We start from the raw sequence: 115,945 nt of genomic DNA on the forward strand, positions 1-115,945 counted from the left end.
CTTCCCGCCCTCCCGCCGTTGCGGACCCAGATTCAGGGTGTCCGGGACGTTTTTGTGCCGTGGCGACGCCTCCCGCTCCGTGCCTGCGGCCCCACAGGGTAAACTCCCTACTTAGGGGAGCCGGCCCCAAATTGCGGTGGGAAAAGGGGGAAATGGAGAAGCGGGAGAGAGGCAGCTGTTGGAAGTGCTTTTATATCTTTATTTCTTCAGAAATATATCAAGCGCGATTGACTTTTTAAATCCTTTCTATACACAGGGGGCTTTGAGGCCAATTGTCTGAGGTTCAACCAGGCCGAGTTGCCGGGTCCTGCACTTGGGCCACAACAACCCCGCGAACGCTGCAGGCTGGGGAAGAGCGGCTGGAAAGCGCCTCGCAGAAAAGGCCCTGGGGGTGTTGGTGCCAGCGGCTGAACATGAGCCAGCGTGTGCCCAGGCGGCCAAGAGGCCACCAGCATCCTGGCTTGTATCAAGAATAGTGTGGCCAGCAGGACTAGAGAAGTGATTGTGCCGCTGTGCTGGGCACTGGGGAGGTCAAACCTCCAATCCTGGGGGCAGTTTGGGGCCCCTCACGCCAAGAAAGGCCTTGAGGTGCTGGAGCGAGTTGAGAGAAGGGAACGGAGCTGGGGAAGGGGCTGGAGCACAAGTGCGATGGGAGCGGCTGAGGGAGCTGGGGGTTCAGCTGGAGAACAGGAGCTGAGGGGAGACCTTCTGATCTCTGACCTGCCTGAAAGGAGCTTGGAGCCGGGGCGGGGTGGGGGGGGGGGGGTCGGGCTCCGCTCCCCAGGAACAAGCGCCAGGAGCAGAGGAAACGGCCTCGAGTTGCGCCAGGGGAGGTTGAGGTTGGATCTGGGGACCAATTTCTTCCCCAAAGGGCTGTCGGGCGTTGGAACAGGCTGCCCAGGGCAGTGCTGGAGTCACCGTCCCTGGAGGAGCGTAAAAGGTGTTTAGACAAGTTCCTTAGGGACATGGTTTAGTGCTAGAGTTACGTTAGGTTATGGCTGGACTCGATGATCCTCAGGGTCTCTTCCAACCGAAATGATTCTATGATTCAAGATCTTCTAAACCGGCCACCAGCCTGCTTAGGGTCCCCCCAGCTTCCAACTTTCCTTACACTTAACAGGCACGTGCTTTGTTCCATCTTCCAGCAGCAAAACCACACACGGTCTCAGACCCAGAGCACAACCTCGGGATGCCCACGCACACTTTGTTGTTCTGATGAGGAGCCACGGGCATCCCCGCGAGTACGGCTGCACGCAGCAGAGCAGGCGTGGATTTAACCCCGAGCGAGAGGCCGGCTGCCCACGGGCAGAATGAACTCACCTCCGTGCTGCCCAGAGCTCCTGCTGGGGACAGCCCTGCCTGCACCGGCCGCTCCGCAGCTGTGCCGGGAGCACAGCCCGGTCCTCGGGGGCTGCCACGAACAGACACCCCAGCTCGTTGCAGCTCCTGCTCATTGCAGCCGCAGGTGATTTTGCTCTGGCCGATGCACACTCGAGGCAGCACACAGCCCCTCTCACTCCAGCTCCTGCTCACTGCAGTGCTGGCTGACTGAAGCTCCAGTTCCTTCAGCTCCTTCTCCTGACAAGCTCCAGCTGTTCCTACAGTTCCTACAAGGTTGTAAACCAATTGCTGTGAAAAGCCGAGTGTTAGGATTAAACACCATAGTTATACATTGTATAAATACTACTGAGTTTGTATGATCAGTTAACTATTCCAAGCTGTGTACAAAGACAAAAAATCTTTTAGGAACCTCTAGCCATCATGTGACAAGACTAGGCCTAACGTAGCAAGACTAGGCCTAATGTAACAGAAACCTAACAAAGAAACAACAGCTCTGCAGAGACTGGACTTGAGGCAAAGCGGGGTGTCCTTGGCTTGCAAGCTGGGAAAGTGGAATATTCCACTAAATGAAGAAAGAGCTACAAGACTCGCACTGAGTAGCAGCACAAAATGACAGTATGCTTGTTCAAGAAATCAGGTTAAGAAGCCGACACTGGGGCGAGAGGGGGGGGCACCAGGCTGTGAAGACAACGGGGACATTAGAGACCCCTGATGAACACTCTGGAATACCAAAGATGAACTTCCGGCAAGGGGCGGGTCTATGTAAATAATTTATGTTTAATGCATTATCTAATTAGTATAAACAGATGAATACGCAACAGGTATAGGTAATAAATGCCAAGAAGTGCAAATCATGCGCACACTCGATCAGAGGAACGATCCTCTGAGTGTCCAGCACCCTGCAATAAAAGCGCTGCCTCTTAACACTTTCAAAGCAGTGTTAAGGGATCTTTTTGCCAGCTTTTCAGTATCAGCACGTCGGCCTCCTGAACTCTGGCGTCGGACACCACCGGACCCCCACCTCTGGGAGGTCCATGCCCCTGCCCAGTCCCTGCTCTCCCCTGCAGCGCCCACTGCCCTCCCACCCCCTACAAAACCAGCCAAACCGGCTTTGGCTTTTGGCCCAAACCAGCTCCCCTAGTGCCCATTTCTGAGCCCAACCCCAGCTGCTGAGCCTGTTCTCCAGTCCCAAAAACGCAAGATTTGACCTCTATTCCTGAGCCTGAGGCCGCACAACTCCATCTGTTTCTGAGCCCCAAAATCCACTGCCTAAGACTGTTTGCAAGCCCCAGGAACAGAAATCTCCGTCTCCGTTTCTGGCCCCCAGCAGCTGCTTTCTGGCCCCTTGCACCCCCGCGTGCGATGCTGAGGGCTGGGGGGAGCTCAGCCCCGCCCCCAGCCCCGCACCCCCGGGCCCCACACGCAGTTTGGGGAGCGCTGGGAGCTGCGGAGCGCCCGGCCCCGTCCTGCGGGCAGCACCAGCACAGGCGGGGCAGCGCTTCTTCATTGCCGGGGATGGGACGAGGCCGCCCCTGCTCGCCCCGGCCGGACACGGGCTCGGCCCCAAACCCCCCGCGCCCGGGGCAGCGCTGTCCCGAGGCCGCTCCACCCCAGGGGTCGCTCGGCTCGGGGCTCGGCCGCGCCCGCAGCAGCCTGGAGCGCGGGGACCCACCGCACATCGCGGAGCCGGAGCTGCAGTTCCGCCCTTTGGCCGAACGGCAGCAGGGAAAACGGAACAACATAGAAACAAACACCGAGGAGGGACGGAAATGAAAACAATTGCAAAGCCCAAATTCCCGATGAGAACAACAGCGGCGGGACTGGGGTGCAGAGAATTGCGGGGGGAGACAACGGGCGGTTTGAGGGGTGCAGGCGGCGCCACAGGGGTCCGCAGGCAGAGCGGCTATGGGGGGGCGGTGCAGAATATGGGGGCTGGAGGGGAGAGAGGAGGGAGCGAGGACCCGAGAGCGGAGGGCAAAGGACGGGGGAGTGTCACGGGGGAAAGAACGCGCGCGGGGCACGTTCGGAGAGAAACCGCTTGGGGAGGGAAGGAGACGCAGAGGGGGACGGGAGACGGACACGGACACGCGAGGGTGATGTGGAAATAACAAGGTGCACGGGCGGCCGCGGGCGGGGGTGATCCGCGCTGGAGGGTCCGCCCGGGACCACCCACAGCAGACGAGTCACCGGGACAGCCCGCAGCGGAGAACCCGCTCTGGAGACCCGGCCTACGCCAGGAAACCCGCACCGGATCAGCCCCGACAATGCCCCTCCGACGGGCCAAAGAACGCCAGACACACCACACGCTCCACTCCACGCACAACGCCCGCGAGCCCCGCACCCGGCGCCCCTTCGCTCTGTCTTCAACCACGAAAGGATCCCCACCGGGGTGGGGTGCACCGTTCCCGGAGGCACTGCAATACCGGGACGATGCGTGGAGCGGAGGGAGCAAGCTCCGGATCCAACTCCCAGGCCCAAAAATCCGTTTAATATAAAGTCCTCTCATCGAGGACGTATCAGATATTAAACTGATAAGAACAGATACTACACTTGATCTTAGCCAAAAGGCCGAGAAGCGATGCCCCACCCCCTCCGCCGCACCGCCCCATCCTCTTCCAGACCCTCCGACCTCGCGGTCACTCCCGCCGCGCCGCGCCGCACCCACGCCCGAGCGCCTTTCCCGCTCTACTCCCCTCACTCTCGCCCACGGTTCCACCGGGGTCCGCGGGCACCGACTCTCGCCGCGCCCGGAGACGCCCCGCGACGAGCCTCCCAGCGGCCCCTTCGGCCTCTCGGGTACGCGATTGGTGTATGCCCGCCTCTAATTTGCATTCTCCCCGCCCCTCGTCACGCCGGCCCTCGTCCCCGCGCGCCCCGCCCCTTGTTTCCTGTCCGCGATCTGATTGGCACGATCCGCATCCAGATTTGCATTCGCCCCGCCCACTCACCTCTCCGCCCACACCCCGAGCCGATTTGCGTACTCGGCGCGGCTTTTGCTTCTGTTCTATTTCTGCCCAACCTCTTCTATTGCTATTTCTCCTGTGTCTAGCTCTAGTTTTATTTTTCTCCGTATTTTTCTTTTTCTTTCCTATTTCTCTTTCCCGGCGGCCCGTTCGACCGCTGCTCTCCTGATTTCTACGTCCCGCCCTTAGTGCGGCGCGGCGCGCGGTCGCGGAGCCCAATGCGCACGCGCAGCTCTGCTGGCGCAGTGCTGCGATTTCGCCAGCAGGCGGCAGCAGTGAGCAGCCGGCGGGAATGCTTGGGTGCCTGTTTTCCCCAAAATTGTTCTTTTTAATTTTATTCCCCCACCCCTTCCCGCCCTCCCGCCGTTGCGGACCCAGATTCAGGGTGTCCGGGACGTTTTTGTGCCGTGGCGACGCCTCCCGCTCCGTGCCTGCGGCCCCACAGGGTAAACTCCCTACTTAGGGGAGCCGGCCCCAAATTGCGGTGGGAAAAGGGGGAAATGGAGAAGCGGGAGAGAGGCAGCTGTTGGAAGTGCTTTTATATCTTTATTTCTTCAGAAATATATCAAGCGCGATTGACTTTTTAAATCCTTTCTATACACAGGGGGCTTTGAGGCCAATTGTCTGAGGTTCAACCAGGCCGAGTTGCCGGGTCCTGCACTTGGGCCACAACAACCCCGCGAACGCTGCAGGCTGGGGAAGAGCGGCTGGAAAGCGCCTCGCAGAAAAGGCCCTGGGGGTGTTGGTGCCAGCGGCTGAACATGAGCCAGCGTGTGCCCAGGCGGCCAAGAGGCCACCAGCATCCTGGCTTGTATCAAGAATAGTGTGGCCAGCAGGACTAGAGAAGTGATTGTGCCGCTGTGCTGGGCACTGGGGAGGTCAAACCTCCAATCCTGGGGGCAGTTTGGGGCCCCTCACGCCAAGAAAGGCCTTGAGGTGCTGGAGCGAGTTGAGAGAAGGGAACGGAGCTGGGGAAGGGGCTGGAGCACAAGTGCGATGGGAGCGGCTGAGGGAGCTGGGGGTTCAGCTGGAGAACAGGAGCTGAGGGGAGACCTTCTGATCTCTGACCTGCCTGAAAGGAGCTTGGAGCCGGGGCGGGGTGGGGGGGGGGGGGGTCGGGCTCCGCTCCCCAGGAACAAGCGCCAGGAGCAGAGGAAACGGCCTCGAGTTGCGCCAGGGGAGGTTGAGGTTGGATCTGGGGACCAATTTCTTCCCCAAAGGGCTGTCGGGCGTTGGAACAGGCTGCCCAGGGCAGTGCTGGAGTCACCGTCCCTGGAGGAGCGTAAAAGGTGTTTAGACAAGTTCCTTAGGGACATGGTTTAGTGCTAGAGTTACGTTAGGTTATGGCTGGACTCGATGATCCTCAGGGTCTCTTCCAACCGAAATGATTCTATGATTCAAGATCTTCTAAACCGGCCACCAGCCTGCTTAGGGTCCCCCCAGCTTCCAACTTTCCTTACACTTAACAGGCACGTGCTTTGTTCCATCTTCCAGCAGCAAAAACACACACGGTCTCAGACCCAGACCGCTGCTCTCCTGATTTGCATGTCCCCGTCCCTAGTGCAGCACAGCGCACGTTCGCAGAGCCCAATGCGCATGCGAACAGCTTCTTTCGTTTTTTAGTACAAAATCATTTCCACTGTATCATTTAATAGTAAGCGCACAGAAACAGAAGAGTACTCTCTGAGGAAGATAAAATAAACAGCAGCAAGTAAGTTTTGCAGAGGCATACCTTGCTCTGCAACAGTCCCTATTTTTAGTATTTGTGTTAAAATATTTTGTATTAAAAATACAGAAGCGTCAACACATTCTTCTTGTTAAAGTCCATTCTACATGCACCTTAGGAAAAACGCAGACACAGGTCTGACACAGCGCAGCACCCCTGCTCCACCGCTCTGCTCCTTGGCAGAGACCCGTCACTCCCCTTGGGGGTCTCCCAGGGACCCGCCAGTCCGTTCGCTGCCCTGCTCACCTTCGGTGTAGCCACAGCTCGGAGAAGCTCAACAACCACTCTGCTCCTCCCTTGGCTCTTGCACTGGTCCCCAGGACAGGGCAGCACCAGCCCCTGCACTGGCACCACCCCCTTACAGGGACCGGCTGTCCCCGCTGCTCCAGCACCAGCCCACGGCTGGAGCCCAGTGGAACAGGGGCCACCGCCCGACTGTGTACACATACGCAGGCACATCGCAAGAAGAGCCAGAGGCCACGAATGCATCGCAAAGAGCAAGTTTTATTTTAGTTACCTCTCTACTGCGGGATCTCCGAAGTCGCACCTGAGCTCCCAGGCAGAGGTGACACAAGCGGGGACGCAGGCGCTGGTCAGCTCAGCCCTGCTGGAAGATCACCGGGTCTGCTGAGCTCTCCTGTATTTCAAGGCTTCAGGCAGGCACAGCCTCCTGCTCTTGCTCACAACAAAGCAGGAATCTCAGACATAGTGATAAGGTGCCTGGAGTTTCTCACGGGCCTATGTTATCTAACACAGAGGTTCTACTCATCAAGCACACAAGGCCAGTAAAACAATTAGTGTGATGTATGTGCTTTTTCTACAGACAGGTGCAAGTCACTTTGAGCGTATTTACATTTAACTAACCTCCTCGCCAAATCTTCCGCTATGTTCCCATATACCGACCAACCGCCACAACATGTGGCCCATGCCTGTGCGAGTCCAAATGCAGTCGTGAGGGCAAAGGGGATGGTGAGGGTTTGCTCAGTCACACACGTAACCGGTCCTGGAGGTGAGTCTGCTCCGGGGCTCAGAGGCCCCCGTGCTCCCGCTGCCCCCTCGGTAGTTATTGCCAGAGCCACGCTCGTTGGTCTGGCACAGAACGGATGGCCAGGCTGGCTCCTGGAGCGATGGGCTGCTGGGCACAGGTGGAAAATGCTAAACATGAGAAGCAGGGTGCAGGACACTAGAAAAGTGTCGGCCAGCTGGACAGGGAGGTGTAATGAGAAAGTATGAGGCAGGGAACAGGACAGCGAGAGAAAGATAGGCACAGGGAGCCCAACAGAGATGGAGAAAGAAGCAGCAGGGACAGAGCAAGAGAGGCAAGAGGGAGAGAGGAAAAGAGGCAGCAGGACAGAGACCAACGAAGAAGGACGGCAAGCAGGATGGAGATGCAGAAAAATCCTGGGACAGGCAGCATGATAGAAAGGGAGGAAAAAAGAAGAGGAGCAGAGCGCCACATACAGTGAGAAAACATGGCACAGGGAGCAGGACAGAGCAACAGGGAACAATACAGGAACAGGGAGCATGAGAGAAATGGGGATGGAGAGAAGGACAGATCAAAGGACAGACGAACAGAGGGAAAGAGAAGCAGGGAGCAGGACTCTGGCACAAAATGAGAAAAAGAGCAGCAGGGAGCAGGACAGAGTGGTAGAGACACAAGAAAGAGAGAAACAAAGAGGGAGACAAGGACAGAGAGATAATGACTGGAGGGGAAGGCAGGAAGGGAGGGAGGGAGGGAGGGAGGGAGGAGCAGAAAGGGATAGGGACTGGGACAGGGGGTTATAAAGAGAAAAGTAAGACGAGGGAGAAGAAGCAGAGACAGAAAGATACAGGGAAAGGACGGTGAGATGGAGGAAGAAATAGAGTCAGGGAGCAGGACAAAAGGACAGACAAAAAGGAGAGGAAGAAGGAAGAATAAAGATAGGGACAAATAGCGAGACATGGAGAGAGAAAAAGTAGGACAGAGAACGGGGGAGGGGGATTGAGCTGTACAGAGAGAGACGCAGATTGGGACAAAGAGATGGAGAAGGTAAAACCAACAATGGGCTGGAGGACCTGCTTCTGACAACCCGTCACTCCTGGTGTCACTTCCGCGGCCTCAAAAATGGGACATGGCACAAGACGGAGGGATGTAGGAGGGAAAGAAAAGGCACAGGGAACTTCTTAGAAACAAAACCCAAAAAAACGAGATCAAAATAGTGACGAGCAACAAGAGAGCAACCAGAGAGCCTGAACAGCAGACAGAAGTGAGAGGAAAAAAGGGATGGAAAGCTGAATAGAAGGATGGAAGAAAAACAGGATTGAAAACCAGTATTTACTACACAGTGTGGCTAATTAAAATGTAAGCAATCCATCAGGTTGAACAGAACAGTGGTTTAGTCTGTGTCTCACTATTTTAGCATCTTTTCCTTAGCAGGGTATGCAGGACTATAAAACCCATTAAAAAACTTGGAGGGAGAAATATGCTTACAGGAGTAAACTAAATGGATTGCGTGCACAAGATTTGATATTACTTAGTCTTAATCCTGGCTTGTACGGTCAATTAATACTCTGATCTCTGATTTTCATTTGTGCAAATTCCACATTTATCCACGTTCCTCCACTAAAATAAAAAAATTGCATTATCTCAGTGTTAAATATGGGGTTGTCGGAAGATGCTGTGAACATAAGGAGAGACTTCTCTTTTGCAGGTTCTTTGGAAAACCTACATTGACCTTGAAATTGAGCGAGAAGAGTACAAGAAAACAAGAAATCTTTACTTCAGATTAGTTCAGTGGACACGACATGGTAAGGTATGTACAGATAACCAGAACACGGAATTAGTCTTGAATCTGGTCCATGGTGGGTGGAAACCCTCGACTGCTTTGGCTGTCTGGCTTTTTCAAATCAACAGTGAACCCAAGTTCAGTCCTGTGCCTGTGCCATGAAGAGGGGAAAGACATTTCTACATTATGTATAACAGATTTATCTTCTATGCAAGTATTAATATATTGCCTTCCCCTGATGTGATTCTTCAGTATTGTACAGTGTTTTCATTGGTCAGGAAAAAATTCATTTAAAGAGTTTTTACTATTGCTGACTTTAGGTATTTTTGGTTTGAAAGAGAGCCAAGAAAACACCATACAGGAGGTAATTCCATTTTAATAGCCTCTGAATTCCCAATATTTGAAAAGGAAAATAATAGGGTAGGTGCAGGAATATGCAGCCATTACCAACAGGAGTAGCATTAGTAATCTTCTCAATATTGCCTTTTGGTATTTCATGGGGAAAAACATTGAGCCTGGGATTCCTCATCCCTAAATTCTTGGGGGCTGGGGGGACAAGGAACCTGACACTCTGAGTAAGTTGCCTGAGAATCACAGCTTACAGTTATTCAATGTCTTCTGGTCTCACAGGATGAGGCAGAGGTATAATTGATTTCTTCTCTGTATCTCTGGAAAGAGCTTTTCTCATATCTGTGGCGAAAGAAAAAAAAGCGGCATTATAATAAGACAGTCATTGCACAAAGCCACATTAAGCGAATTCTCTATTACAATAAAATCTTTTTTAATCAAGATTTCCTAGAATCGCAGAATATCTCGAGTTGGAAGGGACCTATAAGGATCATCAAGCCCAACTCCCTGCTCCTGCAGGATTACCTTCCCCTGGCACAGCTCCGTTCCATTTCCCCGTGTCCTGTCGCTGCTCAGAGATCAGCACCTGCCCCGCCTGGAGGAGGTGCAGACCACGATCAGGTCGCCCCTCTGCCTCCTTCGCTCTAAGCTCAGCCACTTCTGAGTCTTGCCCTCAAGGCCTCTCACCACCCTGGTCACCCTCCCTTGGACACACGTCAGTAGCTCGATGTCCTTAATGTTGTTCAGCAGCAACATTATCAATTTGCCTCTGTAAAAGGCTTTACAGAAGCCCAGACAGACAACATCTGTAGCCCTTCCTGTGTCCACTGAGGTAGTTACTCCACCGTAGAAGGCCACTAGGTTGGTCAGGCAGGACCTGCCCTTGGTGAAGCTGTCCTGGCTGCCCTGGATCACCTCCCTGCTCTCCATGTCCCGCAGCACAGCTGCTAGGAGGATCTGTTCCATGATCTGCCAAGGCACAGAGGTGAGGCTGACAGGTCGGTAGCTCCCAGGATCCTCCTTTCTACCCTTTTTAAAAATGGGTGTGATGTTTCCCTTTTTCAAGTCAACAGGACCCCCTTGAAGTAACTACATCCGTGAACAAAGGAAGGGCTGCAGATGTCATCTACCTGTATTTCTGTAAAGCCTTTGACGTGGTCCCCCACAACATCCTTCTCTCTAAATTGGAGAGATATGGATTTGATGAGTGGATGAGGAACTGGCTGGCTGGTCGCATCCAGAGGGTACTGGTTAATGGCTCAATGTCTGAAGGGCACTCAGCACAGACAGACATGGAGCTGCTGGAGAGGGGCCAGAGCAGCCCCAGCAATGACCCGAGGCTGGAACAGCTCTGCTGGGAGGACAGGCTGGGAGAGCTGGGTGCTCAGCTGGAGGAGAGAAGCTCCGGGGAGACCTTAGTGCGGCCTTTCTGGACTTAAAAGGGGCTGAAGAGAAAGATGGGGATGGACTTTTGAGCAGGGCCTGTTGCGACAGGACAAGGGGTGATGGTTTTAAACTAAAGGGGAGAGATTCGGGCTGGACATGAGGAAGAAATTGTTGGCCCTGAGGGTGGTGAGAGCCTGGCCCACGTTGCCAAAGAGGTGGTGGCTGAACCATCCCTGGAGACATCCCAGGCCAGGCTGGACGGGGCTCTGAGCAACCTGAGCTGGTGCAGATGTCCCTGCTCATGGCAGGGGGGCACTGGGGGAGCTGGGAAGGTCTCTCCAATCCAAACAATTCTATGATTCCTTCCCCCAACAACATTAGCAAACAGCCCAGCCCTGGGTGTGAGCATTCCTCAGAAAGAAAAGTTAGATAAGAAACTGCATTTTTATTTTCATCTTACCTACAGGATAAATATCTTTGTACTTACTCATTTATTCTTGTTTTGTAGTTTATTTTGCCACAGATGCTATAGAATGTGTGAACTGCAAGATTAAGTTTTGTAACTGATGTAATCTTCAGTAGGAAAAGCTATCTAAAGGAGTACACAAAATCCCATTCATCAACAACTATCTGAACTCGTTTCATATAAAAATAAAACAATCATGCAAATAAGCCCAGGAATCCTCAACACGACAATCTTTCCATTCAACTTGAGGCAGAACAAGTACTTACCATAAGCATCTTCATCTGGCTCTCCACTGCTGGCAGAGTAGTACTCTAATACTGTCCGGTAGACACTGTAGCCCAGTTGCTTGTACATATTCACTGCAACCTGATTTGATACTCTCACAAAGAGATCGACAAAAAATCCACCCTTTCTTTGAAAAAAAATAAAACCAAAAAAAACCACAGTAAGGAATAGCAGGTGAATGTATTTCTAAATAATAACCCATACCTTGTAATCAGACCAAGAGTGGGTCTGCCGATGTGGCACGCTAAACAAACATCTTTCGCACTGTGACAACAGGTGCACTCCATTACCAAGGGACAAATCGAGTACAGGCACCAATTTCATTTTATTTCTGTCACACGACCATTCTTCTACACCAGCCAGTGGTTTCAGAATTATGAACAGAAAGCACAGGACAAGTTAAATCACCTGCATAAGCTTCATATCCATAAAAATGATTTAAAAAACCCCAAACCAACAACACAATTTAGATTGCATTGGCTTAGTGACTACCTCTTTCACAGTGCATGGGGGGTGGAGTCACTCGCAAAATTCAGTTGCCTAACAGGAGGCAGCCCTTCTCCTCAAAGGTGCATTTTTAAAAACATCATACTATTTTCCAGTTTTACCAGCTACAGAGCGGTTGCCCTACCAGCATGAGCTGGGGACATTTCCCCACGGGTTCGTTTGATGCTAAATTATATTTTCTGCAGGTAAAAGTAACCGAGCACAAGACAGAAAGTAAATTAAGATGCTGTCTGCCGTACAAAATTTGTTCAAGATTGTGCCTCAGAGAACCACACAAAGCCCATGATTACTGAACAAGTATGTTGGAGGCACTACAGGAAACAGTGCTGATGTTTCGTGAAGCTGTCAAGAAAAGGACCTTTTACAGAGTATCTCTTTTGGAATTCAGGCTACTTCCTACTGATTCTGGCAAGTTAGCTTTCAGAAAAATCCTGAGATTTTAAACCACCAAGCAACATTAATAATTATTGTTCTCTAACTATGGAGAATTTCAGTGAAGCAGAACACTACTGAAGCAAAATTCTGCTTTAAAGACAAGCATAGTACTCACTTTTCTGAAATTTCTTCCAGTAGTTCCATTAATTTAGCAGCTAAACCCAGCCGTCGAAATTCTGGTGCAACAGAGAGAGCAGTAACATGTCCATGCCATTCCTCCCTAGCCACAGAGCCTTCGGCTTTACCCATTACTGTGAACAGACAGAGCATCAGCTTTGGAATAACGCACCACCCACAGCTGTACATCTTTACAAAACAACCAAGCAGGGTATAAACAAACATTGCAATGACTGTGGTAAAGGCTCAAACACCAGCATCTACGTTACCACTCTGTGATTCAGAAATCACTAAAAATTTCATTCTGCTCAAGTGTAACAGTAGTTTCTTGACCAGTGGGGAAAAAAAAGAAAAAAAAATTTTGCAAATTTGTTGTTTGAGGCATGACTTCCAAATGAAAATTTTAAGCAACCCTCCTGAGTCTTAAACTGAATGGAATTCAGGATCTGACTAAAATAATTGAGGGCTAGAAGACCAAAACTAACTCACCATCCTGGCAACTCTTGGAGGGTTTTGGTGACTATGGGGCAATAGAGCTTGGGAAACTTTGCCAATCTGGCAATAGAAAGCTAAGGCACTGCAAACATGGTATGTTTAAGAAAGGAAAAAGAAAAAGTGAACATTGTTTTGGGGTGTTTCTTTGTAGTTCTTCTCCTTTCTACATAGAGTGAAACCAGCGTTAGTTCACTAATATTCACACTTCCATGAGGTACTCTTGGAAACATCTCAGTCGCTGCTAATGAACAACTGATGTGGTGGATATGGAGACACCTTCTGTACTGCAAATGCTTTAAGCTTTACTATGTTATATACTTTAGTTCCTGGGTCCCTGCAAAGACTCCTATCCTGCTCCCACCTCCTCACTCCTCTGCAGAGAAAAGAGGGGAAAAAACCTGGAAGGCATAAGCAAACTAACAGCTGTATTTGGAATCATTTCTGAAAAACATGAATATTTCACAACAAATAAGCAAATGACATCCACACCAGAGCTTTCCCTTGCAGGACAATGCAAAACCCAAGCCCAGCATTTTCACTTCCTGCTGCCTGTCAGCGTGTGAGATCAGAGCTGAGCGCAGGGGTTTAATTCCAGGATTACAGAAGTGCTCATATGCATACATTCACCTGTATAGACCTGTGTGGGTGTTACCAGAGTCAAGACTCCTTGCTGCACCAGGCACATCAAACTGAAAACTGCTGCTGTGAGTTCTACATAATACCCTTAGACATTCATTACATGCGACGATGCCATGTAACGTTCCTTTTCCCAGTTGGGTATTTGGAAAACGTGAAGAGCAAGAAGAGCTCCTGCATTAGAACCCCCAGACACGCAGCGTTATAACCCCGAACACACAACGTTATAAGCCCCAACACGCCAGGCCATGAGCGGTGCCACGGGCGCCCTGTGCCCCACTCACTGTAACCCATCAGCTCCCCGCCGGGCGCCTCGGCCACGATGAAGTACTCGGGCCAGTGGGCCAGGTACTGCAGGTAGAACGGGATCCCGTACTGCGAGGCGGTTAAGGTTAAGGAGAAGCTGAGGTGGTCGGCGCCCAGCCCCGCGCCCCCTCCCCGGCGGCAGCGGGAAGGATACGGTCTCTGTCAGCGGGTCCAGGTTGCTGCGGAGGGAGAGCAACGCTCAGCACGGCCCGGGGCGGCAGGCCCGAGCTCACCGGAGCCATGGCCCGAGGGCGACCGGCAGCGGGACTGGGAGAGGGAACGGAGAGGGGCAGGGAGAGGGAAGGGAGAGGGAACGGAGAGGGGTAGGGAGAGGGAAGGGAGAGGGAACGGAGAGGGGCAGGGAGAGGGAAGGGAGAGGGAACGGAGAGGGGTAGGGAGAGGGAATGGAGAGGGGCTGGGAGAGGGGCAGGGAAGGGAGAGGGAAGGGAGAGGGAAGGGAGAGGGAAGGGAGAGGGAAGGAAGGGAGAGGGCAGGGAGAGGGAGAGGGGCTGGGAGAGGGCTGCGCTCACATGTTGTTGAAGCGGAAAAGGTCGTCGCAGGTGAAGGCGCGGAGCGTCGTCATGATGATGCCGGTGCCGCTCCTGGTGCTGCTGCCGCCGCTCCTCCCGCTGCCGCCGCCCCGGAAGCGCTCCCTTCGCCCCAGCTTCCCTTCCGCCGCGCAGAGGCGGCAGCGGGGCGGCCCGGCACCTGCTGCCGGGGCTGAGCGCGGTGCGGGGCTGAGCGGGGTGCGGGGCTGAGCGCGGTGCGGGGCTGAGCGCGGTGCGGGGCTGGGCCGGGTGCGGGGCTGGGCCGGGTGCGGGGCTGAGCGCGGTGCGGGGCTGAGCGCGTGGCTGAGCGCGGTGCGGGGCTGAGCCGGGTGCGGGGCTGAGCGCGGTGCGGGGCTGAGCGCGGTGCGGGGCTGAGCCGGGTGCGGGGCTGAGCCGGGTGCGGGGCTGGGCCGGGTGCGGGGCTGAGCGGGGTGCGGGGCTGGGCCGGGTGCGGGGCTGGGCCGGGTGCGGGGCTGAGCGCGGTGCGGGGCTGAGCGCAGTGCGGGCGCCGGGAGCAGCGGGCGGGCTGCGGGCAAGGCTGAGCCGCCTGCTCAGAGGGACAAGCGGGGGCTCCGGGGGGCGGGAGAGCGGGTGCCGTGCCCGAGGACAGCCCTGGACCGCCCCGGGTGGGACATCGCCCCGGGGACACACGCCCCGGCATGGAGTGCGGGAACACCACATGAAACAAACGAGTTCCGGAGGAGGGAACCACAGAGTCACAGAATGTCCTGGGTTGGGAGGGACCCACAGGATCATGGAGTCCAGCTTCTGTCCCTGCACAGGACACCCCACAGGTCACACCGTGTGTCTGAGGACACTGTCCAGTCTCTTCTTGAACGCTGTCAGGTTGGGGCCGTGACACCTCCCTGGGGAGCCTGTTCCAGTGTCCAGCACCTCTGGGTGAAGAGCCTTTTCCTCATGTCCAACTGACCCTCCCTGGCACATCTTCTGCCGTTCCCTGGGTTCTGTCACTGTCACAGAGAGAAGAGCTCAGCCCGGCCCCTCCTGCTCCCCTGCTGGAGCTGCAGCCCCATGAGCTCTGCCCTCAGTCTCCTCCGGGCTGAACAAACCCAGGGACTTAGCTGCTCCTCATACGGCTTCCCCTCCAAACCCTTCACCAACTTTGTAGCCTCTTCTGGACACTCTTCAAAAGTTTTATCTCCCTTTTATGCTGTGGTGCCCAGAACTGGACAAGAAGCCCTGCAGTGCTGGCGCAGATGCTCTACAGCAGACCCAGGACGTGCAGCCAAATGCTGTGGCCCATCACAGAAAGTTTCCGTCAGAACTGGATGATGGATTCTAAAGTAGCCAGGCCCTAAGACCGTAATGATGTGGGGAGAAACCCCAGAAGAGCACCCTGTGGAAACTGGACACTCAAGAGCTGCTGATGCAGCCTGGATCACTGCCACAAAGATGACTGTCCAGAAACAACTGTGGTGCAAAACACACAAAACCTCAAAAAGACAGACCCATGCTTCGAGCTTTGTTTGCAAGACTCAACTGGCTTGATGCCAATGAGGCCATGTATTTGCGACATACTGGCGCCCAAGGTGCTTGCAGTGTGAAGAGCAAGGGGGACATCAAGACCTGAGGAAGGTGTGGTGTAGTACAGAGAACACAGACTACGCAAACAACACCGAGACAGTCATGGACTGAAACTGCCGTGCCCAGCACACTCATACCATGCGATGGTCCCCGCACCCTCTCTGCCCCAGTGTGGCTGATCCCACACAGTCCTCTCCATGGCACTGACTCTGAAATCCCTGCCGTGCCCCCTGCCCAGCCACCACACACACACAGCAGTTGCCACTCAATTTACGTTTCAGACTGCTGGGAGTCAGATTTCATCCACCACAAGCACCGCACAGGCTGACTAGGCTGTTGCTGCAGCCTCCAGGTTCCTATTCATCTGCAAAAAGACTAAGTCGTCATCACGCCAGCCTCAGACCCTCAGCCATTTCTGGTACCACAGCACCTGTAAAACCAAAAGGGAAACACTTCACCAAGTTGCTTCACACCACTTTGCAGTTCAGCTCCAACCCAGCCTCACCTTTTTGGGTCGCTCATGAGTGTGTGGCTTTGCCTCGCTTAAGACCGCATGTGGCATCTGCGAAGAAAACCAACAGAGGAAAAAGCACACTTTGAGGTATGTCCCAAACTCACAGGCCACCAGTAGCAATGTCTCTCTCCCACTCCTTTACCTTGGCTGCTTACCCACCCATAGTCTGCTGCTTAAGGCTGCGGTGTTCAGGCCAGCACAATATCTGTGAAAGGAGATGCTCATAATTACACCAGCCCTATGACACCTGTGACACCTCAGAAATAACTGCTACTGCAGCCTGCTGTTCATCACTCACCTTGCCTCACTCCGTTCCAGTGCAGACATACTGCTCCACAAGATGTTTCACACCTTCAGAACACAAAGCATAAGCTAGTCATACAGGCACCAACAGCGGCACATTCCCTCTGTCACCATGCACCAGCTGACGTGTTTACAGCATTCCACTCACCTCCTCAGTCTTCCTTTGACATCCAGCTCCCTGCTCTGCAGCCGCAAAACAATACGAAGCAAATTACCTAGATCCTGACTGTCAGATGTCTGGCAATCCCAAAACTGTTCCCATTCCAGCTTCTGTGCTCTCATAACCTTCTCAATCTGTGCTTTGCGTTCTGACCTGTTGCGCTGAGCCACAGCCACATCAGCAGACCAGGAACAAGAAAAACAGCAATACCCACAAAACAGTACGCACCCTCCCCTTCTCTCCCCCGCACAGGGAAGCTGCTATGTCATGCTCCGACTCATATAGTCAATCCATCTCTGATGTCTCAGGAACCGCAACCTTCAGTGCCAGGTGAGTCTTGGGAAAATTGCAGAAGAAACACATTGGGATGTTAGATATCACTTTCTGTAAGAGAGTACCCACTGCACAAAACAAACTAAAAAATCCCGTTGACCGATGTAGATTCTCAGGCAATACAAAAGAGACCCAAGAAGGCACAAAAGCCAAATGATCAACCTCCCCCTCCATTTATGGCTTGTGGTGCCATCCACTCACCGTGATGGTGGCACCTCGCTTGACCAGGCCTGTTTTGTTAACTGCAAAAATAAGTAAAACCACCCACCGACACAAAAATTACAGTTACTTTTGGTTGACTCAGACACACGGAGACTGACAGTGCTAGCAAAACACTCAGGCCCACATATTCCGAAAGAGATGTGGCTAGAGAGGGACTATGGCTGGCATAATGACATTTAGTTTGCACTAATGGATTAAGAGCTCTTAATTGACACCATTACAACAGTGTTGCCAGACCCCTCAATAGACAAGTTCGTCAAACAGGAGCTGTGACTGAAATGGGACTCAAGAATGAGCTGCTGAAAAATGTTCACATACAGAAGGCTACAATCAGATAACACAGCACCAAAAAGTCTTACAACACAACCACATTGTAATGGAAGCAGATCCAAGTGTGGACAGAAGATGCAGGGAGCAGGACAGTGGGATAAAAAAGAGGGACAGGGAGCAGGACAGAGACCTGGAGAAATTAAAAATAGCGATGGGGACCAGGACACAGGAATAGACAAAGAGAGGGACAGGCAGAAGAATGTTAAAGAAATGTTCTTGACCCTTGGTGTCCCATAGCATTTTCTGAGATATCTGTGCTTAAAAATGTAGTTTAATTTTTTAAAAAATTAAAGCAAAAAACTGGTGTGGACTGGGTACATCTCATGGAGAGGGACCCTCGAGACAAAAGAGACTTGGGCTTTTGAACCCTCACAGTCTCTGCTCCCGTGCTCCATGTGTCCTTCACATGCTGTCCACATGCCTCTTGGTCCAGTGGTTATTCCCGGTCTGGGGCTTCTTTGTTTCTTGTTGGATTCTCTTTTCTCTGTCTTTCAGGCAGGTTTTTACTGTTCTTACCTTGACGGTTTGTAGCCTCTTCCTGGAACGTGTCTTCACAGCCCCGCAGCCACCTGTGTCACCAATAAACCAGGTTAAGTTCCCAGTATGCAGCCTGGAATTCCAGCAGGCCTGGCTGCTCATGCTAAGTTGGGCTACTCATGCTAAAACAGGTTATTCAAATGAAACAATACAGCTAAAAGAGTAGAATACAATTAAAAAGTTAGTTTGATTTAACTTATTCTGCAACAAGGACAGGGGTGGGCAGAGAAAGATAAGGAGTGGGACACAGAGAGAGAGAGAGCATAATACACAGTGGACAAGGGGTGCAAAACAGGACAAAGAGATAAATAAGGAAAAAAAGTGTTGGACTGCAGAGGAGTGGAAGGGCCAAGTAGTTGAACAGAGGAAGAAAGAAGAAAAAAAGACAGCCAGTCAGACAGGAATGTAGCAAAAACAATGGGAGAGGCAATGGGACAGAGAGAGAGGGAGGGAGGCAAAGGGTGAAGGGCAAAAAGATGGAAAATGGGATACAGAGAAAAAGACAAAAGAAGCAGGTCAGAGGAGTAAATAGAGAAGAAAAAAGGTCAGGGAGAAAGAGGTAGAGAAGAAAAAAGCATCGTTGGGGGCAGGACAGAAAGATGGAGAAAGGAAAAACAGGGATGAGAAGCAGGAGAGAGGGACAGAGGGACAAATAGAAAAGCAGAACGACAGGACGATAGATTGACAGGGCAAGGAGCTGGACAGAGAGAGAGAAAGAGGGGACAAAGTGACAGGGAGCAGGACAGGAGAACAGAGAAAGAAGGCTATCAGGACAGAGGGCCTGGGAGAAAAAGAGAGAGAGCAGGACAAAGAGATGAGAAAGAAAAAAATTACAGGTAAGCAGCAGAACAAAGGCGTAGAGAGGGGAAAAGGAGAGGAAGAAGGACAGAGGGATGGAGAGCAGAAACAATGTGACAGGGAGGCAGAGAGACAGAAAGAAAATAGAGACAGGTAACAAGACACTGGGATAGAGAGACAAAGAAAGGGACAAGTAAGACAACAGAGAATTAGAGAAAGAAGACAGTGACCAGGATCAGCACAGAGGGACAGAGACAGAAAGAGACAGATGAGTACCAGGACATAGGGAGAAAATGACAGGGGCAGGGAGCAGGACAGAGACATGCAGAAAGGAAAAAGAGGGACAGGGTGAAAGGCATAGGAACAAATAAGGATGAAGAACAGGGAGAAAGACTAAAAGAATGACAGGGAGAGAAAACAGGGCATGGAGATGAGATAAAGAGAGGGATGGGGACCAGGACTGAGGGATAGAGAAAGAGAGGGATAGGCGTGGTGTGCAAGAATATAGAGAACAGAGGTACAGGGATGCAGAAAAAATGCCAGAGAGGAAAGAGATGGTCAGGGAGTTGGATAGAAGGTCAGGGAGCCAGGCAGAGGGATGGAAAGGCCAAGAGAGAGGTACAGGGATGAAGAAAAATGCAGCAGAGATGGGAGCAGAGAGAGGCAGCGACGTGGGCTGGAACGTGGAGGGGCAGGGGGTGAGGAGTGCGCAGGGGATCGGGATGCAGGAGAGGGAGACGTAGAGGGCCCAGAACTCTGTGCGGCTCCCTCCCTCAGCACTGGCTGGAGGATTTTACAATTCAGACGCTTCTCTCTTTCCTCTCTCTGTGTCACACATCCTCTTCTGTAGCTCCAGTCACTTGTCTGCCATCCACCTAAGGACTATCATGGTGTCTTGTAGCGCTTTCAATATAAAGCTTCAGAGATACCTGGTGACACACACACGAACATGGGTTTATTGTAGTTTTGGTTACACATGCAGCCCCGGGTTATATTTTTTCATGATTTAGCCTGCTGAAGACTACTAATAGGAATCCTTCCTTACCTAGAGAGACAGGGTTTCTCATCTGCAGATAGAAACAGCTTCCAATTCAATCCGCTTCATTTTATTATTCAGCTGGTTTACCTTTTTCCAGTCTCTCCAACTTCAGCCACAGCAGCTACTCTAAAAAGCAAGTAAGTGTCAGACCTTTCCCTTTCCACAAACGCTTATATGACAGCAAGGCAAACTGGAGACAACCAAAGCCAGATGCTCTCAACAACACCCACGGGGAAGGAACTGGTAGCTGGCACCTGAGCCGGCGTGAGCCAGGGACGGAGCCGCCCCGGACACACGTGGGTGCAGGGCCCGGGCTGCAGCGCCCGCTCCGGGCACCGCAGCGGCTGTGCCGGCACGACTGGCAGAACGACGCGGCGGCCTGGCAGCCCCGTGCCGAAGGGCTACAGCTCCTGGCGCGGCACCCCTGCCGGGGCGGAGTGTGGGATCTCTCCTGCTTCACACAGAATCGCACAAAGGCTGGGGTTGCAGGGACCTCTGGAGATCACCCGCCCCGACCCCTGCTGACTCGGTCACAGAGCAGATCGCACAGGATCCCAGGGGGTTTGAATGTCTCAGAGAAGGAGACTCCACACCCGCTCTGGGCAGCCTGCTCCAGGCTCTGGCACCTCCCAGCAAACAAGTTTCTCCTCCTGTTCACACGGACCCTCCCGTGTTTCAGTCTGTGCCCGTTGCCCCTCACCCTGGCGTTGGGCACCACTGACCAGAGTCTGCTCCATCCTCTGACACCCACCCGGAGATATTGAGCCCAGTGATCAGATCCCTCTCAGCTTCTCCAGCTCAACAGCCCCAGCTCTCTCAGCCTTTCCTCGTAAGAAAGATGCTCTGAATGTCTAGATTTGATTGGAAGGCATTTTTTCAAGCTCCTTTCCACCGTGTCCTGGGGGTGGGTGTTAGGCAGGGTTTTTAAATGATCCTTGAGGATGCGACGTCTCCACTGTCACCCGCATGGTGGCCTGAGGAAGGGAATACAGGCAAAGGATTTCAGAGGCTCGTGGGACATGGGCATGCCCTCACTGCACACACCCGCAACCACAGGGCAAGTCCCCAAACCATGGCAGGTGCAGGAGGCCTCACCCCCACCTTTTCCACGTAAATGTCCTCCTGCATGCCAGCACCCGGCCTCGGCCAGGGCCACAGCCTGGGCGCAGGGCCCGGCCTGCGCCACCACCGAGCTGCGTCTCCTGGGACAGGAGGCTCAGAACAGCCCCGGCACCACCCGCTCCGTGGTGTGCCCCTGCGGGCCCAGGTGGCGCCGGGACAGCTTCCGGAGCCCTCTGCCTCCTAGTGCATGAAACCCTAACCCACAAAGGTGGACCTGACCCCTAGCACTTATTCTAACCCTCTCTAAATCCTAATCCTAGATCTAACACCTGACCCCACAACCCAGCCCCCTAAACTCTAATCTGAACTTTAATTACTAATCCTTAAACGACAACATTAACCCAAAACCCAAACCTGAGCCCAAGTCCAAACTCAAACTCCTAATTCTAACCCCAGCCTGAACCCTAACCCTTGACGTAATCCCGAATGATAACTTCAACACTTAACATCCTAACCATATTCCCTAATCCTAAACCCCCACAAACCCTAACCCAGCGAAGTTGTGGAGTTCCCAGAGATATTTAAAAACCCCCACGTGCTCAATCCAAACCATAGCTCTTGATTCCATCCTCATCCTAACTCTTCTACTGTCAAAGGGAACAGTTCCGAGATATGTTTATTGTACATTTTTTTAATCTTAACTGTACAAAGAAAGACAAGTAGGTCAGAAAACAAACATCTCCCCTTCACAGAGATTTCCCGTTCCCCTCCCAGCCTCCATTCCCAGAGCTTCTGACAAAGGCACATGTACTGCTGGATCGGCCTCTCAAAAACCACAAAAACCAGCGAAGTCATTCAGTAACAGAACAGAAACATTAAGAACAAAACACAGGTCTGCAACTTGGTGTAGTGATAGCATGATGCATTTTTGTTGTTGTTATTGTTTTTTGTCTATTACAAATGTCACAACTGCATCTTAGATGAGAACTGTTCCAGCACCATCAGCAATGACAGCTAAGGAAGGACCAGTTTTCTATGGTGTCTATTAAAAAAATAAAAAATTAAACTCCGCTTACAAATATTCAGGATTATTATTGACAATATACCGTGTACATGTCCTTCTCCATTATGTACATCAAGAAGATTCTGTACAGTGTGTATAGCAGCTTGCTGCAACACTGCTGCCAGCTACACATTCTTGGCGATTTCTTTAATACATCAGCAGCACTTGCAAAAATTCTTTACTTTCCTAAGAAATAAAAATAGGAGTTATTTTTGTATGTCAGCTGATGATAATAAAAATGTAGTTTTACATGTAACTGACCCATGAAACTGCAGGAGGCTGAGGACTTGTATAATAACGGGTACAGGACAGGTTCAACAGAGTCTTGAAAAACAACCCCCTGCCTTCCCCAGCCCAAAGGGACAGCAGAGTCCAGCAGCACATGCTCATAACAATCCTCTGAAGAACTGAACCATGCTCGCAATACCCAGGTTACGCTTCCTCTCAGAAGCTCCACGACTGCAGACGTGTACGTGCCAGTGGGACCTGGAGCATGAGCCCGCCTGGCAAAATGTTGGTGCCCAATCTAAACATGATCACTTGCTTTCTCAAGCTCCAGTGACAGTACTGACTAAATCTCCCTTGACTTAGACGAAAGCCCAGACACTTTGTTCAATATACATACGTACATCACAGAAGCTTAAATATAAGCAAGATCAAGTCCAGTCTGAAGTCTTCCTGTTACAGGTCTGCAAGTTCTTCCTCCTGCACAGGAAAAACACGTCCAACTATGGCACAGGTGCTCTGCTGAACTTCTCCTGCATTCTTCACCATGCGGTTCTCTCTCCAGATCCAAAGGAGCTTCTAAATGTGACCTTACCTAACATCAGTGAACAAGACAGTTTGTTCTCAGGTTCTGTCCATGCTACATCACTCTTCCCATCGTGTACAGACAGTCATTTGTGGCAGTATCAACAACTCCAGTGTTCACGTGAACAGCAGAATTCACAAGTCACCTTGCTGCATTGTTTCTTTTGCTTCTTAGGTTTTCTCCCCAAGAATAAAAAGAAAGAACAAAAAAGGATGTGTGAAGTAACAATATTAGGATCATCTTCACGTGCTTCATTTATTCAGTTGTATGAGAGGAGAGTAGTAGGACAATGAGTGTAAAAAAGATTCGATTTCTCAGGTAATTCTTCTACTTTGGGAAAATGAGTAGCATATTTCCTCTAGTTGCAGAAGCTGCTCCTAAAGTCTTGATTTGCTTGGTAGACAGTTCTTCGATCACCGAACAGCAGTATTACTGACAGTGCAGCTGGGAACAGATGTGTCACTCAGCCTTAAAGACTGGTTTTTCTTTCAGCTCTTGAGATCTTGTGAATAAAGTTACTTCTGTAGAGACTACCAAATCCAAGCACACCTGGTATGGACAAATACGCTGGTGTTCATGATCTAATATCATTACAAGAACAGGGAAGTTACATTCTTTTGATAGTTCTCTACCTTGGTAACAGTTTGAAGCTCTTCTTTTGAACACGTCAGAAATTCTTCACCCTCTATCATCTAGTTTTGCTAGTGCTCTTCAAAAACTTAGCATTACTTTTAGTCCGTTGCAAAGTGACAATCCGGAACACAGAATAAGCAGGAAATTTATGCCCTGAAACTCGGCCTTTAAATTTTAGGAAGTCAAGGCAAATACTGTCACCCAAGATCCAGTTTGTCTGAACCTGCCCTGCACGTATGTGGCTGAGCTTCAATATTGGTACAGATGCACTCAGATACACAAATATAGCACTGTCTCTCTTTTCCTACTTCCATATGTGTGTTTATGGACATTTTGTTTGGTTTTTTTAAAAACCTCTCTCCTTTCTGGTGTGTGCACTCCTCTGTCTGTTGGCACAGCGTTTTCTCCCAGCCTGATTTATACACTGTGGCGACGGTTGTTGATCATGGCCACAATGTGTGACAGGTCCAAACTTTTCATCATAACCTCCATGAACTCCTCGTCTTTCCTTGCTCCCTCCACAAATTCATCCAGAGAAAGTTCACCTGTGTCAGACACAGACAAGAAGGCATCAGAATCATGCCAGCCCACATTGATGAGGAAAAGGAGTACAGTAATCTAACTTCAGAGACCATTTACTATACACGCACTGTTCTAAAGCACCAACAGGCCTCAGAGAGTCTTTTTAAGCATATATGAAACTTCCCTGATATCCAGCTTCCTTTTGTTTTTTTCCCCACGCAAGGGAAAGGGCACCAAAGAAAGAACAGAGGAAGTGCGCAGCTGAGGAGTGGGATCATGGTTTCCTATAAATAAGGCTGAATTAGCCACCTCCTTTTTGACCTAACATATTTTAGTCCTAACCTGCCCCATAATTGCTGGGGTTTATGCTTAAAAGAAGTGACGGAAGCTGTGACAGGCAGAAACAGGTTTTCTGTCCTAGGCCAAAACGCTCTTGTGCGGGGAAGCAGCTCGGCAGAGTTCTTCTGAAATAACAAAGGAGCACGTCAGAGGGCAGTGAGCACAGGAAGCAGCATGGAAAGCAATATCTCTCGGGGACACACAGTGACTGCAGTGGCATCGACCAGCTCTCGACTGACTGGGCTATGGCACTCATGAGCTTGCTGTACTGCCTGTAGCAGACCTGGTGAAGAAACTCTGAGCTTCAACATTAAATTCCAGTTCTTCCTTTCCCCGCTGCTGAAATATTTAGGAGGAGGTGGGGCCATCTGTTAATATTTCCCACTTCTAACTCTGAGATAAGCTACACAGCAACATACAAAAAAGGAAAAAAAGAAAGCCCACTCCAAGACCCTACTACCAAATTCATGTGGACAGAATACAGCTGAGAATTAGAACAGGGAACAAATCCTGTCATACTGATTACATACGACTCATGGGAAAGAAAGCCTTAGCAAAATTCACGGAGAATGCATTACTGGTTGAGAATTCGTACAACAGGTAAATATGAAATGAAGATCCATAAAATTCAATCAAGAAAGGATGACTTGGATGTCTCTTTGTAGCACAGAGACCGCCTGAGGTGGAGGACAACGACAGGAATCTTACCATCTCCATTCACATCAATTTTGTTGAAGACTCTGTTGGTGAACTCTTCTGCACTGGTTTCATGGTCACCACCATTAATAGCTCGAATAGCCTAAAAGAAAAGAGCAAGAATATGAAGCTGTCTGATGGTCTCCAAAATGATAGACTGATTGCACTGCAGCCTGTCAGTGTAGATTCAGAACAAGACAGTCATGCTTGGTACCTCCCCATAAAAATGAACCAGCATCATAAGAAAATATAGCATAAATCAGCAGGCCTTACGACTGGCACTGCAGCGTGCAAAGGGAACATGGAATGAGCAACAAAACCCGGAGGATCACCCTAAATCTGCTTAGGTAAAGGAGAAATGGCAGAAATGGCAGAAATGGTAGAATCAAGATCCACTTAATTGATCCGCTTGCTGTTACCCTATAGTCTGCCAGGCCAAATAGGCTCTGTCAAACATACTCTGCATTTGACATTATGAAATTCTTTTGTTATATGCTGTGGTCATTTATTTCTGTTCTTGCTTTCCCTCTTTCCATTTATATACTGATTCCTGTGTGTCTTGCTTCTCCCTAAAGCTCACTGGAAATGCATTTTCACCTTGAGAAAGTTTAAGCATTATTCACTACTGTTTACTACAATTCATCTTATTCATAATCATATAGTGCAGAGTTCTCTTTTCTTTCCATGCCTAATTGTTTCACCTGTTTAAGGATGTCCATGGAATATGCGATTCCACAGCCTTTATATTGATTTTAAGACTATTCATTTTCTAGTTTTTACCTTCTAATTTTTGGTAACTTTATTCATTCTCAGCAACTTCCTAAGGCCGCCAAAAAGACACTGAACTACACCCACAAAATTCAGAGAGCAGTAAATTGGTTGCCAACAATTATCGCTCACAGGACTTGTTTCTCAAGAGCTCTGTGTTAACAACTACTATCTGTTGCTTCACTGTGATGTCTGAGCATTTTTATTGCAAGTTTTTACTAGGTGGCTGGATATTATTACAGCTATTGATTTGGTTTTGTCTCTTCAATGCCCAGCACTAAAATTCATATTCAAATGAAAATGCATTACTAATGTCTTATTAGTGGCTTTATTTGTGGAGAGTTAAGCCTTCAAATCTATATCAAATCAATTTTCTGATGTTTCTTATTCAGAGATGTAAGTTATTTAGGGTCATTGAACCTTTCCTGCATCTTTCTGGTTTCCCAGTCTCTACAGAGTAACCCGAACTTCCAGCGTAATTCATTCTGAGATATTCACAAGGCCATGTTTATGCCTGTAATTCCAACACTTTCCACAACAGCTATTTCAATACCATCTTTTCCATTAACAGTCATTCTTCTTTAAACTATTTGTCAGAGTCAGAAATGTATTATTACATTGACAGTTAGGAGCTGGTTCTAAAAAGCAAACTGGGAGTAACTTTCCAACTGGTATTAACACGGGGAACAGGACACATGAAGGACACATTGCAGAGGCTGCAACTGGCCGTCATGGAGTGTGAAATCTTGGAAAGCACAATTTAGGTCCAAGGCAGCTAAATCAATGTTACGGCGTTAGCCGTGCTGTGACACGTGCCGTGGGGGTACGGAAGGGTCTGTCAAGTCTGCTCACTGCACTGTGAGATTGTGGGGAATTCTGCTGAAAGAAAGAATGCTGTGAAAGAAGGTCTCGTCCATTTGGGGAATAACAAAAGTCTTATTTGTGTGGTGGAATTTGTCTTTAAGGACAGAGGAAAGAACACAGATGCCTGGAGACTCACCTTAATGATGTTGAGCAATTCATGTCGATCAATGCAGCCATTGCCATCTACATCATAGAGCTTGAAATACCACCGCAATTTCTGCTCCATCTTCCCCCGGAGAACGAGGCTGAGGGCAGCCACATATTCCATGAAGTCAATATATCCATCCTGTGGGAAAACAAAACCCAAATTGCAACAGGAACAGACTGAGGGATTTATGGCTCTAGAGGTGCTTTACCTTACTGCTCGTTTGATTCACATCTAAAAGAGAAAGAAAAACAAGTGGCACAGAGACTTGGACTTAGGAAAAAGCTTTAGTACACACACATACACACATGTGCTATGTCTGTCCACCTTTAAGATCTCCTGGACACCTGGATTCCTGTAGTTATGATCTATTACGTGTCTGTGCTACTCCGTGTTTCCACTTGCAGAGATGGCACCTGTTACTGCACATGGCCAGTGTGAACGGACTCTCTGTCCACCAGAGCTGACTGTACGGCCCGCGGGACAGAAACTGATCCAGAGCCCTGGTGCCAGAGAACTGGAAGGTCATTCTGCCTGAGGTTTCTGTACTAGTCTGCTTTGTCTTTGTGGGAAACTACTGCTCTGTCAGTAAGCCACAGACCCCTTCTCCATTCTCTGAAAAAAAAAAAAAAAAAGTGACTGAAGATGTATTTTAAAATACATAGAACACGATCTGACAGATGGAAAAATTGTTCTGTATTTAGGTTTTGTAAACATTCGATTTCTTGAATCTACAAAGAAACTCAAAAAGCTCTTGTTTCCTCTGCAAGAAAAATGCCAGACATTAAAGATTTATCATCTATAGATTTAATACTAACTAAAATTTCAAGTGGTTAAAAAGAAACAAAAAAGAAAGTGCATATCTCTGCCAAAAATTCTGAATAATTGCTTCAACAAATTACAGAGGAAAAAAACCCCAACTTTAATTTACTGAGGTATTTAAACAAAGCCAGATGTCTTTCTGGAATGGATTTAAATAAATATATGTAAAAGGTGAATGTAGGTGGACTAGCAGAGCACTACTGTGTTACAGCAAGGATCACAACATTTTAAAATATTCACTCAGGATCATCGTAGTACGCCCCTTATGTGAGTTTTTCATAACTCCATTGAGCAAAGTCACCAAAACCAAAGACAACCAGCTCTAGAGGTGGCAAGGCAGGCATGATTGCTATTTATAAAATAACTCTATTGAAAATTTATCCTCTTTGACCTCAGCAGAGTTCTCAGAATCTGAAGGTCCAGAGGGCAGATGATTTCACCCATTGCCCATGTCTATATTACTACACGGTGGCTCGTCCTTGGGTGCTCCTGCTCCTTGTCCTGGTTTACAAAGGAGCTTAGATTAAGTGGCTATTAACAGGCTCAGATTAACTGATGTAGGTCCATCTCCACCAGTTGCCACACTCTTACTTCATTCTCCTTGAGATCACTGTAGCTTTATTTAGAAGATAGTTTTTTTATCTTTGTATGACCAAATTTGAATTTGTCTTCTTAAAACATTGTTTACTGCATAACATGAGGCTCACAGGAGAACTTTGGTACACGTAACATCCTTGTACAAATTTTGAAGTCTCTAGACATCCCAAAAAATGATAGAGGTAAAGGCAAAGACTTGTGCGAGAACTGTAAATGTGTTGATTTAGTTTATAAAACTGCTTCTCATCACTATCATCACTCTGGGCACAGAGAACTTAGGATGAGGAAGGATATTCTTTGAGACTTGCAGGCGTTTCCAGTCATTGTGTCCACCACAAGACCTCAGCTACCCTAACGGAGTCTGGCTGTTCTGCTCTTACCTTTAAGAATTTCGTAATCTTTCTAAGCATTCCTTAACCCTTTATGACTTCTGGCATGTTGTCCAAACCAAAATTCTTTACTCATTCCCTAGGCTTTCCTTCTTCAAAACAGACCCTGTTATTTCCCATCCATTTCACATCTCTGTGACTGGTTCCTCCTTGACTCACAGACATTTGCTCCAGCCATTTCAGAACCTTGGAGCAGAGAGCAAAGCTGAATTTTCCCAGGCTGCCATAAACCCAAATTTCTCTATTATTTTTATTAAAGGCCTGCAAGCACAGGGTTAAGTATATATGGATAAAAACCAGGAAAAAAGTTGGGGGAATTGCATGCTTAAAAGAATTGTGGGGGTTACTGTTTCCTACCTTAGAGCCAGCCAGTGGTCACTTGTCACAGCGGGGAACGGCCCCCGCCTCCCCGCACTGCTGTGTGCTGCGCCCCCTCGCACCGAGGAGAGCACGTCTGCCCGTGCAGTGTTCATTGCAGCCGCCAAATAGCTGGACATTACTGCCTCTGTGAATGTTATAATTGTGTTTGATTCCTGTAGTATCTATTGTCTTATATTTATTATATTTTTGAATAGTAAGAATAAGAATGAAATTATTATTCTTATTCCTTTCACTAGTATTTTACTAGTCAAACAAGGCCAAGTCAATTAATACACAATAAGGAGTCATCAAAATGTAAAGATGAACTTGCACAAGGTAGTTAGATAATAAGGTGTTATTACCTATGGCTATGTTATCTGTGTCCTTATCTATGCACATTAATTTGCTCCTTGCATTTAGCCGCTTCATGTTAGTGTCCCTCAGCAGCTTTCCACACCAACGTCTGTAAGAGAAAACCAGGGTCTCTAAAAGCGCAGAAGCTGGTTCGCCTTTAAGCAGTATGAGGCAGTTAATTTCCTTGCTGGATAACTCACCTTGTTCATATCAAACGTGCGGAACATCTGCTCAATGTACTCATTGGCCTCTGGATCCAGCCCTCGAAGCCCAAAGAACTGTTTGAATTCATGCTCTGTCAGCTGTCCAGAAGGACACTCCGTCATGAACTTTTTGTACCAGTGGTGGATCTCAACAGCCTGCAGATCGTCCACTGTGGAGCTACTGTTGTTCCCCATGTGTATGTGCGATCAGAAGAAAGATGCTCAGGAACGATCCTCTTCCTTCTGTTGCTCTCACGGCACTGCCCATCTGCTCCTGCCCAAGTTCAACATCAGTGTCAGTTAAGTGAGAGATCTAAATTTCCACAAGCCACTTATAGATGATAATCTGCTTAGAGGATGATTTGCAAACCTGAAAGTTTCGATGATATAGTCATCTTAGAATGGAAAGGAGGTGCAAGATAATCACTGCTATTTCAGGAGCCAATTCAGCAAGGGTGAGAAGGTTAATCAGATACCAGCATCAGGAGCTATACTGGTTTGGTACACGTCCCTATTTTTAACTTTGATTTAATTATACATGAAGATAAGAGGAAAAGGGTATAAGATGTGGGATTTGAAGTGAAGATCTGCTCCTCTAACTGGATTTGAGAGTCTGTTTCCTCAAATAGAAGTGCTGGATAACTTACGGTATAGGACCAGTGCACAGTGCGTGGACTTCTCTTACCGAAGTAGCCCATCATCAGTGTTACACTATGTGGGAAAAAGCTCGTCCCACACAAAAAGAGGCTTGGAGAAACAGTGGTGGATGGGGGAAACCAAACAATCCCCTAACCTGGCTCATCCCAGAACTACCACATAAGTGCAATCAACCCATAAAGGCTCATCTGCACAAACAGGGAGGAGCAAAAAGAGACAATCACAGGCTGGGGAACCCGAATAATCCAGTAAGAGAAATGAAGCCCCTGTCCTGGCTCCTGCTAAGGCTGTTACAGGGGAGCCATCAGCCCCATGGGCCTGGAGGTGGCACCCATGACAATGAGTCGATGCGGGAGGTTGTCAGAGTACCTGACAGGCTGAGGGTGCTGCCTGGGGGCCGTGGAAAATGTGCGGGCAGAGGAAGAGCGCTTGGGGATTGCATAAGACTTACAATGGGATGCTTAGAGGAGGGACCAAAGGTGGAGAAAGGGACGGGTCTGGGTGGTTTGGGGATGAACACGCATGGAAACCGGAGGGAAAGGTGACACAAGAGGCTGGTTGTATGTAGAATGGTTGCTGGTCAGCATGAGTGTCTGGCCGTGCCCTGTGCCTGATCAGCACAGCATTTCCTGTCTTCTAACATTTCTAACTCTTTTTCTGGCTGTGCAGCTCTGTTCTGTGCGCGTGCGGGTGCACGGGGCTGTAAGTGCCCACAAGTGGAGCGGGGACCACGGGTCACAGACGCCAGTCACTGGAACCAGCGAGGGTCCAAGTGCCAGCAGCTGGTGTCAGAGCACGGATCACAGGGTCCTGCGTGTCCTGGGTGCTGAGACTGGCCTGAGAGTACGTATGTCTGTATATGATCACTAGCAAACACCAAGCCAGGACTGGTCAACAAACAGGGTAAGCGGCTCGGGAAGCAGCTGTAGCAGCCTCACCTCTGTCAGGCCACCAGATCTGTCAAATTCTAAAGACAGCACTGAGGAACAGGAATCAGAGTAAACCACCATCTTTACTTAGGAATGGTTGTCATTCCAATGTTTTATCCTCAGAAACTTGAATCTGTTAAAACATGGTAATAGCTTATTTTTGTAGCATAATTTTTAAACAAATCCGAACCCATAAACTTTGTAATAAAACAGAAGTAATTTTATATCCTGAAACAATGAACAGTGCTAAACAGTCTTTCGTGCCAGCATCATATAACAATGTAAGTAGTACTGCCTCAAATTCACTTTCTCAAGAGCATATTAAATCAATGCAACAAGACTATGTATCACAAATGTTTCAGCTACCTATACTGAAGCTGCAGATAAACATTATTAAGACAATTAAAAAATTGTTTGTGTTACTGAAATGTAGTGAGATACCAGCATAACTGACCCTTGAAAATTATCACTATTAATCCATTTAAGAAGGACAGTATGTAAAGGACATATAGGATTCCTATCTCTGTTAGGCGCCATCACTAAACATTTTAAACTAAGGACTCAGTGTTACGTTCAGAATCTGAGGATGGTTATGGTTGGAAGGGACCTTGAAGCTCATCTCGTTCCACCCCGCGCCATGGGCAGGGACACCTTCCAGCAGCCCAGGCTGCTCAGAGCCCCGTCCAGCCCGGCCCTGGGCGCTGCAGGGACGGGGCGCCCACAGCCTCACGGGCAGCCTGGGCCAGGGCCGCGCCACCCTCAGGGGGAACAACTTCTTCCTTAGACCTGATCTAAATCTCCCCTCTTTCAGTTTAAAACCTGCAGTCTGCATCCTATCCCTCCGCTTCCCAATAAAGAGTCCCTCCCTATCTTTTCTGTAAGCCCCCTTGGAGTACTGGCGGCTGCCCTAAGGTCTCCCCAGGGCTTCTCTTCTCCAGCTGAACGCCCCAGATCTCTCGGCCTGTCCTCAGGAGAAGTGCTGCAGCCCCTGATCATTCCCGTGGCCTCCTCTGGACGAGCTCCAGCAGGTCGTGTCGTTCTCCTGCCGGGGCCCCCGGAGCTGCACGCAGGACTCCCGGTGAGGTCTCACCAGAGGGGAGCGGAGGGCACAACCACCTCCCTCAGCCTGCTGGCCACGCTCCTTTCGATGCAGCCCAGCATACGCTTGGCTTTCTGGGCTGTGAGCTCATCTTGCCAGCCCATATTCAGGTTTTCACTCACCAATACCCCAAGTCCTTCTCCGCAGGGCTGCTCTCAATCCACTCATCACCCAACCCGTATCCAAGTCTGGGATCGCACCAACCCATGTACAGGACCTTGCGCTTGACCTTGTTGAACTTCATGAGCTTCATGGACTCACCTCTCCAGCCTGTCGAGGTCCCTCTGGATGGCATCCCTTCCCTCTAGAGTACTAACCACACCACTTTACATTTCTGTCTAAACCCAAGAATTTATTCTTAGTATAATAGAAATTTTAACAGTCTAGTCCAAGAGTCGTCATTCATCTAGATCTAATTACAGAAAAGCAAAGAAAAATACTATAGGTTGAGCATTTACATACAGGGGAAAAGTTGCACTAATAGCAATAATACAATTAAAAATGCAATACTCACACTTAGATTCTATGCCTTTTCTGTTGTTACACTCACCTGACTGCTGCTCCTCGGGATATTAAGATCTGTGGTTCACTCTGATGTTTGTGGCGGGGGGTGTCACGGCAGGTTGTCAGCGTCTGGAGTCCTTCACTGGCAGAAATCTGATGCTCTTGTTAATGGTTTCCTCATCCTCTTTTTTTTTCTTTTTTTTTTCCCCCCTCTTTCTTTCTCTTTCCTTCCACTTAGACTTATGTATATAAGTTTGCTAACTTAAATTTACACCTTTCTCATTCTTTTTACATTTATATTTGAGTTTACTCTGTATGGTGCCCTGTACATATCTTAGATAAATTTCCTTTGTTAGCCGTAAAAGCAGTTTGGGATACCTCTGGATCTGCATTTTTTTAACTGATTCTTAGTTTATAGCCATGGAGTGTCCAGCACAAAGCCTGTGCCCCACCTCTTATCATCCCATGTCTGTTCTGCTCTATGCCAAATCCTGCATCCCCACTTCTCAAGACCTCAGTTGTTTTACCAGGCCTGTATTTCTCTGTCATTGTGTTAGAGCTGTAAATATCTCATTCTACCTAGAATAATTGCTTGCTAATACCACCTATATAAAACCATGGTTGTACCACACAAGGATAAATAAATAGAATAAATTAGCCATAGACACCTGATAATTAGAGAAACCGCTTTGTTTCAAACCAAGTGAAAGGAAGCTGCAGGCAGGTTGTGAAACACTCCAAGCAGGCCTGGCAAGCCCTGCAAACTCAGCATAGAGCCTGTGGCGATACCCGTGACTGAACTGCGAGGCCACGCAGCGGCAGCCATATGAGTGCATTTGAACATATGTGCTAACGCACAGTGGGGACAGGCGTGAGCAGCGGGGATTGTGCAGCTCAGACTTCATGAAGTCTTGATGAACTTCGTGAAGTGAAAAAAAGCCAAGTGCAAGGTCCTGCACCTGGGTTTGGGCAGTTCCCAGTATCGATACAGACGAGGAGGTGAATGGATTGAGAGGGGGCTTGAGTAGAATGACAGGAGACACTGGTAAACAAAAAATGTACAGGAGCTGGCAACCTGCGGCTGCAGCCCAGAAATCAACTGTATTCTGGGCTGCATCACCAGGAGGGACCAGCAGGTTTGGGGGGATCCTGCCCCTCTGCCCCGCTCTGTGAGACCCCCCCGCAGTGCTGGGCCAGCTCTGGGCCCCCAGCACAGACACACACGGACCTGCTGGAGAGGGGCCAGAGCAGCCCCAGCAATGACCCGAGGCTGGACCAGCTCTGCTGGGAGGACAGGCTGGGAGAGCTGGGTGCTCAGCTGGAGAAGACTCCAGAGACCTTTCTGCAGCCTTTCAATACCTAAAGGAGGCTTAGAAGAAAGACTTTTTACCAAGGCTGCAGTGACAGGACAAGAGGGCGGTTTTAAACGCGAAGAGGTTTAGCACGGACACCTGCAGCGGCGCCAAGGCCGGGATGGACGGGCACTGAGCAACCGACCCGGCGAGCGCGGCCGCGCTCGGACCAGGGCACGATAAAGGTCCCTCCCACCAAACCCTCGGTGTCCCGGTCACTCGGCAGCGCTCAGGCCGCTGCCCGCCACTGTCACCGCCCCGCCACTGTCACCGCCCGTGCCACCGTCCCCGCCCGTGTCACCACCCGTGTCACCGCCCCCGCCCGTGTCACCGCCCCACCAGTGTCACCGCCCGTGTCACCGCCCGTGCCACCGCCCCCTCCCGTGTCACCACCTGTGTCACCGCCCGTGTCACCGCCCGCCCGTGTCACCGCCCGTGTCACCGCCCCCGCCCGTGTCACCACCCATGTCACCGCCCCCGCCCGTGTCACCGCCCCGCCAGTGTCACCGCCCGTGCCACCGCCCGTGCCACCGCCCCCGCCCGTGTCACCGCCAGTGTCACCGCCCCCGCCCGTGCCACCGCCCCACCAGTGTCACCGCCCGTGTCACCGCCCTTGCCACCGCCCCGCCAGTGTCACCGCCCGTGTCACCGCCCCGCCCGTGTCACCGCCCCACCGGTGTCACCGCCCCGCCACTGTCACCGCCCCCGCCCGTGTCACCGCCCGTGCCACCGCCCGGTCAGTGCCACCGCCCGTGCCACCGCCCGTGCCACCGCCCCCGCCCATGTCACCGCCCATGTCACAGCCCGTGTCACCGCCCCCGCCCGTGTCACCACCCGTGTCACCGCCCCCGCCCGTGTCACCGCCCCGCCAGTGTCACCGCCCGTGTCACCGCCCGTGTAACCGCCCGTGTCACCGCCCGGTCAGTGTCACCGCCCCGCCCGTGTCACCGCCCGTGTCACCGCCCCCGCCCGTGTCACCGCCCCGCCAGTGTCACCGCCCGTGTCACCGCCCGTGTAACCGCCCGTGTCACCGCCCGGTCAGTGTCACCGCCCCGCCCGTGTCACCGCCCGTGTCACCGCCCCGCCCGTGTCACCGCCCCACCAGTGTCACCGCCCGTGCCACCGCCCGTGTCACCGCCCCGTCCGTCACTCCCCGCGCACGCTCCGCCCCCTCACGCTCTCGCCACGCCCCTCCTCGGAAAGCCGTGGCTGATTGGCTGCTTCCTTGTTATTGGGCGGGTCCCCAAGCCCTACCGGCATTGGTGATTTTGTGCCATGTCGCAGGACAACCATGACCCCGAGGAGGCTGCTTCGCCGCAATTAGCTGGCGGTCACGTCTATTTTCGAGCCTCCGTAGCTGACTGGCTGTGGTCCTGCGGGGAGGCGGGGCCGCACCGGAGGCGGAAGCTGCCGCGGCGTGTTCCGGTGCTGAGGTGGCGGAGCCGTCCGGCGGGCGCGGGTCGTCGGCAGGTCGGTGCCTCCCCCGGCCCTCGCTCTGGTCCTTTTGCTGGCTGCGGGCTCGGCGTTGGCCTCTGGCTCTCGGCGAGGGTCCCGGGCTGGGCTCCTTCCAGCGTGCAGCCCCGCCGGGAGCGGCGCGGCCGGGCCCGGGGCACCGGGGCGGGTTCGCGGCTCCGTGGGGCGCGGGCCGGGCCGGCGGCGCTGCTCTGTGTCCAGGGCCCCGCCACGGCGGTGCCTCCGCTGCGGCCGTGCTGGTGAGCGCCGTGCCCGGTGTGAGGGCAGCGGGGCCGTCCCGGGGAGGCTGTGCCGGCGGCACCGCCGTCCGGGCTGGGGGGGGTGCGTCTGCGGGGCTCCGCGGGTGGGTCCGCGGGGCTCCGCGGGTGCGGGGCTCGGGGCTCCGCGGGTGGGTCCACGGGTGCGGGGCTCGGGGCTCCGCGCGGTCCCGCAGCTCCGTGGGCGCTGGCGTCCCCTTCCCCGGGTGCGGGGCTGCTCTGGCCCTGGGGCTGCGGGTGCTCAGGAGCTGTTGGTCTCCTCTGATCCCTTCAGTCTGAGGTTTGGTCCAGGGCTTGTGTGCAGCAGCAATGCCTGCAGTGTCTGCTTACCTTCACAAGAAGGGAAATGCAAGGAATTAAACTTAATTTTTGTATAATAAACTCATAATAGAATGAATTAGGGAAAACCAGTGTTAAGTCTTTCTTCCCTGTGACTAGTACCTAGAGATAGAAAAGCATGGATTTATGCACTGCTTATATGCAGACTGTCCTATGACCAGTAAAGGATTTAGGCTGCTTGGGTTGGTAAGGGAAGTATATTTTGGAGCAAAGTACCCTCTTCTGGAACACTGCTGATAGTCCCAGTGTTCAAAGTAAAGTCTGACAGGCAAAAATTCATGAATCATAAGAACGCTGAGCAAAAAGATATTTTCAGGTACATCCAGAACACAAAGTGTACTGGCTTACATCACAAACAGATTGCAGGCCTTTTGTGTTCTGCTATTAAATACAAAAGTGGAAATCCACACCAAAGTCAGTGTGCCCCTGGTAGAACAACAGTCTTGTCTCTGAGAGCTGTACTGTTTACTTTATTTGGGTGAGGCAGTGGAACACAGAATAACCTCTGTCCTTTTCTGTTTGTCTACTTCTGTTTATGAGGAAATTGGCCAGCATTGTGTAATACTTTCCTGCTACAAGCTCAGAAGTAAATATGAAGTGCAAGCACCAGGGTGTTCTTGCCCTGCGCCCTTGAGGCTAATGCATGAGACAGCTCCTACCTTGCAGGCAGTGGATGGACTGTTCACTTTGCGACAGCATTTAAAGCTGCTTGTTCTTGGAGTTCTTGTCAAGGAGGGTTCAAAGAAGACTGAGCCAGGCTCTTTACAGTGGGATCCAGTGACAGGATGAGGCGTTGAGCACAAACTGGAACGCAGGAGGTTCCCTCGGAACATCAGTAAAAGCTTTTTTACTGTGTGGCTTACTGAGCACTGGCACAGGTTGCCCAGGGAGGTTGTGGAGCCTCCGGAGATATTCAGAAGCCATCTGGACACGGCCCTGCGCAACTGGCCTTAGGTGGCCCTGTTTGATCAGGGAGGTTGGACCAGATGGCCTCTGTAGGTTTCTTCTTCTAACCTCACGCATTCTGTGATAAGATCCTCCCTGAGCCTTCTCTTTGTCCTCCACTGAATTTGTTTCAGCAAGTTCCCACCTTTCTTGTTCTGGGGAGCCCAGAACTGGGCATAGTACTGCAGATGTGGCCTCACCAGTGCTGAGTAGAGAGGAAGGGTCATCCTCCTCCTGGCAACGCTCTTAATGCAGCTCAGGGTGCTGTTGGCCTTTGCCATGAGGTGCCTCATGGATTATGGTTCGCTTGTCCACCATCATCCTTAGGTCCTTCCCTGCAGAGCTGCCTTCCAGGTGCAGGAATTTGCGTTTCCCCTTGTCGAGCTTCATGAGGTTCCAGTGGGTCATTTCCCCAGCCTGTCCTGGTCCCCACGGATGGCAGCTTACCTGTTTGTGGGATGTCAGCCTCTCCTACCAGGTCTGTGTCAGCTCTGCAGTGCTGTCACCAGCTGCCTCTGCACTGCTGGTCCATCCTGCCAGGCCCCGCGTGACCGTGTGTGAGCAGTCTGTTCTCCCTTGCCTGGTCTTTGCATAAGGTACGTCGTCTTCTGCTCCAGACTTCCCATCAGGTTTTGGTGGACTGGAACACCTGAAGCCTCGTCTTGCCACTAAAACCTGTGGGACAGAAGGCAGTGAGTACCTCCGCCTTTTGTGTGATCAGGGCCCCTGCCGCGTTCAGCAGCGTGCCCGTGTTCTCCCTGGGCTTCCTTTTGCTGTTTGTGTAATTGTGGAGTCACTTTTCATTCCACTTCACATCCCTTGCCATATTCAACTCACCTGATAATGTAATTTAAAAATTAGTTCAAAAGACATGAGTCCGTGAGACTTGAGTCCAGGTTGTTAAAGTCTGTGCCTGTGCAGATAGGTGCAGTCAGGCCTCAGTTCCTCTGCATTTTGAGGCCAGCTGTGAGCCAAGCCCAGCGAGGCATATGAGCTTGAGTTTAGTGTGGGCTTAATGTTGCCAGCCTGGACAAAAGCCAGGGAATCATTTCTCAACATAGTCCATGTACACATGCTTGAAATTGTAATGTTTTAGCATGCAGGTATGTGCTGGGCCCCATACCTGTTGCTGGTTACAGTGGATGTCTGCAGATGCCTAGGTTCTACTTTTTTCCATATTTCTAATACCACTTCTAATAAATCATCTATTGGTTCTATCAGTCCTAAGTCATGTTCTCTTATATGATCTCTTGTGACATCTCAACCACATGTTGTTCATTTGTGACTTTAAGAAGCTGTGGCTGAATGCTCAATGGGAAGATCAGATCCACCCTCTTCAAATATTGGGTGACTGTTTTCTAAAACATGTTTTTACCACTGCCACGACAGCAGGTTCTGTTCCTCACTGGGGCATCGTGGGGGTGGTGATTTACAAAACTAGAAATACTTTATTCTTATAATGAATCAGGTATTCCACGTGTTTAAATGAGTCTCTTGTGTTACCAGCCCGGTGAGCAGTTGACATTTACAGTTCCTACTAGAGAAATTTCTTCTGTCAAACTATATTATTCTCGAATTCCATGCCTCAGTCTCACTGGGGCCAGCTGAGAAGTGAACAAAGTACTAGTACTTTTTTTCACAGGCTGTTGTATTCATGCAAAATGAATATCCTGGCTTTCTGCTGCTTGAGTAGTTTCATCCTCTAGAACTCGTTGCAAGAGTCTGTCCAAGGCCTGGCTTCTTGCCTCCTGTCTGTTTGCTTCAGTTGCTGCTTCTGAAGCATTTTATTCTGTAGGTTGTTGAGACCAAGCTTATGCCATACAGCATAACGAGTCAGAACAGGAGAAATCCAGTTTCCTGAACAGGGAAGACTTCTAACTTTTTATGCTTATTGCAAATGACTGACAGTAATAATCCCAAAGTGTAGTGTGTAGGATGAAGAATGGGCCTATTTCTTTACTGTTGGATAGATTATTTTTCTGGTTTTTTTTTTTTCTTCATCAAGAGTCTTCATTCATGCAACCTGTCAGTACCCACAAGATAAAGAATGGTGTGAAGGACCCGTATGACTGCTCTGCCTTGGAAACCTCTTTACTACTGAATTAGCAGACCTATGAGCTACTCGGTGCATAAAAGAGGTTGGTGTTCACACTCCCTTTTCTGCTATGGATATTCTAATGTGCTTTGTGACATTTTTCCTGCTTCTGCAAAATCAGGTGGTTAGAAGGTGTGACTGCTACAGAAAAATAATGCATTACTGTTCTCTCCATTATCAATATTTCGAGCTAAGAGCAAGGATTTGCTTACTAAGAGAAAGGAGGTCTGGAGTGAGTGGATCATTGCAGCCAGCTCTAGAAGCCTGCTTCTAGCTAAACAGGGACTTCTTGTCATATTAAAAGATTCTGTTTGATGGAGATAATTATTGATCTTATGGCTAATGGGAGTTTTCCTAGTTTCGGTTTGCAATGCTGTAGCTTCTTTTACATTTGTACAAATTATTTTGCCATTTACGGGCATGGACTTACAGTTGGGACAGATCTGTAGCTTTTCTGTTAAGAGATGTGTCAAGTGTCATGTGTGACTTTTCTTCATAGAATATTAGAAAGATTTATGTCTTAAGGGACATTGGGAGTTCATTTGGTCAAACCTTCTTAGCACGGCTGACGTCAAAGTTAGGTCAGGTTGCTATGAGCCTATTCCAGTATTTTTTGTCATCTTACCTGTGCTTTTTTTTTTCTCCGATTGAAATTTCTTATGCTGCCACTTGTGTCCACTCTCTCATGTCCATCCGCTGTGTGCCCTGAAGTGTTTTGCTCTGTCTTTAGCTACCTAACAGGCAATTGTAGGGAAGATGGCAATTGTATCCCCTCCTTACCTGCTGTTCTCGAGACTGAACAAGTCCAGCATTTTTAGCCTCTCCGTATGTCTTGTAATTCAACACCTATCCTAGGGCCTTTCTGCTGTACCTGCTTTAGTTTGTCACTGTCATTTTTGTGTATCAGGAAGCCTGAAAGTGGATGCTGTACTTCACATGTTGTCTTGTAAGTGCTGAACAGAAAAGAATAATTGCTCCTCTCAGCCTGCTGCCTGCAGTGTCACTGACACAGCCCGTGCAGGGCTGACCCCCGTGCTGGGGGAGGCACCGCTGGCTCACGTTGAGCTCATCCCTCGGTTGTTCTCTGCAGCAGTTTTACAGCCCGTTCGTCCCCAGCCTGTACTACTGCAGAGGTTTGTTCCATCCCGGGTGTCGGACTCTGTATCTGCCTTTCTGAACTTCATGATGTTTCTATCCATCTGTTTCTCTAGCTCGTTGGAGTCCCTCTGGTTGGCAGCTCTATACTTAGGTTATCAACTGCTCATTAGAATTTGGTGGATTTATTGAGGTGGATTGCATCCCATTGTCTGGGTTAATGATGGAGAATTTAATCTGCCACTCTCCTCAAAATGGCAAATTATGTATTGCTGGCTGGTACTGCTTCACCTCCACTTGCTGGAGCAGTTTGGCTCCTGAATTTCAAGGAAAGAAAAGAAGGTATACTAAGTAAGCAGCAGCCACGGAATGTATGCCCTCTCGAGACTGTTCCTCCCTGTCAAGGTCCTGTCCTGTCACATGTGTGACATGCAGAGGTCTCATCGTCTCTCTAATGTGATGCACTTGCATCTATTTAGCAAACATCAGGACTGAGTTCACCATTCTCACTACTTGTTAAAAGAAAGCTTATTTTATGTATTTACAGGCCAAGTTTGGTGTAAAGAAGTGGCTTCATTTAAGAATCACTTACTCTTCTATTGATTAAACTGGGCAGATCATGGTTCTGTAATGTAACTGTTAAGAAAGATCAAGAATAAACTATGGCAGTGACTTGAAATCTGGTATAAAAATGTATTCTTTGATCATATATGTAGAGTAGTGAAGGCATCTTTATGTGTCTTATCAGCACATGCTCTGCTTTTATGTTCACAGAGTCTGGCTGCTTTTATTAACATGATATTTTCTTTATTCCTGAAGTTTTACTTTGGCTTTTCTCTCTGGGCAGAGGAGACATATTCTCTGTAAGCCTGGTCACCTGCTTATTCCTCTTGGCTGTTTTGCCTCTGTAACTGTATTCCGATTCTTTGTTTTGTTTTAGGCTGAAGATGCTAAGCCGTTTGTCAGGTTTAGCGAGTACTGTTATACAAGAGCTGTCAGGTGATGACGGAGAGGATGGAGATGCAGTTACTGTAAGTGCACTGTTGTCTCAAGACTTTCAGATCTTATTGAGAGTTAGGTTGGGGAATGTGAATCATTTGACAGTGAGAACTGTTTCTTGCTGCTTTGTTGCTGAGCGCTAGACCCAGCTGTCATTTCACTCTGCTTCTATATTCCTGACCTCTTAAGTCAGCACTTTTGTGGGACAGACCATAATCCTTAGTTTCCACATCTCAAGGTGATCCTAGAAAACAAACCGGAATTAGGGTCAAGAAAGAATTTTAAGAGTTCTAATGATTCTGTGCAGCAGAAAGGGGAGCTCTGTGTGCCTGGGTGACAGTGGAAGGCTTGATCTGTATGGTGCCCTTTGGTACCTGAAACCGTGGACAGTGTGTGGATGGTAGAGTTTCTCCAGTGCCACGCATTTCAGATTTGCTGGTGCTTTTTCTGTGTGTTGGCTCATGGGTATCCTGAGCTTTCCTACTGGTTTCACCTAATTTTGTATAATTTTATAGGCTACATGAAATGCTTGCAAGCAGCAGAGTGCAGCATTTAGGAATGGAGCTGCAGATGCATTTGGATGCTATGCTGCGGTCCATTTAGACTTTTCCTCCAGGACCCTCGTTTCACTGTTCCAGGCACAAGCTGTAGAGCCACAAGCAGAAAGCATGGCGGAGGCACCTGAGGAGCTGCTGGAGCGCCTAGCCCAAACAGAAACACTCGTCGTTCAGCTGAAGGATTTGATCCGAGAAAAGGATGCCCTGCTCCAGCAAAAAGAAACTGTACTCAAGGTATCATTTCTGTCACTGGGGACCTGGGAGCAAGAGTAATGTGCTGCTTCAGCTTTCTGTGCAAGCCAGTCTCTGGTTGCTTGTGAATATTTGAGACACCTGCACTACTAAATGCATCAATTCCAGAGAACTGTTGGAATCCAAAGAATGGACACTAACCCAAGAGATGTGGGTAGCTTCTGTTCACTTTGTGTATGAATAATTCCTTCTAGTTTAGATAAGTTACATCCAAGTTATGTAGCATTTTGTCTTGGAGCTCGTCGAGGCCTGTGCAGACTCATGGTGGCTCCAACAAATACTAATATATTTTGTGTGCGGCTTTTCTTTCCCCACTTCAGAGTGTTTGAGACAAAGAGCAGTTCTGTGATTTTATGGCATGTAACCGAAGATATATATTGCGTACCCTGGGGCACGATGTGAGAGAAAGTGCAGTTACTTGAGATAGTGTTGAGGGACTGCATATAGTAGCGGAAATCAAACTGATTTGCACTAACTGCTAGAAGTCCCTTGAGGGATGTGCCCCTTGAGGAGGAAGTACTAGAGCCACCTATTTCGCTGTGTATAATTCTTCAGAGCAAATTTGTTTCCTGGGTGTGTTTTAATTAGCACTGTTACTGGGGAGGCAGGTTTGGACAAAGAACAGCAGATTGACAAATTATGTAACTTTTCCAAGTGATGCTTTCAGGGTGGCAGCACTAGAATTTGAAATGCAGTCAGTTCGTATCCTTCTTTTGCAGGAAGAGCGAGAGGCTGCAGATGCTAAGCTGGTGAAGCTTAAACTTCAGGCCAAAGCCAAAGTGGCCTCTCTGAACAAACGCATTGAGGAGCTGACAGGGAAAGGGTCACCACTGCCTGCACAAACCTCGTCCGAAGAGCAGGTATATCCCAAGGCTGGGAGCACACAGTTAATTCAAAGCTGTTCGCCTCTGCTGATAATCTGGTGCCACCCTATGTTTTCAGTCCCAGTGCACTAGCAGGGCCTCTCTCTCTTGTTAACAGGACATTCACAGTTCCAGCAGGGATGTTTCTGCTGTAGCAAGCTGGTCTGTCCAGCTTCCTTATACTGCAGATGCCATTGGAGTGCACAACCTGATCTCCTCAGGGTATAGGCCAGTTTCACTGTGCATAACTTCAGTGATCTGTTCTAGCGAAGTTCTTTCCTGCAGAAATTACACATCTATCTGAGCTGTAAGTTTCAAAATGTTATCTGTTGTATTAGTACAGCAAAGGAGAGGGAAGGTTGGCTGAAATACAAGAGCAAGGAAGTAAGGAGGTCATTGAAATTGAAAGGCAGTAACTTAAATGTAAAAATTATATAACTTTTTTCCAGCCATGTAGCTTCCTGTACCACCACAAAGTTTTATGGTTAACAAGCCATAATTGTGTAAAGCTAGGTAAAAAATGAGGGGAAAGTGTCTTGTACCAAGACCTTAAAGAAGCTATTAGCTGCTAGCTAAAAACTCCCACTGGAGCTGGTAATTTTTGAAAACTTAAAATTGTTCTGCTGACCACATAGTTTTCTTTAGAAAGTTTGTGATATTAGGCAAGGGAAATGTGATAGAAGTCTAGACAGATTGCAGGACATCAGATGATGTTCATTAAACCGGAAAAGATAAGGGTTCTTTGAAACAATGAAAAAAAAGATTAGAAGGTTATAGGAAACAGTAAAGGGTGAGTGTGACAGCTGTCAGGTGAGAGGTGACTACTTATGGAGTAAAGATTGGTTCCATGACTTGTGATTACTATTTTTGATTGATGGCATCACAAAGTAATAAAAATAGGCTACTGTAATTCACTTTACAATACAGTCTTGAGAATCTTTCTCAGTGCAAAGCAGCATTTGGTTTTCATACAGGAAGAACTGGATGATCTTGAGGATTGACACAGTATAAAAATAAAGCCAAATGTAACAAGTGCAAGATCAAGCATTTGTTGTATCTTGCCACTGTATACCGCAAGGCTGCAGAGGGCAGTGAAGTCCCTGAAGGCTGTTTAGCTGTGTCACTCCTCATTGCCGTCCTGTGCTGAGGCTTTTTTTAGCTTATTCATATGTAGCATGTGAAGACCCGCGTGCTGTTACGTGACTTTGCGTAGACTTGTTGAACCAATGAGCGTTCTTGCTTCAAAATTCAAATTTATCTGTTGAAGGCAAAATGAGGGAAAGCTTATGAGTTAATCAGTGTGATGCAGATTTTAAAAAGAGGCCTACTCTTTTTTATGTAAGGCAAACAGTTCTGCTTCCAACTATTGTACTAGGAGTGGCAAGACCTCACATGGAGTGTTGTCGTGTTCTGTTCACTTGGAATTAGGAAATAAATTCTGAAAGCAGCAGCAGATTTTCCATTCTCCCATCACATTAGTAGCTACTTTTACTAGACACTCAAGATAGCTTGGCTATTTAGTCAACCACAGTCAGAGACGAAATACCATTTATTCCTACAGTTGTGTGAAGAAGGTGCGCTCCAATAAAGTGGGAGAACTGTTGGAGTGAGAGGACAGTACTGACGGGTAAATGGGTTGGTGTAAATTAGCCATTAAGAAAAGTGGCCTTCTCATTAGAGGAATGAAGCCTTGATACAGTCTGCAGTGGAAATCACGTGGAACAGAACCTTTCTGGTTTGGGGTTAGAACGTCATTTAAGAGCAGTGCCTGCCATACAGTTGGTCTTTGAGAGACAAAAAAGAGTGCAGGTGTCGTGTGCTGGCATGTCCGAGGAGACACAGCCTTAGCACGTGTTTTATGTGAGATGTCAGAGTTTAAATTTCATGGTCTTAAACGGAGGATTTTAGTGCCTTGGAGTGGAGTAGAACTGATGATTTTTTGCATGTTTCATTTGCTTATTTTAAGAGGTTCATTGCTATAAATCTCTTTAGAGATTTCCATAGGCATTTTCTGTAGTCTAGATTGATTGATGTCTGCCCCTTTGTCATGTGGAGAATGTTCTTGTATTGCTAATTTAAGATGTTTCATTTCTGGTATTAGAGAAATCTGTGAAATTAAAAAGCCTCACAAATCGAGGTGGTCATATAATTGATTATGCATTATATTTTATTTAATAACATAATTTACCTTAGTTTATATTGTAAGTATTCACGGATAATTAGCTGTTCTAAAGTGCTTTGAGACTTCCCAATTGAAGACATCTTGTGCGTATCTACACAGAAATAGGGAAAATAGTTACTTAACATACGACTTCATTTAAAGAAACAAAATGTAAAGTTAAAATTTTTTAAATGTAGTAGAAATGAGCATCTAGTTACGAGTCAAGAATGCAGTATCATTCTATTTTTTTGTTTGTTTTTAATTGACCAGTCATACTGATCAGTTTACTTTCTTCTGTTTCTTCCCACTTCTTTCCTCTTGCAATGTCAGGATAACCAGCAAAATAGAAGTGAAAGGCATAGAGAGGAAGCCCAAGCACTGAAAGAGCAGCTCAGGGAGCGAGAAGAGACTGTTCAGGATCTGAAGGAACAGCTGGCTCTAGCTAAAGTCAGTCTCAAAGATGCTGAAATCAAGTATGCTACACAGGTACAGAAACATTTTTCTATTCATCAGTCTGTGTGTGCCCATGTTTCCCAACTCCCTGCTTACACTATCACGATAGAATAGAATAGTTCAGCTGGAAGGGACCTACAATGATTGTCTGTTCCAATTGCCTGACGACTTCAGGGCTGACCAATGGTTAAAGTGTGTTATTAAGGGCATTGTCCAAATTCCTCTTGAACGCTGACAGGCTTGGGGCATTGACCACCTTTCTAGGAAGCCTGTACCGGTGTGTGACCACACTCTTGGTAATGATTCCTAATGTCAAGTTTGACCCTCTCCTGACACAGCTTTGAACTATTCCCCTGCATCCTGTCACTGGATAATTTAAGAGAGACAGTTGTTCCTGAGAACACGCCGCTGCTGGGGAATATGGCTGAGTCCTGCAGCCTGACAGAGGGTGCCCAAGCTCTGTGCCCCCGAGTCCAGCCAGTAGCATGGCTGAGAATGTGTGCGTTCCCAGCAGGTGCACAGGTACAACTCCTTTGTGTGTACATGGATGTCCAGCCACCTTGATAATGCAGACAGAAGCACCCAGCACTCACATGCACACAAACTGCGCTGGAGGGCTGGAGCACCTCTCGTGTGAAGATGGGCTGAGAGAGCTGGGGCTTTGCAGCCTGGAGAAGAGAAGCTCCAGGGAGACCTTAGAGCAGCCTCCAGCACCTAAATGGGGCCTACAAGAAAGCTGGAGAGGGACTTCTTTTGCGAGCACAGGTCAGGACAAGGGGTGATGGCTTTAAATGGAAAGAGGGGAGATTTAGATCAGGTCTAAGGAAGAAGTTGTTCCCCCTGAGGGTGGCGCGGCCCTGGCCCAGGCTGCCCGTGAGGCTGTGGGCGCCCCGTCCCTGCAGCGCCCAGGGCCGGGCTGGACGGGGCTCTGAGCAACCTGGGCTGCTGGAAGGTGTCCCTGCCCGGTGCAGGGGGTGCGACCAGATGAGCTTTAAGGTCCCTTCCAACCCAAACTATTCTGTGATTCTCTAAAACAGCACCAAGAGCCTCACCCTGTTCCCCTCTATAGCAGCTCCGACGACAGAACAGTTAGAATATGTACAGATGTACATCGTGGATCTCACAGCAGCTGTGCTCAGACACTCCATCAGCCCAGTAACTGGCCCGTGGATCCAAGTCTCTCCAGTTGCTGATGTGTGGACACAGGAAGCCCCAGGGCCCACAGCTCTACTCCAGCTATTGGTACTGACCCATTGCTTACATGTGTGTGCAGAGCTGGCTGGGACTCCCCTGGTCCCTCCAATAGCCAGTCCCCTGTGCCTTGCTTTTGGAAAAATGAGTACATGAGTGCCTGTGCACACACCCCCGGCTCCACACACCTGACCAGGGCTGCCCTGCTCCGTTTGGTAGCCAGCCCTCTGTGGTCTTGTCCTTAAACACAGACACATGCACACCCTGCCCAGGACTCTCCGTGTCCCTCTGGTCGGTGACCTCCCTGTGTTCTCACTATTAGACGTACAGGACGCATGGACACAGCTGGCCAGGGCTGCCCTGGTGTCTCCACAGCCAGCTCCCTTGGGATTCATACACACACAGCAGGGCTCGTCTTCAGAGAGTCCCAAGACCTGTGGTCTCTGGCAGCTGGTCAGAGCTCCCCTGGTCTGACCAGTAGCCAAGTCTGCCTGTGTTCTTACCCTTGGGCACTGTCCCTCCTCTGTCCTGGCTTCCAGGCTACTTCACCTACTTGCCAGCTAGTCCAGCTTGATACGGGCTAGTGATCAGTCAGTCACTCACACACTTGTGCTTGTCCAAGTTTCTGGCACCGTGCAGACACAGACCCTCTGACGCGTGGTCCCACTGCAGTTGCTGGCACTTCAGTTCACTTGCTCTAATCTCTCCAGTTGTTGGCACTGTGGACACACAGGCCCTTCTGCCCACAGTCTGATTCCAGTTATTAGCGCTTAGGTCCACCATACATGCAGATGCACACCGAACAGACACCCTCTCCCACAATGGAAGAGTTAGAAATGGTGTTTCCTAAGAAGTCAGGACAGACTGCTGATTTGGGTATGGCCAGACAAACATTTTGAGCAGCCACTGTTTACACAACTGACCTTTTTTTATTCCCTTACCCTGTATTTTTAGTTTTTGTTCCTTCCCAAATCACCTAGTTCCATCCATTTCCCTGCCTTTGGTTCTTCCTCTAAACATTCCGTAAGTCTTTTGCAATCCCAAAATGCTCTTGACCTGCACTCCATGATGTATCCTGCACTCCTAGGCAGTAACCACCCTTGCTGCAAAAGGTGCTCGGCAGTGAAGTCATCTCAACGGGTTTCACACCTGGAAGGTGGGACGATGGCTCTCTGAGGAAGCCGGAACAGCCCCAGGGGGCCTGGACAGGGGGTCCCTTTCTCCGACTCGGAATTTGGGTTCTTCCCTGCCCGCCATTGCTGGTCTGTGATGGGCTTTGGAATGGCTGGGACAGAGTGTTCCCTCAGCTCCCAGACCCGCCATTGCCTCCCTGCATTCTATCCTGGATGTGCAGAGGAGTTTTTTATCATGTAATGTAACAGCTATTATGGTACATTTTATTTATTTATGGAAAGATTTTTGTTAATACCCTGAACTGCTGGTTTAGCTTTTGACCTGTGAATTGGGCTACATCATATTTAAATAAAAACCCAGAAGTTTTATCAACTTGTAATTATATAGTAATCATGTCTTTTATTATTCTGCATATTTGTAGATTAAATTCTGTGGGGATCTGAAATATTATCAGTTAATATGTACATATTAGTAGGATAAAGATACCATTTGACCAAAGCGACATATAAGATTATCAAGGTGAAGACCTCATACACATAATATGCTGATGCATGTTGAAAGCAAGCGTGTATGTCTGTCAAGCTTGTAACGTTCTTGTTTGTTTTTTATTTTATTTTGCGGCTTATGTTTTCAGCTGAGCTCCCTGCAGGAGGTGGTTCAGGAGAAGGAAGCTCTCCTAGAAGAGCAGGTTCACCAGCACCAAGCTGAATTACTCAAGATAGTGGCTCAGTCAGATCTGGAAGCAGAGATGCAGCAGGTATATTTGATATAATAATCTTATTATGGAGGAGAAAGGCAAAGAAATTTTACCAGTCTGAAGACACCTGGAGAGAGCAGTTGTCATCAGAGTAACTCAGAAGGGGTGAGGAGAGAGATGATTTGATTGTTTGGGATTTTTTTGGGATGCGAGTTTGGACTTCGAGAGTCCTAGCTTCAGTCTACTGATTTGGTATCAGTTGAAAAGAAAAAAACAGTTAAAGTGAAGTATTAAATTACTGTGCTCCAATTCCCTATTTGTGAAACAATGGTGAGCTCTTCCTACTGCACCAGGTTTCCAGAATAAGTATCAACAAAAATGAAGTTATTCAGGCTATTAAACTAACTGTGTTATGGAAACGGGGTGTATGGATGAAACCAGGAAATCTTGCCTTCTGATGTTAGCCTCCAGATCCTGGTGTAGCACTGTCTGTCTCACAGAACCTGCGGACACTGCAGAAAAAGCTGGAGGAGCAGGAGGCAGCTCTGCTGGGACGTGCTCAGGTGGTAGAACTGCTGCAGCAGGAATTACGTGCTGCTGAACAACAAAACCAGGTACCTTTTTATGCTTTGCTTATTGCCTCACTCTTGTGTAAGTGGTGGATGGGACCTTTTTCAGTAGCTCAGAAGATACCAGATTAGCTTATTTCTGGCACAGGTTTCCAGCGTGAAATGAGCGGGGAGCTCCCTCAGGCCGGGTTTTGGAGCTGCAGGTCTGCCTGCAGAGCTCAGAGCAGGTCCAGCCAAGCAACAGGGACAGGGACGCTGCAGCTGCCATCTCGAGTGACCCAGAGGGACAATATCTGTCCGTACTTCACTGCTGACTGATACCTTCTAAGCCATCAAATACACACGTTTTACCCAAGGCAAAAGGCACTAACACAGTGCTGCTGTAGCTACACCGTTTGTGGGCTGCAGTATCCAGGCCAGATTAGAGCACAGACAGATATTCTTTGGTATGTCTTACTGAGAGCTTGCTAATATGGTGAGACAGCTTCTGGAGTGGTGTTGGCTCTCACTTCATCGTTTTGGAGCATGAAGATAATGAGATCAAGGCTGTGCATATGTGACTATGTATACATGTGACCCCTGAGACAAGGTTTAACGCACAATCTCTTAAAATGTGTGTTTGCAGATATAGGATGAGTGTATTTTTAATTTTTTTCCCAATATCTGAACTCCTGAAAATAATTCTTCATCCCGTTAGAAGAAACTCATACTGTATCAGTCTCCTGTTAGTAGGCTGTACAATCTTGAGCCAATCTGGTGCTGAACATCACTTCGATAGCTTCTACACACTGATGCACCACTCTGTTTTCTGTTCCTGTGTGTCCCAGCCAGGCACAGTGGTGGGACCTCTGGCCACCAGGAACAGGTGGGCAACCTCAGTGAGCTCCCTTGTAGTCCCTGCTCATTACAGTGCTCACCAGGGTGCTTCACGGAGTGGCGGCGTGGATGTCTTCACGGCATGGTTGTTGGGGTCCCTGACTCCCCTCATGCCCGTTGTGTGGTCAGAGGAAGACCTTGGTACACATGTAAACGTGAGGCCGTGTGGCTGAAGCTTCTCTTCGTAAAAGGGAGCTCCTCATCAGCCTCCTTCTGAAACTGAAACTAGCTTCCCCACCTGTCCACAGCTCCAGGAGGAGCAAGTTTGACAAAAGGAATTTGCGCAAGTGTAGGGTCTGCTTCTGTTACTAGTTGTCGTAAATCTCGGGTCAGTGTCGACCAGCTTTCTGGGACTTTCTTGAAGCAGTGGGTGCTGTGTGGAGCGCTCTGTCACCTCCAGTTTCCTATTCCAGTATTTTTGTCCACCTTTCACGTACAGACTTTTGTTCTCTTTTTCTAATTGTACTCTGCAGTTGTTGAGTTGCCTCTTTTTTTGTTGTAGTCCTTCCTTCCTTTTTTGGGAAGCATTCTTTCCTCTAAAAGAGACCCCATGGCCACTGTTCTGTTGTTTCTTTCCTCTATGTTCCCCTGCTCTAAATTAACACTTAATCTTTTCTTTACCAAAATGGAGAGTTCCCGTTTCTCCCCGCATTGCTTTCTTGCAATTTGCAAATAGTAGGGCAGTTTCTAACAAACTGAGATTTCTGCCGTGTTTATTTCCTCTTTTCTGCTACTTAGATATTTGAAAATTATTTAATGGCAATTTTAAAATATAATTCAGGTACTTTGGTTTGGCAATGTATTGAACAAGTTGAGAGTTAAATTCATTTCCTTACCCTTTCACAGACACTCCTAGATCAGTGCCAGAAGATGGAAGTAGATCTGAGCTCCCTGAGGGATGTGCTAGAATCAGAGAGACGAGAGTCTCGGGACCTCAGAGAGAAGATGGAGCTGGAACTGGCTGAGAGGAAGATGTCCTCACATCACTTGCAGGAGGAGGTGCAGTGTCTACTGGGACAGCTGGAAGAGGCAAGAAGAGCACAAGCTGCGTTAGAGGTGAAGTATAAAGACCTGGAGCAGCAACAAAGGCTGGAGGTGGAAGAGAAGAACCTGCAGATCAGTTGTCTGAAGGCGGCTGAGCAAGAGCTGCAATCCAGTCTTGCTGTCCTTGTAGCTGAAAACCATCAGCTGAAACAGGACGTTGATCGGCTGTTGGTGTTGTCTGCTGAAAACAGTGCTACAGTACAGAAACTACAGGGTGAGCATGCACCACACTTTGGTGAAGCAGGTTCTCAGGGGCCTAAGGATCATTGGGTTGCCTTCTGTTTGGCTTTGTTTTTATAATAGCTCATAACAGTCTTAATGTAACAATTCCTAATTGCATAGGAACATGAGAGCGGTTGTACTGTATCAAACTAGAGGTGTCTTTAGTACGATCCCACCTTTCTCTTTGGCGGTGACCAAACCCAGTTGCAAGAGGAGGAGCGTGAGTAGGGTAGCACGTAGGGTGCTGTCCCAGCCTATAACCTGCTGAGGCTTATGGATTTCTTGAGCCAGATGCATTTTTAAATTAATTTAATAACTTGCTGGATTTTTTCCATCAACTTATGTAAGTTCTTTTTAGAAGTGCCACATTCTTCACACTGAATTTTTACCGAAATTGTAATAACCAGGGAAAGCAAACTGTACCATTTTCTCTGTAGGCTTGTATTAAAACCAATAACATTGATATTGTCTCAAGCTATTATTGCAAATTGATTTTCTTCCAGCTCTTTCATGGCCCAAAACTGAAGCAGTGACTGAGAGATAAGGAATCTCTTATACTGTTGTGTATATGTCTAAACTGGATGTATTTCAGCAAAAAAGGCAAAAACACACCTTAACTCCCCTTTTTCCTGTCCATTAGATGAACTTGTACAGAAATCTGAAGAATTTATCTGCTGTCAGAAGGAGCTGAAATCCCATTCAGTAGTGCAGGTCTCTGAATTGGAGAAACAGGTATGATCTTTTCATATGAGTCTCCTGAAGTTTTCCCATATGTTGGGGAACTGAGTCTGAATTTCTTTTTTATGATTTATTGCTTGAGAAAGGCTCTTATGGGCTCTCTCAGCTGATGAACAGACGTTACGATTGTGGAAGCCTGGGGAGAAATAGGAGTCAGTTTGAGTAATTTGAAAGTTGCCAATTGATTTGTTAAAAGATTAAGTGAAAGAGCAAAGACTACTGTATATGTATAAACTGTACTGAAATTTATCTTTCTCACCTCTGTCCTATGTTTAAACAGGATGAAACAACTTCACAGGAAAAAATAATAGATCAGAAAGATCAGAACAGAACTTCACTCCTACCCACAGAAAACTTGGAAAGACAGAAGATTGAAGGTAACATGATTGTCTTACCTATTTTCAAATTCTTGCCTATTTTTAGATAATAAACTCGTCCATGGCTACTGGTTCATTATGGCTTTGTTGTCAAGATCTTCAAAAATACTATATAATTCTTTCCAGTGGCTAAAGTAGGTTTTAATTCTAAAGGGAAAATGAACTATTTGAATCTAAGACAGTGAAAAGACTGATAGAAACCAATAAGTAAATCATCTGGAATGATTAAAAAGACGGGGCTGTGCATCACAGGCCTGCCTTCATGGTGTTGTCTTGTGGTATGAAGCGATGGTGGTTGTTTTGGCCATGAGACAGAGTGGGTAGAACCTGTTTACCTGTCTGGTTCATGTGCTTCATGTTCCTGCATGCAGGATCTACTGTGATAGTCTTACTTCAGTCCCTGGAAAAGTTATGGAATGAATCCTCCTGGGGGCGATCGCAAGTCAGTTGAAGCGAGTGATTGGGAACAGCCAGCTCAGGTTCAACAGGGGCAAGTCATGCTTGACAAGCCTGAGCGCCTTCTGTGACAAAGTAACGTCTGGGTTGGTAGTGGTGGGTGTTGTTTACCTGGATTTCTCCCAGGCTTTCAGTACGGTTTCCCACAGCCTCCTCCTAGGGGAACTGATGCACTTTGGTCTAGACAAGTGGTCTCTGCGGTCGATGGGCACCTGGCTGACAGGCCGTACCCAGAGGGTGGTGGGAAATGGCTCCTTTTCAAACTGGCAACCTGTCACAAGTGGGTACCCCAGGGATCGATGTTGGGCCCAGCACTGTTTAACATCTTCATCAGTGATCTGAATGATGGAATCAAGTGTACCCTGATGAAGTTTGCTGATGACACCAAACTGAGTGGGGAAGTGGACACTTCAGAAGGGAGAACCACCCTTCAGGAACACCCAAATAGGCTGGGAGTGGTCTAACAAGAACCTTATGAAGTTCAACAAGGACAGGTGTAAGGTCTTCCACCTGGGAAAACATAATCCATGAGTGCAGCACAGGCTGGGATCTACCCGGCTGGGGAGCAGCTCTGTGGAAAGGGACCTGGAGGTCGTGTGGACAACAAGCTCAGTGCGAGTGAGCAGTGGCTGCTGTGGCAATGGCCAGCAGGGCGCTGGGCTGCGTCAGTGAGGGCATCACCAGCAGGGGCACAGAGTCATAATCCCACTCTACTCAGCACTTGTCAGGCCACATCCAGAACATTGTGTTCAGTTTTGGTCCCCACTATACAAAAAAGATGTGGACAGGCTGGAGAGGGTCCAGAGAAGGGCCACAAAGATGATCCAAGGACGGGGCAGCCGCCATATGGGGAAAAGCTGAGAGAACTGGGTTTGTTCAGCCTTGAGAAAAGAAGGTTTAGGGGAGATCTTATCATCATGTTCCAGTATTAAAGGGTGGCTGCAAAGAAGATGGAAACTCCCTTTTTACAAGAAGTCCCATGAAAAAGACAAGGGGTATTGGGTACAAGTTAATCCTGGAGAGATTTTGATTGGACACAAGAGGGAAATTTTTCATTACGAGCACAATCAGCCATTGGAATAATCTCCCCCGGGAAGTGGTGGATTCCCCAACATTGGACACTTTTAAGATTCAGCTGGGCAGGGTGCTGGGCCAGCTTGTCTAGACTGGGCTTTGCCAAGAAAGCTTGGACCAGATGATCCTTGAGGTCCCTTCCAACCTGGTATTCTATGATTCTATTGTATAAGTTGTTTTACTGGCTCTTATACTAAAAGGTTGTGGCATGATCTCTAACAGAATTAGCTAGGACTGAGATGAATCATAGAATCACAGAATAATTTATGTTGGAAGGGACCGAAGGCAGATTTTAGTCCAGGTTCCTCCTAGAAACAGGATCAACTGTGAGATCAGACAGGGTTGCTCAAGCCTTTATCCAGTCAGGTCTTGAAAACTTCCAACAATGGTGACAACACAGCCTCCCTGGGCACCTGTTACAATGCTTGACTATACTTGTGGCAGAAAAAGGTCTTCATTACATCCAGTTGGAAATTATTTAGTTTCAGTATATGTGTGTTGTGTTTCATCCTCTTGCTTTGCACCACTGTAAAAAGCCTGGCTCTATCTTCTCAGTAATCTCTTCATAGGTATTGAAAGGCTGCTTTTGTGTCTCCCCAAAGCCTTCTGTTCTCCAGGGTAAAAAGCCTTGTTCCCTCAGCTTCTTCTCACAGGGAAAGCACTCCAGCCTTGTGACCATCTTGGTGTTCTTCTGCTGAACTCACTTCAGTTTATCAGTGTCTTTCCTATACCGGCGGTCCAAGACTGAATGCAGTATTTGAAATGCACTCTAGTGAGTGCCCAGTAGAAGAAAAGATATTCTCTAATTGATCTGCTGGCTACACTGCTGTTCGTACTGCCCAGGATGCTGTTGACCTTGTTTGCTGCCAGGCACACTTGCTGGCTCATGTTTAGCAGATTCTCTTCATCCTTTCTTGCAGAGCTAGTCCCCAGCCTGCATTCCCAGGGCTGAGACTTTGCATTTGTCCTTGTTGAATTTCATGAGGTTCCTGTTGCCCCATTCCTGTGGCCTGTGTAGGTTGCTGTAACTGGCAGCCCTGCCAGCGTTTCAGCCCTATCAGCTGTTTCTCTGCAGCGTGTTGTGTTCTCCAAACCAGAGTGTGGACTCTGCCGCCTCCAGGTCCCAGATGAAGATGTTAAACAGGAGAGGTCACAGATAGACCTCTGTGATGTTCCACGTGTTACTCGCCTCCAGATACAGCATGACCTGTCCACCGCTATTCTCTGAGCCTCATCATCCAACCAGTTCTTTATGCATTGAGTTGTCCTTCAGTCCAAACCATCGCTTCTTATTTTTCGATACAGAAATATTGTGTGAGACACTGGCAACAGCCTTGCTGAAGTCAAAGTAAATGCTATCCACTGCGCTCTCTTCATCCACAAATGCATAAAAGGCAATTGAGTAGTCCAAATATGTTTCAACCTTGGTAAATCCATGCTGAGTGTTTCTTAGTCACTGCCTTTTCCATGTGCCTGCTAATGTGCTCCAAGAGGATTCACTTTGTGATTTCTGGAGGGATTGAAGTGAGGCATACTGGCTTGGAGTTTACCATATCATATTTTTGGCCTTTTTTTGAAGATGGATACACCATTTGTCTTTCTCCAGTCATAGTGGACTTCCCTCAGTTTCCATAACTTTTCAGTGATTCTATTGTCCTGGCAACGATGCTGACCAGCTCTCTCAGGACCCTTGAATGCAAGACAGCCTGTCTGTTCTCATAAACTGGTATCGCTCAATATCTCACACAAGTAGTCCTGGACTCAATCCTCAGGACAGAGGCTTGGAAAACTTCGTTGGTGAAGACAGAGACAAAGAAGGTACAGAGTATCTTACATTACCTGTGTGCACTGTCACTAAATTGTAAAACTCATTCAGCGACAGTCCTGTGTATTCCTTGTTCAGCCTTTCACTGCTCATGCAGAGGTAGAGGCTGTTCTTGTTGCCCTTGCCATCCCTTGCAAGTCTCCAGTGCAGTCGTTTCTGACTTTTCTAACATTGTCCTTAAATGTACCTGAATTTGTGCTTTGCAGCCTGTCCCTGTTTTTATCTCCTATATAATACTTCTTGGCCTCAGAGCTCTGTCAGGAGTTCCTTGTTTACTCGAGCCAGTCTCCTGATATGTTGGCTTGTTTTCCTGAGCGCTGAGATGACCTGTCCTTGTGCTTGGAGGGTGCTGTCTTTACAAACCCACCAGCCTTACCGAGCTCTGTTCCTTTCAGAGCTGTCTGCCCTGGGATCCCAGCTCCCAGTTCCCCAAGTAAGGTGAAGTCTGGTCTCCTGAAGTCTAGAATCTGCACCTCTGTTACCCTCCTTCCTCACTCTGCTCAGGATCTTTAAGTCCTATATTTCACAGTCACAACAGCCAAGGCTGACACTGATTATCACATATCCAGCCAGTTATTCCCTGCTTATGAACAGCAGATCTAGCTGTGTGTCACTCTTGCTTGGCCCATCCAGTACCTGTATCAATAATTTGTCTCTGATGCTTTCCGGAAGTCTTGCAGATCGCTTGTGTTGCGACTTGTTACCCTTCCAGCAGATATCAGGGAGGTTAAGGTCCCCCAGAAGATTCAGGATCTGTGACACAGAAACTTCCTCAAATTGTTTAAAGACAGGCATTTACTGGCACGTAGCCAGTGTGGAAATGAACACATTCCTTGTCTTCGCAGGTAGTGAGAAGACTGAGGTGGTATCTGTTGGTACCAAATGTAAATAGAAGCTTTCTTCCTGTAGCAATTAATCATGAAAGCCAAATAACCGTAATTATTACTTTCAAACATGGAGGGTTGGTTTTTTTTTTTTTCCTAGATGTGGTACAGGAACCTTTTTTTTTTTTTTCCCCCCCCCCCCCCCCCCTATCTTCTGCTTTGGAGTATCAAAATGTCTTGATTATGTTCCAAGTATCATAGAATGGTTGAGGCTGGAAGGGCCCCCAGAGCCGTTGCCCAGGACAATGTCTAGATGGCTTCTCAATATCTGCAAGGAGGGAGACGCCACAACCCCCCTGGGCAACCTGTGCCCGTGCTCAGTCACCCTCACAGTGGAAAATGTGTCTCGTGATGTTCAGAGGGAACCTCCCGTGTTCCAGTGTGTGTCTGTTACCTCTGGTCCTGTCACTGAGCACCACTGGAAAGATCCCGGCTCCATCTTCTTTACAGTCTTCCTTCAGGTACTTACACTCATTGATAAGATGCCCCCTGAGCCTTCTCTTTGCCAGGCTAAAGAGTCCCAGCCGGCTCAGCCTTTCCTTCTGTGAGAGGTGCTCCAGTTCTTTAACCATCTTTGTGGCTCTTTGTTGGACTCTCCGGTATGCCCATGTCTCTGGTGTAGTTAGGAGCACCAAACTGAACACGGTAGCCGAGGTGTGGCCTCACCAGTGCTGAGTAGAGGCCAAGGAATACTCTGCCTCACGCAGCCCGGGTTGCCGTTTGCCACCTTTGTGGCCAGGGCACATTGCTGGCTCCCCATCAGCTTGGTGTCAGCCAGGACCCACAGGGACTTTTCTGCAAAGCTGCTTTCCAGCTGGGTGGTCCCCAGCATAAACTGGTGCTGTGGGGTTGTTCCTCCCCAGGCAGAGAACTTTGCACTTCTCCTTGTTGAACATCACGAGGTTCCTGTCTGCGCATTTTTCTAGCCTGTCCAGGTCCCTCTGAATGGCAGCACAACCCTCTGGTGTATCAGCTTCTCCCAGTTGTGTGTCACCTGCAAGCTTGCTGAGGGTGCAGTCCGCCCCCTCGTCCAGATCACGAGTTAAGATCTTCAGAGGGCTGGAGCACCTCTCGTGTGAAGATGGGCTGAGAGAGCTGGGGCTTTGCGGCCTGGAGAAGAGAAGCTCCAGGGAGACCTTAGAGCAGCCTCCAGCACCTAAATGGGGCCTACAAGAAAGCTGGAGAGGGACTTCTTCTGCGAGCACAGGTCAGGACAAGGGGTGATGGCTTTAAATGGAAAGAGGGGAGATTTAGATCAGGTCTAAGGAAGAAGTTGTTCCCCCTGAGGGTGGCGCAGCCCTGGCCCAGGCTGCCCGTGAGGCTGTGGGCGCCCCGTCCCTGCAGCGCCCAGGGCCGGGCTGGACGGGGCTCTGAGCAGCCTGGGCTGCTGGAAGGTGTCCCTGCCCATGGCGCGGGGTGGAACGAGATGAGCTTCAAGGTCCCTTCCAACCCAAACCATTCTGTGATGCTATGTTGAACGGGATCAGGTCCAGTATTGACCCTGGGGTGCACTGCCAAGTTACTGGCCTCCAGCTGGAGTTCATGCTGCTGATCACCAGGCTCTTGGCTGGGCGTCCAGCCGGTTGTCAACCCACCTCACTGACTGCTCATCTGGCCCGTGCGTCAACAGCTTGTCTGCGCGGCCTTTACAGGAGACACTGCTGAAGGCCTTGCTGATATCCACTGCTCTGCCCTCATCTACCAACCCAGTCGTTTCATCATATACAGTGACATAACTATGATAAATGGTGTTTATATGTCAGTTTACAGAAATACAAGTGTATAAACATCCCGAGTCAAACAGCAGCTGAGTTCTTGTACCCATCTTGACTTGGACTGTGGCCCTTGAGTGTTTTATTCTTCTCTAATTTTAACATTTTCTCATTTCATTTTTATCCAAATGAGATCTGAAACTTTTTGCTACAACAGTTCTTTCTTACCCTTCCTTTATAAAAATGTTTCTTAAAGCTTGAAAGTCCATCAGCTCTCCTTTAATTTTAGTCTGTATAAAAACAATTGTTTTTTTCTAAAAGATGCTTAAAACAACATGTCGTTTTGGTGGTTTGCCTCAAAAAAACCCCCCAAAACGCAGTATCCAATGACAACGCCATGTATCTCCACTGCGTGTTACTAACAGCCATGTGCCCTGTTCTCTAAAGCTCCTGGAAGAATATACTGTTACTCTCTAAATCAGAGTTTTAATTTTCAAAGAAATTTTTTGTGTTTGAATGTTTCAGAAATACCACACTTACAACTTGTTCTCCAGGAGCCTCAGCAGGACGCTGTGATGGTCACAGAAAATGTGAAGCAGGTAATGATTAAGCAGCTGAAACAAGCTAAAACTAAAATAGGTCAAGGGCTGGCTTTGAAACAGCTAAGCTGTTATGGCCTTTTTTAACAATCCTCTTTGGAAGGTTATTATTAACAGGATTAATGATGAAAGACAGAAATAGCTTTCAAATACTGCTTGTACTGTGTTCTTATCAGGCTGTGTTTCTCTTTAGCTGTGTGGAATTCTTGTGTCCTTGATCCAACCAATCCATATTCGTGTTCTTTTCTGCCTATTTTTAAGTTACTTCTGCAAAACCATAGGGTAAACTGAGGCAAGTCTCAGAAAATACAATTCCAAAGTGTGACCTGTCATTATAGGATGCCTGTCAAACCAAGCCTGTCCATTCCCACTGCCCTGATGGGGATCTGACATACTGGAGGAAGCTGGGTTCTCCTTGTTAAGTAGATACAAGTAGACTGTCCTTGTCCTCTTCCACTGGGAACAGCTGCAGGTACCATTGCAGTCAGTGTACTGGCGAGAATAAGGTAGCATTAGATACTTGCTGCTTTGCCTATGGATATCTGTACTAAGAATTTGTTGTAGAATTGTTTGTTAGCTTAGGGCAAGGTCGGGGCTCTTTCCAGACTGCTCCCTCTGTTCCAGCCTGCCAGCAGAGGGTAGACGATGCTGTATTTCGTCTAATACATTCCTCCTCAACAGAGAGACTTTATAGTATATGAATTACTGTGAAGCATTAGGGCAAAAGTTGACATTTAGGACTCATGTTGGAACTGGAGAAGGCATTTTGAGCCAGCTCATCCTGCTTGACTTCAGACTCTTACCTTCCACCTGCCTGTAGTCGAGGAGTAAACTGGAGGATCAATGGACAGACACACAGACACCGGGACACTGAGACACACACAGGGACACACACAGACACATGGTCTTTTCAAGGACAGATATAAGCCTTGGAGCTATTTTCTAAAGCCCTTTTATAGACAGTGGAGATAACAGGTTTTTTAGCATATGACTGAGCTGGACCAAGCTGGATGTTGAAAATGGGTCAATGAATCCAACCCTAGAACTGTCCGTTTCAATGTCTTAATTATAAAAAGCATCTAGCTAACTAGCATGCCTGTCAGTATTTACACTTGGACAGCTGTATTCTGCCATTTGTGCATCTGACCCATGACTTTAGCCCAAGATGTATGTGAATCCAAAGCCAGTTCAGGGGCTTGGGTCATGTGCACAAGTTATTTGGATGCATGCTATACCTTCTGTTTCAGTGACTGGAGCTTGCAAAGGCAACATGCTGTAGAACGTGGGCTGGAGATCATTTCCTTATGATTGTGTGACCTGTTAGTGCCCTGGACTTATATTCCTGGTAGCTGAGGCCAATGTTAATTCTGAACACTTCATTTTGTTTTCAGTCTTTCCATTGTTGGGTTAAGGCTTTTTTACTTGCTTTTCTGGAGGTGGGAGGGAGTAGCATTTTTTAGAGACGCTTCACTTAGTTCTGGCTCATAGTCTCTTCGTACTCTAGTTCAAACCTTTTCCCATGGAAGCAGTACTAATGGTGCCAAGTGTTTGTTGTCATGAAAGACAATGTGTGTTGGGAACTAGCCAGAAATGTTGCCATTCGTTTTTGGTTCATGTTAACTTATAAATGGAATTTTCAGAGTGAAGAAATTAGTAGATGAAGTCTTAGTTCTTGTGTGGATGTCAAGAGCAAGCTAACCAATTTCCTGGCTTCATTCGGCATCTTTTTGTAGGCAAAAATAGTTTGCGTCTGTGCAAAAGCAAAATCTCGTCTCTCTTTCCAGTGTGTTCCATCTTCTCTAGCAGTCAGAGTCTGTCCTGTCCAACAGAGAAGCAGGAGAGATTTGGTAGTTCACAGATTGTCCTGGGGTGGTTTGTCTGTGTCGTGTAACCCAGTGTAACTTTCCTGGGAAGCCTGCAAGTTCTTCATATGCTGAAGTAGTGAGGCGTGCAGTGACGAACGTGACTTCTCGTCTTCTCGGTGTTGGTGATTCTGTAAAAAGTAGTGAATCTATAGTCAGTCCCTTTGAAGCAGTGGGAGAGTGGGAAGGAAATTATTAGAATCGTTGCATTCATTGATATCCTAATCTACTGAGATATGTCTCTTGCTTTACATCAAAACAAATTTGCCTTTTTCTTTCTTTTCATGAGGCATCAGAGTTGTGTGTAAAGTTGAGTCTGACAGTTTTTACTCAAAGCCTGGCAGAGCAGCAGACAGCTAAGATAGCTGTCTTCTAATGCAAGGATCATGGCTCAAAACTAAATATTTTCTCTTCAACCAACAGAATAAAAACGTAGAACCTGAGGTTAAACTGCAAGACTTGCTGACTGTGGAAGCTCCAGCCTCTTCTGTAGACTGCTCTTCGACTTCTACAGGTGAGGACACAGAATAAGGCAGGCGAAAAGAACATTGTGGAAATCTGAGAAGTTTCAGGGACAAATCTAAGGTGAATTGGAAAGAGGAACTTTGAGGTCAGAACATAAAGATGTACAGAAGATAGAAAAGATGCACATGAGGCAGAAGAGAACATTCTAATGTGGGATGGATAGGATATATCAGAAGAGAAGAAAGAAGTGATTCCAAAGATGAGAAAAGGAGAAGGGTTTGAAGGGGGATGTGTTTGTACATGCAAAGGCTGATGTGTAAGGCACAGAATAGAATAAAGATAAGACGGAGAACTGAGTTGCTATCTGCAAGCTGGTGAGTTTCTTTTTGTGTCTGGAATTACCACCACTCCCGCCCCCAAATTATTTAAAAAGAAAAAAAAAAAAAGAAAAAAAAAAGCCAACAACCCAAACCAGAACAGCCTGTTACCTAGTTCACTTGTCTCTTTGCCTCTTCATTCTTCTGTAGAGGTTAAATATAGCAGAGACTTAAGTGATGCCAGCACGCAGCTAATACAGGAGGTTTCACATGTGCAGAGCTGCTGGGGATATCCCAGTGAAATGCATAGGTTCAGTTTTTTCTTTTTAGAAACTAGAGAAGCTCCAGTCCCATATATTATGTCTCCACTTACCTACTGACTTTACATGCACCTTGTTATGCTGATGGTGACAAGTTTACCTTTTATCATTAGGTGTGTCAGGAGAGCTGCTGAATTCCGAAGTGCAAAAGCCTTTTGATGACACTTTGGTGCTCCATGAGGTACAAATTTAGTCTGGAACTTTTTTCCGCTCAGTATTGTATGCATCTGTGGATATGAAAACTTTAGTTTAAAAGCCCTGAAGAGTTTTTGGTGGTGTGGTTCTTTTTTTTGGGGGGGTGTGTGTGGTTGGTTAGTTTGTTTGTTCTTTGACATCCCATAATTTAAAGTGATTGTTGCAACACTGCAACAGGCTTTAAGAGGAGAGAACCGTCTCCTTTAAGGGTTCCCCATAAATTGTTTCTGCCCTCCAAACTGTTGAACAGACAGCCTTTACAACACAAGATGTTGACTTACCAGTGGGCTGCTGATCCATGTTTCCTGGGAAGGATTTGTGACTTTTTCTTTTGTAATGTGTTATTGGGGGTGGGAGGGAACATTAAGATACTCACTTGGAAAAAGCCAGGTACTTTGGTCCAGATGCTTTGTCTAGTGCTCTCGCTTTGGAGATGGACACAGACTGGAATATGGGCTTCTAGACTGTTTCTTTGCCATGTTAAATGGACAGATAGAATAGGGGACAAAACCTTCTCATTCAGAGACTGTAGATAGGATGCCAGGAAAATGTGGCTGGGAGCTTGTGAGAATCACAGGAGAACTGAAACACTTCAGAATCATACTGCCTTGTAATTAAGTGAGAAAATGGGAAATAACAGAATGGGAAGTTACATTTATGGTCTAATCCTAAAGCCAGAATCTTTCATGCTGCAGCTTCAGAAACTGAAATGAACAGAGATGACCTGAGTCCTCCTGTCATTGCTGAGGCTGTTTATTGCAATAGCCAGCTCAAGAAAGGGTATCCTTAAACTACAAAATGTGGAAAGCAGATGCTTCCAAAAGTGACCCTTTCACAGGATTCAAAGGAAAGTTGAAACCTATTGTTTTCTTTTAGGCAAGAACAGATGGCTTTCCCAATGGAAGCAAGCAGTTTACTGAGGAAAGTTGTCCACCTGGAATTCTAGAATATATTTCTGCAGAGAAACAGAAAGAACTCTCGGTTTTGCTGCTGGAACTGCAAGAAGCCCAAGAAGAAATAACTTTTCTGAAAAGGCAGCTCAAGGGCCCAAATGGCCGAACTTCTACAGGCAGCCAAACTGGAGAAGCAGATAACCAGGTGGAAGATAATTCCCAGATATTGTTTCTTGAGAGGGAAGAGCAAAAGGCTTCAGATACACAAAATGAGTCGGGCAATAGCTCATTGCTGAGAGAAACAGAAATGCAGCAAACCAGTGTGCGTCAGGAAAACAGAATCAGTCTTCAAGAAGTGCCACAGGGAAGTGCTGTCCCCTGCGGAGGGGAGATGGGGGCAATGCAAGAAGCCTCTACGGCACAACCAGAGCCGGGCACCTCTCAGGCTCAACAACTGATAAAGTTACAAAACCAAATTACAGAACTGCAAGTAATTCTGCAGAAATCAGAAGAATCCTATAAGAAAGATCTAGGAGAAAAAGGTGCAGAAATAAACAGGCTAAATGAGTTGGCTGAGGAATACAGAAAAAAAATACAGGATTCTGACAGTGCATTTTGTGTTTTGACTGAAGAACGAGACCAGCTCCTGCATCAGATGAAGGAACTTTCTACCGTAACAGAACTGAAAAAGCAAGTGAAGCAACTTGAGGAAAATCTGGCTCTTTCAGAAAAGCAGAGACTGTCAGACAGTCAAAGCAGTCTTCTGAAAGAACAAATCCAGAGCCTTAAAAATGAATTTAAATCCAAGGAGATAAAAATAGAAGCTTTGCAAAAAGACTTGGATGAAGCGCAACTTCAGCTTTCTGACCAGGACATGCAACTAAAAGATCTGAGGAGCCAGAATGAGAAGAAGGAACGTGAAGTACTTGATCTAGAACAACTTTTGAGGAAGAATACCGCTGAGATGGAAGAGCTTTCCCAAAACTTGGCCTCAAAGAGCCACGAAGCAGCAAGCCTGGAACAGCTGGTTGCTGAGCACACCCGGTCTATAGAGAGCCTGCAACAGACCTTGCTGGAGAAGGACCAACAGATGACAGAGATCAGTGTCAGCATGTCCGAGAAAATGGTCCTGCTGAACGAAGAGAAATTTTCTCTAGGAAATGAGCTGAAGAGTCTTAAAGAGCAAACAAGTCTGTTATTAAAAGCCCAGGAAGAAAAAGACCACAACACAGAAGCAAAAGATAGATCTCTGAAATGTGGGGCATCTGAGCAGCAGTATGAGACAGAGGCAGCTTCTGAAGAAAGTGAGGGATTAGTAAATAAACTGGAACTTCTGAAAAAAGAAAATGAGCGAGTAAAGCGGAAGCTGCAGGCAGCACTTGTTAGCAGGAAGGAGCTTCTGAAGAAGGTTGGCAGCCTGGAGGCTGAATTGGTACAGTTGAGAGGAGAACGTGAACCAGAAACCTCAGTGGCTCAAGAAGCTGAAGGGAAAGAAAGTACGACAAGCGTGATAAGCAGAGAGGTGAATGCTGAAAGCCATCCCAGTGAGGAGTATCTAATTCAACTGCTTTCCGAAAAGGATTCTGAGTTGCAGAGGATCCGGAAGGACCTGCTGGATAAAGAAACTACTGAAGCACAGTTGCAGGCAGTGATTGAAGAAATGAGGCAAAGCTTGGAACGTAAAACCAACATTATTTCGGTTAAAGATGAAATCATGGAAAGTCAGACAATTGCTGACAAAGTAACTGAAATCAATAAAAGCCCAATAGATTATGAAGAAGACGAAGAAAATAGTTCAGCAGCTACGAATCTTGAAGCAAACCAGAAGTCTGCACTGAAAGAGAGGATTTCAGCTCTTGAACAAGAAAAAGAACAACTTCAAAAAAAACTTCAGGAAGCCCTGGTGTCTCGCAAAGACACTATAAAAAAGGCTCAGGAAAAAGACAGGCATCACAGAGAACAGCTGAAACAGCAGAAAGATGAGTACAACATCCTACAAGAAGAATTTGATAAGCAAAGCAAAGAGAAGGAGAGCATCCAAGCTCAGCTCAGACAGCTCCAAGAACAGAAAGGGTCAACAGAGAGTGTTCTTGAGAATCAAGGTGGGTTGGATTCTTCATGCATGGAAGCAGGAAATACAACAAATAACAAGCTTGTACAAATTGCAGATGTTTCTGAGGAAGAGTTTAAGAAAAAACTTGAAAAATTTCAGATGGAGAAAGAGGAATTGGAATATAATGCTAGCCATATACAAAGTGAACTTGCTTGCAAATCAGAATTAGTCTCTCGTTTGCAAGAGCACATAGAACAGTTGTTTCTGGAGATAGAAGGGCTGAAGAGAACCTCTGACCAAGCTGAAGCTAAGGCAGCAAGTCTTCAGACAGAATTGGAGGAGAGTCGAGCAAAAATTTCTAGCGAGGGCAGTCTGGAAGAGCTGAAAACACTTATGCACCAAAAGGATGAAGAAATGGAATTTCTTAACTTGCAGTTAAGGGAGAAGAGTGAAGCTCTAAATAATGTGCAGGCACAGTTGCTGGAAAAAGAGGATTCAGTCAAGAGACTGTGTAGTCAGTTGGAAATGCAAGCTCAGGCACATGAGGAGCAAAGCAAGCGACTGCAAACAGAGTTGCTTGAAATCCAGGAGAAGCAAGATGGTGATGCAGAAGCAGCTAAACAGAAGAATCAAATGCAGAGAAAACTGCAAGCTGCGCTTATCTCTAGAAAAGAGGCACTAAAGGAGAGCAAATCTCTGAAAGAGGAGCTGGCTAATGCTAAAACTACGATTGAAAATCTTCGTGTCAAGTTGACAAATATGGAAAGCCAAATATGTAGCCATGTTAAAGAAACAGATAATTTAACAGAAAAGTTAGTGAGCCTTACTGAAGAGCGAGAAAAACTTATTGCGGAAGTTGATAAAGTACTTACAGAAAATCAGAATCTTGATGGATGCTGTAAAAAACTGACCTTTAGTCTAGACAGGCTTGTGCTAGAGAAGGAGAAGCTGGAGAAGGAGATGGAATCCTTGAAATGCTCTCAAGCTGCTGAGAGCTCTGAGTGGCATGAGAAATACAGGGAGCTTCAGAAAGAATATGAAACTCTTCTGCAGTCATATGAGAATGTGAGTAATGAGGCTGAGCGGATTCAGCGTGTTTTGGAAACTGTTAGGCAAGAAAAGCAGGACATTTTCATTAAGCTGAAAAGTATAGAGGCAGAAAAAGAGGAAACGGATAAGCAGCTACAGGAAGCGGGACAGGAGATTGATGGAATGAAGGAGAAAATGAGGAAATTTGCAAAATCAAAGCAACAAAAGATCCTGGAGCTAGAGGAGGAGAATGAGAAGCTTAGAGCAGAGTTGCGCTTTACAGATGGAGACCTGCACGGGACTGGAGATGTCTTTACAAACACTGGCCTGAAAGAAGATCTGGAGAGCTCTGGCAGGGATTACCAGTCTCTTTCTACTCAGCTTAAGACAGTAATGGCTGAAAAGGAGTCTCTTAGTCAAGAGATCGCAGACTTAAAGTGTCATTTGCAGTTAACAGAGTCTAAGCTGAAGGAAAGCAGAGAACTGGCGGACAAGTATGTTGCTCAGAAAACAACGGGGGAAGAAACAAATGGGGCAGTTGTCACAGCACCACCAATGGAGAGGGCTGAAAATCAAGTGGATGTAAGTTTTAGAGCAGAGTCTCCTGCTGCAGAGCTGGAACAAAAAGCACATGAAGGCAGCAGCCCTGGTGGAGATCTCGGCACGCGCACACGGCAGATAGCTGAGCTCACGGAGCGGCTCGCACAGCTGGAAGATCACAGGAGGGCTTCAGAGCAACAGCTGGGGGACATGCGCACGTGTGTTGAGACCTTAGAAGGTGACAAAAGGGCTTTAGAGACCCAAATGGAAGAGAAAGTCCATGAGTTGAATGCTCTTAAGGACACAGTAGCAAAAATGGAACAAACGGTCCAAAAAACCAAAGATGACCTCGTTAGGATGACAGAACTGAAGGACATGCTGGAGGCTGAGAAGGATGATTTGGAAGAAAGGCTTATGAATCAGCTGGCAGAACTTAACGGGAGTATTGGAAACTATCAGCAAGATGCAACAGACTTCCAGATTAAAAATGAGGAGCTGAAGCATGAGCTTCAGAGTCTGCAGAGAATGATGCATGAACTGGAGGAGGAAAAGAAATGTCAGATGGCAAAGGAGGAAAGTAAAGCAAGTTCAGAAAAGCAAAGGGAATTTGTAGAAAAGCTAAAATGCAGTTGGAGGGGAGACAGTACACATGTAAAGGAGCTTCAGGAACTGCTGAAACAGAAACAGCAGGAGATCAAGCAGCTGCAGAAGGACTGTATTAAAAGCCAGGAAAAGAACAGTAGTTTAGAAAGAACTGTTAAAGCTCTGGAATTTGTGCAGAGTGAGTCTCAGAAAGAGGTAGAAGTGGCCAAAGAGACTTTAGCTAAAGCAGTTGAAGACACCAGGAAGGCCCAGGCGGAGCTCGCTCGCTGCAGAGTGATGTTGGATGACACCCAGAGCGAGGCAGCACGAGTTGTAGCAGAGAGCGTGAAGCTGAAGGAACAGTTGCAGGTAAACACAGAGGATATTAAAATCCAAATGAAGAAAAAAGATGAGGACTTTGAGAGAAGACTGGAACAGGAAAAAGACAAACACTCAAAGGAAATTAAAAACATGGAAGAAAAGCTGGCGGCTTTGCAGAGGGAGAAAGGCTTTATGGAAACAATGCTCGGTGATCTTCAAGGCTCCTTGAAGACAAAGGATCAAGAAGCCAAGGAACTGGAAGGCAGCCTCAACAAAACACTGGCCCAGCTTGCAGCCTTTACCAGGAGCATGTCTTCCCTTCAGGATGACAGGGACAGAGTGATAGACGAATCAAAGACATGGGAGAAGAAATTCACCGAAGCTATTCAAAAGAAGGAGGAAGAAATACGTTCGAGAGAGGAAACTTGTGTTGTGCTAAAGGACCAGGTGAAGCAGATGACCATACGTGTGGAAGAACTTCAGACTCATATATCCAGGTAAAAAGGTGATAATGACTTGGCTGGTATTCTTGTATTTCCTTTTGACAAGGCAGCAGCCAGAGGTGAGCGAGGATTCCCCTTTTCTTTTGCAGTATACCAGAAAGGAAGAATTTTGAACAGGTAAATATGCTAACTGTGATATGTGTTTGGCAAAACTAATGAATGCATAAAATGGAGAGCATAATTAGCCTTCCTAATAAAGCCATAAGCATAAGGCTCATCTCTTGGATCACTTAACATTTGGATAGAAAAGACGTTTGGAGGTATGTGGTGGGGAGTTACTGTCTATTTGTTGTCTGCACAAGGGTACAGAGAGATTAACACTGTAAAATATTCCTCCTTCTCATCCTTAGGGTACCTGTGCTAAATCTATTCTCTGTGACAAGCAGTAGCCTTCTGAGTACTATCTAGAGTCTTTATTAGTCTGAAATTTGAAATAGGTGCTTTTGCATAACATTGTTGCATTCAGAAATTAAACTTGGCAAATCAAGAGAGCATTGGGTACTTAATTCCAGTTTTATCCCAAAATTGATTTTGAGGGAAAGATGTAGCTATGGAAACATACCAAAATGTACATCTGGGAACTTCTCAAATTCAAAACCATACTGTTCTTGCATGAGGAAAATGGTTCTTTAAAGTTTGTGGTCAAAATGCATGCTGGAACATGAAATGAACATCAAGCATAGGAGAACAGTGACTTGTTGTTGTTGTTGTTAGTTACAGTGGATGAGAGAAAAATAGTATTTTAGTGAACAGGAGGTTATAACATTCAATGTTTAACCTCCTCCATGTTTTCAATATTGACATAAAGATATATCTCACTGGACAACTTTTAAAATATATTCCCCCAGCACTGCTCCCTGCAGACAGTAGTGCAGTCAGGACTTTAAAAGATGCCTTGAATTTTAAATTGAGGGAAGACTAATCATCTGGGTGTTTCCAGTTTGCTTTCTTAAAGTGAAACTAATTTTGTGGCTTTTCTAAATTAGAATAATCAATGAAAACTATTGCTGTAATTTTTGGATACTGAGATTCTTCATTGATTTGTAACTGACTTTCTCTTCTCTGTTTTCAGGCTGGAACTCAACAAGAAAGAGTGGGAGTCTGAATCCAGGAGGGAGGTTCAGCATCATCAAAAGACATGTGAAATGTTGCAGGAGGAAAAAAAGGAGCTTTTGGCTCAGCTTGAAGCATCTCAGAAACTGTACAGCGAGTCTCAGAATGAACAACAGAAACTGGAGTCAGAAACCAGCAGCCTGAGAGACCAGCTTGCTGACTTACAGAATTACTTCACCAAATGTGAACTGGCCAGAGAAGAGCTGGGAAGCGTGGTTAAGCAACAAGAGGCCAGTATCCAGAATTTTAAATTCAGCTGTGAACAGCTTCAGGCTGATCTGCAAGCTTCCAAGGACCTAACAAGTAAGCTGCATGAAGAAACTAGTGCCAAGGATCAGAAGATCATTAGTTTGCTGTCTGCCAAGGAAGAAGCAGTTATGGCTGCTCTATCTGAATTGCAGCAGCAACATTCTGAAGAGATGAAAGAGCTGGAGCGTAGGCTCAGTAAGGAGGAAGAAGATAAAAAAGCCTTGGAAAATGAGAAGAACAAATTTCTTGACAAACTTGATTGTCTCACTGAAAAGATGAAGATAAGCAGAGAAGAAAGTAAGCAGCAGAAGGCACAGCTGGACTCCTTCACCAAGTCCATGTCATCTTTGCAAGATGACAGAGACCGCATACTGAGAGACTACAAGCAACTTGAGGAACGTCATCTTGTTATAATCTTGGAAAAAGACCAGTTAATTCAAGAGGCTGCTGCTGAAAACAATAAGCTCAAGGAAGAAATCAGAAGTTTTCATGGCCAGATGGATGACCTCAACTCTGAGAATGCCAAGCTGAATGCAGAGCTGGTGCGGTGTAGAGAAGACCTGAACCAAGTGATTTCAATAAAGGACACCCAACAGAAACAACTTCTCAAAACACAGCTTCAGCGGATCGAGACTCTGGAAAAGGAGAAGGCAATCATAGAAACACAGCTGAAGGCGTCCGAGCATGCTCAGGGTGATCTCAGGAAGCGCATGGAAGCCTTGACGGAGGATAAAGCCAGTATGTCTCAGGAGATTGAAACCCTCACGTCCTCTCTGTCTCGGGCGCAGGGTGAGGTGACAGCGCTATGTGAGGGGGGTCCTGTCGTGGAGTGTCAAGCGCAGCTGAAGGCACAAGAGGAAGAGACACAAGAACTGAGTCATAAGCTTTCCCTCTCACAGAAAAGGGTAACAGAACTTGAGGCAGAATTAGTGTGTGTTCAAAGGGACGCAGCCAAGAGAGTGGGAGAGGCTGAGGACAGGCTTCGAAAGGAATTGAAGCACCTACATCACGACGCAGGGATAATGAGGAATGAAACAGAAACAGCGGAAGAGAGAGTAGCAGAGCTGGCACGGGACTTGATGGAAATGGAACAGAAATTTCTTGCAGTCACAGATGAAAACAAAGATCTCAGAGCTCAAATTCAGTCTTTTGGGAAGTCCATGAGCTCTCTTCAGGATAGCTGGGACCAGGCCAATGAAGAGCTTCGTGTTTTGAAACATAAATACTCTGCAGACTTAGAGGAACAAAAGAGTTTAGTGCAGAATCTTCAGAAACAGATGATTCAGCTACAAGAGGAGCAACATTCCACTGCCAGGGACCGAGATAAATTGAGATCTGAGCTCACAGAACTGCAGAAAGCCACTGATGAAAGAGGTCTCTTGGCCCAGATTGAGGAGCTTCGTCAGCAGCTCAGAGCCAAAGATGATGAGCTTCTCCGTTTGTCTTCAGAACTGGAAGGCTCTTCCAACCAGCTCACGTCTTTCTCCAAGGCTATGGCGAGCCTTCAGAATGAGCGAGACCGTCTGCTGAATGAATTGAGCCAAACACGTAAAATGGAAGAAGTGAAGCAACAAGCAGAAGAGAACACTTCCACCACTCCTTCAGAAGTGCAGAGTCTTAAGAAGGCACTGTCCTCCTTGCAGAATGACAGAGACAGAGTAGTAAGTCCTCGTTCTCTCTTCCTGCTCTTACTTAAAACCCCGTAGGAGATTTGGATCTTCAGGTCTTAAAATTCAGCACACTTAGATCTGGTATTTGCAATGTGAAACATAGATCACTGTCTTCACAGAATCACAGAATAGTTGAGGTTGGAAGGGACTTCTGAAGATCTTCTAGTCCAACCCCCCTGCTCAAAAATGGTCAGCTGGAATAAGTGTCCAAGACAGCATCCACTCAGATATTTGATATCTCCGTTAGTGGATATTCCACAACTTCACTGGACTACCTCTTTTTCCATGTATCTGGAAATGGTTTCCAGAATTAATTGCTCCATCACTTTCCCGTGGATGGGGATGAGGCTGACCAGCCTGCAGTTCCCCAGTTCCTCCTTCTTGCCCTTCTTGTAGGTAGGGATGACATTTGGTTTCTTCCAGTCTTCAGGAACCTCTACCAGTCACCATGACCTTTCAAAGGTAATCGAGTTGCCTCCCAATGACCTCAGCTCTTGTGGGCGTGCTCCATCCAATCCCATGGGTTCAGAATGTGCTATGCATGTTATCTTCTCTGACACATGGAAACTGTGATTTTATTGTTAGCTTTGCAAGATGGTTTATCTTGTGTAGCTTGATTTAAAATATGGAATCACAGAAATAAGATATGGGTTCCCTGTTAACCTGGACTTTGTTCCACATCTGTGGAAGCTTGTGCACTTCATCTGTCTTAGATTTCTAGAAGAGACTAGAGCAAAGACTTGGGGCTGTTTCTCCTCTTAGCAGCTGATTGTCAAGACAGGTACAAGGCATTGCTGCTTCATTTTGACATCCTCGCTTGCTTGCTTACCATGTCTGTGTTTGTACAGTCTCTGGCCAATGTGGCTGAGCAAGTTTCAGAGTTCTAGCTGCTGGGCAGATGACAGACTTTTGCAATCATCTTCCACTGTCACTTAGTCTGTCTTGGTTTTCCCTTCTGTTAATTCACAACAGACTTTACGATACTGTCTTGACCACATTTTCCTTCTTGTCCATTTGATATCTCAATTATTTGTAGATTTATGTCTCCTCTACTGCTGTTTTGTTGAACTTGCATGTCTGTGTAGTGCTGTTAGTACTAAGATAGATCCTCAGCAGAGGGGTCTCCTGACTCGTTAAGTGCTTCCCTGTCTCCGGAGTCAGTCACGTCTTCTTGTCTTGGAAGACTGACTGCAGTGATGGATGCATAATGGCAGCTTACTTATAATTCCAGTCTGAGTAGACGGTCAAAAGGATTTTAGTTCCTCAGTTCCCTAGTTTACAGTAAACACCAACTTCAGGAGTTATTCTTAACCAGCTCCTTCTGTCTCACTTTGTCTTCCTCTGAATAAGGAAGTGAATATCGTAGTATTTTTGTTAATGTGTGTTAAACCTTCACAGAAGGTCTCAAAACTCGCTGCTCATTAACAATAGAATTCTCTGAGGTTTTTTATTTCTGAGCAGTTTTCAGTAGACTGCTGTAATCACTGATACAATTTACAGTTTCTCTGTCATCTGACTTTTTCTTCTGCACATGCCACAGTGAGAAATGCTCTTAAACACTTACAAGCAATAAACCCAGCTGCTTGCTCAGTTGTCACACACTCTGATATTTCCCTTTAATTAAAGGTAAGAGAGCTGAAGAATCTGCAGCAGCAATACATACTAGTTGGCGTAGAATCAGCTGAAAATTCTCGCTTAAAAGCACAACTGCAGGAATGTCAGCAAGACGCAGATGAACAGCACCGTCTTCAAGAACAACTGAAGCAGGAGAGTATTTCCTACCAGCAGGAGCTCCAGCAGCTTAGGTGAGAATTGACTGTTTTCTCACTGCCTCGGAGATGTAAATGTGCCATTTCTTTCATTCACAGAGCATGGTGGGCAGAAAGCATTGGGAACCTCAGCCTTGCCTGTGTCAGCTGTCACCAAATCACTGTGCCTCAGACTGAGGGTGAGGGATTTCAGCCCCAGATATTGGAGGGAAATGCCTGTGTGAAATAGATCAATGACCTTTTAATTTTTATTTCCTTTATCCAGTGGTGACAGATATAATCTATTTGATAGGAAACTTAGGCTGTTTCTTGTATTGCAGCTTTTGTATATGATTACAGAACTCTACATTCCAAGCTGATGATGAACACCCTTTATTATGCCACTGATGTCATTGTTGAGAAAATTTTCTGTGACTGTCTAATCCTCTGTTTCACTTGCTTTATGTCTTCTATTTTTTAAAAAGTCTGTAATTCAAGTCTAGTAAATTGCCATCTCCAACTGGACGAAAACTAGTCAGACAAATATGCTCTGCTATAAAAATGGGGAAAAATCCTTTCAGGCACTTCAGAGATGCATCTGAGAGTGACTGAACCTGGAGCGAAAGGGATGGGATTTTTGTGGAAAGAAGTACGGCTCATCTTTGTCCAAAGTGGTATAAAAACCTGTGCACCTGCTCCCTCCCCCTGCCCCCAGTCTGGCCAACTAACACATCAGATCTCGTGCAGTTTGAAGCAGCTTATGAATTTTATTTATCTCCTGATAAAAGAAGATTTCTTTCCTGTCCAGCTTCTAAAATGTAAATGAAGACAAGGCCTCAAGCTTGCATGTTGAGATCGATGTTGTGGTTCTGGTGCATATTTGAGGCAGTGACAGTGTTATGATGACAAGTGGCATTGGCAATGACTTGCTTGACAAAACGCTCTGTACAGCAAGATCAAAACAATGTCCAGGAATACCAAAAGTATGAGCATTGAACAATCTGCAGTGTTGAGCCAAATAGAGAATACTTCCTTAAACCTGCATTTAAGGTTCCTGCACTTAAGTGGGTTGTTTTGTTCTGGTTTAGTTATAAAACTTATTTTCTGGCATGGAGTAATGATAGGAAATAGAATCATCCTCAGCATATTCTGACCTGGATATCATAAGTGATACTGGTAACTTTCTGGTAATTTCCTTTGTGTCATTCTGGGCAGACAAGAGAAATCGGCCTGGGAAAGGCAGAACAGCAGCATAAAGGAGCAGTACCTGATGGCCATGGCAGAAAAAGACAAGCAACTGAGCCATTTACAGAGGATCATGCAAGAAATGAGACTGCCCCTCAGCAAGTCCCAGACTGTAGGGGAGCAGTACCCAGCAAAGGTGGGTGCAGATACACAGTTTCTTTATTGCCTGGAAATGTGAGGTCTAAAATTCGGTCAAAGCAGCATGTGTCACTTGTATTCAGCTTGTACAATTTGCAGTATCAGGTTTTGATGTGAGGCTTCTGAGGACTATAGCAAGAATGCAACTCGAATCACTGAAAACCTTTGGAAAACTCTGACATACCCTCATGTGCTCTTCTATTAGTTCATGGTTCCTCATGTTTTTAGAGAGAAAGTGAGAGAGACAGGGTTTCCTGGGAGCCTTAGGTTCTTCGAATCAGTATGAAACTTTTCAGGTCTTTCTTTCTGGCTATTTTAGAATTGCTTCTTGCGCTGTGTTTGAATCTCAGATCTTCTGGTTTAATTTTCCTTTTAATGTCACATTCTAATTTTTAAGTTTCCTATTGAATTTTTATTGCTGTTTTTACCGTGACAAGGGTCTGCAATCCTGACTCAAGCCCAGAAAGGCTGAGGATTGAACATTGCACTCTCTGTCTTCTTTCCCAAGTATCACAGTCCTAAAAGTGGAGTCGAATATACTGAGTATTTTGCTCAGTCTAAGGAAGGATGCTTGCCTGCTGCATGTACGATACCATTACATTATGAGCAAGGAAAGAACTTTCCTGCCCACATCCGTAACGTTCCAGTGAGAAGCTTCTATGTCAGTGCAGGAGGGAGGAAATCTGCCCTTTTCTCTTTGACACACATAGGCATATATGCAAAGAAAAAGCTAGAACAATGTGCATGTGATGCTTTCCAGGAGAATGCTTCTGTGCTAACCTTTTAGTCTGTGTTGAATGAGAGCAATGTGGTCATTGCTTTGGTTTTTTGTTTCTTTTTCTTGTTCTCATTCATACATTTTTTTTTCCTTCCTGTATTGCAGACAGCTTTAAGACAACTTTTGAGAAGGACCCACGCCATTGTATGTGCAAGTTCAGTGATCTTTCCTAAAAGCCTGGATGGCTTTTAGGATATTTCTGTTCATTTGCCATTTTCTGTTTTGCTTGAGCAGATCAAGTTCCAGACCTAGGAATAATGTTGGGCTTTGACCTTGGAATACTAAACAGAGAGGACTAATATGAGAGTGGGTTGTCGTGTGTGCAGTATGCTCTTCATCGTTCTTTCCCTGGCAGATTTCTTCAGAAGTTCTGAGCGGCGACTTTTCAAGCATAGAAACAGAAACAAAATATCTCCAAGCCCAGCTAAGTGACAGCCTGAAAGAACTGCACCAAAAAGAGCTCAGAATTCAGCAACTAAACAGCAAGGTACTGATTATATCTTACCCTTGCTTGCAGAGTCTGGGAGGAGGAATGTGGGGAAGAGGAGAGGCTTGAATATGGCTCAGGGAGCAAGAATGAACCTTTCTGTTCTTGTGGGCATTAGTGAAGTAACACAAAATCAAAACTGATAATTAGAAGATACTTCTGGAGATGATCCAGCACATCCTTCTGCTGCTCAGAGCAGCACTGTCACCAACACTAGATCAGGTCAGTCACAACTTTTCCTAGCTGAGTGCTGAAAGAATAGAGATGCCAGAACCTCTCTGGGCCTTTCTCCAGTGCTGCTCTGCAGCAGCAAATGTTTTTCTTAATGTCTAGTCTGACTCTTGCAAGCCACAATATGTGGCTATGGCCCCTTATTGTATTTTCTGCCCCTATCAAAAAAAGTTTAACTCTGTGTACTTTATGACTCCCTTTAATTTAATTGTAAGCTATTTTAAAATGACCCTTTAGCCCCCGCTTTAGCAGGCTAAAGCGGCCCAGCTCTCACAGGCACCATGTGCTCCAATCACTTGATGATCTCAGCAGCCTTTTCCTGGACTCCTTCCCATTTCTCTGCCCATTTTAGCACCAGAAAAGACCCTTAAGATTACGAAGTCAAACCGTTAACCTAACACTGCCAAGTCCACCACTAGGCCGTGTCCCTAAGTGCCATGTCTACACATCTTTTTTAAACCCCTCCAGGGATGGTGACTCAACCACTTCCCTGGACAGCCTGTTCCAATGCCTGACAACCATTTCGTGAAGAAGTTTTTCATAATATTGAATCTAAACTTCCCCTGGCACAACCTGAGGCCATTTGCTGTCATCCTGTCACTTGTTACTTGGGAAAGGAGACTGACACCCACCTCGCTAGAACCTCCTTTCAGGTAGTTGTAGACAGCGATAAGGTCTCCCCTCAGCCTGCTTTCCCCCAAACTTAAACAACCTCAGTTCCCTCAGCTGCTCCTCACAAAACCTGTGCTCCAGACCAGCTCCGTTCCCTTCTCTCAACTCGCTCCAGCACCTCAAGGCCTTTCTTGGCGTGAGGGGCCCCAAACTGCCCCCAGGATTGGAGGTTTGACCTCCCCAGTGCCCAGCACAGCGGCACAATCACTTCTCTAGTCCTGCTGGCCACACTATTCTTGATACAAGCCAGGATGCTGGTGGCCTCTTGGCCGCCTGGGCACACGCTGGCTCATGTTCAGCCGCTGGCACCAACACCCCCAGGGCCTTTTCTGCGAGGCGCTTTCCAGCCGCTCTTCCCCAGCCTGCAGCGTTCGTGGGGTTGTTGTGGCCCAAGTGCAGGACCCGGCACTCGGCCTGGTTGAACCTCAGACAATTGGCCTCAGCCCATCGATCCAGCCGGTCCAGATCTCTCTGTGCGGCCTTCCCACCCTCCAGCAGATCAACACTGCCACCCAACTTGGTGTCATCTGCAAACTGACTGAGGGTGCACTCGATCCCCTCATCCAGATCATTGATAAAGGGATTAAACAGAACTGGCCCCAGTACTGAGCCCTGGGGACACCAGTCCTGACCGTCCACCAACTGGGTTTGGCTCCGTTCACCACAACTCTTTGGGCCTGGCCCTCCAGCCGGTTCTTTACCCATTGAACCGTACACTCCTCCAAGCCATAAGCAGCCAGTTTCTCCAGGAGAATGCTGGGGGAAACAGCATCACAGGCTTTACTAACGTCCAGGTAGACAACATCCACAGCCTTTTCCTCATCCACTAAGCAGATCACCTTGTCTTAGAGGGAGATCAGGTTGGTCAAGGAGGACCTGTCTTTTATAAACCCGTGCTGATCACCTCGTTGGCCTGTATGTGCTGTGTGATGGCATTTAAGATGATCTACTCCCTGACCTTCCCCGGCACCAAAGTCATGCTGCCTACCTTTGTAGTTCCCCAGATCCTCCTTCTGGCCCTTCTTGTAGATGGGTGTCACATTTGCTAACCTCCAGTCACCTGGGACCTCCATAGCTGAAAATGAGTGACCTAAACCAGTCCCAGGAGTTCAGGTACAGTCTTATGACCTGCTCTGCTTGGTGTCAGTAACTTCCCTCAGTCCTTGCTTCTCCTCGTGTAGCGCGGTGGACAGTTTGCCATGTTCACAGTGAGGATGTGCTCTTGGTCTGCGTTCAGCTAGGCAGCTGCTGTGACTCCTGGTCCTTTCAGCAGAGCTGTTGCCTCAGCAGTCTCTTCCCACCCTGTACCGACACAGGGGTTTTGCCTCAGGCGCAGCATTTTACACTTCTTACTGAGCTTAGGACTTCTACTGGCCCAATCCTAAAGTTTCTCAAGATCCTTCTGGATTGAAGTTTTGGTCTTTGTAATGTCAGCCGCTCCCCAAAATTCAGTATTGACTGCAGATTTGCTGATGCTAATACTCTGTGTCTTACCTTACATTGCTCTTAACGCTGAGCAATATGTGCCCCAGGAGTATTGTGATCATTGCTGGCTGTTAAGCCATCTCGTGTTGCCTTTGAGTCCAGCAGTGCAGCCAATTTTTGACTATGTAGTAGTTCATTTGCCTGGTTCATAGCTCCTTAGCTTCCAAATGTGAATACCGTGGGCGATGATGTTAAAAGCTCCGTGTACTGGAGCTGGCTGGGATGGAGTTAATTTTCTTCACAGCAGTCCGTAGGGCGCTGTGTTACAGATTTGTGACTAAAGCAGTGTTGGTAACACACCAATGTGTTAACTATCACTGAAAAGTGCTTGCACAGCGTGAAGGCCTTTTCCATTTCTCACTCTGCTCTCCCTGCAGTGACTGGCCCGGGGCGGGAAGAGCCTGGCAGAGGTTACAGCTGGCACAGCTGACCTGGATGGACCAGGGGGACACTCCAGGCCGCATGTAGATCATACTCAGGAGGATCAGTGACAGTTGTGTCTGAATTGGCAACTTTCCTGCCACTGAATTTTAGTGCCCTTTCTCTAAGGTGACCAGAGGGAGGACGGAAGAGGGTAGATGAGGAGAAAGGAGCGGAGGAATGAGAGAGAGAAGGGCAGAGGGGAGAGAGAGGACAGACTGGGGGGGACAATGGAGAAAGGATGAAGGGGAGAGAGAGGGAGACCAGTCACAGGGACCAGAGCGCAAGATTACATGGAGAGAGTAGTTTCCAGGTTCCATTTCTGTTGCTGGAGTACTTTCTAGACTACCGAAGGAAGTCCCTCATTCGGAAGGCACACTGGTGATCTGCAGTGCTGCCTGAGATCCTGAAAAAGTTTCTGTATTTCAGTGCAGAATCACAAGCAGTCTGATTCCCACATTGAAATGGAAGACTCAGAACTTAGCAATCTTCAGAAAGAGCGTTGCGTGCAAGAAGAAGGCAAGAGTATAAAATCATAATTTACTGATAGTATTTCTGAAAGGTTTAGGTCAATCTCGGCACTTTAGAAATCTTGTTTTGGAAGCGTGTCATTCTGTACATCATGTTGATGTTTTTGGACTCCTGAAACCTTAGCCACAAGCTACTGTTGGAGATTATCACTGGTTTTTGGATGTTAGTAATGTACAGTGTGGCAGTTCCCATGTTCTCTACAGAATTTTTCCTCTCAGTTACACAGAGAATAATCTTGCTTCCACAAAAATATGAGTTCTTAGCAGTTGTGTTCTCTCCTCAGCTATCTCAGGTCTTTGAGGAGAAAAACGCCCTTTCCCTCCAGCTGCGCAGCAGCAGCCGGAACATCTGCGAGAGCCATCAGCACTACAGCGAGGTTCTGAACCGCTGCCTGGTGCTCGAGAGGAAGCTTCAGGAGCTGCAGTCTGCAGACAAGGGCACGGTAAGGGTGGGCTTTTTGGTGCAAATGAGGGAAACTCTTATTGCAGAGGCCTGCACTAACTGTGCAGCACTGTAGCTACTCTCTGTCCTCTTCATTCAGTGCAACCTGCCCTGCATTCTTGCTTCTTTCAGGAGTTGTTTGCAACAGATGCTGCTCCAGGAGCACCCCAAGAGAAGAATGAGCCTCAGAGAGGCAGTTACACACCAGAACTGCAGGAGTTGCAGCTGAGGTAAAGAGAGCCTGAGAAAAGAGGGGTGGGGATGTCAGTGCTGGGGGAGCTCTTTGGGCTACTGGTGAGCCTATTTCTGTTAGTCTCTGCTACAGAGTTAGAAAAACTCATTTCCAGACTAGGACCTTGCAGAAGTGGAGGGAGTGTTACATGCACTTGACAGCTGTTGTTAGTTATCTGTTTGGACAGAGCTCCAAAAAATGAAGAGACAAGATGAAGCAGCAATTCCCGTCAACCATCACCGGCCAAATTAGCATCTTTGATTTGATGGGCTGCATCCTCAGTAACTGCTTAAGTATATCAATGGTCTTGGTCTCAAGGCTATTAGCCTGAGAATGTCTGGAATTGAGACCTTGGTTCCTTGTAACCTTCTGGAACTAAGATCTAGCACATGACTTCTCATACCCTTTCAAAATAATTTTCAGAAGGTAGGGCCATGGATGACAGAGCCAAGGAACTCCTTCCTGATGTGACACAGAAGCTTCAAGAGATTTATCTTCTTTCTTGCTTTCCAAATAATATAAATATATTAGTAAAAGATAACTAAGTCTTCTGTGTGAAGTGGAAGGGAATTGGAGTCTGTTCCCATACTACATCAGTGAATATAATAGAAACAGAATAGTCCATTAATTAGCCCTGTTTTGACATATACTTGGTTATTTTCTGACAGGTTGTCCGAAACAGAACACTTACATAGCAGCACAAAGCAGGATCTGAGGTATTTGGAGGAGCAGCTGGAGGAAGAACGGGACCGTCGTCTTGCTGTAGAGGAGGCGCTCTGTGCAGCACAGGACCAGATCAGGAGGTGAGGGAGCTTGAGCAGACAGGCAGGATCACCACAGAATACGATGATCCTGGTTCTGTGTTCATCTGTGCTTCATTGCATCCTTCTGTCAGATGTCACTGGGGGCACAGAAATGACTATACCATGTCTGTCACAGAATCACAGAATGGTTGAGGTTGGAAGGGATCCCTGGAGATCATCTGGTCCAGCCCCTGCTCAAGCAGGGCCACCTAGAGCCAGCTGCCCAGGGCCATGTCCAGGTGGCTTTTGAATATGTCCATGGATGAAGACTTTACACCTGCCTAGGCAACCTGTGCCAGGGGTCAGTCACCCTGACAGTAAAAAAGTGTTTCCTGATGTTCAGGCTGTCCTTCAATTGTAGACAAAGACAAAGTGAGACAACTGACTAGACATTAAGACAAATTCTGACTAGAAATGAGATGCCAGCTTCCTCAATGAGTTAAATACTGGAAAATATAATTTGGAGGCTGGGAAATGGGTGAAGGCAAAGAGGAGTTTTCCTACTTGCAGGGGATTTGTCTCCTCAGTAAGCACCTGTGTGTCACGGGCAAAACAGTCTTCACTTGAAAATTGTCACTCAATTGTAATGTATTGCAAATTAACATATTTTTAAATTAATTTGGGCACTGAGAAACAATTAAACACTTAGGGAAGACACTTCTCCCTGCTTTTCTTCAGTCAAGACACCTCTCCTCCCCGCTTCCAAGTGTCCGGTCCTGTTTGCACCGCATGTTACGTTCAGTCCCTTTGGTGAGGCTGGGATGAGTACGTAGTGACTTCTTTCTGCTGCTCCTTGTTTCTTACTCATTTCCTCCTTCCCATAGCAGCTACCACACTTTGTTAAATATGTTTGATCAAAGAGGCACCATATGCTCCTCTGGTTGTAGTTTTGGCAGGCAAGGAACCATCGTCCATTGCCAGGCCAGCTGGAAACCGCTGTGGCTGGAACGGGGCACTTCATGGGCTCCTGCCACACAGCTCTCGCTTGAACTCCCTGTTACAAACACCTTGCCGTTTATACCCAGTACACTGTGTATCTCGGTTAAAGTAAAGCTCACTATTGGATTCTTTTACATAAAAACAATGCCTTTCTTCTGACACACATCATGAGTCATCCAAAAAAAAGGAAGTCTGTATGGAAGAATTCTGGGTGAAGTTCCCTAGTAATTGCCACACAGCTCAGGCAACTGTAGCCCCTTGTAGCATCAAAGCCTGTGAAATCCTCCTGCAACTGATTTCACTGACTGATGCTCACCTGGTGACTGGACAGTGCTGCTTCTGCATTCATCCTTTAACAGTATCTCAGCAATCTTGAATATCTGTCACTAGAAAATAGCAAGAACCAGTGCTATTGAGACCAGAGCTGGCTTCCAAAATAATTTCATAGAATTTAAGATATACGGTTAAATCATCTGCCCTGGCTTCTTTCAAGTCACGCACTAGGAAATTTCATTTGAAAGCCCTCATGTAAAACACAGAGACCTCAGTTAAAGTGTTTAAAATTCCTGAAAGACTAAAAGAAAAAAAACAGCACCAAAAAAATTATGAGTGGTGGGATATAAATTAGGTAAGAAACGACTCCACTGCCAGCAGCTGGGTTGTCCTCTCTACTGGAGAGGAATGGTCACCTGCTCATCGTGCAGGATGGGAGTTTTACTTTCTCTGTGGCTTTGGTGCAGGATGTGGCCAGCACTGAGCAAATATAACGTGCACGGAGAGCAGAACCTGCCTGCTTTATTCTGGTTTTGCCAAACTCCTGTTGGGGAAGGAGGGTGCTGCTGGCTGGGTCACCCGGTCCTGCTCAGCCTGGGCGCAGGAGGCACCACAGCTGGACAGGTGAAACCAGCACTTGTCAAGTGAGGCCACGGCTTGCCTGCAATGGCTGGTGACTTTCTGAAGAAATACCTCCTTTCCTAAGCGTGTCTGCAGTGTTGGTTTGGGGATCACAAGAAACTGGATTTAATTTAATGTGTTTTGTGGCAGGTTGCAGTCAAACGAGTGGACGTCTTCCTTAAGCACCAGCGTTGATGTAACTCCAGGTCATGAGCATTCCTTGCTGATTGACTCCACGGATAACAATTTCAGCAAAGTAAGAATTTACATTTGTAGCTGTCAATGATGTGAGGCTGGCTGATGCAAGAAAATGTGAACTGAAAACTGTGGACCTATAGCAGCTAAATCCTTCTTTAGGCACATTTACATTTTTTCAGGTGTGTGTAGGTTTCTGCTCATCTTGCTGTGTTTTCCATGCCAAAAGCCACATATTGTTCTGATTGTGGCTCTGCTACAGTCTGCATAAGCAGACTAAATTTCAGAGGTACCCTGTTTCCCTGAGAATAAGACCTACCCTGAAAATAAGCCCTAGCATGATTTTTTAGGATTTTTGAGGATGCTCAAAATATAAGCCCTACTCCAAAACTAAGCCCTAGTTACAGTTCTTTAAAAAAGTCAATTTAAATAGTGTCCAGGCAGCTATACATGTAAAATGTAAGCATCTCTTGGAACAAAAATTGTATAAGACCCTGTCTTATTTTCAGGGAAACAGGGTAACTAAAATGTAGGCCAGCATTGTCTGTGCCTCAAACATGGTCTCATGTTCCTTGTGGAATATTCAGGGCCTCAGTGGTAAGCAGACAGGCAGAGCCTGTGCAAACAATGTGCAATCTCATGCACAAGGAGTATATGTGTTACTGGCCCCAGCATCTGCCATGTCTGGACTCTGCCCTTTTGTTCAGCGACCATCTCAGTTTTTCCTCGCTCCTCATCTTTCAAACCTGGCTCAGTCGGGCTGGGAGCTGAAGTGCAGAGCTGCAGTTTCACTGTTTCACAGCCGGGCAGCCGCCTGTCCTGTTCCGCTGGGGATGAAGCCCTATGGAAAGGTTGGCCCTCTGGTCTTGTAGAGACTTGGGGGTGGTGATCTCAAGAGCAGCATCAGCAGAATTATGGCAAGAGCCATAACTGGATGCTACTCTGTGCTCGTGCTTGGGGTTTTTTACTATAATAGACGTTTTTTTGTCTGAGGACTCCTGGAAGAGCCACTGTAGAGTAAGGTCACTCTAGGGCAGCTTGTTCAATAGCTTCAGAAGTCCTTTCAGCTGCAAGGGTGAAAGAACGCAACAAATAAATAAACATATTCTTCTTCTAGGCCAAAGAGTGAATCAGGATTCCTAGTAGCTCTATGCTGTAGCAGAAAAGTACCATTGATCCATTTGTTTATATTTCACTTGGATGAGCTAAAAATTCATAGGGACCAAATGCTGGAGGGGGAAATATTCTGCATTCTGCTGCCCTTTCTCAATTAGAATTGGACAGAGCTGGTTCATGAGAAACCTACAGAGAGCAGGAGAAGGAATATTTCACCGAGGGTTGGCTCTAGAGGTCGAATCTGGCAGTGGAATGGGTTTGGGAAGGTTCATGCTCCTTAGCTTAAACTGATGATCATCATCTGGAGAGCTCTGGGTGAAGGCAGCTGGGGACCACTCCATTCCTGGTACTGACTGGTTTCTCTTTTCCAGGCTCGGAATGTCGTTGGACTGCGACGCCTGTTACGCGCTCTGTTCCGTTCCCGGACCCGCTCGCCTCTGCTAGTGGCCATGTATCTGCTTGCTGTCCATGTCCTGCTCCTCCTGTGCTTTACAGGCCACCTATGAACAGGAATAACGACCTTTTCGTGAGCCATAGCCCTCTGTGTAATCCCTGGGCCTGCATTCCCTATCCACAGGGCAGCACTTCACCCAGCTGCCTTCTTTTTCCAAGTCAGCCCTTAAGGAGCAGCTGCACCCAGCAACATCACCTGGGTTGCTTGCTAAGGATGCAGCAGCTGGTGGTGATGCTTGGGGTCTGTTTCCAGGACATGTGCCATTCCTTTGGTATTTTTGAAAGGAGTGGTACATTTTCTGAGTCAGGGTCCTCATGCTACAAGCTTCAAGGATCTGTTCCTGTACCTGGAGGTAGCACCACTCATATTATGTGGTATTGTGCAGGAATAGGAATAGGAATTGTGCAGGTAGGAATAAGAAAAATATTCTTGAGTTGCTGCAGTACTTCAACACTTCTAGGAACTGCAGGATCTTCCCCCTCTTAGCATGAATCAGTGAATTGGGCTGGGGAAACCCTGTAGCTAATATAAGAAAGAGAAGCTTCTTTCCTTTCTTCCATTCCTTAGATTTGTTCCATGGCTCAGCTCAGTTTGAAATGCAAATCCTAAGGAAGTTGCAGACACTTTAAGGAACATGAATTGAATTTCAAAATTGTGTTTCCTGCTCAGTTGCTTGTCCTGTTGAAGAAAGGCCAAAATTAGTATATAAATATATCTGGACCTGCTAAGCATTCCATTTAAAAACAGTCATATTTCTGCCCTGGCAAGCCTGTAAAATAATGTCAGTAATTCAGTTATTGAAATAACTTTGCTGTTTATAACTTCTGTGCACCTCTGATGATGGAAGGTGCTTCCATACCTCTTGAAATGAGAGCAGCCATGCTCCTGCGTCCTCATCCACTGAAACAGCCACAAGATTAAACCTGTACAGGCTGTGTTGAAGGGTTCCATAATGTGGTATGTGCGTCCAAATCAAAGGTAGAAGCTCCAGAAATAAAGTGTCCCCTCTACACTGAGGAAGGGAATAGAGTTCCGAAACCTTCTGGCATCTCTGCTTTAGGAAAAGCCTGTTGTAGAAAGCTAGTGCTGGTCATTAGATGTGTTAGAATCTGAAGCAACCTGATGCAAATGGACTTGATCTTATAGGATATATGGAATGCCATGTTTTCTAAAGAAATCCCGAATGTATCCTGGAATTGAGACTGCTCTGTTCCAAAGGGAGAAGGGCGAATGCAAAGAAGACGGTTCCAGTTCCCTGTCAGAGGCCAAGTGGTCATTCTGTTCAGAGGACTTGCCAGAGGATTGTACCTGCCTCTTGCTAGAGCATTAACAGTCACATTTTTCCCATGGGAAAGAAGTAGTTCCATTGATACTGCTGGTGAACGAAGATTCTCCAGCCAGTGAACAAAGCCTGTTTGAGGATGGATTGATTTCATCATGGTAGTAAAACTGCTGGATCTCTGGCAGGTCCAGAACACGGGTACTGTATATCCATTTGTGCACTACCCCTGATTATCCATGTGGACTTCCTCAACTGTGTAAACTTCAGTGACCAAAAACTTTGCCTATAGCTTGGTGGAGTATGTGCTCCTGTATATATAATAAAGATTATTTTTCAGATGGAATTTGTATAAAGTTGTCATGTAAATGTCAAAGGTCTCTTGAGGGTATTGTGCTGCTGTGCCTTACCTTTTACAGGACCACCGTGGGGCTGCGGGTCACTTTGTGTGCACTGCCTTGTATGTCCATTGCAGCAGCTCTGTTTCTTCATATTATTTGAACGCCTCTGGAGATGATGTTTTTCCCTTATCTCACCTCTCAGCCTTTTTCAGGTTTTGCTGCAATGACAAAACAAGGAAATAGCACTTTAATAGTGAAAGCAATTCCAATGAAACTAGTTGTGCTTGGGTTTACTTTTCTTTGCCTTTAGGCGCATTTGACTGAATACTGAGTTGTGCGACCTCGGGAAAGACACAGGAGTTAGCAACAGCAGGCTGGGAGCGTGCTAACAACTTAGATGGGACGCATTAAAACACACTGTCCTCTTCCAGCTTTCTGTAGCCAAAGACAGGTACCTTGGTTCATATTCACTACTACAGTCCACCAGCACCATTACAACAAGAGCGAGTAATGGGGTGTTGTAAGACCATAGACAATGTTGCAACTGTATTTAATAGAAGCAAGAATTGTAAGCAAAGTATGTTTCCTTAGAGCCCGTGATGCAAGTTTTCCTGAACTGAAATAATACAAGCTTGTTCTGGTTCAGAGACATTTAAATATTTTATACCTTCAGATGGAACAGTTACAGCTTAGATTAAATATATAAATAAATTAAAACCTCAGAAGGAACTCCTGATCTGATAATCATAGTCTGACCTAACAGCTTTGTGGTTTGACCTAATCAAAGATGTGGCATTTTAGCTGGTGTTTCCTGTTTCAAACATTTCAAATTTTTGTTTCTTCTCTGTCTGACGGACCTGTCTTGCCTAGTTGTTTGATCTATCTGCAATAGAGTCTGAGAAGGAGATTGGCCAGTGGAGCTGTGCTCTGCCATCTCTGGTGGCCACTGCTGAGCCGGGTCCAGGATCGGGCAGCGTTACAAGAGACGGGAGGGGTGGGAGCAGGTCAGTGCGGGGAGCTGTAGGAGGAACCCTCCTTACCTCTCAGCTACCTCCACAGCGTGGCTATGGGGCTCCGGGCGGGGCAGACAAAGCGCACGATGAGATGCAAGAGCAGGAAGCTGTGCAAGTTCTCTCAGCAAGGCGGGATCAACTGACTCCTTGCAACGAGAGCTGCATTAAGACCAGTGCATGTTACGGTGACAGTCGAGTCCCTCCTGAGCAGAACAAAGACACCCGTTTGCAGACAGACCCTCTCTTTGGGGAAGTTTGCTGTCTCCCTGAGACCCAAGTAAGGGATATCACCAGATGACTGACAAGCTTAGTACAGCCTTGGACTATTACCCACTCCAGCTTTTTCGTGTGTGTACTAATGGTGTTGCAACAAGAAGTCCAAGAGATTTCAGGGCCCTGGGAAGAATGCCGAAAGATTTGGGGGCACAGGTAGTGTTTTCCTCAGTCCTCCCAGCGATCAGGAGACACATTGGAAGAAAAAGGCGTGTGCAAGACATCAACAGCTGGCTCCAGGACTGAGGCCTCCGCCAAAACTTTCTTTTTCATAAGCGTGGGAGAGTCTTTGAAACACAAGGTATGCTGGGGCCTGATGGGATCCACCTGTCCCAATGGGGAAAATGCATCTTTGCTTGTAAACTGGTGGGACTCATTGAGAGGGCTTTAAACTGGAGTCAGTGGGGGAAGGGAATCCCAGCAGGAGAGGTGAAGGTGGCAACGCTAACGGGAACGGTTACACTGCTCCGGGGAGCACGTCTGAAATGGCCGTACAGCAGTGCATGCAATGTGAGAAACAAAGAGGATTAACTGCAAGCGCTGGTCAGTTCCTGGAGCTGCGATATCGCTGGTGTAAGAGTTGGTGGACCGAGTCCCACACTGGGATGGAGGCGACGGGCCGTTTGGAGGGACGGCAGGGCAGGCGGGCGGAGGGCTGCGCTGCATGCCAGGGACAGGCCTGGCCGCGCGGCCCTTCAGTCAGGGGTGATGCGGTCGAAAGCCTCTGGGTGAGGACTAGGGGCCTGGAAAGCAAAGCAGAGGTCATAGCGGGTGTCTGCTGTCAATTGCCCAGCCAGGGTGACCACACCGATTAATTATTCTACAGGCAATTAGGAGAAATCTCTGGAGCAAGGGCCCTTGTCCTTATGGGAGATTTCAACTTCCCAGACATCGACTGGGAATTACATACTGCTGTGACGAGCGAGTCTGAGAAATTCCTCAAGTTCGTAGAAGATCACCTCTTGCCACAAATACTTGGTGAGCCAACTAAGAAAGATGCCCTCCCAGACTTGTGTGCGAACAGACGGGCTCATGGGAGATGTGGTGGGGGTGGCTGCCTTGACCACAGTGATCACTAGATGGTTGAGCTTAAAATTTTCAGTGTAATAAGAAAAAAGGTCAGCAGAGTTGCTGCCCTGGATTTCAAGACAGCAAACTTTAAGCTATTCAGGGAGCTACTTATCAGTGTCCTCTGAGAATCTGCTTTTGAGGGCTGAGGAGTCAGCGAGCGCTGGTCAGTCCCTCAGCGGCACCTGTGATAGAACAGGAACAGGCAGCTCCGCTGCGTCGAATGTCAAGCAAGGGGGCAGAGACCAGCTTGGCTGAAAAGGGAGCTCCTCATGGAGATCACGAGGAAAACGGACCTGTGCGGTCCCTGGAAGCGAGGTCAGGGTACGCAGGAGTACACGACCGTGGTTTGTGTATGCAGGGAGAAGACACAAAAGGCCAAATCTTAGCGTGTAAATGGGTCAACTTTATGTCAAATAACAAGAAAGGCATTTTTAAGTACGTTCATAGCAAGAGAAGGTCTTGGAGCAATCCTTGTTGAAGATGGTCACCTGACAAATAGGGATGAAGAAAAAGCAGAGGCACTCCATGCTTTTTTTGCCTCAGTCTTTAATAATATTGATAGACCTTTGGCTGCCCGGTCCCCTGAGTCAGAGGACCACGAATGCGGGAACGGTGACTTTCCATTTGCACCCACTGAAGTTGTGAGGGACCAGCTGTATCGCAAGCCCACGCGGCCTGGAGGGACTCAGCTGGAGCAGCGAAGGGGCTGAAGATGTTATGACAGGACCCCTCTCCATTATCTACCGCCGGTCCTGGGAGTCCAGGGAGATCTCCCATGACTGGAACCTGCCAGCGTTATCCCAACTTACAAGAAGAGTGTGAGGGAAGACCCAGGAAACTATGGACCTGTTAGTCTGACCTCGGTTCCCGGAAAAATTATGGAGAAGATTATACTGCTATTAAAAGACATCTAAAGAACAATGCATTCTTCAGGCACAATCAACATGGGTTCACAAATGGAAAGTCCTGTTTGAGTAACTCAATATCCTTCTATGATAAGGTCACCCACCTAGAGGATGAAGGTAAGGCAGTGGATGTAGATTTTTTTCTGGATTTTAGTAAGGCGCTTGATACTGTCCCTCAGAGCATCCTTCTGGACAAGTTGTCCAACTGTGACATGATCAGATACACAATGCGTTGAGTGAAGAAACAGCTGAACCACAAGGCTCAAAGTGTTGTAGTGAATGGGGCTACACTTGACAGGTGACCATTCATCAGCAGCGTTCCTTAGGGATCAATTTGAGGGTCAGTTCCGTTCAATATTTTTGTCGATGATCTGGATGCAGGAGTTGGCTGGTGATGATAAACTGGGAGGTGCTGTTGACTCTCTTGAGGGACAAGAGGCCTTGCAGAGAGATCTAGATAGACTGGAGCACTGGGCAATCATCAATGACATGAAGTTTAACAAGACCAAATGCCAGATTCTCTATCTGGGACAGAGGAACCCCAGGCACAAGTATAAACCGTGAGAGGAGTGGCTGGAGCTGCCCTGCAGAACGCGGTCTGGGTGCTGGCTGGCAGCAGGATCGAGAGGAGCCAGCAGTGACCCTGGCAACAAGAGGACAAACCCATCCTGGGGCATCAAACACGGCACAACCAGCTGGGCAAGAGACGGGATTGTCCTGCAGTATTTAGTGCTGGTGCTGCCTCACCTGGAGCCCTGTGTGCAGCGCTGGGCCCCACCATTTAAAAAGGATGCGAAGGTCCTTGGACACGTCCAGAGGAGAGCAACAGCGCTGGGAAGGGCTGGAAGGAATGTCCTGTGAGCGGCCGAGGGATCCGGCTTGTCTGGTCTGGAGAGAAGGCGGCTGAGCAGCGACCTCCTGGCTCTGCAGCTCCCTGGGGAGGGAACGTGGAGAGGGAGCTGCTGAGCTCTGCGCCGGGATCCAGGGACAGGACCCTGGGAAGGGATCAAAGATGCAACAGGGGAGGTTCAGACTTCACATTAGGAAACATTTCTTTACCAAGACAGCAGCCACACACAGGCACAGGCTTCCTAGAGAGAGAACTGCAGCGTGCAAGGAAACTGCAGCATGCAAGAGAAATGCAGTGTGCAAGGGAACTGCAGCGTGCAAGAGAACTGCGGCATGCAAGGGAACTGCAGTGTGCAAGGGGACAGCAGCGTGCAAGGGGACAACAGCGTGCAAGAGAACTGCGGCATGCAAGGGAACTGCAGTGTGCGAGGGGACAGCAGTGTGCAAGGGGACAGCAGTGTGCAAGGGAACTGCGGCATGCAAGAGAACTGTGGCATGCAAGGGAACTGCGGCATGCAAGGGAACTGCAGTGTGCGAGGGGACAGCAGCGTGCAAGGGAACTGCAGCGTGCAAGGGAACTGCAGCGTGCGAGGGAACTGCAGTGTGCGAGGGAACTGCAGTGTGCGAGGGGACAGCAGCGTGCGAGGGAACTGCAGCGTGCAAGGGAACTGCAGCGTGCGAGGGAACTGCAGTGTGTGAGGGGACAGCAGCGTGCAAGGGAACTGCAGCGTGCAAGGGAACTGCAGTGTGCGAGGGAACTGCAGCGTGTGAGGGAACTGCAGCGTGCAAGGGAACTGCAGCGTGTGAGGGAACTGCAGTGTGCGAGGGGACAGCAGCGTGCAAGGGAACTGCAGCATGGAAGGAAACTGCAGCGTGCAAGGGGACAGCAGCGTGCAAGGGAACTGCAGTGTGCGAGGGAACTGCAGCGTGCGAGGGCAGGTTTTCTACCCATGACTTGAGCAGGGCTGGGGGCTGGGACAGAGGAAGTGAAGATCGCTGAAGTTAAAACAGGAACTGGAGCACAGAGCAGCCCAAAAACTGTCGCTTGCAACAGGTGCCTGAGCAAAAAGCAGCAAGTTTGCCAGCAGGAGCTGGTGAGCCTTCTAAGGTAAGAAAGCTGAGTGGATTTTGAGAGTCGAAAGTGAGAAACAACAAAAAAATGTAGGGTTTTGGTGGGCAAAGAGAACTCCTTCCTGACCCAGCATGTGTGAGCTGATAGTGCTCAGCGTTTGCTTCTCGGTCTGTCCTTTGGTCACCGTTGCTGCTCTTGTTTTGAGGCTCTGAAGAACCACATTTCCAAATGAACCAGCATGACTGTGCTAAGTGTGGCAACCCTGTATTTGGGCTGTAGTGGATGCTTTTAAGGGGAGAAACGGGACAAACTAAAGGGTTGAGATGCTACTCTGGCTGATGTTCCTCATTGTAGAGGGTGTCTGAAGCCCTGCGGTGCGATTACAGTCTGTGATTTGTCGTGGTTCCCCAGGTGCACGGTGGGTGGCTTTGGAGAGTAGGTAGTCAAGAACCATTTACAGCAGGATTTAAAACCATTTACAGCAGGATTTAAACCCTGAACGACGTGCATTTGAGCAGCCGCTCAGACCAGCTGCCCTGTTGAACAGCCCTATTCTAGTTGGTTACTTCTGCTGTTTCATTGCTAACAAAAATAAGCCATAAACTTTAAAAATCTTTCAAGTGAGAGACGCTAATAAATTAGGGAAGGGAAAAGGAGATGAAAGGCATCGTTAGATTCTGCGGTGTTGTCCACATGAGCTTTCCTGCTTCCCCCGCTTCGGTTTGCAATTAGCAAACAAGAATACTGTACTGCCAGCGTATACATGGGCGGTGGAGTATGTCATCGACTTGATACAGCTTTGCTTTTTTTTTTCCTGGGGAAGGCCTATAGCCAGATCTTCACAGTAGATCTTCCTCGTTCCTACATCCTTTCCCTTAGCTAACTGTCTGGCTTTTGTTCAGCAAAAGAAGGATTCATCCCTGCTGAGCTGTTTTAGTTCCTGTTGTCTTTGCTCCCTGGTCTTACAGTGCGGATTCTCTACACCATTGGTAAGGGCAGCTTGAAACGAACTGAACTGTACTGAACTGGAAGGTTATTCACTCAGCAGCTTTTTGTGTTGTACAATTAATTACCTGCTCAGCATCAATATTTTGCTTGCGTAGAAAGCAGCTGTCCTTGGCAGCCGGGGCCAGCTTGCCGGTGACTGTGTGGTTGTGGGATGCGGGGGTTGGTGCCGTTGAGAAGCACATAACAAGAGCGTGCTGTGAAATGAGGGTCCGTCACACAGCTCTTCTCCCGCCTGTGGGCCTGCTCACAGCTTCGTGCGATGTTCGCAGGGACGTGAAATGGGGCTCGGCAGCCCAGTCTTTGCTGCACGTTCTGTTCAGTCTCTTTCTCTGCCCCGGTGAAAAGCTGCTTTAGGTGACAGTAAGAACCATTTGGGCTTTCCTGACACCACCGGCGGTCATAGGTGGCGGGACGTCAGAGCTCTGTGGAGAGCAACAGCTCTGTTGTGTTGGGGCACGCAGGCCACGTAACCTTCTGCCTCTCATTTTGTAGAAACTGTTGTTTGGGAGGGGCTTTTTCATCATCTTTTTCGCCATCGCTTTGAAAATGAAACGCAGGAGTTTTAGATTTCACATCACTTTTGTTTAACTTCCTGTTCCTGGGCCTGGCGCTTCCCCGGCCGCCCTGCACAGGCGCGCGGCCGCAGCGTCGGCCTTCTCAGCCCCGCGCGTTTCGTGGTTTAGCCCCGTTTCCCATTTTCGCCGTACGACAGACACGAACATCACACAGCGTTCTGTACCAGCTCTGTCACACCGGCACACGGCTTTTCTCTGAACCTTCGACGGCACACTAGGCAGCGATTGAAAGGTTGGAAAACAGGCAAGAGACCTGAGGAGTCCAGCTGCACATAAATAAGCATCTCGTCACGGTGGCAGAGCGAGTCGCGGCCTCTGGTGTGTGCCGTGATTGTGCTTAACGGAAGGGAGGTTAAAGCAGGGAACAGCCTCCACAGCACAGAGAACTCGTGTGTTGGAAAAGCAGAATCTGGTAGTTGGATGCTAGCACTAATTAACATTAAAATAAGGTGTGCATTTTAACTATGGAGTCAGTGTTCATGAAGACTGTGGTTTACACTTGAAATCCCTGTGCGTTTTGCTGGAAGAGGTGCTGGATCTCAGGAGTAGCTGTTTTGGGGTGCCCTGTGCCGTATGAGACGCAGCGATCCGCGCGGCAGACGGCACCGTCCGGCCCGAGCTGCGCCACGGCTGCCGCGCTGTGCCGTGCGGCGGCCGCGGGCCGGCCCCGCGTGACACCGCGTCCTCCCCTGCAGATGTGGAAAGCAGCCGTGGGACACGACGTGTCCGTGAGGGTTGAGGCTCAGGGAGACGACTGGGACACCGACCCTGATTTCGTGGTGAGTGTCTGGTGTGGTAATGTGCTGGTGCTGGTGCTGGTGCTGGTGCTGGTGTGGAGGGCTCACTGGCCCCAGGCACACGCTGGACAGTTGGAGCAGGGTGCGGGGCGCGGGGCTCGGGGTGCGGGGCTCAGGGTCTGGGGCTCGGGGTGCGGGGCTCGGGGTGCGGGGCTCAGAGCTCGGTGCGGGGCTCAGAGCTCGGTGCGGGGCTCAGGGCTCGGTGCGGGGCTCGGGGTGCGGGGCTCGGGGTGCGGGGTGCGGGGTGCGGGGCTCAGGGTCTGGGGCTCGGGGTGCGGGGCTCGGGGTGCGGGGCTCGGGGTGCAGGGCTCGGGGTGCGGGGCTCGGGGTGCGGAGCGCGGGGCTCGGGGTGCAGGGCTCAGGGTGCGGGGCTCGGGGTGCGGGGCTCGGGGTGCGGAGCGCGGGGCTCGGGGTGCAGGGCTCAGGGTGCAGGGCTCAGGGTGCGGGGCTCGGGGTGCGGGGCTCGGGGCTCAGCACGGCCGGCGGCACCGCGGATTGTGCAGGGTCAGCCCAGTCACACCAGCCCCTCGCAGGTACTGTCAGGTCATCTGAGCCAGTTCTGACCCGTATCTATGTTTAGTCTCCAGAACTTCCTACATCAATGTACCCCACATCTGACTACAAGTAAAATAACTTAAGGAGTACAGAATATCTAGTTTCTTTTAAACCTGCTCCCTGGTAACTTCCCTGAATCCTCTCCACAACTTCTGTTACAAGAAATAGTGTGGACGTACATTTTCTCTTTCCCACGCTGTAATTGTGCAGGATTCAGCACTGCCCTCGCTGGTCGTTTGCCACGTGGAAGAATCCACTCTGCTTATGGTCACCTTGTGCAGATGCAGCTCTATGCCTCTAAACTGCCTTGTTTTCTATCTAGTCCAGTTCTCTAGGTGAGATGGCAAAAGAACAGAAGAGCCCAGCCTGGGGGAACCCCATGCACCCATAGTGTCATGATTTTAATTTTCTATTTGATTCTTTATTCCTTTCCTAGTAAGTAATTCACACTTTGGCTGTTTGGCCAATTCTGTATGTGCTACTCTTCCACATAATTCTGTATTTTGTACTCCTTCCTGAATAGTAAATATTTTGGAACCATCACTGTGCAGATATAATTAGGATTTTTCTTCCATGTGCTTTACTTTCGTACTTATTAACACTAACCTTAATTTACAATTTTATCACCCACTGATTTGGCATCCCAAGATTTTTCTGCACTGCTTTGTCTCCTGCGTTTGGTTGACCTGAACAGTCCTTTGCTATCTCAAGACTTTGACATCTCATTCTTCATACCCTCCTTCTAAGCCTCCTAGGAGCACGTAGCACAGCAGAAGTCCTGCTCCTCCTGGCGCCACGGCGTGACAGCCGTGCTTTACAGCCACGGGTCGCTCTGAGCTCCCTCGAGATGTTAGTTCTCTTTCCAAGATAGTTTCTTAATAGACAATCTCTTATGTTATACAGGAGTCCTATGTTTTCAAGGTTCAGTCTTGCCTAGTTATGTCCAGTAATAAATAGTTCAAGACAGAAAAACAAGTCCCTTCCTCAAAGCTCCAAATTATTAATGTTTAAAAAAAGTTCAAAATTATTTTTTGTTTTTACTTTATTTCTTCTATTTGTGGAAGTATTTTAAATAAGCCTGAACAAAATAACACTTTGTATTCTTTTTTTATTCTATTTTGTATATACCTATTTTTAGCTTTACCTTATATTAGTAAAGTTTATTGATGCTTCAATTTATCAAATACATGCTCAGACCTTCCAAAAAGAAGACAAAACAACTGCTGTCATAGCAAAGCTGAGGCAGAACAGCGGACCTTGACCAGAAGGTCCACTCCAGCGTTCTTCCAGTATTTTCCTGAACAATTTCCACAGCATTTCTGTTTAGCGGCTCCTTCCTGAGGAAGAGCGACGGGTTTTCCCGCAGCCCGACGGGTTTTCCCGCAGCCCCGCGGGTTTTCCCGCAGCCCGCCGGGTTTTCCCGCAGCCCGACGGGTTTTCCCGCAGCCCCGCGGGTTTTCCCGCAGCCCGCGGGTTTTCCCGCAGCCCGCCGGGTTTTCCCGCAGCCCCGCGGGTTTTCCCGCAGCCCGACGGGTTTTCCCGCAGCCCCGCGGGTTTTCCCGCAGCCCGACGGGTTTTCCCGCAGCCCCGCGGGTTTTCCCGCAGCCCGCCGGGTTTTCCCGCAGCCCGACGGGTTTTCCCGCAGCCCGACGGGTTTTCCCGCAGCCCGCGGGTTTTCCCGCAGCCCCGCGGGTTTTCCCGCAGCCCGCGGGTTTTCCCGCAGCCCCGCGGCGCCCGGGATCCCCGGGGTCCCGCCCGCCGCCCTCGTCCGGCCCGGGCGGTCCCGGAGCCCGTTCCTCGGGGCGGGCCCGGCGGCTGACGGCTGCGGTTCGCTCCGCAGAACGACATCTCCGAGAAGGAGCAGCGCTGGGGAGCCAAAACCATCGAGGGCTCGGGCCGCGCCGAGCACATCGAGTAAGTGCGGCGGGGCGGGTGCGGCGGGGCGGGCGCGGCGGGCGGAGCAGCCCCGGGCCCTGCGGCTCCCACGGGCCGCCGGGCCGCGGAACCCGCGGGCGCGCCCCCCGCGGCCCCGGCCCGGCGGGGAAGCGGCGGCGCCGCCCGGAACCGGCCACGCAGGGGCTCGTGCGCGGCGGGGCGGGGCGGGCGGCCGCCCCTCGGGGCTCCTCGGGGCGGTGCAGCCGCCCCCGCCAGCGGTGCGGACCCGGCCCGGGCCCCCGCGTTCGAGGTGCTGGTCTTGCACCAAGGCGAGATTCACAGGTGACGCGGCGAGGTGCTGTGAACTCGCACGTACCTCGGGACAGCGGCTGTCCCTGCGGCAAAGATTTCCTGCTCCTCCCTGGCCCAAGGCTGACCCATCCAGTAGCGCTGCCCTGTGCGGTGCAGCCAGTGCAGCACACAGATGAAGGAAGGTGTGGGCTCCTGGTGGAGCCGAGGCGTAGCCCTGAATGGGGACTGCAGGGTGCGGGCTGGATGCACCTGCTGAGCTTGTGTCTCTGGATCCTTCCTTAGCCCCCATGGCAGCACCATCTCCTGCGGCAGTGCAGTGGCTGCACGCGTGCGGCTGTCACACACGGTGCCCGGTGTGGGCGCACGGCGGCAGCTGGCGCGGGGTTCATGTCCTGCTCTGTGCTGGGCTCTGGCTGGTGCAGCGGCACAGGGACACTGCCTGCATGGTCTGCACAGCCCCCAGTGACTTGCCCTGACTCTCTGTGTCTCACCAGCATCCATCAGCTGAGGAACAAGGTGTCAGAAGAACATGAGGTCATCAAGAAGAAGGAGCTGGAGACTGGGCCCAAGGCATCCTATGGCTATGGTGGCAAATTTGGAACAGAGCGGGACCGAATGGATAAGGTAACAGTTGTAGAGGGTTTCCTTGGGCCCCAGTGGAAAAGTCTTTTTCTCATAAAGCGTCTTCTGGCCTGAGCCTGAAGGGAGAGAGGGGAGAGCTGGCATGGCTGTGCAGATCCAGCATGTCTAGCCAGCCCATAATCTGTCTCCAGGATCTGTTTGAACCCATTTATATAATTTGCCTCTACAACTTCCTTGCAACACTCACCTTAGCTATGAAGAAGGACTTTCTGTGGCTTGTTTCAAACCTGCTGCATAACAGCTCAATTAGGTGCCTCCCTACTTGTGCGTGGAGAACTCATGAATAATGATTCCATCCTCATATTTTTCCATTAGAGACCTCTATCATATCTCCCCAGGATTAAGCCTTAGTTCATATTCTCTGTTCTCACATCAAATCTGTCGTATGTTTTCTGATAATCATCATCACACTTCTTCCTGTACCTTTCAGAATCTAATACTTCCTTGTCTTCAGAGTGAGATTATAAGATTGCAATAGTATTCAATACGCGGGGTCACTGTGGATGTGCATGACACCAGGATGGCAGGGTGAGAAACAGACATTTCCAGGAGGCCAAAATGGAGCAGCCATGCTCAGCCCCTTCTGCTGGAGCAGAGGGTGGGTGTTTTTGTTGAGCAGCTCCTCGGCCTTCGTCCAGTCTCACCAGAATGCTGCAAGTGTTCAGCCTCTGGCCCTTCTGCGACGTGTGCGATCCCTGGCCGCACCAGCTCTGCAGGGAGCAGCGGTGCCCTGGGAAGGGTGATCCCAGCCGGGTCTGCTGACCCTCGCTTTTAGACACAGAAAACAGGGAGCAAGTGACAGGCCTGCCGTCTGTGGGTTCTCAGTTATACGTGCCTAGGCACACTTTTCTCCTCAGTTTCCCCATGTGATCATCCACCACTCTACCTCAGTGGCATTTGGGAGCAGCAGGTATTCAGCGTCCCATGGGCTGCACGGGGAGCTGGCAGCGGGGCCGGTTCTGTGGGCTGGCTGCTCCTGGCGCTGCATCGAGGCCTCAGAACAGAGCTGCCGCTGGCACGGGCTGTGCGGAAGGCGTCGCCGCCAGCAGCACGGTCCGCTCGGACCCGTCAGCTCGTGGCTGTGGGCGCGTGGCAGCGGGGCAGAGCAGCTGTGGGGTGCTGGCGTCTGCCCGCCCTGCGCGGCTGGCCGCGGGTGCTCACGTCGTGCTCTCTCCTCAGTGCGCAGTGGGACACGAGTACGTTGCTGATGTTGGGAAGCACTCCTCGCAGACGGATGCAGCCCAGGGCTTTGGGGGGAAGTACGGAGTCCAGCGGGACCGAGCTGACAAGGTGTGTTGGACAGGGCAGCTGAAGTGGGAACTCGCGGCCTGTGCTCAGTGCTGCCCCTAAAACTCTGTGCTACGTTTAGGATCATGGCTGCAGTTTTCAGAGTGCTGGTGAGCGCAGGCCTGGGCAGGCCACGCACCACGGTCTGCACTGAAGCACGCAGCTCACCCCTGCGTGCAGGACAATGACCGGTGACAAATTGTGGGGAACTCGTGAAGATTAACTCTCTGGTGTGCACTAATACGCTTGCACTGTCCTGTCCAGACAGCACTGTGTTTGTCTTGGGGCTGTGGTGTTTCGCATTTCCAAACCCCGCGCTGTGCCGCGCACAGTGTCCGTGGCAGGACTGGATGGGACAGCAGGATGCCGTCCCTCCCGTGCACACACTGGTGTCAGACGCTGCCCACCCAGCGGAGTGTGGAGCGGGGGCCGTGGCCTCTTGCTGGGCACGCTGCCACGGGGGCAGCAGGGCTGTGGTGCGCGTCCGAGGGGCCTGTACCGGCCAAGGGGTGACCAGGCACCAGCACGGACAGGGAGCCGCGTCCCAGCCCAGAGGAAGGCGGGTGAGACCTGGCTCGGCCCCCCAGACGACTGACATTCCTCCCTTTCTCGTTCCAGTCAGCAATGGGCTTTGAATACAAGGGTGAGGTGGAGAAACACTCGTCCCAGAAAGGCAAGTCCATGGGCATGTGTGGCCCCTTGACGCTTTGCCCGGCGTGTGTTCTGCTCCCGATGTCCTGTGCTGTCTGCTGTGGCACAGTCTGCTTCCTTATCCCCCTCTCGTCACTCATTGCAGATTCCTGTTCCCAGTCAGTCCCTTGCAGCCCCATTCCCTGCTCTCCTGTCACCACCTTTCTGGTGTACATTCCCCTTGTCTCTACATTTTGCTTTGATGCAAACCATGAGATGGCTGAGCAGAGAACACACCCCCACATGCACCCGATGGGCGCCTGATGCTCCCTTTCCTTTAAAGTCCTGAGCAACCACTCCAGAGGGAACCCAAGCACTGTAGGAAATGGGAGGTGATTTCTGAATAAGCAACACGTAAGAAGAGGCACAACAATGGACATGGAAACAAAAGCCTCTATACAACACCCAAACTTTTGCAGAATTCTGGAGATTACTCAACCAGACTTTAAAAAGTACATACAAGCAGCTATATTCATTAAGAACATGGCAAGAATTTAAACTAAAGATGTTTTAAATATTCTGCAGCAAGAGAAGATGAGAGGGCAAAGTCTGTTACTGGTTCAGAGAAATGTGAGGAATACTGTATTACCAAGAAAAGAAGAACCGAATTGTTCATTTCAGAGGAAACTATAAGAGAAGGAAGAGCTTTTGAGGCCTTCTTGGTTGATCTTAAATTAATGAATCACGTGCAGTTGTGCTACATTAACACAGATTGTACACTAGATTGTAGACATTGAAATTCATCAGGCTGTGTAAAACCACAGAAATCACTCAGGACAAAATGAAAATGTTAGAAATAGGGTAAGGTGTTTGGATTGTTTTTCATAAAAATGTGTCCATACTGGCAACTCCGTTATCAAGGTAACAGTCATAAAACCTATATTTGCTGAAAACAGCATCCTAAAAGGTCCATTTCGTAATGGCCTAACAGGTAAATAATAGTTTAATCAATATAAGCTCAAGAAATTTCTAGAACTTACAGACTCATCCTGAAGTGACTGAGCTTCTATGAAATAGAGAGCCGTTCTTGAATACAAAATGTTTTCGTGCCAGTTTCTCTACATCACGGTCTTTATGGATTGATAAGGCTGCATTTGCTGGAGAAGCCCCAGCTCATTCCTGTGAAATTCAGACCTGTAACAACAGGGTCAGGGAGCCCAGAGAGGTAGCTGTGATTTATTCCTTCTGAAGGGCAGGGTTTGAAAACAGAGCTGGCAGACCAGGTCTCTGGAAGTGTCTCTGTACAGCCAGCAGCTGAGATACAGGCTAAAATTTCTTAGGATGTCAGCCAATAATAAGAAGATAGTCCTTAGAGAATAACTGAACACAGTCGAAGTAGTTAACATATTACCGTTTTGGAACATGGAAAAGGGCGGGTGTAAGGACGTACTGTGCCTCTGTCGCACAGCGTGCCAGGCACTCTGAGCTGGAGCAGCTCTCCAGAACTGTGGGTTCAGCCTTGGCTGCAGCATCCAGAGTCAGTGTTTCCCTGTAGAGGTTGAGATTCCATTGTAGCAAATGTAAGTCGTACAACAAAGGTTTGCCGTTTCTTCTGTGCTTTCAAAGGCTGAATATACTTACTCACAGATCTCAGAGTCTGGCAGACCACGGGTTGAAGCCCTGGCTCTGGAGGTGTGTGAGTGGGTGGATGTCCAGGCCATCAGTGCCCAGGTCTGGCCTTGGCTTTGCATCTTTGGGTGGCTGAGCTCCCACCGCCTCCCCAGCTGTCCTTGGGGTGTCACTTTTCTTCCTCGCCCTCTCGTGCTGCTGTGTCTCCTGCTGCCCACAGCCCTCAGGCTCTCTGGCTTCCCTGAGCCACGCTTGCCCTGCGCACCCATTCCCATGGGCCCTTATCCTCGATGGCCCTCGTGGTGCTCCCTGCCATCTGCTCCGTCCCCGACAAACCCTTGGTTTTTCTAGTGTTTTCTATCATCGTTGCTGCTTTTTCTCCTCCCCAGTGCTGCTCTCCACCTTTACCCCCTCCCCAGCCCCATGCTTGGGGCAGCGTTTCATTCCATGCACCACCTCAGATTACTCCAAGGGCTTTGGTGGCCATTATGGTGTGGAGAGGGACAAAGTGGACAAAGTGGCGGTGGGATTCGACTACAAGAGCCAGGCAGAGAAGCACGACTCTCAGAAAGGTGAGCTGGGGAGCCCCGTGCAGCAGCGGTGTCAGGACTGGAGTTTGGGGCTGTGCTGCTGGGGCTGCGGGACACTGTGCTCTGGGTTTGCAACCTGCTGCAGGAATGATGGAGAAGCTGCAGGGAGCTCCTGGGTGCCCACTGCTTGCAGCAGGGGAACGGGGCAGGTAGGAAAGCCATTGCACAGTGCATGGCTGCTGGAAGAAGTTCGGGCTAAGTGAAGAGGAGCAGCAGATTTCTGTTGGCACAGGGATCTCCTGGGCAGCGTGTCACCAAAGGAAGGGCGCAGGGAATACCCAGGCAGGTGCTAATAGCAGGTGATATGTGCCAGGGAGGAGGGCGGGCTGTTTCTGCAGCCACCAGTGGAGAAATCTGACCTTTCTCCATATCTTTCTTTAAGTCTTCAGCAGGGAAAACTATTGCCCCGTTTGATCAGCCTGAGCTCGCAGCGCTCACGCTTTTCTCTTTCCCTCTCGTGTCTGTTCTCTTCCGTGCCATGATCTGGATCCCTGTGGCTGAAGATTATTCTGTGGGCTTTGGTGGGAAGTTCGGAGTCCAGAGGGATCGTCAGGACAAGAGTGCGCTTGGCTGGGACCATCAGGAGGAAGTGCAACCCCACGAATCCCAAACAGGTAGGGCAATGCTGCCAGAGGTGGAAGCACAATTTCCTAGGTGCACACACAGAGAACTAGTGGTGCATACTTTACAGAGATCCAGCTGCTGAAAACTGAGTGTGTACAGCATGTTGTGGAGCAGCGGGGACATTGCGAACCCCCAAAGCACAAGGGTAAACTCTGCCATAGTAGGTGCATGCTTGGATTGGTGGGAGACATCGAATGCAAGGCCCTGAATCGGGCTTCCCAGACTATGCTGTGCTTTCTCTGTGAGGTACATTCCTGAGCATAACTCATTCAAACGGTGAGCACATGGGCATGAGGCAAAGCAGGTTCCAGGGATGGCTTGGCTACTGTGTGTTTTACTTCAGTGAACAAGGCCACATTGCACCCAAATGGCACGGCTGGGTCCTCACCACAGTGCCTTGGAAGCAGGTTTGCTAGTGCACGGCACCAAGCACCTGTGCACTGCACTGAAAGGAATGAAGGATTAGTCTTAAAAGCTACTGTTCAGAGCATTTTGCATGTATTATCTTCGTTTAGTTCCATATGTGATAAGATGCAGACAAACCTGACTCACTTCACTGCTCACAGCATACTGAAGTCAGAGGTGCATACAGAATATAAAATATTATAAGATAGCCTCATTTTTTCCCTACAGACTATGCCAAGGGGTTTGGAGGCCGTTACGGTGTCCAGAAGGAGAGAGTAGATAAGGTAAGACCACGTGCTGCAGCCTGCAAGTGCTTCCTGCTAATCACTGCTCCGTGTGCTGCTGCTGCAAGAGAAGAGACTTCGCAGCGGAGATGAGGCCCCGCTGCTCAGTGCACAGCAATCGCAAGGGCGAGGGAACTGGCCTGGCGTAAATACGAGAGGGTGCAGAGGAATGCAGCCTAGGGATCCCATAATGAAAGGTAGAAAAAGTTTTTTCCATTCTCAGCTGCTTTTGTATCATGCCATGCTTGACTGAGCAGTCATGTACCTGCTTTCTCTTGGGTCAGGATTTAACAGCAGAGCCAGTGAAGAGCTTTCTAAGGGCTGTGGCCTCCTGGGGATCTAGTACCATTTGAGACGCTGGGAGTGTTCTGTCTGGCTTCTTGCCGTCACTCCTGCAGGCCCTGTGTGTACCAGTGTGGTCAGGACGAGCAGTGATAGCTCGTTGGAGACGGAATTTTGTGAGCGTGAAGCCTTGTGAGCAGTCTGAGAGGCCAAAGGCTGTTGCACCGTGCTGGGACTGTCTCTCATGCAGGAGAGGTGCTGGATCAGACTGGAGGCCCAGCCGGTGTCATGTCCCCAGCGCTGGTGACGATCGTGCAGAGAGCAGGGTGCTCACAGGGTGTTCGTGCCTGGCGCTGCCTCCAGCGGGAAGGCAGGAACCCTGCGGCTGCCGTTCCTCTAGCTGTTCTTGTTCAAGGTGGAAGGTTTGTTAGCGGCTGTCACACTCACACATAACCACGGCTTCCCAGAAGCTGGCTTGAGCTTTGACTCCTCAAGGAGCCAACTTGCAGATCTTGTTCTCTCCAGTACCTGACACAGATCTATGGCCCCTCTGGCGTCTCTTGTACTACTCACCAGGTGGTACGGCTTTGTGTATGAGTGACTGGCCATATCAACCCTGCCTAACTAGAGGTGAAATCTGACCATTCCCCATGGCACTGTCTGTAACTCTCAGCTTCTCTGTTATTTGTTACCTTCTGCAGGTTTTTCTGTCCTGTCCAGGAACCTCTTACGGTCTGTTCCATTAGCTAAATCTCAGACCAGGGCATAGTCATCTGCCTGCAAACCTTCACAAAACCCAGCAGGGGTGAGATCGGCAGGGATCAGCCTTGTGTGAGATCGTCCAGTTTTGTGTCTGGTCTGAAACCAGGCACAGGCTCACCTATGGTCAAAATGCAGATTGTCTCAGACATTTGAATTAACATTGTGCTGTGGCAGGCTACTCTGCAAGCTTGTTCAGGAAATGGGATCTTGGCAGTGGAGGATGATCTGCACAGATGGAGATGACCTAGAAGATGAGTATCCTGGATGGTGGTGGGGCTTTGGGGTATAGAATCACAGAATCACAGAATGTTAGGGATTGGAAGGGACCTCGAAAGATCATCTAGTCCAATCCCCCTGCCAGGGCAGGAACACCCAGGTGAGGTTACACAGGAAGGCGTCCAGGCGGGTTTTGAATGTCTCCAGAGAAGGAGACTCCACAACCCCCCTGGGCAGCCTGTTCCAGTGTTCCGTCACCCTCACTGAGAAGAAGTTTCTTCTCAAATTTAAGTGGAACCTCTTGTGTTCCAGCTTGAACCCATTACCCCTTGTCTTACTGTTGGTTGTCACCGAGAAGAGCCTGGCTCCATCCTCGTGACACCCACCCTTTATATATTTATAAACATTGATGAGGTCACCCCTCAGTCTCCTCTTCTCCAAGCTAAAGAGCCCCAGCTCCTCAGCCTTTCCTCACACGGGAGATGCTCCACTCCCTGCAGCATCTTCGTGGCTGCGCTGGACTCTCTCCAGCAGTTCCCTGTCCTTCTGGAACTGAGGGGCCCAGAACTGGGCACAATATTCCAGATGAGGTCTCACCAGGGCAGAGTAGAGGGGAAGGAGAACCTCTCTCGACCTACTAACCACCCCCCTTCTAATACACCCCAGGATGCCATTGGCCTTCTTGGCCACAAGGGCACAGTGCTGGCTCATGGTCACCCTGCTGTCCACCAGGACCCCCAGGTCCCTTTCCCCTACACTGCTCTCTAACAGGTCATTCCCCAACCTGTACTGGAACCTGGGGTTGTTCCTGCCCAGATGCAAGACTCTACATTTTCCCTTGTTATATTTCATTAAATTTTTCCCCGCCCAACTCTCTAGCCTGTCCAGATCTCGCTGGATGGCAGCACAGCCTTCTGGCGTGTCAGCCACTCCTCCCAGCTTGGTGTCATCAGCAAACTTGCTGATAGTACACTCAATTCCCTCATCCAAGTCATTGATGAATATATTGAACAGTATTGGTCCCAGAACTGACCCTTGAGGCACTCCACTAGATAAACGAGATAAACTAGAATCCACTAGAATCCACAGAATCCACTAGATAAACTAGAATCATAGAATCATTTCGGTTGGAAGAGACCTTCAGGATTATCGAGTCCAACCATAACCTAACGTAACTCTAGCACTAAACCATGTCCCTAAGAACCTCGTCTAAACACCTTTTAAACACCTCCAGGGATGGTGACTCCACCACTGCCCTGGGCAGCCTGTTCCGATGCCCGACAGCCCTTTCTGGGAAGAATTTTTTCCTAATATCCAATCTAAGCCTCCCCTGGCACAACTTGAGGCCATTTCATCTTGCTACTTGGGAGAAGAGAACAACACTCTCCGTGCTCCAAGCTCCTTTCAGGCAGGTCAGAGATCAGAAGGTCTCCCCTCAGCTCCTGTTCTCCAGCTGAACCCCCAGCTCCCTCAGCCGCTCCCATCGCACTTGTGCTCCAGCCCCTTCCCCAGCTCCGTTCCCTTCTCTCAACTCGCTCCAGCACCTCAAGGCCTTTCTTGGCGTGAGGGGCCCCAAACTGCCCCCAGGATTGGAGGTTTGACCTCCCCAGTGCCCAGCACAGCGGCACAATCACTTCTCTAGTCCTGCTGGCCACACTATTCTTGATACAAGCCAGGATGCTGGTGGCCTCTTGGCCGCCTGGGCACACGCTGGCTCATGTTCAGCCGCTGGCACCAACACCCCCAGGGCCTTTTCTGCGAGGCGCTTTCCAGCCGCTCTTCCCCAGCCTGCAGCGTTCGTGGGGTTGTTGTGGCCCAAGTGCAGGACCCGGCACTCGGCCTGGTTGAACCTCAGACAATTGGCCTCAGCCCATCGATCCAGCCGGTCCAGATCTCTCTGTACGGCCTTCCCACCCTCCAGCAGATCAACACTGCCACCCAACTTGGTGTCATCTGCAAACTGACTGAGGGTGCACTCGATCCCCTCATCCAGATCATTGATAAAGAGATTAAACAGAACTGGCCCCAGTACTGAGCCCTGGGGACACCAGTCCTGACCGTCCACCAACTGGGTTTGGCTCCGTTCACCACAACTCTTTGGGCCCGGCCCTCCAGCCGGTTCTTCATCCATCGCAGATACACCACCCAGGCCATGAGCTGCAGCTTCTCCAGGAGATGCTGTGGGCTACGGTGTCAAGGGGTTTACTGAAGTCTAAGTACACAACACCCCCAGCCTTCCCCTTGTTTAGTAGGTAGGTCACCTTGTCGTAGGAGGAGATCAGGTTGGTCAAACAGGACCTGCCTTCCACAAACCTATGCTGACTGGGCCTGATCATATGGTTCTATCGTATGTGCTGTGTGATGTTACTCAAGATCATCTGCTCCATGACCTTCCCTGGCACCGAGGAGATCAGACTGGCAGGTCTGTAGAATGTGGAGGAGGAAGCGAGGGTACCTTCCCTGAACTGTACATGTTCTGTTGCTGGGGACAGTGCTGGTGGCACAGGGTTCTGCCTGGTGCAGAACCAATGTCACTGTACTCAGGAGCTGGAGGAAGCGGATGAGGACCTTTCTGCAGGGCCCTGAGCCAAGGCAGGACATAAACATGTACCTGTAACAACCGAGCATGTTCTTTTCCATGCTGCATGGCTGGGTCAGCAGCGGAGCGGGAGTAGCATCCTGCCTGTGGAAGAGAACAGCACGATCTGTGAATTTAACAACAGCAAATGGAAGTGTGTTGTGGAAAGGCAAGGCATCGTGTGTGTGGCAGAAAAAGATTGTGAAATCAGATGAACTCTTGTGGAGAAGTCAGGGCTGTGGGTCACTTGAGGAGCAGGATGCAGAGAGGGAATAAGCACTTCTTGATCAGCTCAAAGTGGAACATGAATCTGTGCATTTTGAGAATATTGAAGCATAATCAAAGTTGGTGAAAATAAGGATATATGGGCAGGTACCTACATTCTTGGTTGCCTGGTTTTCAGGCACTGGAGTAGTGCTGAATTAATTGCTCCAGAGTAGAGCATAATATACCACCAGGCAATCTTAGCACCCCTTTGATAAAGTTTTGAACAATAAGTGTAGGATTCAGCTTTCACACTAAGACTCCTAAATTTAAATGCTGTCCTATAAACAACATGTCCAAGTCTCTGCTGTGGTCTGTGTAGCGCTAGTTCTGGGCCTGCAGTGCCGTTTGCCTGCTCAGGTGTGTTTTCTTTAAAAGAGCAGAGCTGCTGTCTGAGCTCCACTGACTACAGTAGGAACTGGGCCACCCAGCCCATAGGTGACACCCCCAGGTAGAACCCCAAGTGCAGCTGTATTAGTCTGAAAGCTGGATCCTACCTGTGGTTTCCTTTTTGTATGAAATAGTTCTCTCATTAAAGTAGATAAGCTCCCTCTATCTCACTTTCTCTTTGCTGCAGACACTTCATTGACGCTACTACCAGTTTAGCCACCTCTTCGCACCTCATAAAGCCAGTGTTATCTTAGATGTTGACGCATGTTTTCACTTGGGTATTTCCCAGCCTATACTATTGTACACAGATACTCCAGGCAACGCCCTGCAGCGTGTTTTTCCCAGTTAGGCAGCTGTGCATCCAACAGGGAAGCGCTTCCACGCCTCATACCCCTGGGAGTGCAGGGGAGGGACGTGTCGGGTCCCTGGACCTCAGGAGGAGGTCAGGCCAGGCACCCACTCAGCTCTGCCGTGTTACCGGCGAGCGCTGCTGCCTCGAATGGCCACCCTTGCTGTCCCGTGCAGCAGTTGTCTTGCTGCTGTGCAGCCGCCTCCACTTGGTTCCAAGTGGCCCTTTCAGCCCTCGAGTGTCACCCCAACGGGAGCAGCCGCGTCCTTGGCTGGGGACCGCAGGCCCTCCAGCAGCGCAGGGAGGCATCAGGAGAGCAGGGCGGCAGCCAGCAGGCTCCACGGGCTGTGTCAGTTGTACAGATGGAGACAGACACAGCTGGGAACAACGGCAGCTGCCAGCAGTAACCAAACCCAGCAGGGGATCCCAGCGCTGGCTGTGCCTGACAGGCTGGACACTTCATTCCCTTCCTCTTGCAGAGTGCTGCTGGCTTCAATGAGATGGCAGCTCCTACCTCCTCGTATGAGAAAACAAAACCGGTGGAGGCAGGTGAGACAACAGAGCACCAGCCGTGGGCTGGGTGGGGAGCTGTGGGTTTGGGAGCTGGCAGGCGGGTGCTGTGGTTTGCATTTAACCTGGGTTGAGGGGCAGGAGAAGGTGGCTGGACTGCAAGTTTCTCTGGGAGAGGCAGGGGTCTGGGTTTCTCCTGGATGCCTGGGGTGGAGGAAGGAAGCCGTCGAGCAGACTTCATCAGCTGTCTTCTCCACAGGAGCTTCCAGCGGCACCAGCAGTCTGCGGTCACGGTTTGAAAACATGGCCAGGTCGGCAGAGGAGGAGAGCAGGAGGCAGGCGGAGGAGGAGCGCGCCAGGCGGCAGGCTCGGGAGCGCCAGGCAGCCCGGCGGAAGGTGAGCCGTGGCCATCCGGCTGTGTCCTCCAAGGCTTGCCAACCACGCTTTTCCTCAGGGCCGGCAGCTCCATGTCCTTCTACCTGGTCTCTTTACAGTAACCTCTTGCCTAAACTGTTTCTCTGCAGCTGCCAGAGACTGCCATTAAACTTGACAGCTGTCACTGGGTTTTCCCTCTCGGCACGCAGATCAGGACATGCCTGCGCCCAGCCGTGACACCCTGTGCTTTGGCCTAAGCTCCTTCTTGCCTCTGGTGCCTCGCACAGTGCAGTCCCATCTCCCCAGTATTCCCATCCCACCAGTCTGCATTCACGGTTTTCCAAACTGGAGGTTGCATCCAGACCCTCAGTGTTTACAAGACCTCCTCCTACATTGTGCTGTTTCTGCATTCAATGTGCAGATAAGGTTTCAACAATGAAGCACTCCCGGATACTTTCCCTCCTTAGGGCTGCTTTCTGCAGATCACATAGTCGTTACAGGCCTGCTAGTGTCCGATCCCTAGGGCAGATTTGTGGGAGATGGAACAGATCTCAGCTGAAGGAAAAACTTCTGAGTTGCTTTGTTGGGAATGGGAACAGACATTGCTCTAGACCTCATTCAAATGGATTGAGGCAATCTGGTGACTTTTCTCGCAGGAAATCCCACAGAGAGAGAAGGACCACGCAGAGGCAGCCGCTGCCCCCGTGCCAGCCAGTGTGCCCAGGGGTGCCGGCCAAGACGGGCCCATGTCCCACGGAGAGCAGGTGGGCTGGGAGAGCCGGGAAGGGCAGTGGGCACAGGGGATTCACCCGAGGGGCTGCGCTTTACAGCCCTGCAGAAAGACGTGGGGTGCACCACAGTGTGAGGGAGGCTTTGGAAGGAGTGAGGGGGAAACGGGGTGGTGATGGGACATGGCTGCACAGCACCTCTCACCATGAGATGGGTCAGAGCAGTGGCTGTACTGTGAGCTGTAGCCAAGTATGAGAGAGAGGCTCGAATGCTTGGGCCGTGAGGGTCTTCAGAGCAATCCCAGGTGCCAGTTCAGCACAGACCTGCTGGCTGAGCTGTTTCCACATTGCGCAGAGAATGATGCTCCATTTCTGTCGTGGAAGCACTCAGGCACCTGCAGTGGAGCGAGCTCCTTTGTGTTGGGTGCTGTGCGGTCATGGGAGAGCTGCCTGAACTGAGTGCTTCACAGGTGGCTTTCCTGCCACTTCCTCACTTCATAGCAGGAGGCAAAAAGGGAGGATGAGGAAACAGCACCCGCTTTGCCACCAAGACCAGCAGATCTGGACAAAGAGCTGTGCAAGGTCCCCAGCCAGAATCAGCCTCTCTACAGTGAAAGTTTGGATGTTGGTGGAGACTATGAGGAGCTGCCAGAGCCTTCTGACCACTGTGACAGTACCAGTGCAGGTGCTGACTATGAGGAGCTGCCAGCGACCTTGGGAGAGCCGGATGCCATCTATGACGATGGAGGAGATGGAGGTGACGATTATGAGGAGATCCTTCCTGAGGAGCCCAGCCAGAGCCAGCGCCACCCGGGTGAGTACTAATGGAAGAGCCCATGTCTTGGGGAGCTTCTTTCTGTCCACTCACCTCACTAAATGTATGGGACAGACTCCAGAGGGAATTTGTATCCTGCAACCTACTGTGATCAGGGTAGCAGCCCATGATGATGGAGACTTGGTCATCTCCCACTCCCTTGCCCAGCTCCATGGAATGCTGGGCCAGGCAGCAAATATCTCTGGTGGAGCAGGACCAGAGGGCTGCCACGGGCTCAGAAGAAGCTGGACCTGAACTGACACTCTTGGTGCACTGTTTCCTGGCAAGCGACTGCCAGTGCTGCTGCCCGCTTAATTCAGCCTGTTGCTCAAACTCCTGGTGCTCATGAAAGCTGATCTGGTGGTGTCTCCTGGGCGTGCAGAGTACAGGGCAGTCTTCCTCCAAGCACATAAGCAAACTGCATGGGCTGCTGTTGGTGTTTCTATTGCAGCTTCACTGGTACTGGAGATGGTAAGTAGAAAGGCTGGAGTTAATGTCCAGCCTTTTTCTTTGGAGAGGAACATGAAGCATCAGGACCGTGCCTCTCCTTGCAGAAGGGTAGGGAAGTCCTGCCTTGCTTTGAGCCATGGTACATCTCTCTGTGTTAATAGGGTTTGGATGCGGTTCACCCCAAGGCTGGCAGCTGGGTGGAGGATGGCACTGATCAGATCTATATGGCTGCTTTATCATCTGCCTGTCTTGTCTTCTGCAGGGGAAACGGACGATGTTTATGAGGGGGAGAGTGCTGGGATCTGTGCAGTGGCTCTCTACGATTACCAGGGAGGTGGGTCTGCCATCCAGGCTGTGGGAACAGGCTCTGGGAGCTGGCCTGGGCGGTGCAATGGGGAGGCAGTGGCTTATACCACTAGCACTCGTGAAAGGATTTCACAGAACGGTTGGGTTTGAAGGTGCCTCCCTAGATCCCCCAGCCCTGCTCACGCAGGGTCACAGAGCAGATCGCACAGGATCCCAGGGGGTTTGAATGTCTCAGAGAAGGAGACTCCACACCCGCTCTGGGCAGCCTGCTCCAGGCTCTGGCACCTCCCAGCAAACAAGTTTCTCCTCCTGTTCACACGGACCCTCCCGTGTTTCAGTCTGTGCCCGTTGCCCCTCACCCTGGCGTTGGGCACCACTGAACAGAGTCTGCTCCATCCTCTGACACCCACCCTGAGATATTGAGCCCAGTGATCAGATCCCTCTCAGCTTCTCTTCTCCAGCTCAACAGCCCCAGCTCTCTCAGCCTTTTCTCGGCACAAAGATGCTCCAGACCCTGCAGCATCTTCGTAGCCCTCCCTGGACTGTCTCCAGTAATTCCTTGTCCTTCTTGAACTGGGGAGCCCAGAACTGGACATTTGGCATTATGACCTAGTGGTTTAAATTTCTTCCCCTTGGAAAACAGAATTAAACCTGGCTTGGGAACACTGGAGTTTTATCCTACATCTGTGAAGTCTTGCTCCTCCTTGGCTTTATCTGTTTTTAGCTGTTCGATATGGGGTTGGATGAGATGAACTCTGAGGGTTATCAGAATGCTGCTTCTGTATTCTCCCTCGAGTGGGTGGGAGGAGGGATTTAAAACCAGCTCTCCCTGGGGTTGTCTGTGCATTGTGACTATCTTTTCTGAACAATTTTTGCAGATGGAGATGATGAAATTTCTTTCGATCCCGACGACACAATCACACACATCGAGATGGTAGACGAAGGCTGGTGGCGGGGCCAGTGCCGGGGCAAAGTAGGCCTCTTCCCAGCAAATTATGTGAAGCTTCTGCAGTGAAACCAGGATTGTCCAAGCTGCTTCCTTCCAAACTTTTGCCTCTCTCTGCTTTAGCTTTTTACTTGTTATTAGCTTGACTCAGCCTTGCATGTCTGCATGCAAGAATTACCAAGGAGAAAACTGGCAGTGTCTGAGGGAATGTTTTATCCTGTGCTCAAGAGGACTTTGGTTCCCATCCACTTCCAGGTGGGAAAGGTGAGATGGTTTAGGAGCATGTGAGTGTGATGTAAGACGTCTTTTCTACCCGGGCTGTCCCACCTGTCAACCAGCAAGCTTGCAGGAGAAGTGTGTTCATTCCTGTTCCCAACAGGGCAATTCACAGAAAAGAAACACCAGCTCTAATCCGGTCAAGGCAGAAGGGCCATGAGCTGTGGGGCACTGTGGCCCTGGATCTCATCCTCCCCAGGGCTCAAGGAAAAGAGCAAACCTGCCTTTGTTCCCAGGAAGGGTTTCCACTTGCAGGATGAACCATGTTTGCAGAACAGGGTAGAGAAACGTGAACCTGGTCTTTTGGGGCAGATTTCAGGGCTGGGGCCTGGGAACAGTTACCATCCCAGTGAACACTGCTGACTTTCCCTGCACATAGCCGCAGGCTTGGCTGTAACGAGCTCTTCCATTAAACAAGAGAAGTGTGTGCTGGCTCAATGAAAATACAGGATGATCTTGCTAAGGTAGGAGACTGCTCTTTTGGTTCTCCTCTGTGTGCCAAGAACACCCTTGGGAGATGTGTAATTTCTGGGTTAAACCTTGAAAAAGGAAGTGTAAAAATTATATTATTTTCTGAGAAAAATTATTCTGGAAAATCTGATTTGGAGCAAGAGAAAAATACTAAAAGGCTTCACTTAACAAAAATTGTGTCAGTAACTGTCCTGGTCCTCATCCAGGCAGCCCATCAGAGGAATGTTCTGTTAGGGAATCCTTTCAATCTAGCAAACTAATCAGGGTGAGTGCTGCTTGATCCAGGCAGTAGAATCTCTCAAGATCCATTTTTCCTGTTAACTGCTCAGACAGTGTAAATACGCATGCAGGTGGGGTGGGAGGAGCAGTCCCGCAGTGTGTCCCGGGTGCTTTGCAGTCGGTGGTGACGGGGGTTCCCCCAGCCAGGCTTTGGCTTAGCCTGTTCTCTCTGCTGCGGGTGGTTTGAGCCCCTGTGCTGAAGCCAGCCCAGTGTGGCAGTAAAATAGTTAATGCGTTGTAAGTCTTTGCAGGACTGACTCAGGAAGAGACTGGACAACACCCTCAGACACACGGTGTGAACTGTGCGGTGTCCTGTGCAGTGACAGGAGCTGGACTCCATGATCCTTGTGGGTCCCTTCCAGCTCAGGACATTCTATGATTCTCTGAGTCTGTGACTCACTAGTTAAGACCTATTTGTGGGTAATGGTCTCAGCAGTTTAGTTAAAGGAGTGAATTATTTGTTAAAGGCTGTGCTGGCTAGACCCTATACTATTGTATTTACAATATCCTGCTTGTCTGACACAGTTTGTGAAGAATGAGTTGTATAACCTAAAGGTAAATAAACTCTGTAAGTGCCCCATTCAAGCAGAGTTCGTATCAGCAGTGGCTGTCACTGCTGCGCCGTGCTCCCCCTCGTAGATGTAATAATAAACTGCTGCTGTTCTGGCCTAAGTAAAACTGCATCCCGCTGATTCTGTGACAGCACGTGCCCTGCTGTAGGCTTGGTTCCTGCACAGTGAAGGGTCCCTGATTCTGGCCTCCTTCATCACAGAGGTGAGGAAATGGCTGAGCAGGTGGGAAGCAGGACAAGAGAAAATGCTTTATTTGTAATTCTTAAAGCAGTTTTCAGTAATATTCCAACACAAACTGAAGCCCTCCCTTGAACCAGTATATTCCAGGCTAGTTGCTCAACATGCCACTGTAGGAGCTGGTTGTTCCTTTGTGGTCTGCCAGCACCGTCACAATAGGAATGAATCGGGATGCACTGAGCAGCCCAGCGTGTGAGGAGCTGCAGGGCAGAGAGCTGCAGGGCACAGCCCAGCGTGTGAGGAGCTGCAGGGCAGAGAGCTGCAGGGCACAGCCCAGCGTGTGAGGAGCTGCAGGGCAGAGAGCTGCAGGGCACAGCCCAGCGTGTGAGGAGCTGCAGGGGTGAGAGCTGCAGGGGTGAGAGCTGCAGGGCAGAGAGCTGCAGGGCAGAGAGCTGCAGGGGTGAGAGCTGCAGGGCAGAGAGCTGCAGGGCAGAGAGCTGCAGGGCACAGCCCAGGGCCAGCTGGAGCAGCGGCAATGCGGAGGGTCCCACTGTGACACCTGCAGAGTTCAGTGCTGCTCACGGGTTGGTCCTGCGCCATCCTGCACTTGAACACACCTGTAGTACAGCATCCCTGCCCAGGGTTTGACACTGAGAAAAATAACAGTCTGGGTCCGTCAATCATGGGAAGGACGCACTGTGATTCACATTTGACATTGTCAATTTTAGTGTAAGTTTTCTGGAGGTTTTTGGTTTGGGTTTTTCTTTGGCTGATTTTTTTTTTTCCTCTGAAATAACTTTTCCAATATTTTCCCTCATACAGTTCACCCTTTATTTCCTGATGTTTCTTTCCAGGGACCGCTCCAGAATGGGCCTCCTTCTGGCAGACTCTCTTATGTGTCCCAGCGAGACTCTGAACCAGGGGTGTTTCAGTAATTTTTTACAATCAAGAAGGGTGTATAGCAAGTAGAGCTGGCTGAGAGCCTTGCAGCCTGTTTGGGTAGGAGCAACAGGCCGTCCAAATATGAGTTACAGAATTTTTTTTCCCTGAATAATAAAATCAGTGTGTGTTGTACACTAAGAAGAACTGGCAAACTGCTCCCAACAAGCTGTGTGCCTCCTAGGCCCACTTTTTGACTCTGCAGTAGGTTTCTTTGGGAACAGACTGGCTTTTGGTGGCTGTCTCTTAGTAACTGAGTATGATGTCTCTTAGTAACTGAGCTATGGATGGGCACATTTTGGCCCCTTGCAGCCCCTCTGTGGCACAGCTGCAGAAACGCGCCACATCATCACTCACAACTGCATTTTCATGTTTTGTTTTTTATGGCTATAAAGCAAAGCAAGCATTTCTGGTGATGATTTAAGCAATGCCAGCTCGCAGCTTAGTGCTGGTTACTTGCTGTTTGACCAAAGCGCTGAGAATAACGAGTGGTCTGTTTAAACTGCTGGTTGCTGTGCTAATGTACAAAATGCTCCAGAGCTTTCATGGCAGGCTAGAGAAAGCCAGCAGACATCAGACCTGGTGCCAGAGCCTCTGTGGGTGGAGGATGGTGTGACAGCCCCTTTGCAGAGGCCAGATTTTCTGCAGACCAAGGCACTGGCCCTGGTGCCCTACAGGGCCGGGCTTAGCCCCTTGGGCAGACCCACAGCAGAGCTCACAGCCTTGCTCGGGCCAGCAAGTGTCCGGTTCTTCATGAAATTGCCTTTTACAGTGTTCCCTGGTAGCAGTGTAGCTCCAACAAGGCCTCTGCTGAGCTCAGCACACACTTGCAAAATAAAGACATAATCGTGGAACGATAGCGTTGTTCCCAACTTGATTTAGCCGTTTGGCCATCAGGGATGTGCTGAGGGTCAGACAAGTGCTGGCAGTGTGCCACGAGCAGTCGCTGCCTGGGCAGGGAGCCCTGAGCCTGCTGCCCCCATCACTGGTTTGGCACAGATGGTGACGCTGTTGCAGCCCCGCACAGCTCTTCTGCAACACCGCACAGCGCTCCTGCACCCCGCACAGCTCTTCTGCAACACTGCACAGCGCTTCTGCAGCCCTGCACAGCTCTTCTGCAACACTGCACAGCGCTTCTGCAGCCCCGCACAGCGCTCCTGCAGCCCGCACAGCGCTCCTGCAGCCCCGCACAGCTCTTCTGCAACACCGCACAGCGCTCCTGCAGCCCCGCACAGCGCTCCTGCACCCCGCACAGCGCTCCTGCACCCCGCACAGCTCTCCTGCATCCCGCACAGCTCTTCTGCAGCCCCGCACAGCGCTCCTGCAGCCCCGCACAGCTCTCCTGCATCCCGCACAGCGCTCCTGCAGCCCCACACCGCGCTCCTGCACCCCGCACAGCTCTCCTGCACCCCGCACAGCTCTCCTGCACCCCACACAGCGCTCCTGCAGCCCCGCACAGCTCTTCTGCAGCCCCGCACCGCGCTCCTGCAGCCCCGCACAGCGCTCCTGCACCCCGCACAGCGCTCCTGCAGCCCGCACAGCTCTTCTGCAACACCGCACAGCGCTCCCGCACCCCGCACAGCTCTTCTGCAGCCCCGCACAGCGCTCCTGCACCCCGCACAGCTCTCCCGCACCCCGCACAGCTCTCCTGCAGCCCGCACAGCGCTCCTGCAACACCGCACAGCGCTCCTGCAGCCCCGCACAGCGATCCTGCACCCCGCACAGCGCTCCTGCACCCCGCACAGCGCTCCCGCACCCCGCACAGCTCTCCTGCACCCCGCACAGCTCTTCTGCAGCCCCGCACAGCGCTCCTGCAGCCCCGCACAGCTCTCCCGCACCCCGCACAGCTCTTCTGCAGCCCCGCACAGCACTCCTGCACCCCGCACAGCTCTCCCGCACCCCGCACAGCGCTTCCGCACCCCGCACAGCTCTTCTGCAGCCCCGCACAGCGCTCCTGCACCCCGCACAGCTCTCCTGCACCCCGCACAGCTCTCCCGCACCCCGCACAGCTCTCCTGCAGCCCCGCACAGCGCTCCTGCACCCCGCACAGCGCTCCTGCACCCCGCACAGCTCTCCCGCACCCCGCACAGCTCTTCTGCAGCCCCGCACAGCGCTCCTGCACCCCGCACAGCTCTCCTGCACCCCGCACAGCTCTCCTGCAGC

The 115,945-nt window shown here is 49.1% G+C and overlaps 4 protein-coding genes, 1 long non-coding RNA gene and 1 other non-coding gene across 8 annotated transcripts; 3 read left to right on the forward strand and 3 right to left on the reverse strand.

Moving 5' to 3' along the window:
- Nucleotides 1-3,730: 3,730 nt before the first annotated feature.
- Nucleotides 3,731-3,921, reverse strand: LOC135984626 (U2 spliceosomal RNA). The gene has a single exon (XR_010605672.1). It is a non-coding gene; the product is annotated as a U2 spliceosomal RNA (small nuclear RNA).
- Nucleotides 3,922-7,796: 3,875 nt separating this feature from the next.
- On the reverse strand, nucleotides 7,797-14,411 carry NAA20 (N-alpha-acetyltransferase 20, NatB catalytic subunit). Of its 2 annotated transcripts, XM_065639555.1 has the most exons (7): nucleotides 14,307-14,411; nucleotides 13,931-13,955; nucleotides 13,755-13,845; nucleotides 12,338-12,473; nucleotides 11,262-11,407; nucleotides 9,398-9,485; nucleotides 7,797-8,946 (listed from the first exon to the last, which is right to left on the reverse strand). In XM_065639555.1, exons 1-6 carry the CDS (start codon nucleotides 14,357-14,359, stop codon nucleotides 9,400-9,402), a joined length of 537 nt encoding a protein of 178 aa, XP_065495627.1. In that variant the 5' UTR covers nucleotides 14,360-14,411; the 3' UTR covers nucleotides 7,797-8,946; nucleotides 9,398-9,399. The 2 variants fall into 2 exon arrangements, with proteins under 2 accessions (XP_065495627.1, XP_065495618.1); XM_065639546.1 differs by lacking the exon at nucleotides 7,797-8,946 and having other exon boundaries at nucleotides 8,985-9,485.
- A 465-nt stretch (nucleotides 14,412-14,876) lies between these two features.
- LOC135992904 (uncharacterized) lies at nucleotides 14,877-22,268 on the forward strand. Its single transcript, XR_010606787.1, has 3 exons — nucleotides 14,877-16,470; nucleotides 17,099-17,176; nucleotides 18,227-22,268. It is a non-coding gene; the product is annotated as an uncharacterized LOC135992904 (long non-coding RNA).
- A 1,699-nt stretch (nucleotides 22,269-23,967) lies between these two features.
- LOC135992895 (guanylyl cyclase-activating protein 1-like) lies at nucleotides 23,968-34,220 on the reverse strand. Its single transcript, XM_065642318.1, has 6 exons — nucleotides 34,151-34,220; nucleotides 32,969-33,075; nucleotides 29,731-30,007; nucleotides 27,000-27,149; nucleotides 25,244-25,334; nucleotides 23,968-24,219 (listed from the first exon to the last, which is right to left on the reverse strand). The coding sequence occupies exons 3-6, from the start codon at nucleotides 29,926-29,928 to the stop codon at nucleotides 24,092-24,094; spliced, it is 567 nt and encodes a 188-aa protein (XP_065498390.1). The 5' UTR covers nucleotides 29,929-30,007; nucleotides 32,969-33,075; nucleotides 34,151-34,220; the 3' UTR covers nucleotides 23,968-24,091.
- A 1,476-nt stretch (nucleotides 34,221-35,696) lies between these two features.
- Nucleotides 35,697-85,695, forward strand: GOLGB1 (golgin B1). Of its 2 annotated transcripts, XM_065630351.1 has the most exons (24): nucleotides 35,697-35,744; nucleotides 39,294-39,426; nucleotides 41,419-41,509; nucleotides 42,116-42,268; nucleotides 43,006-43,146; nucleotides 45,641-45,796; nucleotides 48,723-48,845; nucleotides 49,286-49,399; nucleotides 51,077-51,488; nucleotides 52,137-52,228; nucleotides 52,515-52,611; nucleotides 59,088-59,161; nucleotides 61,447-61,537; nucleotides 62,239-62,306; nucleotides 63,197-68,235; nucleotides 69,314-71,264; nucleotides 72,900-73,078; nucleotides 74,237-74,402; nucleotides 75,538-75,669; nucleotides 79,292-79,450; nucleotides 79,582-79,679; nucleotides 80,350-80,484; nucleotides 82,468-82,573; nucleotides 84,000-85,695. In XM_065630351.1, exons 3-24 carry the CDS (start codon nucleotides 41,426-41,428, stop codon nucleotides 84,132-84,134), a joined length of 9,705 nt encoding a protein of 3,234 aa, XP_065486423.1. In that variant the 5' UTR covers nucleotides 35,697-35,744; nucleotides 39,294-39,426; nucleotides 41,419-41,425; the 3' UTR covers nucleotides 84,135-85,695. The 2 variants fall into 2 exon arrangements, with proteins under 2 accessions (XP_065486423.1, XP_065486426.1); XM_065630354.1 differs by lacking the exon at nucleotides 43,006-43,146.
- Nucleotides 85,696-90,850: 5,155 nt separating this feature from the next.
- On the forward strand, nucleotides 90,851-112,744 carry LOC135985031 (hematopoietic lineage cell-specific protein-like). Its single transcript, XM_065627950.1, has 15 exons — nucleotides 90,851-90,921; nucleotides 93,164-93,247; nucleotides 95,661-95,734; nucleotides 96,502-96,631; nucleotides 97,829-97,939; nucleotides 98,555-98,609; nucleotides 100,657-100,767; nucleotides 101,289-101,399; nucleotides 102,043-102,098; nucleotides 107,419-107,488; nucleotides 107,709-107,845; nucleotides 108,481-108,588; nucleotides 109,057-109,366; nucleotides 110,079-110,150; nucleotides 111,001-112,744. Exons 2-15 carry the CDS (start codon nucleotides 93,164-93,166, stop codon nucleotides 111,135-111,137), a joined length of 1,566 nt encoding a protein of 521 aa, XP_065484022.1. The 5' UTR covers nucleotides 90,851-90,921; the 3' UTR covers nucleotides 111,138-112,744.
- The last annotated feature ends 3,201 nt before the right edge of the window (nucleotides 112,745-115,945 follow it).

The sequence above is a fragment of the Caloenas nicobarica genome, chromosome 1 (assembly GCF_036013445.1).
Source record: "Caloenas nicobarica isolate bCalNic1 chromosome 1, bCalNic1.hap1, whole genome shotgun sequence".
Taxonomy (NCBI): Eukaryota; Metazoa; Chordata; class Aves; order Columbiformes; family Columbidae; genus Caloenas; species Caloenas nicobarica.

Coding starts and splice junctions, on each gene's coding strand:
- GOLGB1 (XM_065630351.1), top strand. CDS start 41,426: ATGCTAAGCCGTTTGTCAGGTTTAGCGAGTACTGTTATACAAGAGCTG. Junction 43,147..45,640: donor AAACCTCGTCCGAAGAGCAG/GTATATCCCAAG, acceptor TTGCAATGTCAG/GATAACCAGCAAAATAGAAG. Junction 79,451..79,581: donor AGTCTGCAGACAAGGGCACG/GTAAGGGTGGGC, acceptor TGCTTCTTTCAG/GAGTTGTTTGCAACAGATGC.
- NAA20 (XM_065639555.1), bottom strand. CDS start 14,359: ATGACGACGCTCCGCGCCTTCACCTGCGACGACCTTTTCCGCTTCAAC. Junction 13,846..13,930: donor TGGACCCGCTGACAGAGACC/GTATCCTTCCCG, acceptor ACCGCCTCGCAG/TACGGGATCCCGTTCTACCT. Junction 9,486..11,261: donor GCCAGATGAAGATGCTTATG/GTAAGTACTTGT, acceptor CTTTCGCCACAG/ATATGAGAAAAGCTCTTTCC.
- LOC135992895 (XM_065642318.1), bottom strand. CDS start 29,928: ATGGGGAACAACAGTAGCTCCACAGTGGACGATCTGCAGGCTGTTGAG. Junction 27,150..29,730: donor GCACGTTTGATATGAACAAG/GTGAGTTATCCA, acceptor GTTTTCCCACAG/GATGGATATATTGACTTCAT. Junction 24,220..25,243: donor AATTGATGTGAATGGAGATG/GTAAGATTCCTG, acceptor TGTCTGACACAG/GTGAACTTTCTCTGGATGAA.
- LOC135985031 (XM_065627950.1), top strand. CDS start 93,164: ATGTGGAAAGCAGCCGTGGGACACGACGTGTCCGTGAGGGTTGAGGCT. Junction 96,632..97,828: donor AGCGGGACCGAATGGATAAG/GTAACAGTTGTA, acceptor CTCTCTCCTCAG/TGCGCAGTGGGACACGAGTA. Junction 109,367..110,078: donor CCAGAGCCAGCGCCACCCGG/GTGAGTACTAAT, acceptor TGTCTTCTGCAG/GGGAAACGGACGATGTTTAT.